The 144,179-nt window shown below is 39.3% G+C and overlaps 1 protein-coding gene across 1 annotated transcript; it reads left to right on the forward strand.

Moving 5' to 3' along the window:
- The first annotated feature begins 138,006 nt into the window (after positions 1–138,006).
- LOC127104755 (uncharacterized) lies at positions 138,007–142,269 on the forward strand. The gene is made up of 2 exons (XM_051041917.1): positions 138,007–138,323; positions 140,556–142,269. Exon 2 carries the CDS (start codon positions 140,561–140,563, stop codon positions 142,061–142,063), a length of 1,503 nt encoding a protein of 500 aa, XP_050897874.1. The 5' UTR covers positions 138,007–138,323; positions 140,556–140,560; the 3' UTR covers positions 142,064–142,269.
- Positions 142,270–144,179: the final 1,910 nt, after the last annotated feature.

Genomic DNA, 144,179 nt, shown 5'->3' on the forward strand with positions numbered 1-144,179 from the left:
GATATAGGAAGGTCAGGAAGATTTGGTTGTAATTCGTTACACCGATGCTAGCTTCCAGACAGATAAGGATGACTTTAGATCACAATCTGGTTATGTGTTTTGCTTAAACGGTGGCGTTATGAGCTGGAAAAGTTCAAAGCAAGATACTGTTGTTGATTCTACAACCGAGGCCGAGTATATTGTTGTCTCAAGTGAAGCAAAGGAAGCTGTTTGGACCAAAAAGTTCATTAGTGAACTTGGCATAGTCCCTAGCATTGTGGATCCCATTGGTCTCTATTGTGATAACAATGGTGCTATCGCACAAGCTAAGGAGCCTAGATCTCACCAACGATCCAAACACATACTCAAGCGTTATCATCTCATTCGAGAGATAATAGATAGAGGAGATGTGAAAATATGTAGAGTACCTACACTTGACAATATTGCTGACCCGCTGACAAAGCCTCTTGCGCAGCAGAAGCATGATGGCCATACTAGATCAATGGGCATTAGGGGTATGCCTGATTGGCTCTAGTGCTAGTGGGAGATTGTTGGTGTAAGCCCTAGAGGCCAATACTTTTGGTACTTGTATCGAATTATTTATTAATTAATAAAAAGGCTTTTTCTTTATTATGGTTGATTAATAAAGTCCCTGGAATAGATAGTCCGTTTAATGTATTAAGTGTGACTTAATCATGAGAGCACATTAAACATAAGGACACTATTCTTAAAGTATTCGTAGTCGAGCTTTATTGTGAAGTGGGATAACATTAAAGCATTAAGACTATTATGTTTGTAGATTGATGATCACATCTCATGGATCATGGATAAAGAGTTATGAAGTCTTAAACATAGGTATGAATATTATGAGTAATATTTATACCGGATTGACCCGCTATGAGAATACTATATAGAAAGTTATGCAAAGTGTCATAAGTTATTCTCATGGTGATAATGGTGTATACCACTCTTCGACCTGAAACCACTATGGATCCTAGATGTAGAGTCGAGTGCTTTATTGCTGATCCAACATTGTCCGTAACTGGATAACCATAAAGACAGTTGATGGGTACTCCACGGAGCATGCTGAGGGACATGAGTGACCTAGATAGAATTTGCCCATCTTGCATAACAGGATAAATGTCTATGGGCCCAATATTGAACTGGACAAGGATAACACGGTCTATACCTTGTGTTCAATATAGACATAAGGGCAAATGGGTAATTATACACATAATTATTATCACAGGAGGTTTTGTCATATCACATGACATTTTCGTGACTTGGGTAGCAGTGATGTGTTGCTAGATATCGCTCACTGTTTATTATGTTAAATGCGTGATTTAATATAATTGCCAACGTCGCGAAAACCTACAGGGTCACACACAAGGACGGATTGATGAGAAATAGAGTAACTAAGGAACACCGTAAGGTACGGTGTACGTAAGTGGGAGACGAAATATGGTAAGGTACCAAATACTTAAGTGATTTTGGCATATTATGAGATATGGGCCAAAATACACTTAAGTGAGCTTTTTAGCTTGAAGCCCACACAAGTGGTTCTATAAATAGAACCCTTGGGTAGAAGCATTGTAACTCAGACTCAACTCAAGTGAAGACTTGGAATTTCGTTTCCCTCTCTCTCTCACTCAAAGCCTTCATTCATACCAGCTAGCACTAAGATTGAAGGAACCCGTTCGTGTGGACTGAGTAGAGACGTTGTCATCGTTCAACTTTCGTGATCGCTCCGTGGATTTGTATCCAAGGTTTTGATCGTTACAAGAAATTTGCACCAAAGGTTTGAATCGCCATAAGAGGTAACGATTCTATCACTGATCATGCCCATTCGTAAGGATCACTAAATGGAGAAATTTTTAAATTCCGCTGCGCCTTGGATGGCAATTCTCCTTCAGATACTGACATGACGGTTGTGGATACTGAGCAGCGGCGACATATGGATATGGATAGTACGACATGGGAGCCATCGGAAACTAATACTGGGGATGGACACTTGTCGTCACAACATTTGTCTCCCCTTCCTTTTTTTTCGTGAAGCCCTCATGTGACTTCTTGTTCGTAGCTTGCGGAGTAGTGGTATCTGTGATCTTTCCTGATTTTATCCTATTCTCTACACGTTCACCAATAGTTACCATATCTACAAAATTTGTAGAAGAACTCCCAATCATCTTCTCATAATAAAACCATTGAAGTGTACCCATGAATATATCAACAAGTTCGTTATCTGAAAAAGTTGGTCTGACCTAGGAAGCCATCCCATGCCAACGCTGAGCATACTCCTTAAAGGTCTCATTAGATTTTTGCGCCTGATTCTGTAATTGCAGTCTTGTCGGTGCCATATCGAGATTATTATTGTATTGTTTTAGAAATGCCCCGGATAGATCTCTCCAGGATCTGATCTTGGTGCGTTCTATACTCATATACCAATCCAGGGAAGCTCCAGACAAACTTTCTGGGAAGCAATGGATCAACAAATCGTCGCTGTCAATGTACGATGCCATCTTTCTGCAATACATTGTAATATGATCCGAGGACAGCTTAGACCTTTATACTTCAGTAGGTCTGGCACCTTGAACTTTTATGGGAGCACCACGTTCGGAACCAAGCAAAGATCTCGGGCATCAACGCCGAAGGCCGAGAAACCTTCAATAGCCCTTATTCTATCAAATTAACAACAGGGATAGCGACCTGATTGGCTGGTCGAGAAGTTTCTGGAGCTATTGCTTGAACAAGAACACTCTGAGGAGCAAACAACATATGCGGTGGGTAGAATAAACCGGGAGGTATTGTTTGAGCAGTATGCACCATGTGAGAAAACTGTCCTCTAGTCTGAGCATTAGGAGCCTGAGGTGCCCTAGTCTGCACATACTGGAGTACATGATTGGTAGGTGCATAAGTAAGCATAGGCACAGAAGTTTCCCCAGGGTAAACAAATGGAGCAACTTGAAACTGGTTCGTGTTCGCAGGTTGAGCATCCTGAGTAGGAACCTGAAAGTGGAGGCGTGGGCCTCGGTATTCGTCTTCATTGTTATGAGTTTCAGTGGAAACCTGATCTTGATTGTTCTCGGGGTTGGCAGCATCAACTGAAGGAGTCTGAACTGTGGGTACACCCCAGGGGAAAACATCATTCTTGGAAGCAGTAGGGTTGGCAAGAGTCTGGTGAGGGAAGAAGGCATCCCCATTGGCAAAGTGGACAGCAAAGTTCTGGGCATTCCCCAGGGGTAGGAAGCAGCAAGCCTATTCAAATCAATAGGAACCAACTAACGGTTCCTGATAGTTGGTACTATAGTCTCCATCAGAGTTTCGACGGTAGCACCAACAACAGTAGTATGATTGGTCACCCCAGCAACATGGATGGCGTTGGCAGCAATAGTGTTAGCAAAGGTAGAGGCCCTCTGAGTTTGGAGAATTTCCAGAATGGTCTCCATGTTGCCCCTGAAGAGGTTCATTTCACCTTGAACCTGGGCAAGAGATTCACGGACAACAACATTGTCAGATTCGTAATCAGTCATTATCCTTGATTTGTTTACAAGGGTATGTTGCACCCCAAAATTTGATCACTTGGTTTTTAACCATCATATGTTTATTGCTTCTCATACATTACATTTACATTGGTACTTGTGTGTGGGATCAAGGATTTCTGGAGCATGTGGTCATCAGTTGAAGATGGAAGTTTTCAAGGAAAGTCGTATGGGACCTCATGCTAATGAGTATCTTATTGATTAAAGATCATTGGCTTTTTGAAATTCCCCAAGAATCTTTGAGGAATCATGGTGTGGCTTCAATTACTTGGCCCCTAAGCCTTTTGATCAGGAATTAGGGTTTTGGACCCTTTCAATTGATGGCCCAAGGTATCAAGTATGACCATTGGATTCATCACAAGACTTCTCAAAGCATTGCATTGGATGATTGTTGAATTCTGACTTAATTAGTGAAAAAGTCAATTGTTGGTCAAAGGCTGTTTCTGACAAATTTCTTGAGAGACTTGGTTTTCAATGGCTTGTATATGTAATAGGGCATCCTCATTTGAATCATGGACCTTTGGTTGGTATTATTTGATGTTCAATGGCTTATTCTTGATTATTTGATTATTTGAGCAAAAGTCAACAAAAGACAATTGTTGACCAAGTGGACTTTTGGTCAAAGTTGAAGTCAAAGATCATATTTCAACATCATATGGATTTTGGTGGAAGAAATTCAAGGGAAATGTGGTTTTGGAAGCTAACTTGTTCATGAAGTAACTTGGTGAAGTAGAATTCATATTTCATAGTGTTGATTTTGTAAAATTCATAACTTCCTCATTTTGTATTGGAAATTTGCAAACTTTATATGCATGGAAATATGGGAAGAAGACATACAAGTTTGTCAATATGGTCCCATGTCCAAAAAAGTCTTATTTTGAGAGTTATGGAGCAAGACATTATAGGTCACTTTTGAGAATTATGAGTCATTTTCACCATCCAGCTATTTCCGAGGCCACGTTTGGGGACTTTAAAGGTTTCAAATCAATTTTTTCCCAGCATGATAGTTGTAGGGAATCTCAATACCTTTCCAAAAAGTTTAAGAACTTGAGCTAACTCTCAAAATTGAGAAAGTTTTGGCCATGAGACCAAGGATTGGTTTTTGTGAATTTACTAAAACCTAGTTTTGCATATACTCCATTTTCTCAAAATGTAGCCATTTGTTTTGACTTAAATCAAGCCCATAACCTATTTGGGTCGTGAATGAGAGTACCTTGCCTTATATTTGAACCCGTGCAACCATTTTGGAAAATTTTGCACTTAAAACCTCATTTTTGCCAAAAATGGTAACTTTGATGTTTCTCTCTCCATACTCCACTAACTTGTACCATCTTTTTCCCATGTACTACTACACTTATGAGGTGTACAAAACACACAAACCCCTATCCAAATTTGAATAAAACAAATTCTTGCTTAAAAAGTTGATTTTTGGTCTTATCTTCCATTTATACCCTCCAACGTCTATTTGCTTGCAATCACTCTTCTACCCTCACTTTGGGAATCTATATAAGCAAGCCAAGTCGTCCATTTCAGAACACACAAGATCTCTCTTCCCCTTTCACAAAAAACCACAAAATTGGTTTTATTTTTCTCCCTCTTGAATCAAGCCTCTTCTCCAGAATTTCTCAACATAAAAACTCTTTATTTGAGTTCAAGGAAGAAGAATTTACAAGAGTTTTTGGGTTTCTTTTGGTTTTGGAAGCACAAGAGGGAAGTGGAATCTTTCTCCACTTGGTAAGCTTGCAAAACCCTAACCATGACATTTAAAAATCTGGAAATTGTTGTGTGTGTACTTGATGATGTTTAGAACATTTTTCATGTTGAAACTTTTCATTGATTCTTGCGTGGTTCTCTAATTTTTGCATTGGAAGTTATTTGATAAAAGTGATCTTTAGCCAGCTTCTCGCCCAGATTTCTCTCTCATCATTCATCCTTTATAAAAAAAATTTAAACTAAAGTTGTAGATCTCTTTGAGATTTACAACTTTGGTGGTTATAACTTTTTATTTCATCAAGAAATGAAGGAGAAAAATGGATTAGAAGTTGGCCTTGTGGGAAATCGTGAAACACGATTTTGGTAATGTTTTTGAAGATTTTTTCATGTTGCAAGGCCATATGGCGTGTTTTGACTGGCTCACCTTGTTTTTGTCCTCTAGCATCCAATGATTGGGATTGTTTTCATTAGCTGGCACGGAATATCATGGTTGACCAAACATTTCTTTTTAGTTATTCATTTTCATTTACTTTCTTTTATTTCTTTATTTTATTAAAAATATTTTTAATTATAAAAAAAAAAAAAAAAAATGTGCTGAAAGGTATTTGTGTCTATTTTTTTATTTTTGATTTTTATTTTATTTTTCCATTTAGTTTGCTATTTTTGGTATTTTAATTGCTAAAATGTGTTTATTTTGTTATTTCTTTTATATAGCTTGTGTATTTTATTATTTCTTGCCAATTTATGAACCCAAAAAATCCCAAAAAAATTATTTTCATGTTCCCCTGAGTTTTCTTGAAATTTTGGTGGTCTTGGGCCAAATTTATTTTTAGTTTTGACTTATTTTCGAAATTTGACAAGATTTAAATAGTTTTTTTGATGTTTTATGGCTTCTACATGAAGTTTCAATATGATTCCTCCATTTCCATTGGTCATAAAAATTCACAAAAATATTATCTAGCTTTTGTTTTTGTGTCTTGTTCAAATTTATTTTGTTCAAAGGTCTTTTTAGACTAGTTTGTGAGCTAGTTTCAACTTTTCTTTTTATTTTGGTGCTTCCTTGATCTTTTGGCTTGAGAAAGTATATGTCTTTGATTTGTTAGAGGTTTGAGCTCCTGTAAATATTTTTGTTTGGATTTTTTATTCTATTTTTCTATTTTCTTTGGTTTTTTATCATGAACATCCCTTTTGCCTAGTGTAATTGGACCCAACTTCATTTTGAAGCTTGTAGACATAATTTAAGGCTTATTTTTGGGTATGTTATGATCATTTGGATTTTTAAATGATACGTCAACTTATTTTCAATTGTTGGAAATTTTAAGTTGATCATTTGGTTTTTACCTTAAGCATATAAGGTTGTGTGGTTTGTAAACCCTAGTTTCTTATCCTTTGGATCTTTTGAGCCAACTTTTGCTTTGATCTTGACTCCATTGATGCTTAGAAGAATGATAACCTCAAGGATAGTCTTCTAAAGACTTGATAGGCATTTAACTGCATTTGATTACCTTGATCTTTCTCTTTGAATGTGTTTCTTTCTTATGCTTATTTATGGATTTTGTGAGATACATGGAATGCATTGATGCAAACCATTAAGGATTTGTTTCTTATTTCTTTATCTTATTCTCATGACATGTTTAAGGACTCAAGATCAATTTGGTTGATCCATTTAAATCTCCCTAACTTGTGTTTGTTATGTTTGTCTTTGTTGCTTTATTTTCATTCATAGGTGATCAAGGTTAAGAGATTGTTTTGATGCATTCCTTTGATCCATATTGGATTGAACCTTGTGTGTTTGCTACTGACTTCTAAAGTCATTGTACCTTTAAGGTATAGCTTCTATGATTCTATGGCTTGCATTTAATTACAAATCCACTTTGATGACTTTTGGAAGCAACATTTCTCTTCCTCCCACCTTGTTTTCATTCCTCTTTGATGGTGAGACCTTTAGGGTTAGGGATCCATATTTGGATTGATATTTGAAGTATGTATTTATGTGTGTGTGAATCTTGCATTGCTTTCATCTTTTTCCTTTCCTTCTTGCTTGCATTACAAGTTTGCTTCCTTTGAGCTTTGTTTGATGTTTTCGCTAGCTAGTTTTGTATCTTAAGGACTATTTCATTTGTTGAATGGTGTTCAATGATTGATACTTGTTGGTATATCTTAGATGCTGCCTTATCTTGTTTGTTTTGATCCTTTAGTGATCATACCTTCCTTGTTTGACCTTTGATACATGATTCCTTTGTGCGATGATATCTTTCACTTGTGTGAATTGTGTTTGTTTTGTGCTTTAGCCTTAGTGCTTTGATAATTTGGCATAGTTTTTGATATGTTGCTGACTTTGGGCTTGTCATTGCTTTATCACATGGATATTTGATCATACATTAGTTTGTTTTGCATAGATTACTTGAGTATTGCTTCATGTGCATTACATCTTGTGGTGATCTTATGCATCCTCTCCGTGAGTTGTTTTGTTGCTTGAGCTTAGCATGCGTGTTGTTTATCCTTGCTTACTTTCTTATTCCTTGTTTGCCATGCTCCCTTAGGATTTGACTTCATCTTGTGCAAGATAAGTCATTAGACCTTAGGATTCCACTATTGCATGACAAAATTAGGGCTTTGTGTAGTCTCCCCTTAGCCTTTTCTTCTTTCTTTTGCATTAGACCTTCTTTTTCTTAATCAAATTCAAAATACTAAGCCATAACGAGTTGGTTCACATGCTACGAGACTTAGGTAATAGGAGGGTAACGAGGAGGTACATTCCGCTTACCGTTATTTCTCTTATTCATAGCTTTTTATTGTGGACCAATTCTCAAATCTTTTTCATAAAAGTAGAGAAGGAAGAATGTCCCTACATTGAGATTAACTCATCACTATCTACAACAAAAATACAAACCAAATCAAACCCTTTTTGGCCTCTTGGCCATTTTTCTTTTGCAAACCTTTTTCTTAGCAAAGGATATGTTATTTCCATTCCACGCAATGCGACGTGTAAGTCCCCAAAGGTCGGGCGGTAAGTCATCAAAATGCTAGAGTGTGAATGTAACATTATTCGCCTAAAAAACACAAACAAACAAACTTTTGAGGTGAACTACAAATGCCCTTATCCCTCACTAAGGGGGTACGTAGGCACAAAGGTTCACAACCATGTCGGGCGCATTAATAAAAACTGTAAGACCCCAATTTTGACCCTAAGATCCCTCATGCAATCTCATCATATGCATTAGCATTGGGATCATACCTTGGCATCCTCCTTACCCCTCTTTCATTGGGTTTGTTTTGGGAGAGATCACCAAGCACCATGTGATTGTATCATACTTGTATATTATCATTTTACTAACCAAAATACCAAAAAAAATATGTCTTTGCATTTGCCTAACTCTTTTGTAAGAAGGGCATGATCCCCATTTGATCTATCAAGTTCATATCTAGGGTTTAAGACCCTCATGGCTACAAAGAGCACAACCAAGGATTGATCCACAAAGTCTCTAAGCATAATATATGAGTCCCCATGACCTCTACATGTTATTTTGATCAAGTTTTCTTCAAGATTTTTGAGTTGATTTTCCTTGGAAACCGTAGTTTGTCTGGGTATCTTGAGTAACTTCTTCAACAAGCTTCCTCACCAATTGATCAAATTTCTCAAGGGACACTCCAAAATTAATTATCTTATGCATATATTATCTACCATCATCCTAAAAAGTTGAGAGATTTGCAAGTTAGCAAGTTGGTTGATGGTGGTTGGCCAAATAATTTCATCTGATCAAAACTGGGTCTTCCTAGACCATATCTCCTAAACTTTTCACCATATGAAAATGATTCCAATAGAAAAATTACTCTAAATGACATTCCAAACAACTTTCATGTTTAAGTCAAGAGCTAATTTTGCTTGGAAAGTCATTTTATATGTTGAAACATTATAGGTCATTTTGTCTAAACCCTAATTTGAAAGTCCACTTCCCAAGGTCATAACTTGCTCAATTTTTATGAGATTAAAGATTTCCAAGTTTCATAATCAAATTCAAGAAGTCTACTTCAACTTTGATGTTTGGAGTGAAAGCTAATTCAACTTTTATGAGCATATGATATGAGGATACATTATAGGTCCTTTTTTACCTATACCATTGAACAAGTGATTTTCTTCAACTTCAAAATGCATAACTCTATCATTATAAATCCAAATGACATGAAATTGGTGACCTTTTTGAAGGCCTTTGAAATAGATACAAATTTTATGCAGACACATTTCTCATTTGAAGCTCACATGAAAAGTTTAGTAAGGTGGAACATTGAGGTATATGGCATGACACTTAGAAAATTTTTCAACATGTTGAAATTTCCAAACTTCCACCTCAAAATTAACCTTGATACAAGTTCCAAATAGAAAAGTGTTAAACATAAGAGTTTCTCCCCTTGACCTTAGCTTTCCAAAGAGTTATAATTCATCCATTTTGGACTAGGTTTGCTAGGGTTGCGCATGGTCTTAACAGGTCTGCATCAAGTGGAAAGATCAAATGTTCAAAACTTCACATAGCATTGCCTTGCCATTCAAGCTTCATTTCAACTTCATTTTAGATGCATTTGGACCAAAATGGATTGCCTCATGAGCCTGTACACGCCCATGCAAGTATGTGCATGACATTGCCAAATTTGGAAGCAAATTCAAGTGTGCAAATAACATTCCCAATTGTTATAAATACAAGCCCTCTGAGCTCATTTGAAGGATCCCTTGCGCGCTAGCTTTGCCCCTTCTTTTCAAACCCTCACAATTCAAAGGAAAACCTAAGAATTTTTAATCTGAAAATTGAGTTTGAATCTCACTGTTTGGAGATTCCAAAACTCCAGGATCCAAAGATTTGTTCCATTTCCAAACCACTTCTGCAAGTTCCGTGAGTGTGATCAAGAAAGGATTGAAGCAAGCAAGATCAAGTTCTGCACAACATTGAAGGTATTTTCCAGAAATTTTCTTCTCTTCGATTCTCACTCAATTCTCATCAATTCTCTTGGATCTTTGGTTTTCTAAAGTCCTACCAATGTAGGCAAGAAGATTGAGTTACTTTAAGGTCAAATCGAAGCAACTCAATTGACACACCTCAAAATTCATCTCCTCATATCTTTCTATATATGTGGAGTTAGTTAAAATTGAGGTCAGATTCGTGCTCTACGCCATTTTTTCTTTCAGATCATGTCCTCCTTTTTCATTTATGTGATGGTGATGACTAAACCAGTTCGACGAGGTTCGCCTAAGAAGGTGAACGGAGGTTTAGCGCCGGTGATGTGTTGGACAGGTTCTGAGCCACATGATCAATTCAAAATGTTTTAATCTCACGCATTGGTTTTGATTACCATCCCTGTGGTGCATTGACTTAAGTCCATGGTGGAAAGCACGCTGATTACCACTTGATATGCCACCTCAATTAATGAGGGAGATCAAGTGGTCCACGTTTTTTTGTATTTTATGATTTTCATTTTATTCCTTTGATTTTTATTAATTCATATTATTTTAATATTGATCCAAAAAATATGAGAGTTTCACCAATTTTTTTTAAATAAAACCCTCTTTCATATTGTAATACCCCAAAATTTACCCTTCATTTTTCCTGGAAGCATACGCTTTACACCTCATGCATGCATTCATTTTTAGGTCATTTTACATTAGATACATTGCATTTCATCATGTCAATCAGAATTAGATCCAAGAAGCTTTATTTAAATAAAATAAAAAAAGAACGAAAAAAAAAACGAAAAAATAAATAAATAAATAAATAAATAAAAATAATAATAAATAAATAAATAAATAAATAAAAGAAAAAATCTCAGACTTGGACCTCTCTCAAAAGCCCACTAAGCTACCAATATTAGGCTATAAATACTAGAGTTTCAGTGAAACAAATATTGATTTCTATTCCTTTTACCCTGAGGAAAAAGATAGTGAGAGAAGAGCTAACAGAGTTCAGAGCAACCTCCAAACCCTGAAGGGAACTCAACTGCACAGAATCACCTCTACCTCACATAAACCCTAAAGGTTGTTTTGTAAACCTCACGGGTGCAACTCAATTTCAATCAAGCTCTCCAATTAGGTTTGCCCTATATCCATCATCTTTATACCTTTAATTTGAATGCTCTAAATGTATGAGGTATTATGGGTGAATTTGATACCCTTTTGATGCATGTCTTTTTTGTGAATTTTAATGGCATGATTCATGTGGTTTACATTTTGATTTGGGGGCAACCCTTGATTACCCTATTTTTTTTTTTTGTCTCTAACATGTTTGTTGAGTTTTTGTGAGGGCTCACATGACTTTTGCAGGGATAACTTGCGTGGTTTTCCACTTTATTTGTGGGATACCCCCTGGAGGTTTCATTCCGATTACCTGTACTGACTCACTTTGTTTGATGGTGTTTAGCTTGGAAGGATCCCTGGGTTTCCCATTCCTCTAACTGCTGTTACTTCGGATCTTTATCCGCGTGATACTTTTACATTTTTCCCGCATTTTACTGCTTTCCTAGCTGAAAGACCTCGATAGGAGGAAATGTTTTTGTGTGTTTTTTTTTATAGGTTCCTTCGTCAAGGACTGCCTTTTTGCATGAGTTCACCAAACCCTAACCCTTCATTGATTTTTCTTCTCCTAAACACACGTTTACTCCTTCTACTACAGGTGAGTAAGTCTCCAAAGGTCGAGCATCCGGTAGATTGCGTAGTAATGTCGTTCGTCCATAACCCACTCCATAACCCCGTAGTTGGCCGAACTACGGCTTGCTTTATTTCTCATTCCAGATGAGATACGTAGGCATAAGACGCGATTCTCATAACCCCACTCCATAACCCCGTAGTTGGCCGAGCTATGAAGACTCTGATTCTCATATTCAGATGAGATACGTATGCAATGGATGCGACATCCGCGCCAGTCATTTTCATTTAACCTTTTTTTGGGTAAACAGCACAAGATAAACTCACACCCTTTAGACAAGAACTACAAAAGTGGATCCCGTAGAGTACTACGGATGCGTAGGGGTGCTAATACCTTCCCTTCGCATAACCGACTCCCGAACCCAAGATTTGGTTGCGAGACCCCGTCTTGTCATTTCCTTTTTCAGGTTTACTTCGAGCGTTTCCTTTCCCTCCTTTGGGATGAATAACGCACGATGGCGACTCTTCTGTCATTTCCTTTCGTCGGTTGTTTTTTCGCACACTGTATTTTTCAGGTTGCGACACATATTTTGAATTAAAATTATTATTTGGATCATTATTAATATTTTTCATGATTTAATTGATTTTGTGAATATTTTTAATTGTTTAAAAATACTTTTAAGTCTCTAAAAATTCTGAAATTTTTTCTCTAAGGTCCTTTGACCTTGTTTGACCTATGATAAATCTCATGGCCATTTATTGGGTGTTTTGATGAGATTTTAGGAATTTGACAAACCATATTTAATTTAATGCATTATTTTTAGTATTTTTAAATAGAATAAATGCCAAATAATTGTGTTGAGCCATTTTGAGTGTTTGTATGAGTTTGACTTGTGTTGTTGGGCCTTGGTCAAGGTTGATTTGACTTTGCTAGGTTAAGATCATTGGATTTAGGGGATTGATGGAATGTACATTCCATCTCCCAAAATGAATGAATGATCTTAATTTGGTAAAAGTACTCCTTTGTCCAATTTGAGTTTTGATCTATTCCCCCCTCTCTTCATCTTATTCCCCTTCTTTATGCATTCATGTCATGGTCCTATGATATCTCAATGTCCTAAGGCTAGTTAATTGAAAATCAAATAGGTATGGATGAGATTAGGCCACCTCTTTTGCATATTATTTTTGTGAGTGGTATGTTCCATGAGCATAGTCCATTATATTATGTCTCTAACATGCATTAGCACTAAAATTCTATTGCCCGGCCTCAAATAGTTGTGACTTCTACATAAGTCCAATTACGATTGCCTAACATAGCGCTAAATTTTTGACACAAAAGGCATAGCATTCTAGTTAGTGAGATTGTAAGTCTCCCCTCTTTCATGGTATTGTATGGAAACTTGGCCTTTTTTTCTTCCTTTGGAAGATGTCTTGGTTCAAGGATCCATGCTTGTGATAAGTGGGTTAAGTGTTCTCCAAAGAATAACTTAAAAGAAAAAAGCAAAAACAATACTAACCTCTAACTCATTGACAACTAACATTTATTTCCAAGTCCTTTACTTTCAATGTAATTTAATTTTTTAAGCCTTATTCATTTGCCATTATTCATATCATTCTAATTGTTTATGTTAATGTCATTTCCACCTTGTCCACTTGGACCATATTGTGTGATATATTTTGATTGTGTATATTGTGTTTGTCTGTGTGGTCTTTGACCATTAATGTACATAATAAGAACAAAACCCTAAAAATATCTTGTGTGGACTGTTGGTTTGATCTGAGACAATTGGACTTAGAATTTAGGCAACACTCCCTATGCAAAGGACTTGGCCAATGCCAACTTTCATGTAACCAAGTGCTTGTGATTTGAAACTTCATTTGCTACATCATTGAAGATCCATTTAAGTTCATCTGCAACATGATCATTATGAAGCTGTTATTTTGAACCTGTGATTTGTGCCATCTTGGAATTCATCTACTACATGGGCAAATTTGAAGAAGATCATGGAATGGTTAAGCTTGGATGTGGCTATCTTTATTTGGTGCCTTGCTCTTCAAGTTAATATTGTGTGCCTTGTTTGTTGCTTGATTCTAATGTCCAAGGGAATTTGGGCTTCTATATGACATTCTTGTCTATTGGATTGCAACCCATTGGTCAGATCTTTTCAACTCTTAACTTTTAAATTTATGCTTAGGATTAGTCTCTTCATCTCCTCCCCATCTCTTTAATTTCAAAATCTCTCCCTCCTTTTAAAAACTTATTTGTTTGTACTTGTTTTTTCTAAAACTTAGACCCTTTGCAAATTAGAAGCTTTGGCCTTATGCCATTGAATTTTTAAACTTCTTTTCTTAAATCAAACTTGTAAATAAACTTAACTAGACTTGACTTAAAATTTTCAAAATCCAAAAAGAACTAACTCATTCAAACCATTTTCTAGGCCTTTGCGCCTTTCAAACCTAATTTTTGTTAAAAGCAATGCATCCACTTTGAAATTTGTATCACGAACTACGAGGTTTTGATCCCTCATTTTTATGTTGGTGCGTAGGCACAAGTCCGAAGGTCTTGTCAAACACAAAAATATAATTAATGAATTCTTTTCTCATCCCCCCATTCTATTTGTTTGTAAACATCATTTTGTACAAAATACATATGCACACAAGAAAGGGCTCCCTAGGAGTACCTAGGACACTTTGGGTGCTAACACCTTCCCTCTGTGTAACCAACCCCCTTACCTGTAATCTCTGGCATTTTATTAGTTTTGATTTGAAAACTTCTTATTTTTGGGTTTTGTTCGTACTTTTCCCTTTTCCCTTGGAAACAATAAAAGCGCGGTGGTGACTCTTATTATTTGATGTCTTGCTTATTCATAGCTTGATGATCATGAATTTATCACTACAAAAATTAAGTGGCGACTCTGCTGGGGAGTAGTCTCCAGTGGGTTTAGCCTACTATTTTGTGTGTATATAATTGTATAATTGATGTATGTATATTTTTTTGTATGATATAATCTGCTTGTTGTGCTTGGTGATCTCTCAGTGGTGAGATAAGTTCTAACACGAACTTAAGTAAAATTAAGATAGGAGGATGGTATATTCATGATCGACTTGTGTGGAGTAGTCCTTAACAAGTTGGCTTGAGATCCATCTGCTCAGTGGAGACCCTTTTGGATTTGGAAATGTCACACAAGTATTTGTGGTTAGGCATTACTATCTCTAATTTGGGGTCCGAGAAGCTGAGGATCGTAGAACATTTACCCCCTCTTGACCTATTTAGGACGTGCGGAGACTGTTCAAGTGTAGACTTGATAACAGTTGTTACGTGATGCCACACTCAAACAAGTTTCTCTTGAGAATATTATGGGTTGATGAGTCAGTCATCCTAACCTGTAATATCCGATAGATGGATTGAGACTTTGGAAACTTTTTAGAACATGATCTACAGGTTGATATCCTTAGTTCACTCCCTTGGGATGGTGCTTACCCAGACTTCATGCTCGTGACTTACAACAAACCCTTGATTCTTGGTTGATCCAATCAAGTCTTGTAAATATAAACGGAACTTGGGTGTTGATAAGGTGTAAACCATAATCCACAAAAATGTATGATTGATCTTGACAATGACTTGATTCATCCCTTGACCTTTATTTGTTTGCCTTGTGTGTGATCCCTTATTTGTGATTGTTGCATTCATGCATTCATGCGCATCATGACATTCATCACACGAAAATTTCAAGGAACTAAGATGTTATTTGAAAATATTTTCAGACCATGGATTATGGACGAAGGAACACTAAGAAGTACAATTTCAAATGTCCCGACTTGAAAGAGTTAAGAAAGCTAGCATCTTTTGTATTAGATCCCTTGGACTTCAAACAACATCATGGGAAGCTTCTATCTATCATGTCTGCTGATGTGGTTGAAGGACTTCTGAGTGTGTTGGTTCAGTTCTATTATCCTCTCTACCGTTGCTTCACTTTTCCCGATTATCAGCTTGTGCCTACGTTGGAGGAGTATGCCCATCTCCTGGGAATGCCTGTTTCTAGCAAGGTTCCTTTTAGTGGATTGGAAGAGATTCCCATATCTCATCGTATTGCTGAAGCTCTTCACTTGAAGAAATCTGAGATAGAAGCTCATTGGGTGAAGAAAGGAGGATTGTTTGGGTTGCCATTTGATTTCCTCATCAAGGAAGCTATTGCCTTTGCTCAAGCCAATAGTGTGGACACTTTTGAAGCTATCTTTATGTTGCTCATTTATGGATTAGCTTTGTTCCCAAACATTGACGGTTTTGTCGATGTTAACTCCATTAAAATATTCTTGATTGGGAATGATGTGCCTACTTTGTTGGGTGATATGTACTTCTCTTTGCATCTAAGGAATTCTAAGGGTCGTGGAACTATTGTCTGTTGCATTCCTCTTCTATACAAGTGGTTTATTTCGCACTTGCCTCAGACACCTAATTTTGTGGAGAACAAACAATGTCTACGGTGGTCTCAGAGACTTATGTCTCTCACTAATGATGATATAGTTTGGTATGATCCTTCTTTGAGCAGTTTGGAGATCATTGATTATTGTGGTGAATTCTCTGATGTACCTCTTATTAGTACACAAGGAAGAATTAACTACAACCCTGTTTTGGCTCGTCGTCAACTTGGGTTCCCCTTGAGAGACAAACCTAATAACATGTTGTTAGAAGGAATTATTTATCAAGAGGGTAAAGATCCCCAACATTTGAAGCAGAAGATGGTGCATGCTTGGCATAATGTGCATAGGAAAGGAAGATCCGAGCTTGGTCCGTGCAATTGTGTAGCTTTGGAAGCTTACACTCTTTGGGTGAAGAAGAGAGCTTTGGAGTTGAAGATGCCTTATCCTTGTGAGATACATATGTTTGCGGTTGTGGTTGAGCCATTAACTCTCCCTAACCAAGATGTAGAGAAGTTGGAAGACGCACTCGCCAAGATGAAGCGAGAGAAGGATATGTGGGAAGAGCGTTTCCATGCTTTGAGCAAAAAGCATGAGGAGTTGCAGTTGGAGTCTAAGGACAAGGATGCACTTATTGAGTTACTTGAAGACCGAGTGACAAAGAGACAGAGAGAGCCGAAGGTTTCATCTTCTAGCATGCCTCAGCCTTCCGTTGCTTGGAAGAAGATTGTTGATCAGCTTGTCCTCGAGAAGACTCAAATGAAGGCTTCTTTTGAGACCGAGATTCGACGCATTCGAAGGAAGTATGCACCTGCTGCCAGATCTTCTGACGTTATTAGGGATCCTTAGGATGACTAGTCTCCTTTTCTCTTGTATTTTTCATTTGGTTTCTGAAATTGTACTTAGTGTAATCCTTCCAATTATAAATAAACGAGATTTTTTATGGTCATATCAAATGGTTGCAATTGTTGTTATATATATATATATATATATATATATATATATATATATATATATATATATATATATATATATATATATATATATATATATATATATATATATATATATATATATATATATATATATATATATATATATATATATATATATATATATATATATATATATATATTGCAAATGATATAGTAAGTTCCTTTAAAATTAAAATAAACAAACATTGCATTTCATGAATCATTTGCATAAGCAGGTTTCTCTTTCGCCAGATGTCTCATTGGTATTTCTTCTGTGCTTCACCCAAGCTGACTCATCGATACAATACTCGTGCCAATCACTCCAAAATTATGGAACATCTTGAGCAAGAGAATAGATACCTGAAAGAGGAGATCGCCCGCCTGACTGCCATGATAGAGTCAGCTCTAGCCGTGCAGAGCCAGTCTTCTCCAACACCCGCAACTCCTCCTCCTCAGAGGACTGTTATTTCAGAGGTGGCTGCCTCTACCATGCCTGCTGCTACCGCTCATTTCGCGCCTGCTTTGCCTGCAAGATTCCTGTGGGGAATGCTGCCAAACTTTATGCCTGAGGGCTTTGCGCCCATATTTTCTTCCATGTCGGCATCTAGCCCGGTCATGTTTGTGGCGCCACCTGTAGTGCATAGCTTACCTCGTGTGGAAGACACCATTTATCATTCCGAGCCATCTGAGGACCCAAACATTTATGAGAAAATGGATGAGATGAAATATCAATTTCTTGAGTTGTGCAAGGAGTTGAAGACTTTGAGAGGTAAGGACTTTTTTGGGAAGAGTGCTGATGAATTATGTCTTGTGCCAAATGTGAAGATTCCGGTGAAGTTCAAAGTGCCTGTCTTTGAAAAATACTAAAGGAACACATGTCCGCTCAGTCATTTGGTGATGTATGCCCACAAGATGTCTACCCAAACAGACAACGATCAACTGTTAATCCACTACTTTCAAGACATTCTGACCAGCACCACGCTAAGATGGTATATGGGGTTGGATAGTGTGAGCATCTGCACTTTCAACGATTTGGGTGAAGCATTTCTTAAGCAGTACAAGTACAACGTTGACATGGCTCCGAACCGAGATCAGTTGAGATCACTGTCTTAGAAGGACAAGGAAATGTTTAAGGAGTGTGCACGGAGGTGGAGAGAACTCGTTGCTCAGATCAACTTTCCTTTAGAGGAAAAGGAAATGACTAAGATTTTTCTAAATACCCTTAGCTCATTTTATTATGAGAAGATGATCGCCAGTGCCCCTAGTGATTTTACCGAGATGGTAAACATGGGGATGACGCTAGAAGAAGGTGTTCGAGAAGGACGGTTGTCAAAGGAGGAGGTATCTTCCAGCAAAAGATATGGCAGCAGTTTCAGTAAGAAGAAGGACAATGAAACCAACACAATTTCCAGTGGGAGGCAGAGGAGGCCTCAAATCAGAAGAAGTCAACCATCCCGTCAACACCATCATCAAGTATCTTCAGTGATTCCCGTTTTTTCAGCAAATCAACCAACACCAATTCAACAACAACAGCGTCAACAACAACAGCCACAACAATGAACAAACACCTACAATAATAACAATACCAACAATCATCAGCAATAAACTTTTGAGAGGAAGAAGGTCTCTTTCGACCTAATCCCTATGACATATGCAGAGCTTTATCCATCGTTGGTTCTCAAGAACCTGCTACAACCGATAAATCTGCCACAAATTTCTGAACCACTTCGATGGTGGTACAAGCCTGACCTCCGTTGTGCTTTTCATCAAGGAGCTGTATACGTGCGTTTACGACGCCATGAGATTTGGTGTGCATAATGGTTCTTTCGACAAATGACGACATGAGATAAACGTTTTTTGTTGCTAAGTGTTGTTCGACACTTCGACAAAATTGAAGCTTCGACATTTCGACAAGATATCTGCAGATGGAAAGGCACCTTTGACAGACATGAAGGATGTTGTAGTATTTTAACAATTCGACAAAGTCTGGAGAGAGACGTCATTTCGATGTAAAGTGTAAATATTCAAATTCAGAAGAGTTGTGACGTTTGGCAGAAGACGCGTGGAAGCATCTGGCGAAAAGAAGAAAGCCGTTTGTCACAGTTTTAGGATTTGGTAGTTAGTAACGGTTATGTTATTTGTATATAAATAGGGTAGTTGTTATCTGAAAAAAGTGTGTGAACTTTTACTTGTACAAAATTCCTGAAAATACTCAAAGTACCCGTGTGAGAGAAAAGAGTCATATTTGGAACATGTATGTGTAAACAAACACCAATTCCTTCAAAGTTTATTTTATAAAGTTTAAAGTTCTTTACAAATTCCTTTTACATTTTCCAGTCAATTATCTTTCTGCATTTTCTTTTCGACACTTTACATTTCGTCAGTTATTTTCTGCCATTTACCTTATCTTGTCAAATTTACATCTATTTAAACGTTTTTTTTAATCAACATCTTTCGACGTAAAATATTCAGAGAAACAAAATGAAAGATACAAACGCCGTTCTAGAGATTTACGAAGTTATTTAGATTTTGCGCATGTCCTAGGATTTGTGTGGTTGATCCTGCAAGTAACCCAATTCTACAAGCTTTGGTAAACCAGAGGTTGTTCGCCAAAATTCACAGCGAACAAATTGGCACGCCCAGTGGGACAGTGCAGAAATCTAGAAACTTAGATAATCGTTAGTCAAAATTTTGTTCTTCGTTGTATGAGACTGAGAAGCGGTAAATTAGCCGTATCCGACGTAGAAATACCAAAAAGAACAAGAGTAAGGAAAATGGCGAATCAGCCAAATAATCCAAATAGTTCGAATCCAAATGAAGTCGTCCCAGTATCCAACCCTATCCCTTCGACAGGAGGCAATGTGGGATCAGTCCCTGTGTCTGAGGCTGTACCCTCGTCAACAGGGTCAATACCAGCGGTTTCAATATCGCAAAGTGTGCCTAGTTCGTCCATTAGGGCACAACAAATGCCCGTTGGGACACCCCCTCCTGTGGGAAACACTTCTAGGCCTTTTGTGACAAATTTCACCATGCCTCCGCCTGGAAGGGATCAACCGTTTGGAATGCCAACCTCAGTAATGGCGAATCTACACAATTCCCCGGTAGTATATTCTGATTCTATGGCCAATATGTCTTCGCCTTTACAAGGGTTAGGGTATGGCGGAAACGTGAGTAGACTAAATCAACAACAACTTTACGTGCCGCCGATAACAAATAATTCTGCGCAAGTAATTAGATAACAAATGGACGAGAGTAATCATGATATGGTCCAAATGTTGACGCAACAAATGGGGGCGATGTTTAATCCTCTAATATAAAACACCACCCAAACCAACCAATTGTTGGTAGCGCAAATGACGCGCATTGCTGATTTCTTTGGAGTCCCTCAAACTCGACACAGAGAATAAGTGGTTCATAACCCAGAGGTAGCGGTCTAGGAAGAGCCTACGATAAACCAAATACCGTTAGACAATCCTCAAACAAACGTCAGAAACCAAGAGGATGTAGTCGAAAAGCCTCGCGTCGAAATCCCTGTTCCACAAGAGCCTAGAAGGATAATAATCCAGAGAGGCCAGGACGCAGATGCCGTGTTGCGACAGCGAATCCGGTATAATAACCCCCCTGTCGAAAATAATTTAGCGGCCATGATCGAAACGATAATGGCACAAAATGGGATGAACATGGGATTACAAAGGCCTAGTTATGCTTCCCCACTGTCAGAATATATTCTGCAAGAAGAACTACCACCAAGGTGGAAAGTCCCTAAGTTCACAAAGTTCTCAGGGGATACTAGCGAGTCCACCATAGAACACGTAGCACGTTATCTGATTGAAGCAGGGGAAATAGCCCGCAATGAAAATTTGAAAATAAAATATTTCCCTAGTTCCTTAACAAAAAACGCATTTACTTGGTTTACATCTTTGCCCGCAAACTCAGTGTATACGTGGACCCAATTAGAAAGACTGTTCCATGAACAATTCTACATGGGTCAAACAAAAATAAGTCTGAAAGAATTAGCCAGTGTTAAGAGAAAACACTCAGAACCAATAGATGATTATTTAAATAGGTTCAGATTATTAAAGGCTAGATGTTTCACCCCGGTGCCAGAACATGAGTTGGTCGAAATGGCTGCAGGGGGATTAGATTATTCTATAAGGAAGAAACTAGATACCCAATATCTGAGGGATATGACACAATTAGCAGATAGAGTGAGACAGGTCGAAAGGTTAAGGGACGAAAAATTCAGAGCAAATAAGAATAAAAAAGAAAGGGTGGCCTACGTAGGGGTTCGCCAAGATGACGAGTACGACGAAAACGAACCAAGTAACTTCGACGAATAAGAGATTGACCTAGCAGAATTAAAGCAAGGCCCACCTTATTCGTGCAAAGTGCTAACTCCGTCGAACGGAAACCCAGTCAAAACCAACGATAAGTTTCCCAAAAGGATTTATACGTTTGACGTCACCAAATGCGACGAAATTTTCGATTTGTTGGTTAAAGATGGTCAATTAATAAAACCTCCAGGCGCTAAAGAACCGCCTATGGAACAGCAGAAAAAGAGAGGTTTTTGTCAATACCATAATTTTCTAGGCCATAAAACGTCTCGTTGTTTCCTTTTCAGGGATCTCGTTTAAAATGCTATCCATGACGGAAGGCTAAAGTTTGGTGACAAACCGAAACAACAAATGAGGATCGATTCGAATCCCATGCAGCCAGTCGAAGCCCACTACGCTGAACTATCCATCGTGAACATGGTGGAGATCGAAGTTGCTCCTGATGGCAATTTGGAAATGGTGGAGGCCCCTGGAAGTTTCGACACAAACATCAACATGGTTGAGATTGCTGATGATCTCACAAGCCAGAACGAAGTTAAAGTCACTGAAGGCTTCGACAACCAGAAAAGGATGGAGACTACTGAAGGTTTCGACAAAAGGGACGGTGACGATGCCGCCGAAGATGGGAAGTTTCGACAAGGAGAGAATTGGGACCGCCTGGGGCAGCCAAGTGGGAAGTATGATTATCTTGTGAAGTACAATGCGCCAGCAAGCTCTCAGATCGACATCAACACAATCCAACCAAGCGGTTGGGGAGATGTTTCTTCAGACAACAATGAAGAAACAGTTGAGGCAATTGAGCATTCCCCAAATACGAAAAAGAATGTTACTGAAAACCTCGTTATTGAAAACAAGGCTACTGAAGGCCTTGGTCTTGATCAAACAAGGACAGGTGATGTCGCAAACTGCGTCAACACTATGGGCCCTTTCAGTAAAGAAGTCACAAAAATTCTGCATAGAGTAATGGAAGACCCGAAAAGGAATTGGAGCAAATGTTGTTGCAAACATGGTCCCAGGAGCATATCTTAGTGCTGCTGCCCAGCGAAAGATTTCGACCAAGCACTAACAGGTGTCGAAGGTGAATAGGAGAGACTCATTAGAAAGATGAACGAATTGAGCATCACTGACGAACGGAGTGTTGGGGTAAACATGGTGGAAATATCTCAGAGGGACCAGGCCGAAGTGGGCGAAGATCATCGTCGAAAGGAGCACCAGAGACTGGCGTATCCTAGAGAGGAGGAAAATCTAATAGAATTCATCAAGAGGTGCCAAAGGATGAAAACCGAAGTAATGTTGTGCCCACGCTGCAGTGCAATTTTCGACAGGAAGGCAGCAACTAACCTGGAAGCAGTGGATAAAGCCAAGAGGAAAGAAAATTGGGGAACAGTAAGATATGACCCAAGGAGAAGTGATCACCACCAGTGGAGGCATGGAGAAAGATGTAACACCCCGATAAAAAAATAAGCTAATTATTTAATTTAAGTTAATATTATATTTATTAATTTAATTAAATAATTGGAATTATTGGATTATTATTATTATTATTATTGGAATAATAATTATTGGAAAATATATATAAGTTGGAAATAAGGAAAAAGAGTTCCATTTTGGTAAAAAGAGTTTTCACGTGAAAACAGAGAAGCGGCTCAAAAAGAGGAAAAGGGCAAAGAGGCAAAGCAAGAGGAAGAAGGTTGGAGAAGGGAAGAGCTTGAGGCTAAAGGATTGCCGGATTAACTCAGGTAAGGGGGGTTTATCGTCGTTTAATGGGTATTATGGGTTAACATGTAATGGGTAGTGATAAACCGTTGAATTGACCCTAATTGGGATGTTGAATGCTGAAAAATTGTGTTGGATAAGTTGTGTTAAAACTGAAATTGGATCTGTAATTGGATGGGTAGTGATTGTCTGAAAACGTAGCTTTTTACGGAATTGGAATCGGAGGTCCGGAAGTCCTCCAACGGCGGAAAATGCGGAGAATTCTGCATTCTGCTTTGTGTTAGCGCAGGAACAGCTTTCTGTCTTGCGTTAACCGGTTAACCCAGGGCGTTAACCGGTTAACACTGTTGTGAATTATGAAATATTGCTGTTTTGCTTGCGTTAACCGGTTAACCCAGGGCGTTAACCGGTTAACACTGTCAAGTTTTGCCAGGAAGCGTGTTTTGGCCTGCGTTAACCGGTTAACCCAAGGCGTTAACCGGTTAACACTGTTGGAAAGTGGGAAAATTGGTATTTAAATGTTGTGTACATAATTGGTGATTGGCCTATATCGGTGTGTGATATAGTAGGGATTAATTCCCGTTGTTTTGAGTAGGATAGGTATTAGTAGAGTGTGCTAATACTGTGATTGATTAATTGGCATGACATGATATGATTATGTGATAAATATGCTGATGATGTGTGAAAGTATGCATAATGTTGTGAATGTATATATTGTGCATGTGTTGGTGAATGGACTGTTTTATGGCTTAGAGTGTGAGCATATGTCCATTGTGGATTGTTGTTGATGATGTTACATGCTAGGTGAATTAGCATGCATATTGTGGCCTTTATGGTGGTAGCTAATTCCCATGGTGAGGAATTAGTGAGTTAGTCATTATGGACTGTTGTTGATGTTTGCATGCTAGGTGAATTAGCGTGCATAGCATGGCCCTTGGGGTGGTAGCTAATTCCCATGGTGAGGAATTAGTGAGTGAGTCACTAGGTCTCAAATGAGTGGGACTAGTGGGCTTGGTAGCCGTATCTGGATTTGATCGGTGAGGTTGAACTATATGTTCATGAATAGTCGGTACCGCATGCATGGAGTCTCATTGCATAATGTATGTATGGCGTATAATATGAATGGATGTATTCCAATATTATGCGTGTGTTTGTGTTGGCATTGAGTATGAGTATGAATTGTGTTGGTATTGAGTATGATATTGGAGTTGATGTGCCGTTACTGAATGTGTGATATGATTAGGGTGATTAATGTGTTGTTTACTTAGCATTACATGATATTTTATAATGCTTATTATATCGATTGAGGAACTCACCCTTACAACTATTTTTCAGGTAACGAGCAGTGATTGAGTAGAAGCTAGTGCTTGGAGTCTAGTGTAGTCTCCTTAGTGAGTCATGCTCTGATAGATGTAACATCGGGACGGGATGTTTTACCTTGTTGAATAATTTTACATGTAATGTGTTACATGTTTTGCATGATTGATTTGATTTCTATCCGCTGCGTATTGTGCAAATGCTTTATGTTTTGAATTAATAAAAGAGCATGACAGTTATTATGGTGAATGGTGTAATGATTGTGTGACACCCTTAATTGCATAATTACTCTGATTGATATATTGTTATTTTAATTAAATATTTGGGGTATTTTAGAAGGGTGTTACATTAGTGGTATCAGAGCATAGTCGGTCGAGTCGAGTCGTAATTATTCTGTTCCCCGGTACGGGATAGGTGTTGTGTAACCCTATCAGTACTTATTGTTTTAGCTTGTTGGGTTTTCAGAATAGAGATGGCTGGAAGAGGTAGAGATGATGCTGCGATTGCTGAGGCTCTGGGTATGCTAGCTGGAGTACTTGGAGGGAATCCGAATGTTGTGGGAATGGGAGCTGCTCGTCAACTGAGTGAATTCCAGAAGAACAAACCTCCAATGTTCAAGGGAGCATACGATCCAGATGGTGCTCAGAAGTGATTGAAGGAGATCGAGAGGATCTTCCGAGTGACTGAGTGTGCCGATAACCAGAAGGTCAGGTTCGGTACGCATATGCTGTCAGAAGAAGCAGATGATTGGTGGGTTGCTACCCGCACTGAGTTGGAATCTGCTGGGAATGCTGAGATCACTTGGGCTGTGTTCAGAGAGAGATTCCTGAGGAAGTATTTTCCAGAGGATGTTAGAGGAAAGAAAGAGATAGAGTTCTTAGAATTGAAGCAGGGCAACCGGTCTGTTACTGAGTATGCTGCTAAGTTCACAGAGCTGTCGAAGTATTACACTCCCTATGATGAGGCTACTGGGGAATTTTCAAAATGTGTGAAGTTTGAGAACGGGTTGCGTCCCGAGATCAAGCAGGCTATTGGATATCAGCGGATTAGAGTGTTTTCTGATTTGGTTGACTGTTGCAGGATTTTTGAACAGGATACCAAGGCCAGAGCGGAAAGCTATCAGCAGAGGGTTGATAGGAAAGGCAAGAATCAGAATGATCGTGGGAAACCGTATGCAGCTGGCAAAGGTTTCCAGAGACAGAGTGGAATGAAGAGGCCTAGTGGGGGAGACTCCAGTGCCCCTGCTAAGTGTTACAGATGTGGTCAGGCTGGACATCGTGTCCATGAGTGTACCAGTGCTGAGAAGAAGTGTTTTAAGTGTGGAAAAGGTGGTCATTTGGCTGCAGAGTGCCGGTTGAAGACTGTGACTTGTTTCAACTGTGGAGAGGTGGGTCATATCAGCCCACAGTGTCCTAAGCTGAAGAGAGAGAACCAGTCGGGAGGCAAGGTCTTTGCTTTATCGGGTTCTGAGACTTTTGCAGATGATCGTTTGATCCGAGAAACGTGTTATATTAATGGCTTTCCTCTTGTAGCTATTATTGACACAGGTGCGACTCATTCCTCTATATCTTTGGATTGTGCTGTGAAACTTAAGTTAGAGATATCTGAGATGCATGGAAGTATGGTGATTGATACTCCTGCGAAGGGTTCAGTGACTACTACTTCAGTTTGTTTAAATTGTCCTTTGAGTATTTTTGGTAGAGACTTTGGAATGGACCTAGTGTGTCTTCCACTAGTGCAGGTTGACGTTATTCTGGGTATGAACTGGTTGGTGTTTAACCGAGTCTATATCAATTATTTTGATAAGACTGTGATCTTTCCTGAGATTGAGGAAGGGAAGAGTTTGTTTCTATCTGCAAGGCAGGTGAATGAAGCAGTAGCAGATGGGGCAGAGTTGTTTATGCTGTTAGCAACTTTGGAGGCTAAAGATAAACTTGTGATTCGCGATCTAGCCGTGGTGTGTGATTTTCCTAATGTGTTTCCGGAAGAAGTGAATGAATTACCGCCAGAGCGTGAAGTTGAGTTCTCGATTGATTTGGTACCTGGTACTAGGCCGATATCGATGGCTCCGTACCGTATGTCTGCTGTTGAGTTAACTGAATTGAAGAGTCAGTTGGAAGATCTGTTGGATAAGAAATTTATTCGTCCGAGTGTGTCACCGTGGGGTGCACCAGTGTTATTGGTTAAGAAGAAAGAAGGTACTATGAGGTTGTGTGTGGACTACAGGCAACTGAATAAAGTGACGATCAAGAATCGGTATCCTTTGCCGAGAATTGATGATTTGATGGATCAGTTGGTTGGTGCGAGTGTGTTCAGCAAAATAGATTTGAGATCAGGGTATCATCAGATACGTGTGAAAACTGAGGATATTCAGAAGACTGCTTTCAGAACAAGGTATGGACATTATGAGTATTCTGTAATGCCTTTTGGTGTGACTAATGCGCCTGGAGTGTTTATGGAGTATATGAATAGGATTTTCCATCCGTACCTAGACAAGTTTGTTGTGGTGTTTATTGATGATATTTTGGTGTATTCGAAATCTGAAGAAGAGCATGTTGTGCATTTGAGAGTGGTTTTAGAAGTTCTACGAGAAAAGAAGTTATTTGCTAAACTGTCCAAGTGTGAATTTTGGTTAGAAGAGGTTAGTTTTCTTGGTCATGTGATTTCAAGAGGTGGTGTTGCTGTTGATCCTTCTAAGATAGAAGCGGTATCTAAGTGGGAAGCTCCGAAGTCAGTTTCTGAGATAAGGAGTTTTCTTGGTTTGGCTGGTTATTATAGGAAATTCATCGAGGGATTTTCTAAGTTGGCGTTACCGTTGACGATGTTGACTAGAAAGGGGCAAGCGTTTGTTTGGGACTCAAAATGTGAAGAAGGTTTCCAAGAGTTAAAGAGAAGGTTAACTACTGCTCCTATTCTGATATTACCGAGTTCGTCGGAATCATTTGAGGTTTACTGTGATGCTTCATTGTTGGGTTTGGGTGGTGTGTTGATGCAGAATAAGCAGGTTATAGCTTATGCTTCGAGACAACTGAGGGTTCATGAGAAGAACTATCCGACACACGATTTAGAGTTGGCAGCCGTGGTATTTGTTCTGAAGTTATGGAGGCATTACTTGTACGGGTCAAGATTTGAGGTTTTCAGTGACCATAAAAGTTTAAAGTATTTGTTTGATCAGAAAGAGCTGAATATGAGACAGAGGAGATGGTTAGAGTTTCTGAAGGATTATGACTTTGGTTTGAATTACCATCCGGGTAAAGCAAACGTAGTGGCTGATGCATTGAGTCGGAAATCATTGCATATGTCTATGTTAATGGTTAAGGAATTGGATTTAATTGAGCAGTTTAGAGACTTGAGTTTGGTGTGTGAGAGTACTCACAATAGTGTTAAATTGGGAATGTTGAAGTTAACAAGTGGTATTCTGGATGAGATTAGAGAGAGTCAGAAATCTGATGTGCTTTTGGTGGATAAGTTGACTCTAGTGAATCAAGGTCAAGGTGGTGAATTCAGAGTTGATGAGAATGGTGTTTTGAAATTTGGTAATCGGGTGTGCATTCCGGATGTTACCGAACTTAAGAAGAATATTCTTGAGGAAGGACATCGTAGTGGCCTGAGTATTCATCCTGGAGCTACGAAGATGTATCATGATTTGAAAAAGTTATTTTGGTGGCCGGGAATGAAAAGAGAAATTGCGAGTTTTGTTTATTCTTGTTTGACTTGTCAGAAGTCGAAGATTGAGCATCAGAAGCCGTCTGGGCTAATGCAACCATTGGCTATTCCAGAGTGGAAGTGGGATAGTATCAGTATGGATTTTGTTTCTGGTTTACCGAGGACAAGTAAGAATTTTGAAGCTATTTGGGTGATTGTCGATAGATTGACGAAATCGGCTCATTTCATTCCGATCAGAATGGATTATCCGTTAGAGAGATTAGCTGGGTTGTATATTGAGAAAATTGTAAGTTTGCATGGCATTCCGTCGAGTATTGTTTCGGACAGAGATCCTAGATTTACATCGAAGTTCTGGGAAGGTTTGCAGAAGGCTTTGGGAACTAAGCTGAGATTGAGTTCTGCATATCATCCGCAGACTGATGGTCAGACTGAGAGGACGATTCAGTCATTGGAAGATCTTTTGAGAGCTTGTGTTTTGGAAAAGGGAGGTGCTTGGGATTGTTATTTACCTTTGATTGAGTTTACCTACAACAATAGTTTTCATTCGAGCATTGGTATGGCACCATTTGAAGCTTTGTATGGTAGGAGATGTCGGACACCTTTATGTTGGTATGAGTCCGGTGAGAGTGCTGTGGTTGGACCGGAGATTGTTCAACAAACTACGGAAAAGATTAAGATGATTCAGGAGAAGATGAGAATTGCTCAGAGTCGTCAGAAGAGTTATCACGACAAGAGGAGAAAGTCACTTGAGTTTCAAGAGGGAGATCATGTGTTCCTTCGTGTTACTCCGATAACTGGAGTTGGTCGAGCTTTGAAGTCGAAGAAGTTGACACCTCGATTTATTGGTCCTTATCAGATTTTGGAGAGGATAGGGGAGGTAGCCTATCGTATCGCTTTACCGCCGTCACTTGCGAATTTGCATGAGGTTTTTCATGTGTCTCAGTTGAGGAGGTACATTCCTGATCCGTCGCATGTGGTCCAAATAGATGATGTACAGGTGAGAGATAACCTGACTGTTGAAACATCACCTATGAGGATCGAGGATCGAGAGTTGAAGCAGTTGCGGGGTAAAGAGATTGCTTTGGTAAAGGTAGCTTGGGGAGGACCAGCAGGTGGCAATGTGACTTGGGAACTTGAGAGTCAGATGAAGGAGTCTTATCCGGAGTTATTCGCTTGAGGTATGTTTTCGAGGACGAAAACTCTTTTAGTGGGGGAGAGTTGTAACACCCTGATAAAAAAATAAGCTAATTATTTAATTTAAGTTAATATTATATTTATTAATTTAATTAAATAATTGGAATTATTGGATTATTATTATTATTATTATTGGAATAATAATTATTGGAAAATATATATAAGTTGGAAATAAGGAAAAAGAGTTCCATTTTGGTAAAAAGAGTTTTCACGTGAAAACAGAGAAGCGGCTCAAAAAGAGGAAAAGGGCAAAGAGGCAGAGCAAGAGGAAGAAGGTTGGAGAAGGGAAGAGCTTGAGGCTAAAGGATTGCCGGATTAACTCAGGTAAGGGGGGTTTATCGTCGTTTAATGGGTATTATGGGTTAACATGTAATGGGTAGTGATAAACCGTTGAATTGACCCTAATTGGGATGTTGAATGCTGAAAAATTGTGTTGGATAAGTTGTGTTAAAACTGAAATTGGATCTGTAATTGGATGGGTAGTGATTGTCCGAAAACGTAGTTTTTTACGGAATTGGAATCGGAGGTCCGGAAGTCCTCCAACGGCGGAAAATGCAGAGAATTCTGCATTCTGCTTTGTGTTAGCGCAGGAACAGCTTTCTGTCTTGCGTTAACCGGTTAACCCAGGGCGTTAACCGGTTAACACTGTTGTGAATTATGAAATATTGCTGTTTTGCTTGCGTTAACCGGTTAACCCAGGGCGTTAACCGGTTAACACTGTCAAGTTTTGCCAGGAAGCGTGTTTTGGCCTGCGTTAACCGGTTAACCCAAGGCGTTAACCGGTTAACACTGTTGGAAAGTGGGAAAATTGGTATTTAAATGTTGTGTACATAATTGGTGATTGGCCTATATCGGTGTGTGATATAGTAGGGATTAATTCCCGTTGTTTTGAGTAGGATAGGTATTAGTAGAGTGTGCTAATACTGTGATTGATTAATTGGCATGACATGATATGATTATGTGATAAATATGCTGATGATGTGTGAAAGTATGCATAATGTTGTGAATGTATATATTGTGCATGTGTTGGTGAATGGACTGTTTTATGGCTTAGAGTGTGAGCATATGTCCATTGTGGATTGTTGTTGATGATGTTGCATGCTAGGTGAATTAGCATGCATATTGTGGCCTTTATGGTGGTAGCTAATTCCCATGGTGAGGAATTAGTGAGTTAGTCATTATGGACTGTTGTTGATGTTTGCATGCTAGGTGAATTAGCGTGCATAGTATGGCCCTTGGGGTGGTAGCTAATTCCCATGGTGAGGAATTAGTGAGTGAGTCACTAGGTCTCAAATGAGTGGGACTAGTGGGCTTGGTAGCCGTATCTGGATTTGATCGGTGAGGTTGAACTATATGTTCACGAATAGTCGGTACCGCATGCATGGAGTCTCATTGCATAATGTATGTATGGCGTATAATATGAATGGATGTATTCCAATATTATGCGTGTGTTTGTGTTGGCATTGAGTATGAGTATGAATTGTGTTGGTATTGAGTATGATATTGGAGTTGATGTGCCGTTACTGAATGTGTGATATGATTAGGGTGATTAATGTGTTGTTTACTTAGCATTACATGATATTTTATAATGCTTATTATATCGATTGAGGAACTCACCCTTACAACTATTTTTCAGGTAACGAGCAGTGATTGAGTAGAAGCTAGTGCTTGGAGTCTAGTGTAGTCTCCTTAGTGAGTCATGCTCTGATAGATGTAACATCGGGACGGGATGTTTTACCTTGTTGAATAATTTTACATGTAATGTGTTACATGTTTTGCATGATTGATTTGATTTCTATCCGCTGCGTATTGTGCAAATGCTTTATGTTTTGAATTAATAAAAGAGCATGACAGTTATTATGGTGAATGGTGTAATGATTGTGTGACACCCTTAATTGCATAATTACTCTGATTGATATATTGTTATTTTAATTAAATATTTGGGGTATTTTAGAAGGGTGTTACAAAAGACGCAATAACACCTATAAACCATCTAACAAAGCAACGGACGACAAATGGGTTCAACCCATTAGAGACGCCCAGGGGCAGAACAGGTGGGGAAAGTTTGAGGTTCAGAGAGGCGCTTCGATGGAAGGCAAGAAGGAAATGGAAAAGCACAAGCCAAGGCCATATCCTTCAGAGAATTACAAAGGCAAAAACCCCATGTCCAGATCCCAATGGAGGAGATTCCAGAGGCAGAAGATGGCAGAAAAAGAGGCTGCAGAAAAGAGCGTGAATGGAAAAGACACTGGCAGCAAAGATGAAGCAGAGTCTAGTAACAATCGTCAGATAAGGAGCAGAAAAGAGACTTCCCTCCAGATCAATCCTGGCACCATTGTCGAACCTGTGGCGTCGAAAGAGAAGATGCAGGAGGACGACGAAATAACGGACAACTTCGAATCTGACTCAGAATCATCCTTCAATGTGATCTGCAACGTGGTCTCTGTTCTCCCTAGAGACTATGATAGAGTTATGGAGGTCGAAGACGAAGAAGACGAGATGGAAGAGGAAACAATGGCACACAGGCCCGTTTGCTACTACGTTATGAATAATGGATGCGTCGAAGAGCAGAACGCTTTCTTCGAAAGACCAGATGACTCCATGAAAGCGCATTTGAAGCCTTTGTTCATAAAAGGAAAGGTGGAGAATGTTGGTGTGAATAAGATACTGGTGGATGGGGGAGCAGCAGTGAATTTGATGCCCCATTTCATGCTGAAAAAGATAGGGAAAGACGACTCAGACGCGAAACCCCACAACATGGTGTTGTCGAATTATGAAGGAAAAGTAGGAACCACCATGGGCGTTATCCAGGTGAATCTAACTGTTGGAACCATAACAAGGCCAACGAGGTTTGTGGTCATTGCTTCAAGGGAGAACTACAACCTACTGCTTGGAAGGGAGTGGATTCATGGCGTAGGAGCCGTACCCTCTTCAATGCATCAGCGAATAGCCATATGGAGGCCAGACGGGATCGTCGAAAACATTGAGGCTGATCAAAGCTACTTCATGACGGAGATAAACAATGTCAATAGTCAAAGCTTCGACAAGAACCTGGCTCACATACCTCCATGCAGTCCAGCCGAATTCGACTTAAAGGCGACAGACAATGCCTACTGCTCCATGTACCTTCATCCTACACATGGTTTCCAGTGGGATAAAGAAGTAATTGGAGAAACTTACATGTGGGGAACTACTCATATAGCGCCAACGGGATGGGGAAGCGAATTTGATGATGACGAGTAGACAATCAGCGCTCGAAAAGATTACGGCTTACATAGCCGAAAACAAACTCAAAGAGGCCCTTGACGCTGAAGTGAAATACATGGCTGTCGAAGCCAGCAAAGGAAACTCCAACAAACAATGTCCCCAAAAAGACGTTGTATAAGGTCATGATGACAACCAAATGGGCGAATGACAACACTAAAAGTTGGACGCCATTTATGACGACGAACCTCTAGGGTTCGAAAAAGATCCAGTGTCAACAAACGAGAAGATGGTGGCGCAGGATCCATTAGAAGAAATAAACTTAGGAGTGGGGGCAGAACATAGACCAACCTACATAAGCGCAAAAATGGACCCCCAGTTCAAGGTCGAAGTAGTCCAGTTGCTGAAAGAGTTCAAAGACTGTTTCGCATGGGATTATGACGAGATGCCCGGTCTCGACAGAAGTTTGGTCGAAATTCAGTTGCCGATAATGGAAGGAAAGAAGCCAGTAAAGCAGACTCTGAGACGCTTCGCACCAGAAATCCTGTCGAAGATAAAAGAAGAGGTCGAAAGACTTCTAAAATGCAAGTTCATCCGCACAACCAGGTATGTCAAATGGATTGCAAATATTGTTCCAGTAATTAAGAAAAATGGCAAACTTAGGGTATGCATTGATTTTCGAGATTTAAATTCGGCCACCCCAAAGGATGAATATCCTATGCCAGTGGCAGAAATGCTCATAGATTCTGCAGCCGGCCATGAGTACTTAAGTATGTTAGAAGGATACTCTGGCTATAACCAAATTTTTATCGTTGAGGAAGATGTTCCTAAAATGGGTTTCCGTTGTCCCTGAGCAATAGGAACTTACGAATGGGTTGTAATGCCTTTCGGTTTAAAGAACGCTGGAGCAACTTACCAACGTGCTATGAATTCCATTTTTCATGACTTTATTGAAACTTTCATGCAAGTGTACACTGACGATATCGTGATTAAGTCTGTTTCAGGGAAAAGTCATATAGATCATCTTCGACAATCCTTTGAAAGGATGAGGAAGTTTGGTTTGAAAATGAACCCACTTAAATGTGCTTTTGGTGTGCAGGCGGGTGATTTCTTAGGTTTTGTGGTCTACAAGAAGAGGATCGAAATAAATGAAAACAAAGCCAAAGCCATAATGGAGGCGAAAGCGCCATCGACCAAAAAGGGGTTGCAGTCTCTGCTAGGAAAGATCAACTTTCTCAGAAGATTCATCTTCAATCTCAGTGGGAAGACACAAGCTTTCTCTCCTCTACTTCGACTAAAGAAGAAAGACTTCGCATGGGGGCAAGAACAGCAAGCGGCCTTCGACAAAATCAAGGAATACCTGGCTAGTCCCCCAATCCTGATGTCTCCTTGCAGAAAAAGAAGTATGAGATTGTACATTTCGGCATCAGACAAAACATTAGGAAGTATGTTGTGTCAAGAAGATGAGAATGGCGTCGAAAGAGCCATTTATTATCTCAGTAGAGTCCTGAACGATGCCAAAACTAGATATAGTATTATAGAAAAGCTATGTCTGTGTGTATACTTCTCTTGTATGAAATTAAAGAATTATATAAAACCTGTTGATGTATATATTTCCTCCCATTTCGACGTAATAAAGTATATGTTATCTAAATCTATTTTACATAGTCGAATTGGAAAATGGGCTTTAGCATTAACAGAATACTCCTTGAAATATCTGCCTTTAAAAGCTGTGAAAGGACAAGTGGTCGCTGATTTCATAGCCGACCACTCTATAAACAAAGATGTGTAATATGTCGAATTAGAACCTTGGAAACTGTATTTCGACGGTTCCAGTCATAAAAATGGAACTGGCGTTGGGATGTTGATTATTTCTCCTGACAGAATTCCAACAAAATTCAAGTACAAAGTTGAAAGTCTATGTTCAAATAATGAAGCAGAATATGAAGCTTTGATCGCTGGACTTGAAATCTTGTTGAAATTGGGGGCAACAAGAGTCGAAATAATGGGCGACTCCGAACTGGTGATAAAGCAGTTGACTAAAGAGTATAAATGCGTGAAAGAAAATTTAATCATGTACTTTGTAATAGCCAATAGACTTCTCAAGGAGTTCGACAGTGTGGTCTTCAGACACATTCCCAGGTTGGAGAATCAAGAAGCGAACGATCTTGCTTAACTAGCATCTGGATATAAAGTGTCGAAGGAAAAGTTAGAAGAAGCCATTGAAGTCAGAGGAAGAGTCGTATCCACCAAGTTGTCCCCGTCATGTCTAGAGTCAATAAGATTAGGATACGGTGACGAAGAAAACTTTGAGATATTCAACATAGATGATTCAGGAATTTCAGACTGGAGAAAGCCTATCAAGAATTATCTACAAGACCCAAATCAGAAAGCAGAAAGAAAGATAAAATACAGAGCTTTGAGTTATGTACTTTTGGGAAATGAATTGTTCAAAAAGACTGCAGAAGGAGTCTTGTTGAAATGCTTAGGTGAAGACGAAGCCTACATAGCCTTGTCGAATGTACACAGTGGAGCGTGTGGCGCACACCAAGCAGGTCACAAAATGAAGTGGTTATTATTTCGATAAGGAATGTATTGGCCAACAATGCTGAAGGACTGTGTCGAATTTGCAAAAGGATGTCAGGAGTGTCAAGTACATGCAGGCATACCTCATGTTCCTGCAAGTGAGCTGCATTCAATTATAAAGCCTTGGCCATTTAGAGGATGGGCTTTAGACTTGATTGGGGAAATTCGACCAGCCTCTTCAAAAGGACAAAGGTACATTTTGGTCGGGATAAACTATTTCACTAAATGGATTGAAGTTATACCATTGGTAAATGTGGATCAGGAAGCAGTCATAGACTTTATCCAAAAATACATAATTTACAGATTTGGGATACCTGAAACAATAACAACAGATCAAGGATCTTTGTTCACTGGTAAAAACATGCAGAAATTTGCACAAGAAATAGGTTTTAAACTCCTTACTTCGACACCTTACTATGCTCAAGCCAATGGGCAGGTTGAAGCAGCTAACAAGGTAGTGATAAATTTGGTCAAGAAACATGTAGGGAAAAAACCTAGAAATTGGCATAAGACTCTAGATCAAGTCTTGTGGGCTTGTCGAACGTCTCCTAAAGAAGCAACGAATTCGACTCCATTTAAGTTGACTTACGGACATGATGCAGTTTTACCAGTCGAAATATATTTGCAGTCAGTTAGAGTGAAAAGGCATCATGATATCCCATCGGATATATATTGGAGTATGATGATGGATGAATTGGTAGATCTGGACGAAGAAAGACTGTGCGCGCTAGATCTAATAAGAAGACAAAAGGAGAGAGTCGAAAGGTTTTACAATAAGAAAGTAAAATTCAAGACCTTCTTAATCGGTGATCTCGTCTGGAAAGTAATCCTTCCTATGGATCGAAAAGATAAGTTAATGGGAAAGTGGTCTCCTAAGTGGGAAGGACCTTTCCAAATTTTGAAAATATTTTCAAACGGCGTGTATGAGATTGAAGAAATAGGGAAGGATGAGAGAATCCTAAAGATAAATGGCAAGTATTTGAAAAAATATAAGCCAATATTACAGGAAGTAAAAATAATGATGGAATAATTGCAAACATAATTGTGATAAAGTTTGCCAAATAAAAATGGCATTAAAGTCATTACAAAAAGCCTCGAAGGGCTGAGAATTGTTAAATCAATTCGACTACAAATTAATACTGGCAAAAGTTTCCTTCAAAGTGGCGAATTTCTGCCTCTGAAACTGGAGTCGATGATCACAAAGACTTTTGTGAGTGTAAAGAGTCTCAATCTCTTGACTAAGTTGCTGGGCCTTCTCAGCATGTCGAATACCCACTCTCAATTCTTCGTCAATCTCACTCTGCTTAGGTTGCTGTATGGAGGCCTTACGTTTTTTCTCTTGAAAGATCTTTTCTTGAAGTGTTGTTATCTGTTTCTCCCATTTTTGGATATTGTCATCACAAGCAGCAACCTTTTTGCCATAAGTTTCAGAAAGCTTTTGCAACTTTGAAACTTTGTCAGTCGAAGTCGAAACAGCATCCCATTCAGCAGTTTGAGTTTTAGACTTTGAGGAGATTTGATTGGTAAGATCTCTTTGACGATGAAGATCTGCAGTGGCCAAGTCAATGAGAGTCATCAGCTCCATCACAAAACTTCCAACCTCAGCAGAAGCTTCCAAGACATTCACTTGCTTCAAAATTTTCTTAAGTTCAAGGTGAGCAAGAGAGTTCTCTTCCAAAATTTTGAACAAATCAACATCAAGGATTTTCATTTTAATTTTGGTCAAGATGTTGCCAAGTGATGGTGCTTCAGAAGTTGCCCCAGAAGTGGTCGAACTGCTCTGCAAAGAATCCTGGAAATTAAAACGGGTGATAAGCATGGCCTTCAGATACTCCAAAGGTCTTTGCACTTTGAGATTTTCAAGCTCCTCGCGAGAAAAACTAGTCGAACCAGTTGATTTTCCACTCCCTTGGGTTTGGTCAGGAGCAGGTGGAGTGTTTCGCTCTAAAGTTTGCTCAGCTTCTGCGTGTTTCGACTGGTTACCCCCATCTTTGGCAGCTTCGTTTTCGTGATCTTCTTCGACCCCAGCTTCCATGTCAGTATCATCACCCTGAGCTGCAGCATCTAATCCTGGAGGAGAAGGGGATTCATCTTCAGAAGCTTCACCCACTGTAGCGTCGAATTCCGCCATAGTCTGCATTTCATGATCACTGGTGGGGATATCTTCTTCTAGGACTGTTTCCTCCAGAATTTTCTCAGGTGTTCTTTCGACAGCCACTTGTCCCTTAAAATAATTCTAAGATTTAGAAGAAAAGATGCAAAGAAAGTGAACATACACAGTCGAAATAAAGACTCACCTCAGGAATCTCAGTGTTAAAGCTGGATTTCCCACTCTCTATGTCTTTCGACTGAGGCTTAGCAGGGGGAGTACTTGCAGAATCCTTCCTAGTTGTTTTTACGATGGACCTTTGGGAAGAGACCTTCGTGAGTTTCTTTTTCTTTTGAGGGGGAGGGATTAACTCTGGGGATTCGTCACTAGACTCTTCATTAGGGACTTTATCCTTTTCTTTCTCCTTTTCACTCTTTCTCTTTTGGATTGTTGGGGGTCTTCGACTTGCCTAGTCATGCAAACCAAAGCCAGATAGTTTCTTAAAAGGAAACAAATAAATCAGAAGAAGTGATGTGTTGTACCTTTGTCGAATGCTTCTTAGCAGCACTGGGCGACGCTTCGACAGACATTTTCTTGGCAGGAATCCTCACGGCTAGGGAAAGAAAGAAGATTCAGAAACAAATATAAGAAATACATGATAATGCAGTTAGAATAACAAAAGGAAAAATCATGTTTTTCTGTGAACACCTTCAAGAATGGGATCCTCCACGCGAACGTGTTCTATTCCAATATGAAGGTGTCCTAGGTATTCGCCCAGATGATACTTAGTCAGAACCACACGCTCAGCAGGTTTTTTGTACTGTTGACGGAGAATTTTCATAAAATCCCCACAAACGAACCATTCTGGAAATGGAGGGCTAAATGCCACGCCAAATTCAGCGGTTGGCAAAGGAGGGAATTTTGGTGGATGACAACTGAAAGCCAGGTCATAGCGCGCCTCTGGTCGAAGATTTGAAGGCAATGACAGTTTTTCAAACTTCTCCGTCAGTTTGCGTTTCAATTCTGCTGCTGCTTCGTGTATGGTTCGACTAAGATCATCAGGTCTATACACAGTTTCGAAATACTTTTGAAATTTATGTATTTCCCTAATGTGTCTTTGAATACCTTTTTTGGTCCGATCCTGCACAAAAGCGAAAGCGTTTGTTAAATGTGTAGCAAAGGCAGCTACGTCGAAAAATCTGTTGGAATAATAGTCTTTCCATCATTCGTCAAACTCAGGAGTACATAGGAATGATGGTCGAAATATAACTGGTCGAATGTCGAGAGAATCATCAGCCAGTTTCTTCGACAGCTCTTTGCCTTCGTCTTTAGTATGAAGGGAGTTATAAAAGATGATGGATCCTTTCTTGGGAAATATAGGTCGAGGTTTTATCTAGATTAGGCCAAACTGTCTAGAAACAAGGTTGGGTTGATAAACTATCAACGCAATTTGGTTTTTAGTTGTGTTACGGTAAGAAAAAAGGAGCCTAGGGGTTAAGAATGATTCCCAAACATTCAGAAATATATTTTCATCCTTTTGCATCTCCAAAGGCAGTTGTTGGGTAAACCACTTAGGTCCAATTTTTCTATCAGCAAAAGGTGCCATGGTCGAAGTAAACTGATACCTTTTAGCAAACATCATGACATAGCTTTTAAAAGCTTGTCGAAGGATAATTCCTTCATCAGTTGGTGTTATTAGCACCAACCTTGGCCATTCGACAGTCCTATTTTTTACTTCTTCTTCATCTACTTCTGGTGCTACAGGAAGATTAGCTTCAAATGTGGCATTGAGCCATAATTGCAAGAGCCAGAAAGGTCCTGATAAGTTGATTTTACCTTGGGTTTTGGTGTTTTTCAAAAGATGTACGCTCTCACTCAGAGATTCATAAAGGTTCGCCAGAATCATTTCGCTCAAGCATAGTTTTGTGCCTGCATGAAGCTGATTGGCTATGGTAATGAATCTCTTAGCAACCTGGAGAGAGCGAGAGCAAAACACATATTTGGATAGCCACAGAGTTAGAAAAGCTATGTGTTCGACATCTTAAACTTCAGTAGTACTCTTATCATGATAATAGGACATAAATAAGGAGTATGGGGTGAGGCTAGTCTCGAAAGCAATGGTATCTTCATTTAAGACAGTAGGGTCGAAGTCTATACCGTTGGGATGAAGGCCAACAATGGCTGCCGCGTCGAAAAGAGTGGGCGTAACCATCCCACAAGGGAGGTGAAAGGTGTTGTAGGTACTATCCCAGAAGTAGAGAGAAGCCAAAAGCATATTTGGACAGATATTGGGTCCTACTCTCGACAACTAAATAAGGTCGAAAATGCCTACCTCTTTCCAAAAAACTCCTTTAACTTTTTCGATTTTATCTAACCAAGATACGTAGTCAGAAGGGTCTTTCGACCATGGACAAGTTCTAAATATCCTGGGGTAGTTCAAATAGGCTAAGTCCAACTCTCCAGTATCTGTCGAACTCGATGGGTCTTTTTGTTCTACAACTTTCTTTTTAGGCTAAGGTTTTTTTCCAGCGCCTATGGGTTTTGTGTGAAAGTAAGATGGGAAAAATTCTTTTAAGCGATCTGGTTTAATCTCTAAATTTGGAAGGGGACCTAACATAGCATGACAGTTTCCAGAAATAAGAACAGGGATTAATACCTGGGATTTATAGATGTATTCTTTCTCTTTCTCATTTGGAGGTTCTGGAACATACTGTTGATTTCCAATGGTCATTGGTTCTTTTAAATCATGCACAGAAGAGAAAGCTGAGTCTTGTTTCTTCTTGGAATGTTTGCTGCTTGAAGGTTTTTGAGGCGCCATTGTTAAGAAGAGCTTAGGAATTTTCTCAGGAAAATATGAGAGCTTGAGAAATGGGTATGAAGAAAAGTAATCTGAAGCGGAAAAGGGTTTAAGGAAAAAGGTTTATGGGTATTTATAGGAAGAAGATGATGAAACGCTTTAGAATGATAATGATGGTAGTGGGACACGTGGCCGATTCTGATGGGAGTGTTAAAGAGGTGGAAGTTGAAAAGAAATCATGATGTGAGGTAATGATGGAAGTGGATTCTGAACGTGGGCTAGACGTGACATTTTGGAGAAAGTGTAATGATGAATTTGTGTTGGAAATTGAGATTATCAGACTTGGATTTAATAAAGACTAATTGACATGGCATCAAAACACTGGTTGACAACAAATGACTGTTTCTCCAGAAAAAACAGTCGAAACGTCTTTGCTGGGGGGCAATTTGTATACGTGCGTTTTCGACGCCATGAGATTTGGTGTGCAGAATGGTTCTTTCGACAAATGACGACATGAGATAAACGGTTTTTGTTGCTAAGTGTTGTTCGACACTTCGACAAAATTGAAGCTTCGACATTTCGACAAGATATCTGCAGATGGAAAGGCACCTTTGACAGACATGAAGGATGTTGTAGTATTTTGACAATTCGACAAAGTCTGGAGAGAGACGTCATTTTGACGTAAAGTGTAAATATTCAAATTCAGAAGAGTTATGACGTTTGGCAGAAGACGCGTGGAAGCATCTGGCGAAAAGAAGAAAGCCGTTTGTCACAGTTTTAGGATTTGGTAGTTAGTAACGGTTATGTTATTTGTATATAAATAGGGTAGTTGTTATCTGAAAAAAGTGTGTGAACTTTTACTTGTACAAAATTCCTGAAAATACTCAAAGTACCCGTGTGAGAGAAAAGAGTCATATTTGGAACATGTATGTGTAAACAAACACCAATTCCTTCAAAGTTTATTTTATAAAGTTTAAAGTTATTTACAAATTCCTTTTTCATTTCGTCAGTTATTTTCTGCCATTTACTTTATCTTGTCAAATTTACATCTATTTAAACGTTTTTTTTAATCAAACATCTTTCGACGTAAAATATTCAGAGAATCAAAATGAAAGATACAAACGCCGTTCTAGAGATTTACGAAGTTATTTAGATTTTGCGCATGTCCTAGGATTTGTGTGGTTGATCCTGCAAGTAACCCAATTCTACAAGTTTTGGTAAACCAGAGGTTGTTCGCCAAAATTCACAGCGAACAGGAGCACCTAGACATGACATTGAGAATTGCTATCCACTTAAATATGAAGTTCAGAAGCTAGTGAAGAGTGGAATGGTGTCCTTTGAGGACCGCGCACCTAATGTGAAAGCAAACCCACTACCCGCTCATGGAAATTCATCTGTTAATATGGTAGACGGATGCCCTGGGGAGTTCAAAGTGTTTGATGTATGTTTCATAAGGAGATCCTTGGTGAAGATGCACAAGGATATTTGCTTGGTTAGTGAATGTGAGCATGACAATGATGGTTGTGCTATTTGCAGTGTTAATCCAAGAGGTTGTGAGATTGTGAAAAGGGACATCCAGAGGTTGATGGATGAGGGTATGATTCAGATTGTTCAAACCCGTCATGTAGATGACGATGTGAATGTGATCGTTCCAGTGTTTAAGAATCCCGAGAGAGTGGTGATTCAATATGATAGCAGCAACAGTAACAATATCAGTCAAAGATCAGTATCACCGTTAGTTATACGTTTTGGGGGTCCAGTCTTGTATGCATCCGATAAGGTTGTTCCTTATTAGTATAATGCAACTATGTTGAAAGATGGTTAAGACATTCCATTACCTACGACCAGTTATGTCGTGAGCATTGTTGATGTTACTAAGGTGACCTGTAGCAGTCGAGTGTTCGGGCCGGTGTTCCCAAAAGATGTAGAAGATTCAACAGTTGGAAAGAAGGTGGACGTGCCTACAAGAGATCCAGTTAGTGCTTCAAAGCGTCAGTCTGGTGAATCCAGCAATTTGAAAACTAATGATGATGATGAGGTACTTAGGTTGATAAAGAAAAGTGAGTTTAATATGGTGGAGCAGCTGCTGCAAACCCCCTCTAAGATTTCAGTGTTGTCTTTGCTTATGAATTCAGAAGCGCACAGAGAAGCACATCAAAGAGTTCTTGAGCAAGCTTTCATGGAACATGATGTTACGGTGGATCAGTTTGATCATATTGTAACTAACATCACTTCCTGTAATAATCTCAGCTTCTGTGATGAGGAACTCCCTAAGGAGGGTAGGAATCATAATTTGGCTTTGCATATCTCCATGAATTGCAAAGATGACGCTTTATCCAATGTTCTTGTTGATATCGGATCTTCATTAAATATGCTGCCAAAGTCAACATTATCAACGTTATCATATCAAGGAGCGCTTATGAGGTATAACGGTGTAATCGTCAAAGCTTTTGATGGTTCACGCAAAACAGTGATTGGTGAAGTGGACCTTCCAGTGAAGATAGGTCCGAGTGACTTCTAGATTACTTGTCAAGTAATGGATATCCACCCGGCCTACAATTGTCTGTTGGGAAGGCCATGGATTCACGAGGTGGGAGTTGTTACCTCCACGTTGCATCAGAAGCTCAAATTTGTGAAGAATGGCAAACTTGCCATTGTCGGCGGAGAGAAGGCACTGTTGGTTAGCCACCTGTCATCTTTCTCTTATGTTGAAGCTGAGGATGAGGTTGGAACTCCGTTCTAAGCCTTATCTATTGCTGCTGAAAAGAGAGTTGGGGCACCTATGTCCTCATTGAAAGACGCAAGGAAAATTGTCGAAGAAGGAAATGTTGACCAGTGGGGGAGAGTGGTAGAGGTCTCCGACAACAAGAATAGAACTGGTCTGGGTTTTCAGCAAGGTTCATCAACTGCTAGATCAGAGGATATGCAACTTAGCTTCCGTAGCGAAGGGTTCATTCATGGCAATGAACAACACTTAGCTCCTGCGCTAGAGGATGACGAAGAGGAAGACTGCACCAATTTTATGACGCACGGAAAGGCTTGCAACAATTGGGTTGTTGTTGATATTCCTGTTATTTTGCATCAATCTAAGTAATTGCTTCTATTTGTCTTAAAAATCCTTCTCCTATTCCTAATGGAGAAGTGAACATTGTCAGGCATTTCAAATTTGATCACCAATAAAATTAATTCTATTCATCCACATCTATGATGTTTGTTTTTACTTTATGCTTTGTTCTGAAAATGGTAATCACAAAAAACAAAAATAAATAATATAATTGTCCATCGGCATAATATTTGGTCATAAATTCACTTCTCTAAAATCAAAATATTGAATCATTATGCAGGTTGGTTTCTAACCCCATTGAATACAATGATCCTTCTCCTTCTCCAAATTTTGAATTCCCTGTGTTTGAGGTTGAGGAGGAAAGTGATGAAGACGTGAGTGATGAATTGTCTCGTTTTCTTGAGCATGAAGGAAAATCCATTCAGCCATTCAGCCATTCGAAGAGCAGATTGAGCTAGTCAACTTGGGTTTCGAGGATGAAGTGACGGAAGTCAAGATTGGATCTCGACTTTGTCCAGACGTTAAGAAGGGGTTGATTGATCTTCTTCGAGAGTATTCAGATGTGTTTTCTTGGTCCTATCAAGACATGCCTGGTTTGGATTCCGAGATTGTGGAGCATAAATTGTCGTTGATGCCAGAATGTCCGCTAGTCAAGCAGAAGTTGAGAAGAATGCATCCTGATATGACAATAAAGATCAAAGAAGAAGTGCAAAAGCAGATTGATGTCGGTTTCCTTGTAACCGTTGAGTATCCGCAATGGGTGGCCAATATCGTGCATGTGTCGAAGAAAGATGGAAAAGTCCGCATGTGTGTTAATTACCGAGATTCGAATAAAGCCAGTCCGAAAGATGATTTCCCTCTTCCACACATTGATATGTTAGTAGACAATACTGCTAAATTCAAAGTCTTTTCATTTATGGATGGATTTTCCGGATATAAACAGATCAAGATGGCACCCGAAGATATGGAGAAGACCATATTCATTACATCTTGGGGAACATTCTGTTATAGAGTGATGCCTTTCGGTTTAAAGAATGCTGGTGCAACTTTCCAAAGAGCAATGACTACTCTTTTTCATGATATGATGCATAAAGAGATTGAAGTTTATGTTGATGATATGATTGCCAAATCAATTGATGAAGAGGAACATGTTGAGAATTTGTTGAAGCTTCTTCAGCGTTTGAGGAAGTATAAACTCCGCTTGAATCCGAATAAGTGTACTTTTGGTGTTCGTTCTGGTAAGTTGTTGGGCTTTATCGTCAGCGAGAAGGGTATTGAAGTTGATCCCACCAAGGTCAAAGCAATACAAGAGATGCCTGCGCCCAAAACTGAGAAGCAAATCAGAGGTTTCCTCGGCCGCTTGAATTATATCTCAAGATTCATTTCACACATGACTTCCACGTGTGCGCCTATATTCAAGCTTCTTCAGAAATATCAGTATTGTGATTGGACCAAAGACTGCCAGAAAGCTTTTGATAGTATCAAAGAGTATCTGTTTGAACCTCCGATTCTATCTCCACCTGTTGAAGGAAGACCGTTGATTATGTATTTGACTGTGCTTGAAGATAGTATGGGTTGTTTTCTTGGTCAGCAAGATGAGATTGGAAAGAAAGAATTTGCAATTTACTACCTCGGTAAAAAGTTCACCAACTGTGAGACTCGGTATTCTATGCTAGAGAACACTTGTTGTGCATTGGCTTGGGTTACTAAGCTTATGCGTCAGTATATGTTGAGTCATAGCACTTGGTTGATATCCAAAATGGATCCAATCAAGTATATATTTGAGAAGCCTGCTTTAACTGGGAGGATTGCCCGTTGGCAGCTGTTGTTATCAGAGTATGATATTGAATACCGATCTCAGAAAGCAATCAAAGGTAGTGTCTTGGCTGACCATTTGGCTCATCAACCAATTGAAGATTACCAGTCAGTGCAGTATGATTTTCCTGATGAAGATATCTTGTACTTGAAAATGAAGGATTGTGATGAACCCTTGCTTGAAGAAGGGCCAGAACCTGGTTCCTGTTGGGGCATGGTATTTGATGGAGCTATTAATCCATATGGTAATGGCATTGTGGCAATGATTATTACTCCTCAAGGCACGCATTTTCCATTTACAGCTAGGTTGACTTTCAAGTGCACAAACAATATGGAAGAATATGAAGCTTGCATTATGGGGCTTGAAAAGGCCATTGATCTCAGAATCAAGCATTTAGATGTCTTTGGAGATTCAGCTTTGGTTGTGAATCAAATCAAAGGTGAATGGGAGACGAATCAACCTGGTTTGATACCATATAGAGATTATGTGAGGAGGATTTCAACTTTCTTTACAAAGAAGGAGTTTCATGATATCCCTCGAGATGAAAATCGGATGGCAGATGCTCTTGCAACATTGGCATCAATGATTGTAATGAAGTATTGGAATGAGGTTCCCAATTTGACTGTCATGCGTCTTGATAGGCCGGCTCATGTGTTTGCTGTTGAAGAGATCAAAGACGAGAAGTTATGGTATTATGACATCAAGTGTTTCCTCCAAAGTCAAATTTACCAATCTGGGGCATCTTTGAAAGATAAGAAGACTTTGAGAAGATTAGCCCGCAGTTTCTACCTGAATGGTGATGTATTGTATAAGAGAAACTTCAATATGGGATTACTCAGATGCGTGGATAGACACGAAGCAGACCTATTGATGATTGAAGTCCATGAAGGTTCCTTTGGTACTCATTCCAATGGACATGCGATGGCAAAGAAGATGTTGTGAGTAGGTTACTATTGGCTGACAATGGAATCTGACTGTTGCAAGTTTGTGAAGAAGTGTCATAAGTGTCAAATATATGCGGATAAGATTCATGTTCCTCGGACACTGTTGAATGTCATTTCCTCCCCATGGCCCTTCTCCATGTGGGAAATCGATATGATTGGCATGAGTGAGTCGAAAGCTTCGAATGGACATTGTTTCATTTTGGTGGCAATTGACCACTTCACACAATGGGTTGAAGCGGCATCGTATGTGAATGTAACCAAGCAAGATGTTGTAAGGTTTATCAAGAATCAAATTATATGTTGTTATGGTGTGCCAAGTAAGATCATTGCTGATAATGGATCGAACTTGAGTAAAAATATGATGGAAGCCCTTTCTAAACACTTCAAGATTGCACATCATAATTCTTCTCCCTGCGGACCTAAGATGAATGGGGTTGTTGAAGCTGCGAATAAGAACATCAAGAAGATTATTCAGAAGATGGTTGTAACGTATAAGGATTGCCATGAGATGCTCCCATTTTCTCTACACGGGTATCGTACATCCATCCGCACTTCAACAGGGGCAACCCCTTTCTCTCTTGTTTATGGTATGGAATTAGTACTCCCCGTAGAGGTTGAGATCCCTTCATTGCGTAGCCAAGTTAACTGAGGCTGAATGGTGTCAGACCAGGTTTGATCAGTTGAATTTAATCGAGGAGAAGAGATTGACTGGCATGTGCCATGGTCAGTTATATCAGCAGAGAATGAAGAAAGCTTTTGATAAGAAGGTCAGAACCCGCGTATTCAGAAAAGGTGACCTTGTGCTCAAGAAGATTTTGTCGTTCAAACTAGATTTTAGGGGCAAATGGACTGCTAATTATGAAGGGCCATATGTTGTTAAGAGAGCCTTTTCAGGCGGTGTTTTGATTCTTACAACTATGGATGGTGAAAAGTTCACTCGTCTTGTGAATGCAGATGCTGTCAAGAAATACTTCGCCTAAAAAGAAAAGAATAGCTCGCTAAGTTGAAAACCCGAAAGGGCAGCTTAGGCAAAAATGAGCGTCTCGGTGGATTGAAAACCCGAAAGGGCGATCCAGGCAAAAGTTAGAGACATAAAAATAGAAAAGAATCATCCCGATAAATTGAGTACCCCACCTTGGGGCAATTTATGCAAAAGTTAGGGATTATGGCAAGTAACTGCATCCTGCTGATCTTCAATTTGGAAAACTTTGTTGAGCACAACGGTCGACGGTGATACATCACTCTAATAGCGGCCAAAAGCACGGTGGACATCAAGAGTTGGTGGAAGGATCAGTGGTCATTTGTATTCAATGTAACCCTTTTCCATGTAAATTACCATTTTAAACTTTGTAAATATATATGGAGTCTTGTCATTTACAAACTACCATTCTATTAAATAAAGTTGAGCTTTTATCCAATTTTTTCTACTCTTATTTATTTCAGCCAAATAGTTTTAAATTTTATTATGATCATTTTTGAAAATTAAAGTTTTAATCAAAACATGTTTTCTTAAACATATAAAAGCAGTAATTTTAAACAATCGATTTCATTTAAAAGGAATGCCAATAGCAGTTCGAAAGCAGTAAGCCCTGTAAGACCCTAATTTTGACCCTAAGATCCCTCATGGCATCATATCATTGCTCATTGCATTGCCTCAAGGATCATAGCATGTGTGACTCCTTAACCCTGGGGTTGGGACTTGTGTGATTTTGTTTGAGACCACCAAGCATGCTTGAATTGTATATTATTGCTTTTATTATTTGTTTACTAACCAAAAGCATAAAAATATGTGACTAACCTCTTTTGTTTTGAAGCTCAAGTGATCATGTGATCCCATGCTCCTAAGAGGCTCCTAAGCTCAATGAAATGGCTAGATGAAGATGAGAACAAGAATTACAATGGTCCACAAAGTTCCTAATCATCATATATGCCTCCCAAGTATCTTAGTGTTCCAATTTGATCAAGATAACCCAAAGGGCTTGAGGATTGTTTCCCAAGGAAACCCTAATTCAACTGTGCTTCAACTGTGCCTTGCTCATGAAGCAACCTCAACCTATGATCAAATTAAATCAATGGAAGTTCTTTAATTAATTATTTTATGCATATATGAGCCTATATGAGTATCCTCAACCATTCATTCATCAAGATTTGAAGTTTGGCCTTGAGAAGTTGACCAGTCAAGTCATCTGACTAAACTGAGGATCACTGAGACACAACCTTTGATGTGTTTGTCAAATGAAGATGACTACAAGAGAACAAATGTTCTTAAGAACCATATGAACAACTTTCGTGTTCATCAAAAATCCATTTGAAACTTGTAAGGTCATCATTCATTTCAAAACATTATAGGTCATTTTGACTAAAACCCTAATTTTGGGTCAACTTCCCAAGGACCTAACTTCCTTATTTTTTTATGATTATGAGGTGAGACCAATTGAATTGGAATGCTTAAGATGTATAATTCAAATGTTATGTTGGATAAAATTTCATAATCCTAAAATAAACACGTGTGATAATAGAAAACATTATAGGTCACTTTGGACCAAAACCATTGAATTTGAAAAATGTCCAACTTCAAGTGCCCATAACTTTCTCATTAAAAATCCAAATGATGCAAAATTTCAGTCCAAATTGATCATCTTGAAAATATCTACAACGTTTATGTTAGAGGTGTTTCCATTTGAGGCTTGCATCATTGCAATAGTAGGGTTTGAAGTTGATCACTTTTGGCAAAAAAATTCAAAGGGAACCTAGACATGTTTTGTACCTCAAACTTCAAAGCCAGTTTTCATAAATTTCCAAACTTCAAATGGATTTTTTCCCAACATATATTTTATTCCTTATGTCAAGAACTTTCCAACCATTACTCACATGACCATGTTTCAATTTTCCATGTGTGACTTTCGAAGAGATGAATGTTTATGATCAATTATGCAATTCACATTGAAACTTCATATGCAAGCTAATGCCAGGCCTTGTACATGTCCAATTCACTTCAAAATGATCTCATCTTGAAATTCCATTCACTTTTGGGCCTCACATGCGCCTGTACAGACCCATGCATGGAAGACCCAAAGTTCATGCGCACGAGCATTTCACTACCTTGCATCAAGCTCAGCTATAAATACATGTGCTTGCTCATTCAAAAAAAACCTCAAGGTGATCTGAAACTCTGTTGAATTGGAAACCCAACCTCACTCAAAGGAATTTCAGTTTTTATTTCTCAATTTCAAGCTTGAATTTCAACATCCTTAGTTGATCTTCAAGCCTTAATTCCTTAGCCTTGCATCATCATCACATCTCCAGATCAAGATGGAATCAAAAGCTTGAAGAGATCGTGATGTTCAAAGCTGCATTTCAAAGGTATATCACTCAACTATTTTGATCTGGATCTTACTATACAATGTGAATTGCTTGAGTTTGAACTTTTTTCTGAAGTCCTCGAGCAAGAGGCAGGCTAGTGGTGGTCTTAATTTCATGAATCGTGTCATTTCAATTTGTGCACCTTGATTTTCAAGCTCAAATTTCTCATTAAATAGAAACATTGAGGAAGATCCAAGGTTATAGGGGTGATGTACATCACCCTAACCTCATTTTGATACTTGGCTTGTTTATTTTGGTTAAGGTTGAAAACCCTGCGCGTGGTGGCCAGAGTTTGTTCTCTGGGCGGAGAAGATGGTGGTTTCCACCACCATCCCCACGTGGATGCATATGAGCCTTTGGATCTCATTTAAATGTTCTAATCGTGTCCATTGCTTGTGTTGACCTATTTTAAAACCTTTTGATGCGCGCTTGACCAAGGAGCACCGTGCATCAGCACCTCTGGACCGTGTGATGGCGTCACTTCAATTAATGAGACTCATCCAAGCGCCCTGGATTTTTGATATTTTATTATTTCTGTTTTAATTTCTTTTAATTTATTTTAATTCCTTTTAATTTCAAAAATTCATAACTATTTTATTTGAAGTCACAAAAATATGAGACCAATGGCAAAAAAATTCTGGAAAAATCTAGTTTCATAATCTGATTTTTAATTATTTTTGTGACTTCATTTAATATTTTTTGTGAATTATTTTGTTTTTTATAGTTTTTAATTCATTTTAAATACTTTTTGATATCTGAAAATTCCAAAAATATTTTCTTAACACATATGGATCATGATAAGTCTATGAAAAATAGTCTCATCAATTTCTTAATTGATTTGAGATTTATTTGAGATTTTAATTCAGTTGTGTTATTTTGTCATTGTTTTATAATTGATTTAAAATAGTTTTTGATTTCAAAAATTGTTGAAATTTTTTGTCAAACCTTGTTTGACCATGTTAGACCTATGAGAATTTAATTGGACTTATTCAAGTTGATTTGAATTGAATTTTAGGTTTGACCATATTTTGTCTATTTTAATTTTGCATTTATTTTAATTTCAAAAATACCAAAAAAATATGTTTGACTTGTTGACTTCTAATCTTCATTTCTCTTCTATTTAACATTGGTTGATGATGACTTGGTTCACATTTGATCAATTATTATTGATACTTTAATTTTCTTTCCATTTCATTTCATCTTCATCTCATTTCTTCTTTTATTTTGGCCAATGAGTTAATGTCTTATGGTTAGTCTTGACATATGAGAGGATTAACCTTCTTTGATCCAAATCAAACTCAACTTGATCCATGATCAAGTGAGTTGCTTTGTGCCCAAGATAGGTTGCTTCTTGGTCAAGCAAAAAGCCTAAAGTCCATACAAGGCATTCCTCTTTTCTTTTGGCATGGCAAGTTTTAGGAGCTTGGCTTATTAGTCATGATCTCTAACTTGTGTTTATTTGTCTATAGTTTTATTGACCAGCCTCAGATAGGTGTGACTACTACATTAGTCCACTTACGATTGCTTAACATAGTGCTAAATTGTTTTATGACACACTAGCATAACCACTAATTACTAACTTTAATTTGAACATTTAATTTCTTGCAATTTACTTTAATGCAATTTATTTCTTGCTCATTTATTCATATTGCTTTTTACTTTGCTCACTTGAGCACATATTTTATGTTTATGTCATTTTCCTTTTGCTCATTTGAGCTCATTATTGTATATAAATATATTGTTGCTTTGTGTTTGTTTTGTCTTTATTTGTGTGAACCCAATGCAAAAAGAAGAAAGGCCTTAGAATTAGGACCTTACCTATGCTTAAAGGAGTTCAAGAGCAACTAGGCCTCATGCCTTTAGAATGCTAAATTGGTTGAAGAGCAACTAGGCCTCATGCCTTTAGAATGCTAAATCTTAAAGTTGACTTCAAATGACCCCTAATCAAAACTCATTCTTTGTCCATTCCTCTTATTGTGTTGTGAACTTTTTGATGTTTTCTCTTGTGTGATAGGGATTCCATCTTGAGATAGTAAGAAGGACCATTGTCATGAGTAGCCAAGTTATGAGAGACAAGCCAAATGGAGATCCTAGGAGCTTGAATGTATATTTGTTTTGATTGCTTATTGCTTGCTAAGTCCAAAGGAAAGGAGCATCTTGAATCATCTCTATGATTTCAAGAAAAGGAACTCCAAGGTTTTATCTCTTCCCTTATCCTTGTATGCTTTAGGACTAGCCCTTCTCTTCTTCTCTCCACTCTAACCCAAGCCAAACTCATTTTTTGTGCAAACTTTGGCAGTATTTTTCAAATTAGAAACCTAGTCTTTATGCCTTTGATTTTTCAAACTCTTTTCATTAATACTCATTGTGAATGAATCTTAATCATACCTTGACTTCATTTTTGTAAATACTCCTAACTTTTAAATACAACCCACCTCAAGTTGTTTTGTGGTTCCAATGACCACCCTTTGTTAAAACCTTTTTTCATAAACATTAGTCATAGGTTTGAGTTATCATAGTGGTTGATGTAAACCTCAACTTATCCTTAGTGATTGGACTATAAGTCTTCCATACTTATTATAGGGTTAACCCCTCACTAGTATGTTGAAGCCCTCCTCACATGGTGGATTGTTGGTTTAGGTTGAGTTTTCTCCCTTTGATAACAAAAGACCTTAAGGCTTTTGATCAAATCAATTCACCAATCTTTTGATATTTTTACCCCGAACTACGAGGTTTTGATCCTACCTTTGTGATGGTACGTAGGCAATGGGTTCATCCATTCAAACAATAAAATTGTAAATATAATGTATATTCTCTTCTCATCCCCCCAATCTTGTTTGCACAAATATTTTCACAAATATCAACCTACAACACACATTTGCAAAAAGGTCTCCCTTAGAGTACTAAGGATGTTTTAGGTGCTTAAAACCTTCCCATTTCATAACCAACCCCCTCACCCAGATCTCTGACATTTTTATTAGTTTTTGATTTGATAAAACTTCTTACTTGGCTTTTCTTTGCTTTTTAGCCTTTCCTTTGGACAAATAAAAGTGCGGTGGCCTCTCGAATTGTATGTTTACTTTTGGTTTAGTCAATAAACCATAAGGTAACCAATACTCTGCTACAAGCCCTAAGCGTGGATCAGTATTGGTTCTCCCCGAACAGTAGGCGCAATTTCTCTTCCATTCCTCAGTATAATAGTCGGCTAAGTTGGTTTATTCAGTTCCCCTGCAGAGTGTTTTTTCCCCCAGCGGATCTTGTGGTTTTTCCCCAACGAGGTTGGTGATTATTACCGGGCCATTTTTATCTCCAGTACAATAAGGATGTTGTCCTCAGCAATTCGCATGATTGCGGTAGAACTTTGGTTTCCTCACCAATCATCATCAGATTCGCTCCCGGTCAGAGTTTCCTCCTGGTCTCTGAGTAGCTATTTGTGTTTATCCCTGCATGGTTGTCTCCCGTTTGATATGGTGTTGACCTAAGATTCCTCGCAGACTCGATAACGTTTTTCTTGGTAGATCACCTCCTTCTCCAGCTAGAGTTGAGCCTTTGGGATGTTAATCTCTCTTTTCTCTAGCAGTTGTCTCCCTCTTTTATGGATTGACCGAGGATTGTATTGATGATTCAAATCTGCGACACCTTTGTATCCTTTGCGATAGTTTTGTCAGCATAATCATCACATATACATATACATATACATGCACTCATATAATTCCATTATTGCAACATCACATTGATTGTATCATTCCTGTGATCTTAAATTCTCTATTATGGTGGTACTTTATCCCCATACAAATTTGGTGTCTGTACTCCCTCAATTGTAGAGTGTCATCCCCTTAAGCAAAAAGACTTTAACCTTTCTCCTTTCCCCACTGAGTTATTTCCTCGTGGATGATTTTCATTTCAGTTTCCTCCCTAGTTGGTTGTATGGATGGAACTACTCCCCTTGAGATATATCCTCATTGGGTTGTGTCTTGATTGACCGTTTCTTTCTAGATCTTACCTAGATAGATGCTTTGGGTCCCCTAAGAGTTTATTACCTAGTAACTGGTAATATTCTTCTTAGATTGCAGTTTGTTACTTCTTGCCCGAATACTCGGAAAAATTGCCTTTGTTTTCTCCTCAGCAGAGTCCCCAGTTGGATTCATTTTTTATGTTTCCAGGGAATATATCCTTGATATGTTCATCCTAACCGATGACGGATATTTTCTTCCCTCATTTTGAGTTTATCCTTGATATGTTCATCCTAACCGATGACGGACACTCTCACCTTTGGTATTCTACCCAGTAAAAAGGTAGTTGTAATCCCTATTTTGTTCCCCAGAGAGTTAATCCTTGATATGTTCATCCTAACCAATGACGGGTTTCCTTCTCTTTTGGTCTTCTGCCCAGTAGCCGGTAGTTGAAATCCTTCTTTTCTCCCCTGTGCAGAGTGTATCCTTGATATGTTCACTTTAATCGATGACGAATATTCTCTATTTTGGTATTCTATCCAGTAACCGGTAGATGTAATTCCTATTTATTTTCTTCCTCACAGAGTTTATCCTTGATATGTTCATCTTAACCGATGATGGATATCCTCCTTAACATCCTCAGGCAAGTCTATCCTTGATATGTTCATCTTAACCGCTGACGGATTTTCTTTCCTTTCGAGTTTATCCTTGATATGTTTACCTTAACCGGTGACGGATACCCTCATATTTGGTCTTCTTCCCAGTAACTGGTAGTTGTAAATCCTATTCTTGCAGTTTTCCCCAACAAGGCTATTCTTACCTAGTAACCGGTAAAGAATACTCCCTCCTGGAGATTCCCAGCGAGTCATCTTGATATGTTCATCTTAACCGATGACGGATGTCCTCTCTGTCAGATCTCTATTATCTCCTTACCCAGTAACAGGTAGTGGATCATAGATTTCTGCTCCTCCTGTGTTACGTTTATTTCTTCCCTAGTTGAGTTGAGTACGCATTTCCTTAGTGAAGTCGTTTTTTTTTCCTGCATGATTCAAGTACGTCAGTTTTATCCTGATCTATTTGTTTCCTCTGCAGAGGTTCTTTTGTTTCCCCCGACTGAGTCTTTCCATGTTTATGGAATTCCTCTAGTCCCCCAGCAGTTGTAAGTCGTAGCCTGGCCTACGCATACCCTTTTTATCCCCTCGGAGTCTCTGTCTCCCCAGTGAATTTTCCTTACGGAATGCATCATGCTCTAGCGGACTATCAGTCGCTCTAATTTCTTTTGTGGCAACATTTCCCCCATAGAGAATTTGCTTTTACATTCATATCATATGCATCATGAGGTCTCTTAGGGACCAAAATTTGTTTCTATATGTTGTTATTTAAGCCTATTCTACTGAGTCGACATGATGATTTTAACCTTCACCTCCTCAGTTAGAATGTTGTTAAATAGGGGCAGCTGTAAGACCCCAACTTTGACCCTAAGATCCCTCATGCAATCTCATTATATGCATTAGCATTGGGATCATACCTTGGCATCCTCCTTACCCCTCGTTCATTAGGTTTGTTTTGGGAGAGATCACCAAGCATCATGTGATTGTATCATACTTGTATATTATCATTTTACTAACCAAAATACCAAAAAAATATGTCTTTGCATTTGCCTAACTCTTTTGTAGGAAGGGCATGATCCCCATTTGATCTATCAAGTTCATATCTAGGGTTTAAGACCCTCATGGCTACAAAGAGCACAACCAAGTATTGATCCACAAAGCCTTTAAACATCATATATGAGTTCCCATGATCTCTACATGTTATTTTGGTCAAGTTTTCTTCAAGAGTTTTGAGTTGATTTGCCTTGGAAACCCTAGTTTGTCTGGGTATCTTAAGTAACTTCTTGAACAAGCTTCCTCACCAATTGATCAAATTTCTCAAGGGACACTCCAAAATTCATTATCTTATGCATATATGATCTACCATGAGCCTAAAAAGTCAAGAGATTTGCAAGTTAGCAAGTTGGTTGATGGTGGTTGGCCAGATAAATTCATCTGATCAAAACTATGTCTCCCTAGACCCTATCTCCTACAATTTTCACCATATGAAAATCATTCCTAGAGAAACCTTACTCTAAATTACATTCCAAACAAATTTCATGTTGAAGTCTAGAGCTAATTTTGCTTGTAAAGTCATTTTATATGTTGAAACATTACAGGTCATTTTGTCTAAACCCTAATTTGAAAGTCAACTTCCCAAGGCCATAACTTGCTCAATGTTTATGCGATTAAAGATTTCCAAGTCGCACAATCAAATTCAAGGTATATACTTCAACTTTGATGTTTTGAGTGAAAGCTAATTCAACTTTTATGAGCATGTGATATAAGGATACATTATAGGTCATTTTTTACCTATACCATTGAACAAGTGATTTTCTTCAACTTCAAAAATGCATAACTCTATCATTATAAATCCAAATGACATGAAATTGGTGACCATTTTGAAGGCCTTTGAAATAGATACAACTTTTATGAATACACTTTTCTCATTTGGAGCTCACATGAAAAGTTTAGTAAGGTGGAACATTGAGGTATATGGCTTGACACTTAGAAAATTTTTCAACATGTTGAAATTTCCAAACTTCCACCTCAAAATTCACCTTGATCCAAGTTCTAAATGGAAAAGTGTTCAACATAAGAGTTGTTCCCCTTGATCTTAGCTTTCTAAAGAGTCCTATTTCATCCATTTTGGACAAGGTTTACTAGGGTTGCGCATGGTCTTAACAAGTCTGCATCAAGTGGAAAGATCAAATGTTCAAAACATCACATAACATTGCCTTGCCATTCAAGCTTCATTTCAGATGCATTTTGACCAAAATGGATTGCTTTATGGGCCTGTACATGCCCATGCAATCATGTGCATGACATTACCAAATTTGGAAGCAAATTCAAGTGTGCAAATAACATTCCCAATTGCTATAAATACAAGCCCTCTGAGCTCATTTGAAGGATCCCTTGCGCGCCAGCTTTTCCCCCTCTTTTCAAACCCTCACAATTCAAAGGAAAATCTGAGAATTTTCAATCTTAAAATTGAGTTTGAATCTCATTGTTTGGATTTTCAAAAACTCCAGGATCCAAAGCTTTGTTCCATTTCCAAACCACTTCTGCAAGTTCCCTGAGTGTGATCAAGCAAGGATTGAAGCAAGCTTTGTTCTATTAGATTGCTACCCATTTGGTCAGATCTTTTCAACTCTAAACTTTTAATTTTGTACATAGGATAGTCTCTTCATCTTCTCCCCATTTCTTTAATTTCAAAATATCTCCCTCCCTTTTCAAAATCTTCTTTGATTGAACTTATTTTTTTCTAAACTTTGACCACTTTTGCAAAAGATAGAAACTTTGGCCTTATGCCATTGCATTTTCAAACTTATTTTCTTAAATCAAACTTGTAAATAGACTTAGCTATACTAGACTTAAACTTTCAAAAAGCCAAAAAGAACTAACTCATTCAAACCATTTTAGGCCTTGGTACCTTTCAAATTTAATTTTTGTTAAAAGCAATGCATCCACTTTGAAATTTGTATCACGAACTACGAGGTTTTGATCCCTCATTTTTATGTTGGTACATAGGAACAAGACCGAAGGTCTTGTCAAACATAAAAGTATAATTAATGAATTCTTTTCTCATCCCCCAATTCTATTTATTTGTAAACATCACTTTATACCAAGTACATATGCACACAAAAAGGGCTCCCTAGGAGTACCTAGGATACTTTGGGTGCTAACACCTTCCCTCTGTGTAACCAACCCCCTTACTTGTAATCTTTGATATTTTATTAGTTTTGATTTGAAAACTTCTTACTTTTGGGTTTTGTTCGTACTTTTTCCCTTTTCCTTTGGAAACAATAAAAGCGCGGTGGCGACTCTTGTTATTTGATCTTTAGCTTATCCATAGCTTAATGATCATGAATTTACTGCTACACACACCCCCTAATCAAGGTCTTCAAACAAAGCATGAGGCTCCATAATCAATCTCCCAACACATGGACCCACAATTAGGGTTTAGATGATCAAAACAAAGCTCAAGAGTCAATCATAAGGTCCTAGAGGAACAAAGCCAAGAAGTAGGGTTTTAATGCACAGATGAATGCCAAGATGTGGTCTCCTTGTATCCATATCCCAAAGATCAAGAAATTAGGGTTTCCCCTCAATGATTCCATATGAAGAGCCATGCCACATCTCTAGGGCTTGATCCACAAGCAAACCCTAGCTTTTATTAGCCATGGAGATTTGAATCTATGATGATTATGAGAAGGTGTTAACTTGAATACATGATTAACATGAATGAGACATGAATGAGTGTAGATGAATTTCAAGTCATAGGTTGGATGAAAAATGAAAAGGGGAGTGCAAATTTTGGGGTGTGGCACTAGTCTTATGTTTTGGTGATAACAATACATAGACTCTTATAGAATAATTTTATACCCTAATGGTTTTGTTTAGTATGCAGATACTAGATAGAAGTTATGACTCTGATTCAATAACATGTGACGTCATCAGATTCTAAACCTACTGCACTCTAACTCTGAGATGTGTGTTCCACAAGATAATCAAGCTCTGGATTATGTACTCAATTCTTATGAACATTTTCTATCCAAAGCTTTATGACTCTAAAGCTTCTGGTTTTGTTAAGCTCTGAAGCCCTATTCTTAAACAACTCTTATGAATTGTGTCACGACTCTGAAAACCAGGTTCTGATGAACTGGATCAATACTCTGAAGACCGAGTTTCTAAAGATTCTCTTAACCAGACTCTTACTCTTCTTTTATGCATGCTTCAACACCTCTCTATTATATGCCCCTAAATATTTAAGATAAGATCAAAAAGGTTTTACGTGAGAAAATAATACACAATACAAGATTAAATATTCCTTCCACTACACTGATTTTATGGGCTAAGGATTATACTATTGTACCATTTTGTCTCCCATTTTCATAGACCGTTATGCAAGGATACAACTGCATTTAAGTATTCCAATTCTACCCTCAAATGAATCTCTTCTTTTCCTATATAAAGAAGACTTGGAAGAATGGAACAGTGCTACACTCTAAGAGATTATTATATACGTGAACTGTGAATTTTGTGAAATATTTGAGAGAAAAGAAATATACACACAAGGAAATTTTGTTCATACTCTTCATAGAATATATTTTGTGTGATATACTTGTAATTCATTTGTGTTTTCTACTTTCTTATAAGCATTTTGTAAACATAATTTGTATCTCAGCCTTTGTGATTGTATTTCCTTGAATGACTAGGGTTTATTTAGAATTACTCAAAAAGACATTGACAGTTAGTTTTTATGTTGTAATCAAGTTTAATTATAGTGGATTAATTCCGTGTGATAAGAAGAAATCACCTTGGCGGGTGGACTGGAGGTAGCTTTGTTAACAGCGAACCAAGATAAATATAATTGTGTTCATATTTTTTGTTCGTAGTTTTCTGTTTTTGTCTTTGGGTTGCAAAAGTTTTAATTCTTGAAACCCAATTAAAACCCCATTTTCTTGTGTTTCCATTACCTTCAATTGGCATCAAAGTTCCGGTTGTGATATTGATTTCTTATCAAACACTTCACTGTATCATATAAAGATCCAGACTTAAGAAACACTATGGCAGGAATCCCTCCACCAGCTAGTAACAATGAAATAGGTCACTATAGTGCTAAACCCCATTATTTGGTGGAGAAAAAATTTACTATTGGAAAGATAGAATAGATTTTTTTTCTTGTTCATGATGTGAATCTATGGGATATGGTAGTTGATGGCTACATTCATCCTATTGATGACAATGGTAACAAGGTGGAAAGAAGAATGATGACCAATAAACAAAACAAAGATGGAAAGAATCATCATAAAGCAAGAACCATCATGTTAAATGGTATATCATACTCTGAGTATGAAATAATCACAAATAGAGACACAACTAAGTCTATATTTGATTATTTAAGGATGGCTCATGAAGGAAAGGCTTAAGTAAAAGAAACCAAGGCTTGCCTTGATAGAAAAGTATGAAGCCTTCAAGATGGAAGATAATGAAACTGTTGAGAACATATTATCAAGGTTTTAGACTCTTGTTGTAGGATTGAAGGTTCTGGACAAAGGTTACTCACTATAGATCATGTTAATAAAATTATCAGAAGCTTACCGAACAGATGGAGGCCTATGGTAACTGCACTGAAACTATATAAGGATATGAACAACACAGCTCTTGAAGAACATGTGACATCTTTGAGAAGTCATAAGATAGAGCTTGAAGAGGATGAGCCTAAAAGAAAATTTCAATTTTTGGATCTGAAATCCATGGGAAATTCTGAAAATACTAAAGCCTTTTTAGCCGAAGAAGAAGAGGACTCTAAAGAAGACTTTGAAGAAAAAGATGAATTGTCTCTTCTTTCCATAAGAGTTAACCAACTCTTGAAGAAAAGATAAAGCAAGTTAAAAGGCTAAAGAAGGACAGGTGTTCGCTTTGAGTCTACATCTAGACTGAAGAAGTCAGGTGTTGGTAAATACGTTATCTTCTTTGAGTGGAAGGAGCAGATCACTACAAGAATTAGTGTCCCAAGCTGAGGAAAGACAACCCAAAGAAGAAAGACTTAATAGGGGAAAATGTCTGATGGCTACCTGGGATGACTTTGAATGCTTAGAAGATGACTCTGAGGAACAACAAGCTAATGTAGCATTGATGGCAAGCACAAAATCATCTGATGAAAGGATCCAACTAAAATTAGAATCATATTTGAGTCAAACTCTGCAGAAGTATTTCCTAACTCATCTCGCTCTGAATTAGAATCTTGTCTTTCTTAAAATATGGAAAAATATCAGAAGCTTAAAAACAAATACAAGGATCTGAAATAAGTCCAACTATCTGATTCTGAAGCAGATAGTAGCTTATGAAATATTTTTCCACTTTTTATGAAGAAAATTTTATTCTGAAAAATGAAAACTCTGCTCTTCAAAGTAAAAGTTCTAAACTTGAGGAAAAAATTCTTTCAAAAGCTTTTGTAAATTCTAAAAATGTCATAAGAAATATGACAAATCTTTACAGACATTTCTGGCTAGAAACATAGATAGAAGCAAAATAGCTTCAATGATCTATGGAGTTAGCATAAATGGAAGAAGAGGAATTAGTTATGTTCCTAAAGAAAAACCTATTTCAAAACATAACGCAAAACCAAAAGCTCTGTATTCCTATTTCTCTTATGTACATACACAAAATGATTATTCTACACAAACATCCAAGTTCTTTAAGAACTCTGGGAGAACTAACCAAAAATCATCCAAAAAGATGTGGATACCTAAGGACAAGATAATATATGTTGCAGACATCCTTAGAAACTCAGTTGAAACACCAATCATGGTACCTGGACTCTGGGTGCTCATGACACATGATTAGAAAGTGAAGATCATAGGATTCAGAACAGTTGGTAACGACTTTCTCCCTTATATTACTAATGTTTTATTAGTTGGTTGATTAATGCATAACTTATTGCCATAAGTCAAATAAGTGAAAATGGTTATGATATAATTTTAATAAAAAGTTTTGTAAAGATGTTAGTCAAAAGGATGGCTCCATTCTTTTCAATGGCAAGAGGAAAATAACATTTACAAAATTAGACTTTCTGATCTTAAAAATTAGAATGTAAAATGTCTCATGTCTATTAATTAAGAGCAATAGGTATGGCATAGACAATTGGACCATGTTATCATGAGAATAATTTCTCATCTAAATAAGCTTGATTTAGTTAGAGGCCTTCCAAATTTGAAGTTATTTCTACCTCTAGGCCTTTGGAACTCTTGCATATTAACCTCTTTGGACCAGTGAAAACTTCTTCTGTCAATGGCAAGAATATATGGTTTAGTCATTGTTTATGACTACAACATATGCACATGGGTCAAATTATTAAGACACAATGATGAGTCACACTTTGTGTTCTCTACCTTCTACTCACCAATGCAAAATGAGAAAGATTTTAGAATTGTTAAAGTCAGAAGTGATCATGGTGGTGAATTTGAAAATAAAGATTTTGAAAAACTCTTTGATGAAAAGGGAATTTCCCATGATTTCTCCTTCCCTAAAACTCCACAACAAAATGGAGTTGTAGAGAGGACGAATAGAACCTTGCAAGAAATGGCCAGAACCATGATCAGTGAGACTAATGTGGCTAAGCACTTCTAGGAAGAGGTAGTTAACACATCATGTTATATTCAAAATAGGATCTCTATAAGACCTATTTTGGGTAAGACTTCTTATGAATCATGGAAGAATAGAAAACCCAACATTTCATATTTCCATCCTTTTGGATGTACTTGTTTTATTCTGAACACTAAGTACAATCTAAACAAGTTTGATTCTAAGGCACAAAAATGTATAATGTTAAGATACTTTAAAGGCTCTAAAGGGTATAAAGTATATAACACTGAAACACGAAATGTTGAGGAATTAATTCATGTCATAATTTATGATACACTTGACCTTAAAAAGTCAAACCTAGCTGAGAAGTTTGCAGATATGAAGATCATTTATTCAATATCTGAAGGTAAAGCTTCAGAAGCTAAAGATAATGAGACAAAAGAATTTGAAACTATTCAACCAGAAGTTGTTGAAGTTCACACTCCTCTGAGGAAGCACAAACAAAGATCCTCACACTCTGAAGAATTGATTCTGGGAGATAGAACAGAACCATTCAGAACCAGATCCTCATTCAAACCTTCTGAAGAGACACATATGGGATTGGTGTCCCTCATAGAACCTACATTTATTGATGAAACACTTCTGGACACTTAGTGGATTCTGAAAATGCAAGAAGAATTGAATCAATTCTCCAAAAATAACATGTGGACTCTTGTGCCTAAACCCAAAGGAATTCATGTCACTGGGACAAAATGGGTCTTCAAAAACAAGCTGAATGAAAAAGGAGAAGTGGTAAGAAACAAGGTTAGACTGGTTGCACAAGGCTATAGTCAGCAATAGGGGATTGACCATACTGAAACTTTTGCACCAGTTACCAAGTTAGAATCTATCCGCCACTTAATCCCTTTTGTTGTTAATCATAACATCATCTTATATCATATGGATGTTAAGAGTGCATTTCTGAATGGTTACATAACTGAAGAAGTGTATGTACACCATCCTCATGGTTTTGAAAATCATAAAAAGCTAGACTTTGTTTTCAAACTTAAGAAATCTTTGTATGGTATGAAACAAGGTCCTAGAGCATGGTATGAAAGACTAAGAAATTTTATTTTAGAAAAAAATATTACCAGAGGGAAGGTTGATACTACTTTGTTCTGTAAGATGTCGTACCTCGAAAAATATGATCCTCCGGGATGGTCGCGCAAAAATTTGTTCGATTAGAGTCGCCACCAGACTTTATTTATTCCAATGAAGGAAAGCAAAAATATCAATAAAACCTTTTAAAATAGAATAATGGTCGTCGCAACCATATTCAGGTTCGGGAGTCAATTACGCAAGGGGAAGGTATTAACATCTCTCACGTCCGTTGTATTCAACGAGAACCTTTTACTTAGATTTACGTATCTTTACAATGCAATAAGGAAGTCATAGCATTTGTAGTTCGGAGAACTATGGTTTGTTGGTGTTTTTTAATGAACCACTGTTTAAATCATGTTCTAAGGGTTAAACATTGACTTGTCTACTTTCGGCGGAGGCTTAAGCATTAGTTTGTTATGCGCGTTAGAAGAGATTGAACAATGTTCTTTCTGAAAAGGTGTTGATCACACATGGGTGACGAGTTGAATTAATATGTTGAATATTTTTTGTGAATGACGTTTACTCTAATGGTCGAGTAAGGCAACTCGTATCCAAATAATCAAGGAGAGGAATCGAAGGCTCCAAACCATCTCCTTTTTCATCCTTAATTGCGAAAGGATTTGATATAGTTAAGGTATTTTAAATGGATGACAAATACTCAAATGGCCGAGTAAGGCAACTCATATCCAAGTATTCGGAAAAGGGAATAGAAGGCTCTAGACCACTTTATTTTTCATCTAAGTTATTATGAAAATGATTTGGATTTGATCGGATTAGGAATGTTTAAGAGATGACAATTGTTTGAATAGTCGAGTAAGAAAACTCATACCCAAAAAATTGAGTAGAGGAATCGAAGGCTTGAGACCATCCCCCTTTTCATCAATAAAGGAAATGGTGTTCAAATATAATTAGAATGTTTTGTTTTGATATAAAAAATACTCGATGTTTGATTGAGGTTTAAATTTGCGTTTCCAGATGAATTGAGAGTATATTTGTTGAATAGGGGTAAGACAAAGCAATAACCACAAGCCCAAACAATCAAGCATACTAATGAATCAATCACCTAATCAATTAAGTAAAATCGAATAAGGTCTCATTGTAAGAAATCACAAGATTAAGCTAGTGAGGTCGATGGCGATGCTAAAAGCGATCGACTTACAAAGGTGTTGAAATAGGCTCGATATTGAATCGAGAATTATGTGATCTTTCTTTGAAATTGATTTGATATGGTTTTGTATCAAAGTGATTATGTATGAAATCGAGTTGGTAGTTTGAAAATAATTGCTGGAATTGTGATAATGGAAGAAATCGATTAATATTTAATTATTAAAATTAATTGATTAAAATTCAGTTAAATCGATTAATTAAATTAATTAAGATTAATTATCAAAATTATTTAATTGAGTCAAATAATCAAGTTAATTAAAATTAATTAATCAAAATTAACTAATTGAACAAAATTTAATTAATTAATTTAATTTAGAGAAAGAAATAAGTAATAATGTCAATTTAAAAATGATCGGAATGAATTGGCCACAATATGTTTAAAACTGATTTATGTGTAATGACAACACGGGTAATGTCCTACACAAGTTCATAGTGCGGAAAAATATCACAATTCATATATCGAAATTTAGGCAGCATAACAACATAAAAATATCGAATCCGCGTATAAAAGTCCGATTTAACGTAATGAAAATCGAATAGCACAACCTAGATTTATTTACAATGTTCACAAAGAATTTACCAACTATTTGCCGTATCCAAAAAAAAAACACAAATCCAACGGAAATCCAAATGCAAAGTAAACGAATCGAAACTATACAAACCATATCAGCATGCTCATCACAACAAGATTTTACCAAGCATGTTATCTTGACATTGTTGCTTTGATGCTTCGGTAATGATTATTGAGGACGTGTTTAACACATAATTTATCCTGCTGTAGAAATTACAACGTAATTTTATCCTGCTATAAAAACTAACATAATTTGCTGCCATAGAAACTACAACCAGAGCTTGTCTAAACTCTAACCATTTCTACAAGCATAAAAAATCCTACATGGGAAGCCACAGATTAAATCCGATTATGCAATGCAAGCAACAACAAATAGAATTAGTGGCAACAACCTCAACACACTTAGTTACATTGATTATAAAAATGATTCAAAGCTCAAATGAGAAAATAGATCGAATAAAAGGATGTGAGAAACCGACATCTTAAATGTTACATCAATATATCGAAAGCAAAATCGGCGGTAAAACGACATATAATGTGATGAATCCACTGATTTAATCTGACTTATGCAATGTCAAGCAATTAACAAAACAACAGCAACATTATTTATAACATTATATCAGTCTAAGTTCAAACAAAAATAAATTACAGTATTACAGCATAATTGAATCCCCCAAAATAAATAGAAAGACTATATATAACATAAATCTAAACTAAAATGTTACCACAATGCAATGTGATTGTTGAAGAGCTGCTGGAAATATTATTTCTCGAAGATCCACAACTGAGAAATTATTAAGATCCAAGCCATAAGCAGCTTCTAAATGAGATTAAATCGAGAAAGCAAACAAAAAGCCGCAAAACCCAAATAGAACTCGAAATGGAAAATGCAGTAAAGAAACAAAATGCACAAATCGCAAGGTCAAACAACCCCAACAGAAATCGAAAATGGAATTCAAAATCGCAGAAGTTTGCAAGCTGTAAGTTGTTGTTGATGTTATGTACTATCGTTGGAAATCATCGATTATCTTTCTCCCTTTTCTTAATCGAACCAAACTGTGAAGCTTTCCATGAATCATCCACTGAACCTAGACATACTTTATCATCATAGCAAGAACATTCTTTAAATCATTTACTTCACCCGATACGAGCATCTGTGTTCTCCTGAATCCTCGTCCAAAAACACATCAAATCGACATTCTGAAGTAGTGAGAGATTCCACGGTAGCAAGAGAAGGCGGAAGAAGAAAATGGAGGTTTCTGTTACTGGTTTTGTGCGTAAGGTTGATGTGGCGATGGATTGAGGTTTCGTTGTAGATCGGAAAAAAGAGAAAAGCGTGGGTTTAGGTTGGAGATGGAGGAGGTTGAGGTTTATGGTGAGGATCAATTTGTTGTTTGGGGAAGAAGAAGATGCGACATTGTTTGCAATGGAAAAGTGAAGATCAGAGGGATAGCTCACCAGAAAAGGTGGAGAGTTGAGCGGCCAAGGTGATGGATTCCGACGAGGAGGTTGTTACTGTTGGTTCTAATGTTTCCACGGTGGCTGGAAGTGGCAATTTTAAGGGTTGTTATGAAACGGAGGAGGAAAAGGACGAAAATGAGATGAAGAGTGGTTTGGTGAGTCAGAGTGAGGAATACCGATTTTCATTTCTTCAGAGAGCCCAATTTTTTTTCAAGTGAGGGTGAGATATGTTGTTGATGTGGGGTCGCTTTTTTTTTTTTTTTTTTAAGGAGAGGACTTAATTTTTTTATCTTAGTCATGTTTAAGGGTATGTTTGGATAAAAATCAATAGTATGGATTTGTAAATAATGGATGGAATGGAATGGAACATGATGGAATTCATTTCATCCAAATTTTTATTTTTTGTTCTATCTAAATTGGGGTGTATGTGATAGAATGAGACATTTCTAATAAAGTAACCAAACAATAGAGTGAGATCTATATTTCATTCCGCTCAACTCCTTTCCGCTTCGTCATGTTCCATTCCACTCCATTCCGTTATGTTCCATCAATCCAAACATAGCATAAAAGTGATTATTTGAATTTGAGAATTACATCGTCCTCTTTTCATCCATAACGTGAATGAGTTTTATTGGCTATCAATGAATTGAAAATGAGAGGTGGGTTTTAGTGGTCCCCCACTCAATCCGTTTTATATGGAGAGAGAAAAGTAATCTTAATTGGTCCCCAAATGTAGTGTCTGCGTGGCTTCCATGGATTGGATGGAGAAAGATATTTTATTTTATTTTTATTTTTTTGATTAAGCAAATAAAATAGAATGCTAATTTATGATTGGTCAATAAGGAAAAGTGAGGATAATGTATGTGAACCATTGATTAAATTTGAATCGACGATCCAGATTAAATTGAAGAAGCACACCTAATTTAGAATGTCAAAGTTTCCCCTTCTAAAATTTTTAATTAATTTACATGAGAGTTAATCAATTAAAACAACTACAATTCACAACTTCTTAAATAAATATGATAAAAATAAAGTGAAAACAAGGAAAATTATATTTAATTATTTCTGACAATTTCACAAAAGAATAAAAATAAAATGACTGATCATGAATAAAAATCGGACGCAAAAATGTCCGAAAAATTAAACAGAGTGCACCACAATGATCAGCGCAAAATAAACTTCTCGAAAATATACAGGTTTTTGTTCAATTTGGAAGTAAAAAATGCTTGTTTGAAAAGGCTTATGCTGATCACAATACAATTGAAAAAGTAGTCAAAAAATAAAACGAGCACACCAAATTAAACTAAACGATTTCGAAACTTTTTACCCATTGATTTTACGCGTATTCGAGAAATGATTCAATCGGTTTGTCTCTATGTCTGAAAATTTATTTTGGACAACATTTTAGGCGTTATTCATGATGAAATGCATGTTATTCTATGCAGATGATGCAAACTGAAAATAAAGTCAAATGCATGACAATTTTAAAATACCCGGACAAAATTGGGGTATGACATAAGACATTCAAAAATGTTATTCTTGTTCAAATTTATATGGATGATATCATATTTGGTTATGCTAATGCTACCTGGTGCAAGGAGTTTGCTAAGTCAATGCAAGAAGAGTTTGAGATGTATCTGATGGGAGAACTCAAGTTCTTTATGGGTATCCAAATTAATCAAAGTCGAGAAGGAACATATATTCATCAGAGTAAATACACCAAAGAAATTTTGAAGAAGTTTGACATGTCATAATAAAAAATAGAAAAAACTCTAATGCATCCTACATGTATTCTTGAAAAGGATGAGGTAAACCCAAATGTAGAGAAAAAGGTATACATAGGTATGATAGGTTATCTCTAATACTTAATTGCTTATAGACTTCACATTTTATTTAGTGTCTATTTATATGCTCACTTCCAATTAGATCCTAGATAATTCCACTTAATAGCTTTAAGAGGATCTTCAGGTTTCTGAAAGGTACTACTAGACTTAGCTTGTGTTATAGAAAATGAAAAGAGTGCAATCTGGTAAGTTATTGGGATGTTGATTATGCTGGAGATAAACTTGAAAGAAAAAGCATTTCTGGAAGCTGTCACTTTTTGGGAGACAAGTTGATCTCATGGTTTAGCAAGAGGCAATCAACTATTGCACTATCAACATCATAAGCTGAATATATTACAACTTCTGGATGCATGACTCAAATGCTCTTGATGAAAAGTCAACTAAAATATTTTCATATATATGAGAGTAACATTCCTATTCTCTATGATAATACCTTTGCTATTTGTTTATCTAAGAATACCATTTTACATTATAAAGCTAAACATTTGATTAAGCATCACTTTATATGTGAATTTCTATGTTCAGAAGGGAATTTTAAATTTTAAATTTATTGATACAGACCATCAATGGGCTGAAATCTTTACAAAACCCCTTGCTGGAGATAGATTTATTTTCAGTCTGAAGAATTTAAAAATGGACTTATGTCCAGAATGAAAAAGATGTTTATCTCAGAATGTCTAATTTCTCATAATGGTCAAATGAGACTCTGAGATTTTTGGCTCTGAACATTGAGTCCTCTGAAGTGAGAAGGTTTCATGGTTAAGAAGTATCCAGTCGGAACCTTTTGATTAAATGTTCTACCTTATGGATACTTAACAATTTCTTCATTAGTTATTTGTCGATCAACCTAGGTTTATGGATCAGATTAAATACAAATGTCTTTGAACTGAAAAACGCTTCTAACGACTGAGTGGCCTTGGGTAAATAGATTTATTATGAATAAGTAAAATCTCTCTACATCTTCCCCTATGTCAGAATTGTTGCACTATTCGAGATTTTTGTCATGATTGAAAAACCTTTATAAAACCCACTTCACTCTCTTTCAAACCTTCATTCTCTCTACAACCCTATCACTGGTTCTTCACCATTGATGATTCTCAATAACAAGTTCAACAATAGCAGCAACAACAATCTACTCAAAATCAAGAACAACAATAAGATCAACAAAAAGAGGGACTCAAAGAACTCACTTTTTCTACTCCTATTACGCAACTAGTGGTTCTCTGTGAGTTGATTGTGGATTTTGATAACCTAAAGGCTAATGGGTTTGACCTTACTAAAGGGGTTAAGTCTCAAGGATGGGAAGAATTCTTTGATCGTCTTAAAGGGCTGGTTTACCTTGAGTTGATAAAATAGTTTTGGATTTTTCCAAATGCTTCAAAACTTCAAGTTACCTCTTATGTGTTAGGGCACAAAATCAACATTTTTGAAAACTAAATTGCTAAACTTCTTAACCATTATGGTTCTGGGAAGAGGTGTTTTGACATGCCATATAAGAAGGCCAAGATGGATGAGATCGCTGAAGTTATTTTTCAGGATGGAAAGAAGTCTTCAAACACAAAGAATTTGTACAATCATCTCAGAGTATGGTTAAAGGTTCTTCTGGGTTGCGTGCACCACAGACCCTCAACAAACTCTTCTGACTACATCAACACAGATCAGAAGTATATGACGTACTATCTCTATTTTGGAACCAGGATGAATTTACCTTCAATATTGTTCAAGTATCTTAGGGAGCTGGTTAAGGAAACCAGAGATGGAACTCCAAAACCCATAAAGTAGATACCTCTAGGAAGACTTATCTCAAATATTCTTTTAGAGAGCAAGATGGTTCAAACCTTAATAGATATTCGTTTGACAAAAGAAGTTGAGTTTGACATTGGAAAAACCTTCAATGGAAGTAATATGAAGAACATGTCATTAGTAACTACTGTCACTAACCCTTCAGAAATTATGGATAGGAATATTGTTGCCTCCAGAAGGATTCCTATTGAGGACTATCCTTTCTTCAACAAGGAAGATCCATAAGAAGTTCTGGAGTCATACATTGTTGACTGTCTGGCAACACGTGTAACTCAAGTAGCATACTCTTAGGATGAGCTTCAGAGATTGCTCATGATGTCTACTCATTCAAGAGGAAGAGAAATTCCAAGTAAATAGGTGATGGAAATTATGGAACAATACATAGATTCTTAGAGAACAACTTTTATGTAATTAAACCAAGTTAAAATTGTTCATTAAAATTAGTGGTTTTATCATCATAAAAAATGGGAAGAGTGTAAGAACAAATTTTGGTCTGCATCTAGCCTTATGTTTTTGATGATAACAATACATAGATTCTTAGAGAACAATTTTATATCCTAATGGTTTTGTTTAGTATGCATATACTTAATACAAGTTCTGACTATAATTAAATGACATGTGACGTTATCATATTCTGAACCTACTACACTATAACTCTGAGATGTATGTTCTACAAGATAATCAAGCTCTGGATTTTGTACTCAATGCTTCTGAACATTGTATATCAAAAGCTTTATGACTCTAAAGCTTTTGACGTTGTTAAGCTCTAAAGCTCTGCACTCAAATAACTCCGGTGAACTGTATCACTAGACTCTGAAGACCAGGCTCTAATGAACTGGATTAAGACTCTAAAGACCAAGTTTATGAATATTCTCTCAACCAGACTCTTACTCTTATTTTATGCATGCTTCATCAACTCTCTATCATAAGCATATAAATAAATATAAAAAAGGTTTTACGTGAGAAAATAGTACACAGCACAAGATTACATATTCCTTCCACTACACTGATTTTGTAGGCTAAGGATTGTACTATTGTACCATTTTGACTCTCATTTTCATATACCGTTATGCAAGGATACAACTGCATTTAAGTATTCCAATTCTACCTTCCAACGAATCTCGTCTTTTCCTATATAAAGAAGACTTGGAAGAATGGAAAAATGTTACACTATAAGAGATTATTATATACGTGAACTGTGCATTTTGTGAAATATTTGAGAGAAAATAAACATACACACAAGGAACATGTGCCAACTGCAACTGATATGCCAACTGCAAATGATATGCCAACTGCATCTGATATGCCTGCCCCAACTGCATCTGATATGCCTGCCCCAACTGCAACTGATATGACTGTTCCAACAAATGTGCCTGTTCCAACTGATCCACAACCTCCAACTGATATGCCTGTTCCAACTATTATGAGTCAAACAGGATCTAGTGTGGCTGCCTCAATCACAAAACAATCCAGAAAAAGGGTTGAAAAAAAACCTATCATCAAAAGAAGGCAAAGTGAGAGGATCAAGTTGAGTTGGTTTAAAAGACCCATAACAGGTGAAGGAATATCTAGTGACAAACCAATTACCCTACCAGAAAATGAAGACATACCCACTTCAAAATGAGGGACTGATTATTATGTTTCTGCTATGTATTTTGTAATCCTTTTGGAAAACTCTTTTGTAATGCCAACTGATCTTTGAAGACATGTATTTTGTAATCCTTTTGTAACAAACATATGCACTTACTGTGGCTGGATTCATACATTAGAAATTTGTTTGATTAGAAATATGGTTAATATTTTTGAATGCTCTCTCTTATTTTCCTTCTTTTTCAAACCATTAAATCCTTGAACTCTGCACTGTCTCTTTCATACAAATACAAACCATAGAGGGAAATATCTTGCTGTGTTCATAGTTTTTGTATCTGGGTAAAAAATTCAATGCATGATAATTATTATTGGGAAAAAGGAAACTCAGTGGTACGAATGAGTAAAAAACTTGGTTGCTTTCAATCAGTTTCACTATTAATTTCTTCCCTGAACTGTCCATTCTATGGTGCAAGATCTGTTTGAATTTATGATCACTGGTCATTTTTTTGCTACCACTCATCTTTTGTTAATTTTAGTCAACATATTGCAGAACCCTTGCAGTTTTTTAAAGCAAGAAAAACTCTTAAAATTTTGACTCTAAATTGGCCATACACCATTAAATAACCCTTTGTTGCCTCATTGAATGAAAAACTGTCTCTAATTCAAGTACCACTGCCAACTTGCCAATTAAAGTAGTTCTCTAAAAATCAAATAGATAGTTATATATATTCTGATAACGAGTAATGCTACATAAACAAGTAATGACACAATTTACTACATATTTGCTTTAACAACAACCATTATTTCCATGTTACAAAATCTAACTAAAATAGTCCTCCTACAGCATTTGCAGAAATTTCAATTGCACTGTGATTTTGCACCTAGATTAGATCACAGTTAATCCAAACATGTACTTAGAAGCAGAACAGAACAACTTGTTTTCCCTTGACAGAACATTATACTTCACTGGAGCTACTTATCTACAACAATACTCACTCAGATATCTGTGCACTAATCTTACAACAAAACCATCAATTTATTTATATGTTTACTATGTCATAACAGTTTAAGATTGATGAACAGATTACATTTCATTGATGAACACATTACAAGTTCAACATTACATTGCTGAAAAACACTAATGACATAACAATTACATGACAGACTCATTAGACTAACTTAACCATAGCTGCTATCAACATCCATGACAGACCAATTACAAACATTAACCATAAATTTTTCCTCTTTTCCATTGGAATCTTTTTCTTCAGTTTTTCTAACTTGTTAAGCTTTCCGACTCTGCAATCTATCTCCTCAACAATCTCTTTAGCAAATTCAATCAAATAAGCCTTGTTGACTTCACATTGGCGGCATCCGGACGGATTGGTTTCTTTCACTGCAAACTCACTGACCAAATCATCCCACAAAAATAAACCGCATCCATTCTGCAATTTGAGACAAACACCACCAACAATTAATTTCGAAATCAAACTCAAAATAATAAAATGCTTCAAAATTGCTCACCATATAATTCCTGCATTTCCAAAATTTGCGACCGGGGTTTTCAATTGACTTGGAGACGAACAACTTCATGGTTTCATTGCATCCACATCTTGGGAAGCCGTTTCCAACTTCACTCGTGGAAGATGCCTTGCTGCCACCCATAACCCAGATGAAGGGGACACGGACGAAGATGAAGAGAGGGATGGATTTGGGGTAGGGATGGATTTCACGAAGAGAGAGAGGGATGGATTTGGGATAGGGATGGATTTCACGAAGAGAGAGAGGGATGGATTTGGAACCCTAAAATCTAGTTTATGCCATGCTGGAGATTCACATGTGAAAATAAAAAAATTAAAAAGCCACGTCTGAAATAAAAAACCAAGATTCCATGCCACCTGGATATTAGGGGGTTCTATGAAGGAATCTACATAACATAAGGGGGGTATTGAAAAAATAACTTTACCAGGGGGGTATTCCTAAACTCGCTAACATTACAGGGGGGTAAAGTGTATTTAACCCTAGAATAAATTATGTGTGATATACTTGTAATTCATTTGTGTTTTATGCTTTCTGAGAAGCATTTTGTAAACACACTTTGTATCCCAATTTTTGTGATTGTATTTCCTTGAGTGACTACGGTTTAGTCATAATTACTCAAGAAGACATTAATCGTTGGTCTTTATGTTGTAATCAAGTTTGATTATAGTGGATTAAGTCCTTGTGATAAGGCAAAATCACTTTGGCGAGTGGATTGGAGGTAGCTTTGTTAACAGTGAACCAGGATAAAAATAAATTGTGTTCATTATTTTTGTTCTTAGTTTTCTGTTTGTATCTTTGGGTTGCAAGAGTTTTAATTCTTGAAACCCAATTCAAACCCCCATTTCTTGTGTTTCCATTACCTTCACTTCCACGATCGACCTTCCAGGAATAAAACCAAATTGTTTCTCGGAGACTTGAGTCTTTTTTCTTAATCTTCGTTTAGTCACTCTTTTCCATAGCTTCATGGTATGACTCATAAGCTTAATACCCATATACTTTGCATAAATTTTGTATACCCCATTGTTCTTATATATTGGAACTAAAGTGTTTCTTCTCCATTCCTCTGGATGCGCTTTAACCCATAATTTTATTAAAGAGTTTGGTGAGCCACTCGATACCTCTATCTCCAAGAATTTTCCATACTTCAATAGGTATATTGTCTGGTACAACTGCCTTACTGTTACTCATTCTTTTTAACGCTTCTTTTACCTCCTATTTATGGATTCGATGGTAGTAAATACAATTTTGATATGCTTCTCTAATCTCGAGTCTGCTAGAGTCTGATGTGATATCATATCCTTCATTAAATGGGTTATACAAATATGTCTTCCGCTTATCCTTTATATCTTTTCCTAAACCAAGACCTTTCCTTCTTCATCTTTAACATAGTTCACTTGATCCAAATCTCTAGTCTTTATTTCTCTTCCCTTAGAAAGCCTATATATAGATTTTTCTCCTTCCTTGGTTCCTTGAGATTGGTATAATCTATCAAAAGCTTGAGTTAATGCTCCAGTCACCGTCCTCTTGGTAGCATTCTTAGATTTCTGATACTTTCCCCATATTTCAGAAGTTTTACACCTAGACCAAACTTTAAAAAAATCATTTTTTCTCTAACTTTACTCTAACCAATATATTTTACCTTTTTAATTGATCAAACAAACTTCTTAGTCATTTAAGCACTTAATCAGATTGGTTTGAATAAGTTTATAAAAAAATGAGAGGTTTAAATTACTCGTGTGTGTGTGTGTGTTCATTTCCTTAGTATCTTAAGACCTGTGTTGCTTCATTTGATATTAATTCATAAAACACTAGATAAAACATTAATCATAAATATTTCACAACTTCATACTTCAATTCCTTTTAAGAGGGTACTGATTGACCATGGAAGCTCTGCAGGCATCCTATATTATGACATGTTTGAAAGTTTTCGTTTGGACCTATATGACCTTAAACCTTTCCAAGGATCATTGGTAGGACTCTTAAGCGAGCAAATGCAGGTGAAAAGGCCACACTTGGAACAGAGGAGGACGCTAGGCAAATCAAGGTAAGATAATTGGTTATAGATGCACTTTTCACATATAACATGATTATAGGGCATTTTTCTTTCAATCAGCTTGGACCCTCCCTATCTACATTGTACCTCTGCATGAAATTCCCATTCCTAGATAGGTGAGTAAGGGTTATCAACAGATCTCTAGGAAGTGCTACATAGAGAGACTAAAAGTTGAAGAAGACTAGGACTGTACGACTGAGCATCATAGGCATAATGTTGAAATATTTTAATTGTTTAGGCATTAAGCCATGTTTAGCTTAATTTCATTTACTTTTTGTTTATTTAGGCAAGACCGTTCTGAGAGGTGACCATATATGTTAAATCCTTAAAAAAGAATCCTTTCCACCCTTTGAGGCGATTACATATGTTGGATATTCATGAAAGAATCCTTGCCTCCACTCAAGGTGATCACACATGTCGGATGCTCATGTGGGAATCATTTTTGTCCCTAGGGCAACATTATCATTCCTCACAAAGGAATCACTGCCATCACAAAGCCAAAATGGTGCCAAGCCCTGTTCAGGATAATGTGAGGTAATTCATGTAAATAAGACAAGGGTGTTCAAGCCCAAAATTTAATTATCCCACAAGGGGAAAAGGGGTACAAAACAACCTATAATGGCATTATAGAGAAAATACAATAATTACAGAAATCCTTTGAGCACCAATAAAAAAAGATGCTAAAGGAACAAATAAGTAAGCCTTAAACTCATTAATTCGTCGGAGCCCACCTTTCCTCCAAAGCATTCTCATGACAAGCGCTCCCTTGGAGAACGTATTCTCTAACCTTATGGCCATCATGCTCATTTTAGGAAACCTCACTAGAGGACGTGACCTCTTAGACTTCCACCAACTAGACGTCGTATGCCACCTTGAACAAATACATTTGGCTCAAGTCTAACCCTGGATAGAGGTAGGCTATCTTCTTCTTTTTCCTCTTAAAATACTAGTACGGGGTTTCCACTAGTCCTTCCTTGAGTACATATAGATCCCCCTTGAGGTTTTTTATAGAATTGAGGGCTTATCCAAGAGACCACATTAGGATCTTTTCTGAGGTAGCAAGAGCATGTGCCTCTAGTGCCACCTTTTTGAGTAGGGACTTTAAATTCTATTTTCATTTCATCAAGGTCCTTACTTTTCTTGGCGTAGGAGGAGAATTCTTTCCTACAAAATTGCAAGCTTAGATTTCAACTCATCAATGACTTTGATAGATTTATCTCGCTATACCCTCTTCATCAAAAGACCCCTTAGCACTGGTGGTTCACTTCTATTTTCAATATCTAGAGAGGAGACATGTTGTGAATCCCCTGATAGTCAATAGGGAAATCCTCGGTAAAAGGGAGACGAGCCCCGATGAATTTAATGGCATCACTCCACAATGAAGGATCACTCCACAAAGAAGGTTGAGGGCGAGAACCATCCTTTATTGGCAAGGTTTCCCTCCCTGCCTTACCTTCCTCGGTGAATGTCATCTGACCATTCTTCAAAACTCGAGAAGGAAACTCTCATTAATTTTGGATTTGAGGGGGGGGGGGGGGGGGGGGGAACAATGTCTAGGCGTGGTCCTCTTGAAGGAGAATTGCGATCCAAAATGAAACGGAAAATTAAAATTTTCTCCTTTAGTGATCCTTACGAATGGGCATGATGAGTGATAGAAATCATTACTTCTTATGGCGATTGAAACCTTTGATGCAGATCTAAGGAGTTGTAAGACCCCAATTTTGACCCTAAGATCCCTCATGTTATCTCATCATTTGTATTGCCTTTGGGATCACACCTTGGCATCCTCATTACCCCTCATTCATTGGGTTTGCATTGGATGAGAACACCAAGCACATTTGATTGTATCATACTTTTTTTCATTATTTACTAACAAAAATGCCAAAAATATGTCTATGTATAGCTTTGTTTCTTTTGTAGGTAGTGTGTGCATTCACCAATGCCTCATCAAGCTCATATCTATGGTTTAAGACCCTCAATACAAGGAGATCAATCAAGGGATGGTTCAAATTTATTCTAACATCATATATGGATCCACATAATCTTCACTTATCATTTTGATCAAGAATTTATCATGAGTTTGATGCTTGTTTGTCTTGGAAACCCTAATTCATCTAGGTATCTTGTGTGATTTCCTCAATAAGTTTCTTCAACATTTGATCAAATATTTCAAGGGATACTTCATATTACATAATATTATACATATATGATCCTCCATGAGTCCCAAATATTAATATAACTTTAAGTTTGCAAGTAGGTCCAAGGTGGTTGACCAGACGAAGTCAACTGGTCAAAATTGGGGTTCCCTAGACCCTATCTCCTACAATTTTCATCATATGAAAATTATTCCAAGATAAATGTTACTATTTATGACATTACAAACAACTTTTATTTTTACATCAAGAGCTATTTTTGCTTGGAAAGTCATTTTTTATGTTGAAAGATTATAGGTCATTTTGTATGAGCCCTAGTTAGAAGGTCAATTCCCAAGGACCATAACTTGCTTAATTTTTATGAGATGAAGGCCATCCAAGTTTCATTATCAAATTTAATATATCCTATCCAACTTTTATTCTTTGAGAAATGTCAAATTCAACTTGCAAGGGCATGTGCCAAGAGGAAACGTTATAGGTCATTTTGGACCATTACCATCGAACAAGCAATTTTCCTCAACTTATAAAATACATAACTCCTTCATGCCAAATCCAAATGAGGTCAAATTTGTGACCATAGTTAAGAGGATTGAAAGATCTACAACTTTGATGAAGGAACCTTTTCTAGTTGAAGCTCATAGAGAACTTTATTCAAGGTGGAAGAAATGGTGGATATTTCACTTGGTACTTAGAAAATTTTCAATTATGTTTGATTTCTCAAACTTCCACCTCAAAATTCATCATGATCCAAGGTTCAAATGGAAAATTATTCAACATAAAAGTTTCTCCCCTTAATGTTACCTTTCCAAAAAGTCCAAAATCACCTCATTTGGACAAGATTTGAATGACTTGTTGTGCTTTCTCTTCATGGTTCCATTTGCATGAATCATATGATCATTCCCCAATTTCAAATGCATGGCTTCATGTTATACTTTCAACATTACTCATGATCATTTTTGGGCCTTATTACATCATATCATGGGCATATCACACGCCCATGCAAGCATGCACTTCATATTTCTATTTTTGGCCAAAATTCAAAAGGTGTGAAAAGCAATGAGCATGGCTATAAATACATGCCCTTGGTGATCAGAATTGGGATCCTCTTTCCTATGCTTCGCACTGATTCTCTCCCAAACCTCATTGAAAGGATAATCTTGAAGATTTCTTGAGAAATCGAGTTTCAATTCCCATTCTGTTTTGGAATTGAAACTCCAAGAGTCCAACCTTTTTAATCATCAATATCATCTCCTGCAAGCTTCTAGAGTCAAGCCAAGCCAAATTGGAAGCAAGATCAAGTTGATTTGAAGCTCCTTGAAGGTGAGGTTTCATAAACTTTTCTTCTTCAATTATCCGTCATTTCTCATCCATTTTGATTGATTGTTGATTAGCTGAAGTCCTACCAATGTAGGCAACATGATTGAGTTGCTTTGAGGTCAAATCGAAGCAACTCAGTTCATGATCCTCAAAATTCAAATCCCTGTATCTTTCAATATATTTGGAATTAGAGAAAATTGAGGCCATATACGAGCTCCTGGCCATTTTTTCTTTAAAGTCATGTCCTTCTTTTTCATTTTGGTGATGGTTGGTGGTCATCCAGTCCGGTGAGGCTCACCGAAGAAGATGACCGGAGCCCTAGCTTCGGTGATGTGTTGGCGTGTTCCCAACTGTTTGATCCATTCAAAATGTTTTAATCTGTGCCCTTAGTTCTAATTACCATTGGTGTGACGCGTTTGACTAGGTCTATCATGGATATCACGCGCATGGCCATCAGATCTGCCACCTCAATTAATGAGGGAGATCTGATGGCCCTTGTTTTTTTTTTTAATTTTATTATATTTTCTGATTTTTGATTTAATCCCTTTATTTTGTTTAATTCATATTAATTTAATTTTTAATACAAAAAATATGGGACTTTCACCAAAAATCTTTAAATATTTTTCTCTTCCATATTTTGAATTAAAATTAGTTTTTTGATTAATTTTGGTATTTTTAATGAATTAAATGTTTTTGTGCATATTTTTAACTGTTTAAAAATACTTTTGACTTTTAAAAAACTAGTGAATTTTTTTGTCTAAGGTCCTTTGACCTTGTTTGACCTAGGATAAACCCCTTGGTCGTTTATTTGGTGTTTTGAAGGGATTTTAGGTTTTGACCAAATTTAAATTTATTTTAATCTGAAAGCATGAAAAGTTGCAGCTTGAGTCTAAAGACAAGGATGCACTTATTGAGATTGTCGATCAACTAGTTCTTGAGAAGGCTCAGATGAAAACATCCTTTGAGTCCGAGATTCGACGCATCCGAAGGAAACCCGTAGCCAGATCATCTGATGTAGTTGTTAAGGATCCTTATGATGATAGTTTCCTTTTCTCTTGAATTTATATTTTGGTTTTTGAAATTATACTCAGTGTAATCCTTGAGCACGAGGAAAAAGCCATTCAACCTTGATCTGCACTTTTGGACTTAGAATTAGGCAACTTCCCTAGTGCTAGAGGACTTGGGCAATGCCAACATTTTGAGATTGAGCTATCTTGAATTAAGCCTTCATCTGATGTAAGACCTTGAGGATTTCTTTGATTCATCTGCTACTCTGTCTTGGTGCTTAATTGCTTATTTTGTTATTACCTATGTCTGATGTTTTGTTTTGAGTTGATCAAGAAATATTTCATTTGGTACATTGGAAGATAATGAAGACTGCTAGCTATTGGAGTGCTTGCTTGGATGTGACTATCTTTATTTGATGCCTTGATCTTTATGATGTCTGGATATTGCTCATTGCTTATTGATTATTGCTTGATCAAAGTCCAAAGGAAAATGAGTTTCTATATGACATTCTTATCTGTTGGATTACATCCCATTGGTCAGATCTTTTCAACTCTTAACTTTTAATTTGTGCTTAGGATAGCCTCTTCATATCCTCCCACTTCTTAAATTTCAAAATCTCTCCCTCTTTTTAAAAATTTTATTTGCTTGTGATTTCAAACTTAGACAAGTTTTAATGATTACAAACTTTGGCATTATGCCAATGAATTTTCAAGATTTTTCTTAAATCAAACTTGTAAATAAACTTAACCATATTGACTTAAATTTCAAAAGACAAAAAGAACTAACAACTTCACTCAATTTTTTTGCCTTTTGTGCCCTTTTCTTATTAAACTTTTATTAAAAGAAATTCACCAATTTCTTTGAAATTTTTACCACGAATTACAAGGTTTTGATCCCTCATTTTTATGTTGGTATGTAGCCACAAGACCGAAGGTCGTGTCAAACACAAAAATATAATCAATGAATTCTTTTCTCATCCCCACATTCTGTATTTTATCAAACATCATTTATACCAAAAACACATGCACACATAAAAAAGGCTCCCTAGGAGTACCTATGACACTTTGGGTGCTAACACATTCCCTCTTTGGGTTTTGTTCATACTTTTCCCTTTTCCTTTGGAAACAATAAAAGCGTGGCGGCGACTCTAGTTTTATTGACGTCAAGTTTATCTGTAGCTTGATGGTCATGAATTTACCACTACAGATATTAAGTGGTGACTCTGCTGGGGATTAATACTCAGTGGGTCTAGCCTACTTTTTTATGTGTATATACTTATATATTTAATGTTTATATATTTGTTTGTATGATATAATCTATCTGTTGTGCTTGGTGATCTCTGAGTGGTGAGATAAGTTCTAACCCGAACTTGAGTGTAATTAAGATAGGAGGATGGTATAGTCATGTTAAACTTGTGTGGAGTAGTCCTTAACAAGTTGGCTTGAGACCCATCTACTAAGTAGAGACCTCTTTAGAGTTACTGATGTCACACAAGTTATTTGTGGATAGGAATTACTTTATCTGATTTGGGGTCTGAGAAGTTGAGGACCGTAGAATATTTAACCCAACTTGGCCTATTTAGGACGTAGTGCAGAGACTATTCAGGTGTAGACCTGATAACAGTTGTTACGTGATACTACACTCAGACGAGTTTCTCTTGAGAATATTATAGGTTGACGAGTCAGTCATTCTAATCTATAATATTCGATAGATGGGATCAAGACTCTGGGAACTTTTGTAGAACATGATCTACAGGTTTTTATCCTTAGTAAACTCCTTTAGGATGGTTGTTAACCTGACTTCATGCTCGTGGCTCACCACAAACCTTTTGATTCTTGGTTGATTTGATCAAGTCTTGTCAATATCAATGGAACTTGGGTGTTGATAAGGTGAAAACCATAATCCACCAAAATAAATTATTGATCTTGATGATGACTTGATCCATCCCTTTACCTTTGTTTGTGTTTGCCTTGTGTATGATCCCTTGTGTGTGATTGTTGCATTCATGCATTCATGTGTATCATAACATTCATCACAGAAAAATAAATTTCAAGGAAACTAAGGACTTATTTGCAAATATTTTCAGACCATGGATTATGGACGAAGGAACACTAAGAAGTACAGTTTCAGATGTCTTGATTTGAAAGAGCTCAGGAAGTTTTCATCCTTGGTATTAGATCCCTTGGACTTCAAGCAACATCATGGGAAGCTTTTGTCTATATTATCTACTGATGTGGTTGAAGGACTTATGAGTGTTTTGCTTCAGTTCTATGATCCTCTCTACCAATGCTTCACTTTTCCTGATTATCAGCTTATGCCTACGTTAGAGGAGTATGCCCATCTCTTGGGAATACCTGTATCTGACAAGGTACCTTTCAATGGATTGGAGAAGATTCCCAGATCTCACGTTATAGCCGAAGCTCTTCATTTGAAAAAATCTGAGATTGATGCTCATTTGGTGAAGAAAAGGGGAATTCCTGGGTTGACTTCTGAGTTTCTCATTGGTAGAGCCACTATTTTTGCTCAAGCCGGTAGCCTAGATGCTTTTGAAGCTATCTTTGTATTTCTCATCTATGGTTTAACTTTGTTCCTTAACATTGACGGTTTTGTTAATGGTAACGCCATCAGAGTCTTCTTGATTGGGAATCTTGTTCCTACTCTGTTGGGTGACATGTATTTCTCTTTGCATTTGAGAAATTCTAAAGGTGGTGGGGCTATTACGTGTTGTGTTCCTCTTCTATACAAGTGGTTTATTTCGCAATTGCCTCAGACGCCTGCTTTCCTAGAGAACCGACAATGTCTATGGTGGTCTCAGAGACTTATGTCTCTCACTAATGATGATATTGTTTGGTATGATTCTGCAATGAGTAGCTTGGATATTATTGATAGTTGTGATAAGTTCTCTAATGTGCCTCTCATTGGTACGCAAGGAGGAGTCAACTACAACCCTGCTTTGGCTCATCGTCAACTTGGGTTCCCCTTGAGAGATAAACCTAATAACACTCATTTAGAAGGTCTATTTTATCAGGAGGGTAAAAATCCCCAACATTTGAAGAAAAGGATGGTGCATGCTTGGCATAACATGCATAGGAAAGGAATATCCGAGCTTGGTCCATGCAACTGTGTAGCTTTGGAAGCTTATACTATTTGGGTGAAGAAGAGAGCTTTGGAGCTCAAGATGTCGTACGTTTGTGAAAAACCTATATTTATGGTTATGGCTGAGCTATCAACTCTCCCTAGCCAATATGTAGAGGAGTTGGAAGGTGCACTTTCCAAGATAAATCTAGAGAAGGATATGTGGGAAGAGCGGTTCCATGCTTTAAGCTAAAAGCATGAAGAGTTGCAGCTTGAGTCTAAAGACAAGGATACACTTATTGAGATTCTTGAAGGCCGAGCAATGAAAAGACAAAGAGAGCCAGAGGGTTCATCTTCTTATAACATGCCTCAACCTTCCGGTGCTTGGAAGAATATTATCGATCAACTAGTTCTTGAGAAGGCTCAGATGAAAACATCCTTTGAGTCTGAGATTCGACGCATCCAAAGGAAGTATGCACCCGTAGCCAGATCATCTGATGCAGTTGCTAGGGATCCTTAGAATGATAGTTTCCTTTTATCTTGCATTTGTATTTTGGTTTTTGAAATTGTACCCAGTGTAATCCTTTAGCACGAGGAAAAAGTCATTCAGCCTTGATCTGCACTTTTGGACTTAGAATTAGGCAACTTCCCCTGTGCTAGAGGACTTGGCCAATGCCAACATTTTGAGATTGAGCTATCTTGAATTAAGCCTTCATCTGATGTAAGACCTTGAGGATTTCTTTGATTTATCTGCTACTCTATCTTGGTGCTTAATTGCTTATTTTGTTATTACCTATGTCTATTGTTTTGTTTTGAGTTGATCAAGGAATATTTCATTTGGTATATTAGAAGATAATGAAGACTGCTAGCTATTGGAGTACTTGCTTGGATGTGGCTATCTTTATTTAATGCCTTGATCTTCATGATGTCTGGATATTGCTCATTGCTTATTGATTATTGCTTGATCAAAGTCCAAAGGAAAATGAGTTTCTATATGACATTCTTGTATGTTGGATTACATCCCATTGGTCAGATCTTTTCAACTCTTAACTTTTAATTTGTGCTTAGGATAGCCTCTTCATCTCCTCCCACTTCTTAAATTTCAAAATCTCTCCCTTTTTTCAAAAACTTTCTTTGCTTGTGATTTCAAACTTAGACATGTCTTAATGATTAGAAACTTTGGCCTTATGCCAATGAATTTTCAAGCTTTTTCTTAAAATCAAACTTGTAAATAAACTTAACCATATTGACTTAAATTTCAAAAGACAAAAAGAACTAACAACTTCACTCAAATTTTTAGCCTTTTGTGCCTTTTTCTTATCAAACTTTTGTTAAAAGAAATTGACCAATTTCTTTGAAATTTTTACCATGAACTACGAGGTTTTGATCCCTCATATTTATGTTGGTACGTAGGCACAAGATCAAAGGTCCTATCAAACACAAAAATATAGTCAATGAATTCTTTTCTCATCCCCACACTCTGTATTTTATCAAACATCATTTATACCAAAAACACATGCACACATAAAAAAGGGCTCCCTAGGAGTACCTAGGACACTTTAGGTGTTAACACCTTCCCTCTATGTAACCAACCCCCTTACCTGTAACCTCTGACATTTTATTAGTTTTGATTTAAAAATTCTTATCTTTGGGTTTTGTTCGTACTTTTCCCTTTTCCTTTGGAAACAATAAAAGCGCGGTGGCGACTCTGGTTTTATTGACGTCAAGTTTATCCATAGCTTGATGGTCATGGATTTACCGCTACAGGAGTGATCACGAACGTTGAATGGTGACAACGCCTCTACTCAGTCCACACGAACGGATTCCTTCTGTCTTAGTGCTAGCTGCTACGAATGAAGGCTTTGAGTGAGTGGGAGAGAGAGAGAGAGAAACGAAATTTCATCTAGTGAAATGCTTCTGCATAAGGGTTCTTTTTTATAGAACTACTTGTGTGGGCTGCAAGCTAAAAAGCCCACTTAAGTGTATGTGGCCCATATTTTATGGTGTACCAAAAAAATCACTTAAGCGCGTGGTACCTTACCATATTTCGTATTCTACTTAAGTGCACCGTACCTTATGATGTTCCACAATTCACTTAAGTGCACCATAACTTACGGTGTTCCTTATTTACTCTATCTCTCATCAATCCGTCCTTTTATGTGTGGCCCTGTAGGTTTTCGCGACATTGGCAATTATATTAAATCCCGTATTTAACATAATAAACAGTGAGCGGTATCTAGCAACACATCACTGCTACCTAAGGCACGAAAATGTCATGTGATCTGACAAATCCCTTTTTATGATAATACTTGTGTGTATAATTATCCTTTTTGTATATATTGAATACAAGGCATAGACTGTATCATCCTTGTCTGGTTCAATATTACCCCCATAGACATTTATTCTATTACGCAGGATTGGTAAATTCCATCTAGGTCACTCATGTCCCTCAGCATGCTTTGTGGAGTACCCATCAACTGTCTTTATGGTCATCCGGTTACGGACATCGTTTGATCAACAATAAAGTACTCAACTCTACATCTAGGGTCCATAGTGGTTTCAGGTCGAAGGGTGGTATACACCACTATCACCATGATAATAACTTATGACACGTTGCATAACATTCTATATAATATTCTCATAGCGGGTCAATCTAGTATAAATATTACTCCTAATATTCATACCTATATTTAAGACTTGATAACTCCTTATCCATGATCCATGAGGTGTGATCATCAGTCTATATACATAGTAGTCTTAATGCTTTAATGTTATCCCATTTCACAACAAAGCTCGACTACGAATACTTTAAGAATAATGTCCTTATGTTTAATGGGATCTCATGATTAAGTCACACTTGATACATTAAACGGACTAGCTATTCTAGGGACTTTATTAAATAAACATAATAAAGAAAAAAATATTTTTATTATTAATAAATAATTCGATACAAGTACCAAAAGTATTGGCCTCTAGGGCTTACATCAACACCTCTACATGTGAAGCTAGAGGAAATATACCTGAACGCATCACACGCTCAAACATACAACAGAGTCAACATCAAACTTTATTTATTCCAGAAGGAAAGGGAAAACATCGAAAAAACCCGGGGAAAGAGAATATGGGTAATGAAGTCGGTTATGCAAGGGGAAGGTATTAACACCCCTTACATCCATTGTACTCAACGGGGACCATTTTGATTGTTCTTGCTCGAATGGGTGTTATATCTAAGGATTAATCGTGAAAGAATAAGGGGAAAAAAAGAATAGATAGAGTGCTCAGTGAGGATTAGGACCCTAATGCCTGTGTATCCTTATAGCGCAATAACGAATTCAGAGCTTTGTAGTTCATAGAACTGACGGTGGGAGATGAAAAGAAGTTATAATAAAGGTATGGTCTGAACCAAAGGATTGTATGATTTGAACTCCAAAAAGGGATGAAATCTGAACCCTAGAGTAAAACTGGTGTGAACCATATATGGGGTATCCGGAAGCGTGGTGCCACTATATGGTATGGCCGAAAACAAGGAGAATTAAGTGTTTGGTTTCATAGCACAAACAACTCTTGGTTCATAAGCTGGCACAAGATGGGGCTCAAAGAGATAGTGTATTTGGCTTAAAGCGAGAGTATATCACATGAGGGGATGGTTCAATGATTGAAGATCGATGATGGATAATGAAAGATATAGATGATGCCCTAAGGCAGAAGGAATAATTAGGATTGTACTCGCAAAGGATTCGCACCCACATGCCTACGTATTCTCATCATGCAATGAGAAAGTCAATGCATTTGTAGTTCGTGGAACCACGAGAACAAAGGGAGAGATAAGTGATGAAAAGTATAACTTATACCAACAACATGGTGGAAGCAAAGAGATGTTTGTTTAAGCAACAGGGACTCACAATACAAACACAACTTCAAGGGTTAAATGTAGTGTTGTTTAGTATAGGGAATAATGTATCAGTGTAGGGAACAAACAATTTGAAGTCAAAGAAGAATGGTATATTGGATCCCTGAAGGAGTAACTCTAAACTGAAGAGTAAACAGACGTCTTAGCCAAAAAAAGAAGGAATGAAGTGTTTGGTTTCACATCACAAACATCTCTTGGTTCACAAGGTGGACTGCCGCTATATCATCCTAAAAGGATGTACATGGAATCCATGGAAAATGATATTTGATCTCAAAAAGATGGTATTGATTGATGAATGAAGAAATAATAAGGTAGGATTAATAAATAGGGTAGTTCACAAAGAATCTGAATCCTCATGCCTATGTATTCTCACCGTGCAATGAGAAAGTCAAAGCTTTCGTAATTTAGCCTATTAGGACTACACAAGGAAAAGATTGATTGGGTTGCCCAGAGGCAAAGCATATTGCTTAACAAGAAAGAGTGTGACATTAATCCATGATGGTGATCAACCACAGTGACAATGAGATATGATTGGCCTAAACACAATAGGATTTATAAGGCCAATGGATTCGACTAAGCACGAGAGGTCTTAGAAGACGAGAAATGATAAGGAATGATTGGCCTACACAGGAGAGGATTTACAAGGCAAGAGAGATAAAAAGGTTCACCTAAGCATGAGAGGTATTAGAAAGAGAATAGTGAATATGAGATTATTTGCCAACACACGAGAGGATTTACAAGACAAAAGAGCTTTGTTTAAGCACGATAGGTCTTATAAGACAAGCAATGAATATGAGATAAGTTGCCAACACACAAGAGGGTTTACAAGGAAAAAGAGCTCAAGGGGTTTGTCTAAGAACAATAGGTCTTATAAGAAAAACAATGATTGGGGGGTTTGCCAAAGCACAAGAGGTCTGACAAGGAAAACAATCATTTAATAGAGTAGGCCTAAGAACAAGAGATCTGATAAGGCTCACAGTGATTCAATATAGGATTGCTAAAGTACAAGAGGACTAACAAGACAAACAGTGATTGAATAGAGTGAGCCTAAGCACAATGGGTATAATAAGGCTCATAATGATTGAATAGGGATATGCCAAAGCACAAGAGGACTAACAAGGAAAACAGTGATTGAATAGAGTGGGCCTAAGCACAAGAGATTTGATAAGGCTCACAATGATTGAATAGGATTTTTCCAAAGCACAAGAGGACAAACAAGGAAAACAATGATTGAATAGAGTGGGCCTAAGCACAAGAGGTTTGATAAGGCTCACAATGATTGGGTTGATTGATTAGGGTTGCAAGACTTGATCAGAAGGGAATTGATCCAAAGGATATCTGAATGTCTAATAGAGTATGATTAATGATCCACCGAGGAAGAAATAATTGAAGTGCAATGGTGATTCACTGTTGCAGTATTGAATGATTGACGCTTGCTTGAAGAAGACTTGTCAATTGGATGACTCAAATTGCACTAAAGTCTATGAACAAAGGTGAATACCTTGAGCAATTGGGTGATTCGTATTGCATCCAAGGATATCCTTGACAAGGATAGGAGTTCTCCACTCTCAATATTCTTTGTTTCTTAAGGCTTGTGGCATACAACTAGAATCAATAATTGACAAGTTGCTGATAGGAGATCCTGGGTGTTGATCTTGTTGTAGAAGAAAACTTGACAATCATATAGCTCGAATTGTGCTAAAGTCTATGAATAGAGGTGAATACGATGAGCAACTGGGTCATTCGTCACGTACCCAAAGATATTCATAATGAGTTAATGAAATTCTCCAATCTCATTCATTCTCTATTTCTTAAGGCTCGTGCTACACACTTTGAATTATGATTGACAAGTGTTGACCTTTATTGTGATTGAGAAGTAGTCTACTTTGTCATCTATGCTTGATTGGTGTTGACTTTGAAGTCTTGATCTTGCATTTGAATCTTGAGGTCTTGAGGTCATGTGATTCAACATATCCAATATAGCTTGAGCATGATGGACTTGTCCTATCAACTGATCAAGGGTCTTTTTATCACTTGAATAGGCTTGGGGATTACAACATAATACAAAGGATTTGGTTGACCAAAGTGACCTTTGGTTAACACTAATCAGTGGGATTTAGAGAAATTAGCTAGGCTATATACAATCCGGAATGAATAATCAATTAATTGAATCAAATGGTTCTAAGTAACCCTAAGCTAAGGGATCATGCCAAAATTAGGATTTCTAAGCCCTAAGGGCAAACTAGTCATATCAACAAATTGATTAATATTGAATTAATTTCTAACAATAAAAATCTAATTAAAATCAACTAATCCTAATTAGTTCTAACTAAATCTAATTATATCATGAGATAAAAAAAATAGGCTAATCTAATTATGCATAATTTGGTTAGTGTAGAATTAACAAAATTAATTAGAATTAATTATAACTTAATTAATTAAAATTGATGTGTTATTTCATGATGAAAAATAAAGCTAAGTTTAACTAGCTTAATTTTAAATAATCAAATTAATTTGTACAACAGGGGTGTACTACTGGAATGGGGTTTGGACTAACAAAACAAAAGTAAAGGCCCACAAGATAGGCCAAAAATGGTCTAGTCCGGACAAAAGGGGGGTGTCCTGGACTCGGGTGAGGTGCAATGAGAGATTTAGGATGGGCCCAAGTCCCATGAGAGCAGCAACACCTGAATCAAGGGTGCTTAATTAACTCACAACTTAAACAAAAACGCACTTACAACCTTATTGCATTCCTCAGGCTCTGTCGTGCCGAAAATCGCCTCTGGTGGCGGCGGAGGTCGCAACACAACAACAACTACATCACTAAAACCCAATCTTCACCCTCAACCTAAATATGCTAATTATTTTTCATGATTCTCAAATGAAAAGGAAAATTGAGGCTAAACCTCCACGAACCCTAACTCATATTTCCAGAAATTAAATAACGGAATCGAAGAATTAAAGCCCCAAACAAGAGGGCTTCGATCCCTAAGGCACCAAACTAAATACCGGTAAGCATAATCAAAGCAAAAGAGAGGAGTCGAAGCCTACCTTGCCAGAGATTAAGATGGTAGCTATGGCGATGAAATAAGGTCACAATCACAGGTACTTTCGCAGTTTCCTTCTACTTATTTTCTCTTAGCGTTTCTATTTCCTTTTTCTTATTGCTTATGTATTACATGTGCGATTGTTGTTGTGTGCATGAGAGATTGATGATTGGGAGATTAGAACGAGTCAATTAAAGCTCTGATGATGAGTTTCAATGGCTTCTAGGGAGTGCTTGTAGGTGAGGTTGAGAGAGGAATTCATAATGTTTCAAAGTATTTCTCAAAGGGTGAAGATCCAAACAAAAATTGGAGGGAAGGATTGATTTATAGTGATTAGGTTTGGAGTGTGTAGCGGTGGATTTGTGACCATCGAGCTATGGATAAACCCGACGTCAATTGAAAAAATCAGAGTCACCACCGCGCCTTATTTGTTTCCAAAGGAAAAGGGAAAAGTACGAAAAAAACCCATAGATAAGAAGTTTTTAAATCAAAACTAATAAAACTCCAGATGTTACAGGTAAGGGGGTTGGTTACATAGAGGGGAGGTATTAGCATCCAAAGTGTCCAAGGTACTCCTAAGGAGCCCTTTTTTGTGTGCAAGTGTTTTTGTTGAAAAGATGTTTGATAAAACGGAATGAGGGGGGGGGGGTGTAGCACCTCAAATTTGCACCTCCCATTTTGTACATACATTTTCATTTTAGATCATTAACATTAACATTGTCCACTACATAGCATTGCATTGTCCTTTGCCCAAGTGCAAGTCATCAGGTCAAGACTGGTCAGGAGATCCAGTTGTGCAAGCAAGCAAATGAATTTCCTATTGAGGCAAAGCCCTAGGGTTGATTCAACAAGTTCACATGACCTAGGGATCATTTTGAAGTGGTTTGGCCAAGGATTGGATGATCAAAGCTCAACAGTCAAGCTGAATTTCATCTGAAACCCTAGAAAGTCAACTGTGGTCAACTGTGCCTGAATTCATGGATTTGAAGGTGGGAGATGGTTTGAGAGGCCTCATTCATGTCCATACAAGTCTCATTTGACATGTCAAAGATCATCATTGAAGAATTTGAGGTCAGAAGAAAAGTTTCCAAAAATAGTAAGTGACCTGTAATTTCAAACTGCCAAAAATGGAAAGGTCTTCTCCTCAAATTTAAATGTCCAAGAAAGATTTAAATGGAATTTTGTCCAACATGAAAGTTGAAGATCTTGCTCTCACCTTTCCAAAAAGTCCAAGAACATGAATTTCCCATTTGTGGTTGGCAAGTTATGATCAAATCATTGTCAAGGAAATTTGAACTTCAAACTTGGATAACTTTCACACCAATTGGCCAAATCATGTGGAGTTTTTTGCTACAATCTCCTTTTAACATGCTCTATCATAATCATTCATTACATTTCATCAAATCTCATCACACAAAAATGGCATTTTTCATTGGATTTGAATTTGAAAATTGGAGGGAAAATATCAATTTTGAAACTATGCATTTTCCACACTTCCATTCACTTGCATTTGGTCTAAAACAATATTTGGAGGGTGTTTGGCTAATAACTCGTGCACTGTAGCAGGTTCCATGCACATGAGGGGTGTTTGATCAATTTGCACATAAACTTGCATTTTCCTTAATCCTTGCATTTTGGCTAAGCTTGATTAACAAAGTTGATTAACAGCACATATAAAATCATAATCCTAACTGAATTTGAGATTAACATTCATTCATCTCAGATCTAGATCGAAAATTGCAAATTCTCTCAACTTTTTCTCTTCATTTTTTCTGCAAATTTTTCATAGAACCTTGCCTAGTTCTTCATTGTTCCATCATCCACAAGCAATATTGAAGGTTTCGGAAGCAAGCATTCAAGGTTTTCATGCAGAATCAAGAACTGTTCAAGTGAGCATCATCAATGGCAAGTGAAGATTCGAGCTGCTTCAAGGACAATTGAGCCACGATCCATCATCCATTCATCTATTGGAGCTTGAAGGATCATCTGTTTCAACATTCCAAAGCCAGAAAACCACGATTACACTACTGCTCTTCAAATAAGGTTGGATTTCGATGCTCCTAATTCATGAAATAGTGATGTGCTTGTCGTAGATCTTGCCATGCTGAGTGTTTTGAGCTTTGTACTTTTGATTTTCGTTGAGAAACAAGAAAGATATGCTGATTTTAAGTTTGTTGTTCAAAACTTATTTCGATCGATCCTTCCATGTTAATAAGAATTAGAGGAAATAGATGCTGGATTGATGATGTAGGTTAAGAGATGAATCGAATGGTGTATCGTCTGTGTATTTCTGTGACCAAAAGTTCATGATGATGATGAACATGATGAATGCGTGAAGAACCCTAACATTTCCAATTTCCAGATGCGTTAGATCTTGCTGAGTTCATTTTGCATGATTTTCATTGTTTTTGTCCCATGCCACCAATAGAAGCACGCCACCTCATTTATTGAAACGCAGCGCTTCAGATAGCGCGCATTGGATTTGAATTCGGACAAGGTTCGAGTCCAGGCTCCAGCATTCCATATTTTGCTTTTGGCATTTTCTCACCATATATGCTCCATGTTCATATACACTTGTTCCATTCATTTTTATTTTTTCTCCACACTTAAAAATTCATATCTCAATGATGGTTTGTCCAATTGCTGTGAGATTTTTTGTGCCATGGTCCTTGCCATGTCTACTATTTTATGATGATTTTTGCAAAAATTGTGCACGCCTGGATTTTTAGTTTGGCTAGGGAATGTTCACATGTGTTCTTCCATGTACCTTGCTTACCATTTTGAATGTGAAATAATGATGCTTAGTCCAATGGAGCTGAAATTTTGTATGCATAAACTAGACACCTTTAGGAACATTTTGGCTTTGAGTTTGTGATTTTATCATTTCTGGTTTGTGAGATATGCTATGATCAATATGGGTGTGACAATTTGTGTCACACCATTTCTTGTCCAATTTGCTTATTTTATTTACCATGCCATATGAACTTGAAATGACCTGAATTTTTGCATGTTGAATATTATAGATGTTAGGGTTGAGTATGAATGTTTGTAGAATTTTTGAGTGCATTTCCAATTTGTTTGAGAATTTCTTTTCTGTTTGACCAATTGTGGACCTTTTATGAGTCATGATCTTATATGATTTGTGAAATTCTTGTTGCTTATTGGATGGACCTGAAATTTTACACATGTATTCTAGACATCTTGAAGTTTGCCATGGCTTTGGTTTGATGTCCATATCATGTTTGGATTCTGTTTTATGCTTGCTTGAAGTTGATGTATGATTTGGTGCCTTGTATGAGCTTGTTTGAACATGCTTTTACTTATGGATTTTATTTGACTTGCTTTCCTTGGTACAAATGACTTGAAATTTGGTGTGATGATCCTTTGATGGATGCTGTTTAGCCATGATTTTTCTGGGGATTTATTGAAATATTTTTGAGTTGGTTTGAATTGAATCTTTCTGTTTGGTTCTATGAGCTTTGAATATGCATGCTTTGCACTAAATGCTTGATGAAATGAAATTGGTTGATGATATGAATATGAGATCACTTGGATTTGTTTCTCATTTGATTGAACTTGATTCTTGCCAATTTTCATGTTCTGTTGTGAATTATTTCTTTCATTTTGACCCTAGGCCTTGTCCTAGAGGTTTGCTTCTCACATTTGAGCTTTGTTTCAGGTTAAAGAGCACAATTGCTTATACTTGATGATGTGCACTCAATTGGAGTTGGTTTATTGCTTGTTTATGACTAACTTTTAGTTTATTTTGTAGGCTTTGAGACTTGAGCCTAGGCCTTGTGGCTTGCACCTTTGTGCCTTGATGCTTGCTTGTCTGTTTATGTGCAGTTGTCTGTTGACTTGTAACTGTCTGTTTGACTTCTGTTTAAGTTGTGTACTGATTATGTTGGATTGTTTTCAGGTACCTTAGTTGCCATAGTTCCATTGTGAACTTGATTTTGCTTTGCTTGCTAGCTTGAGCACTGAGGTATAACCTTCTAACTGCATGTAGTCTGGAAGACCTGGCCTGTTACTTGGCCAGGCACCTGTCTGAAGTCCTCCTTAAGAGGCAATGCTTGTGCTTGTTTATCTTTGTCCCCTGTACATATCAAAGACCTCCTAAGTGAAGAGGCATTGGCAGACACAAGAGATGTGTAATCCATCTCCTGCTATTCAGTGTGTCGTCCCTTGGCTCACATCACATGTTGATGCCTTGTGGACATTAACCCAAGATCTATGTTAAGTCAGTCATAAGTGTAGAAGGGTTCCCACTTTCTGAACCCACACTTCATCTGTCTAAAAGCTCTCCCTGGCCAGGGATAAGAGCTGTGAGGCACACCCCTCACTTCCTATTTCATCTGCTTCACCCTAACTCTCAATGTTAGGGTTAAGAGCTAACATCACCCTGATACAGTTGGCTTGCTTTTGCAGCCTAACCCTTGTGTGAGCCCACTTTGTATGTATATAGTGTGTGCTATTTGTGATTGTTTGCTTTGCTTTGCCTGTGCTGATTAGGATAGCTTGCTCCCTGTGAAAGTTAGATAGCAACCTTAACTTAGGGATGATATGCATGATAACATCTAGGCTCGAGTCGTAGTCTCCCTAGTTGTGTCTCCCTTTGTTATCTGGTTAGGCTAGTCCTTTGTCCCTGTGTAAGGGAACTACGTCGCCCTGATCCTCATACCAGATGAGGTACGTAGGCAGGAGATGAGCTGATCTCTCCGGGCGCCCTTTTTGTTCTGTCTTTGTGTGTGTTAGGAGATGGATGTAAGCCCAGCGATTGGCATTCCGTATCCTCTTGTTGTGTGCTTGGAGTCCGATGTAAGTCCAACAATTGGCAGTCGGTTTCCTGTGTGCGTGTGTTTGGTTCGGAGTCTGATGTAAGTCCAGCGATTGGCATTCGGTTTCCATGTTTGCCTGTTTTTGTGTGGAGTTTGACGTAAGTCCAGTGATTGGCAGTCGATTTCCCGTGTTTGTTTGTCTTGCGTGCGTTAGCCGAGCTACGAGTGCTCTGATTCTTCTTTAGTCCGAGAAGATACGTATGCATAGGATGCGACATCCTAGCGAGCATGTTTCCCCCCCCCCCCCCCCCCGTCCGAACTACTTAGACTCTGATGTCTATGTTTGATAGACTAAGTAGGCCCAGGATGCGATATCCTGCCGAGTCAGTCTTGTTTGTTTTCTTGTGTCTCTTTCAGCCAATATTTGTTTGTTTGTGAGCAGCATTTAGCAACCGTTTTCCTTCCTTTTGTGCATGGATCCCGTCGAGTACGACGGATGCGTAGGGGTGCTAATACCTTCCCTTCGCATAACCGACTCCCGATCCCATTCTCTTTGGTCGCGAGACCATGTCTTTTCCAGGTTTACTTCGAGCGTTTCCTTTCCCTCTTTTGGGATAAATAACGCACGGTGGCGGCTCTGTTGTCTTTGTTTCCCGCCGGTTTTTCGCGTAATGCGACAGCTGGCGACTCTGCTGGGGACACGAGAAGTTGACCTCTTGCTGGTCCATCTTCCCTAAGCGAGTCTCTCCTAGCGCTCTCTAGGTTAGGGTTTTGGTTGCTGTTTGCTGTTATTTATTGCATTCATTCATTTATTGTTTGCATTTATGTGTGCATTAATGTTTGCATTCATTCATATTCATCTGTGCTGGCTGTGCTGTGTTTCTCTGTTTGGGGTGGGAGTTACTCGAGGTAAAAGGCCCAATACCCAGGCTATGAGTGAAATCTAGGAAACCTAGGAATAGAGTGATTCATGGGAAGCGGGTGGTATGCGCCACTTAGCGGAACATTGATATCACGAGCAGTTCAGACCCTGGTGGGATATTATCGTTACATACTTCGGGTGTGTATATGATGGTATTCTGCGAAAGGTTATTTATGCTGCGTTTCTCTCGACCTTACCCTGGCCTAGATGACACCTGTGAGTGGGGAGGGAATGATCATTATTACAGGTACAGTTGGTGACTTGTCGGTGACTTGTTGGTGACTTGTGATCCTGTTGGTGACTTGGTTCCTCAGATTGGGTTCAGATGACAGTTTATCAGATGACTTTGGGTTTCAGATGAATTGTGGTTCCGAGTTCGAGCCGAGGCTTCAATCCAGTGTTCCGAGATGCACAGCCTGCCAGTCTTGTCTGCATCATTTGCATCATAGCATGTTTATTTTCAAAAGATAAGCAATGAAAAAGAATTTAAAAAATTGAAAAAAAAGAGAAAAAAGAAAAAACTAATCTCTGCATGCATATCATTTCTCAGGTGCATTCCAGAGTTTGTTCACTGATAGAGATGGCAACAGTCCCAGAGCCGAAGCGGAAGACTTGTTCCTATAGCTTTCACCGGGAGCCTTTGACGTCTCTGATAGAGTTGAGCAACCTTGTGACCAGTGGTAGTCAGAAGGGGTTCGTTGATCAGTATGGGGATATTCTGACACTGTTGAAGATGGTAGTTGATCCGGTGCCGCTGCAGACTCTTCTTCAGTTCTACGACCCAGAGCTTCGTTGCTTCACTTTTCAGGATTATCAGTTGGCGCCTACTCTCGAGGAGTACTCCATTCTGATGAATGTTCCGATCTTGCATCAGGTTCCTTTCTTGGACGTGCCTAAGGAAGTTGATTTCAGAGTTGTTTCCAGAGCTCTCCATTTGGGTATCAAGGAAGTCAGTGACAGTTGGAGGTCCAGTGGGGATGTTGTTGGTTTGCCTCTGAAGTTTCTGCTGAGAGTTGCTAGAGGAGAAGCAGAGAAGGGGAATTGGGAAGCTTTTCATGCCCAGCTAGCTGTTATGATCTATGGGATCGTCTTGTTCCCGAGTATGCCCAACTTTGTGGATTTCGCTGCAGTCAGTATCTTCCTTGGAGGAAACCCGGTTCCTACTCTGTTAGCTGACACTTATTATGCCATTCACAGTAGGCATGGTAAGGGTGGAGCTATCATATGTTGCCTGCCACTTTTGCTCAGATGGTTCATGTCTCTCCTGCCAGTCAGTGGACCCTTCGTGGATGCTCAGAGTACTCATAGGTGGACTCAGAGGGTTATGTCTCTTACTTCATATGATATCAGATGGAAGTCATACCGGATGGACGTGCGAGATGTTATTATGAGTTGTGGAGAATTCCGAAACGTGCCACTTGTGGGGACTAAGGGTTGCATCAATTACAACCCGGTTCTTTCTCTTCGCCAGTTGGGGTTTGTTATGAGTGGAAGACCACTTGATGCTGAGATAGCTGAGAGTGTGTATTTTGAGAAGCGAAGCGACCCTGTTAGATTGGAGCAGATAGGAAGAGCTTGGAAGTCTATTGGTGTTAAGGATGGAGCTGTCTTAGGGAAAAAGTTTGCCATTGCTATGCCTGATTATACTGATTGGGTGAAGAAGAGAGTGGAAACTTTGCTGTTGCCCTATAATAGGATGAATCCTTGGCAAGTGCAACCACCTTTGATTCTTGCTGAGAGTGTACCTGCTGAGCAGTACAAGCAAGCCCTGATGGAGAATCGCCGCCTGAAGGAGAAAAAGCAAGATGCCCAGATGGAGTTGTATCAAGCCAAGGCTGATAGGCTGAACCTGACTCATCAACTCAGAGATGCCCAGAAAGCAGATGTTGGTGGAGTAAGGAGCAAGAAGAGATCTTATGCAGAGATGGAGAACTTGCTGAATGCAGAGCACAGAGAGTGTTTGAGATTGCAGAGAGCTGAGGCCAGTTATCAGAAGAAGATCAGAGACTTGGAGAAGCAACTCAGAGACAAAGATATCCAGTTGAAGAAGGAGGTCGACCAGAGACTTGCATCAGAGAACCAACTTGGAGCAGAAGTTGTAGAGCTTAGAAGACAGTTGGAGGAGAAGATTACTCCCTTGCCAGAATGTTCGGAGTGTGAACTGTTGATAGACCAGTGTCACTACTTGAAGTCGCTCATTCCTGGAAGTCGTTTGTCTTAGCTTGTATTTCCTGATGTATACATTGAGAATCACCCCCAGGCTTGTTGGGTGGGATTCATTGTTGTACTTTGATGTATCTGGATCTTTGTTGACTTTGTTGTATGATCCTGTTGCTCATTTATAGATGAGGTTGTTGGTTTTGCTCCATACTCATTGCTCTTGTGTATGTTGTTCCTGTGCTGCTGTGTTGATTCTTGTTGCAGGTTGCCATCTTTTGAAGATGAATCGGGCTCTTTGAATGCCTGAGAAATGAGCATATCATGTGCATCATATGCATTAGCATCATACTCATATCATATTGCATAACAGGTGCTCTTGTTCGCGACTTCTCACTCTGGTTCCTGTGTCAGGCAGGATAGCTGATCGAAGACCGCACCGGTATTCAACCAGACTCAATCAACAAAGAAGTATGGATCAGGTTCAGACTGAGCTGGCTGAGATGAGGGCGAACATGGCCCAGTTTATGACTATGATGCAAGGGGTTGCGCAAGGTCAGGAGGAGCTTCGAGCCCTGGTTCAGAGACAAGAGACCGTGATTCAGACGTCCAACCGTGCTTCGCCTGTTGTGGCACCTACTCATGAGAATGTCAATGTTGCTGCTCCCGCTAACGACTATGCCGCCGGGGATGAACTAAGGGGAATAAGGATTAATGGACATCCTCTTGCTGCTGAGACTGTCAATGTTAGAGCTACCCGGGCTCCTATCCGTCATCCAGCTCCTATTGTCGACAGACAAGAGGACATGTTCACGCTGCTGAGTGAAGATGATGAGGTGGTCAGAGTTGAGGATAGGGATCGGAAGGTTGATGCCCTGGCTGAGAAGATTCGTGCTATGGAATGCCAGAATTCCCTTGGTTTCGATGTGACTAATATGGGGTTGGTTGAAGGGTTGAGGATGAAGGAGAATTTGCGACCCAAAGCGCAGCGGAAATTAAAATTTTTCTCCTTTAGAGATCCTTACGAATGGTCATGGTCAGTGATAGAATATTTACCTCTTGTGACGGTTGAAACCTTTGGTGCAGATCTCTTGTGACGATCAAAACCTTTGATGCAAATCCACGAAGCGATCACGAACGTTGAACGATGACAACGTCTCTACTCAGTCCACACGAACGGGTTCCTTCAATCTCAGTGCTAGATGGTACGAATGAAGGCTTTGAGTGAGAGAGAGAGAGAGTGATAGAAAACGAAAATAATGCAACCGTGAATAATGCTTCTGCACAAGGGTTCTATTCATAGAACCACTTGTGTGGGCTTCAAGCTAAAAGCCCACTTAAGTGTATTTCGGCCCATATCTTATAATATGCCCAAAATCACTTAAGCTCATGGTACCTTACCATATTTCGTATTCTACTCAAGTACACCGTACCTTACGATGTTCTATAACTCACTTAAGGGCACCGTACCTTACGGTATTCCTTAGTTACTCTATCTCTCATCAATCCGTCCTTTGTGTGTGACCCTGTAGGTTTTCGTGACGTTGGCAATTATATTAAATCACGTATTTAACATAATAAACAGTGAGCGGTATCTAGCAACACATCACTGCTACCCAAGACACGAAAATGTCAAGTGATCTGACAATTCCTTCTGTGATAATAATTATGTGTATAACTACCCTTTTGCCCTTATGTCTATATTGAACACAAGGCATAGACCGTGTCATCCTTGTTCAGTTCAATATTGGGCCCATAGACATTTATCCTGTTACGCAGGATGGGCAAATTCCATCTAGGACACTCATGTCCCTCAGCATGCTTTGTGGAGTACCCATTAACTGTCTTTATGGTTATCCAGTTACGGACAATGTTGGATCAGCAATAAAGCACTCGACTCTACATCTAGGATCCATAGTGGTTTCAGGTCGAAGAGTGGAATACACTATTATCACCATGAGAATAACTTATGACACTTTGCATAACTTTCTATATAGTATTCTCATAGCGGGTCAATCCGGTATAAGTATTACTCCTAATATTCATACCTATGTTTAAGATTTGATAACTCTTTATCCATGATCCATGAGATGTGATCATCAGTCTACAAACATAATAGTCTTAATGCTTTAATGTTATCCCACTTCACACTAAAGCTCGACTACGGATACTTTAAGAATAGTGTCCTTATGTTTAATGTGTTCTCATGATTAAGTCACACTTAATACATTAAACAGACTAGCTATTCTAGGGACTTTATTAAACAAACGCAATAAAGAAAAAGCCTTTTATTATTAATAAATAATTCGATACAAGTACCAAAAGTATTGGCCTCTAGGGCTTACACCAACAGAGGATCCCATACAAGTTCAAGGCGCCGTCTTTTGACAAGTACAACGGTACTTCCTGCCCTCGCACCCACGTGCAAGCCTATTATCGGAAAATCTCTGCTTATACCGATGATGAAAAGATGTGGATGTAGTTTTTCCAAGATAGTCTATCTGGGGCTTCTTTGGACTGGTACATGGAATTGAAGAGAGATTCGATCCGATGCTGGAGGGATCTGAGTGAGGCCTTCTTGAGGCAATATAAGCATAACATGGACATGGCGCCTAGCCGGACTCAGCTGCAGAGTCTTTGTCAAAAATCAGGTGAAAGCTTCAAGGAGTACGCCCAGAGGTAGCGTGAATTGGTTGCGAGAGTTCAACCCCCTATGCTGGAAAGGGAGTTGACAGATATGTTCATTGGCACGCTACAAGGAGTATTCATGGACCGAATGGGAAGCTGCCCATTCAGTAGCTTTTCTGATGTAGTCATATGTGGAGAGAGGACTGAGAGTTTGATCAAGGCTGGAAAGATCAATGATGCTAGTTCCTCATCGTCCAAGAAACCGTTCTCTGGGGCACCTCGCCGAAGAGAGGGTGAAACTAATGTTGTTCAACATCGCAGGGTTCAGAACAGAAATCAGTACCGTCAAGTTGCTGCAGTGACCATTCCTGCACCTCAACAACGTCAACAACCACAACAACAGAGGGTTCAACAACAGATGCCACAACAACAACAGCAACAACGTCCGTATCAGCCGAGGCAGAGGATGCCTGATAGACGTTTCGACCCACTACCCATGACATATGCTGAGTTACTGCCTGAGTTGCTCAAACTAGGGTTTGTTGAGCTGAGGACTATGGCGCCATTGACAAAAATACCACCTGGGTATGATGCCGATGTGCATTGTGACTTTCACTCTGGTGCGCCGGGACACCATATAGAGAACTGCAGGGCTTTCCACCATAAAGTCCAGGATTTGATCGATGCCAAGACTATCAACTTCGCTCCTGTACCGAATGTTGTGAATAACCCTATGCCTGCGCATGGTGCTCACCGGGTGAATAACATTGAAGGGGTTGAAGCTGAAGATCTTGTTGTCAGGGTGGAAGATGTTCAGACTTCTTTGCTTGTTGTCAAAGGCCGTTTGTTGAATGGGGGTGTCTACCCGGGTTGTGATAAGGATTGTATGGGCTGTGCAGAATCCGAGAATGGTTGTGATCAGTTGCGGGCTGGTATTCAGAAGCTGATTGACGAGGGCTGTGTTCAGTTTGGCCGGGCTGATAATAGAGGTCGTGGGGCAGTGTCAACTGTCACTATATACTTTAAACCGTCTGAAGGACATGCTCAGAGGGTTGATGCGCCTACAACGAGTGGTACTCCTGTTACCATCTCTGCTCCCGTATCTGCCAGTACTCCGACTACCATCGTCGCTCCGATCAGAAGGGCTGTTGACAGCCGGGCTGTTCCCTGGAAATACGACAATGCCCACCGAAGCAACAGAAGGGCTGAGAATCGGGTCAGGCCATCGAATCAAGCGCCTGTAACAATCGGGGTACCAGTTAGTAGAGCTCCTATGGTGAGTGCAAGTCCCGTTGTGGACAATGTTGGTGGACCAGGAGGCTTTACTCGCAGCGGACGACTGTTTGCTCCTCAACCGTTGAGGGATGCCAATGCTGAGGCATCTGCTAAATCCAAGGGAAAACAGGCTGTGGTTGACGAAGAACCGACTCAGAAGGATGTGCCTGAGGGTTCGTTTGAAAAGGACGTGGAGGAATTGTCGCATCACGCGAAAAACCGGCGGGAAAACAAGAACAACAGAGCCGCCACCGTGCATTATTTATCCCAAAAGAGGGAAAGGAAACACTCAGAGTAAACCTGGGAAAAGACATGGTCTCGCGACCAAAGAGAATGGGTTCGGGAGTCGGTTATGCGAAGGGAAGGTATTAGCACCCCTACGCATCCGTCGTACTCGACGGGATCCACGCACAATAGAAAGGAAAATGGTTGCTAAAACACTGCTCAAACACACACACACACTGGCTGAAAGAGACACAATAAAACTGACTGAAACCGACTCGGCAGAATATCGCATCCTGGGCCTACTTAGTCTATCAGGCATAGACATCAGAGTCAGAGTAGTTCGGACTGGGGAAACGGCACATGCTCGCTAGGATATTGCATCCTATGCATACGTATCTTCTCGGACGAGAGAAGAATCAGAGCATTCGTAGCTCGGCTGACACGCACACGAACAAATACAGGCAAAGGCAAACGTGGAGCCTGAATGCCAATCACTGGACTTACATCAGCATCCGAACCAAAACACACTCAAAAGGGCAAACATGGAGCCTGAATGCCAATCACTGGGCTTACATCAGCATCCGAACCAAAACACATTCAAAAGGGCAAACATGGAGCCTGAATGCCAATCACTGGGCTTACATCAGCATCCGAACCAACAAACCCACACTGGAACCCAAATGCCACTCGATGGACTTACATCAGCTTCCAAGCACACAACAAGACAAAACAAAGACACAGGCGCCCGGAGAGATCTGCTCATCTCCTGCCTATGTACCTCATCTGGTATGAGGATCAGGGCGACGTAGTTCCCCTACGGAGGGATACGGGACTAGCCTAACCAGATAACAGAGGGAGACACAACACTAGGGAGACTACGACTCGAGCCTAGATGTTGTCATGCAAAATCACCCCTAAGTTAAGGTTTCTAGCTAACTTGCACAGGAAGCAAGCCTATCCTAAACATGACTTGCACAGGAAGCAAGCCACACACACACTTAACTTGCACAGGAAGCAAGCCAAGCAAAACCTAACTTGCACAGGAAGCAAGTCTAAACTAACCCTAACTTGCACAGGAAGCAAGTCAAACAAACATACAAGCACAAGTAGCACACACTATACACAAGCAAGTGGCTCAAACAAGGTCAGGTTTTAGTCGAGGGGTCATATCAACCTCAACAAACAAACCTCTGGAACTGGGTAGATGTTGCTCTTAACCTTGACATTGAGAGCCAAGGTGAAGCAGATGAAAGGTGAGTGAAGATGAGACTTCACAGCTCTTATCCCTGGCCTGGGAGAGCTTAAGACAAGAATGTGTGGGTTCAGAAGGTGGGAACCCTTCTACACATTTAAAACTGACTCAACTGTACAATTGTACAAGATCTTGGGTTTGTATCTGCAATGCATCAACACAGTGGTGTGAGCAAAGCAGATGACACACAGAATAGCAGGGGATAGGTTGCTTATCCCTTGGGTTCTGCCAATTGCCTCTTCACTTAGGAGGTCTTTGACTCTATGCAAGGACAAAATTAAACATCCACAAACATTGCCTCTTAAGGAGGACTTCAGACAGTTGCCTGGCCAAGTAACAGGCCAGGTCTTCCAGACTACATGAAGATGAGAAATATACCTCAATGCAAATTACTTATACAAGCAAAGCAAAGCAAAAGTTCACAAGGAACTAAGCAACTAAAAGCACCTGAAATAGTCAAGCAGATGTTAGTATGCAACTCAAATCAAAGCAAAAGGAAACAGACATTAACAGTTAGTCAGAAGAAAATGAATGTGCAAGGCACAAGGCTTAAGGCTTAAGAGCCAAGCCACCTACAAAACAAACAAGTTAGACAATGATATTTAAGCGAACTCAATCAAAAAGAATTGGTCTCATTGGTCATTTGTTGGTCATCCTGAAAACATGAGCTCAAAGGTGAGTAACAGGACCACTAGGGCAAGCCTAGGGTCAAAAAGGAATGAAAAAGTCAAAACAGCAAAAGGCAAGCATTCCAAATCATGTTTAATCAATCAAGAAACAATCCCAATTGGGTTCATGTTCATATCATGCATCATCATCATTTCATAAGCAAAAGAAGTCAAAACATGGCAAATGAGAGCTCATAGGAGTCAACAGAAAGACTTGCATCAAAAGCAATCTTAAACATTTCCAAAAATCATCAAATAAATCATGATCAAACACAACCAATATCATGGTAAGCACACCAAATTTCAGCTCATTTGGATCATGGGAATATAGTCAATAAAAATCAGAAAGTCAAAGCAATTTTGAACATGCTCAAAGAAGTCAACCAATCATGCATCAACTTGAAAAATTCATAAATCAGAGATGGCATATGATAAATGAATGGGACTAAAACCATGGCAAATATTAAGATGTCTAGTTATCTCATGTAAAATTTCATGTCCATCTAATAAAGTATGAGAATTTCACAAATGAAATGGGAACATGTGTCACAAAAGGTCAACATAAGACCAAACAGGGGAGAAAATCCCAAACAATTAGGAAATGCCACAAATAATTCCAAGAAAATTCACATGTAAACTAGACATCCAAGAGTAGGTTCATGCAAAAATTCACATCAATTTGAGGTCAAGAAGCATGGTATCAAAAATCATGAAGTTGCACATCAATGGTGTGACACAAATTGTCACACCCTAATTCAAAAATTCATAACTCAACAACCAGATAAGATAAATTCACAAACTCTAAACCAAAATCACCATGGATATGTCTAGTTTAAGAACAAAAAATTTGGGAGCTATTGGATAAAGTATCACCATTTCACAAATGTTTTGGCAAAGTGTACAAAATATGAGCACATGTCACAAACCCTAATACCAATTAAAATCCACTCATCAAAAAATCTGGAAAAAATATTATAAAAAACTAGAGATTCAGATGAACACAATGCAAAAATTCCCATGAAATTTGGAATTAAAATGATGATGTTATGAATTTTGTAAGTTGGATGGATCAAAATGAAATAATTGTGAAAAAACAACAGTATTCAATGAGACATGGGGTCCGGTAGTGGCAAACTTGCAATTACCCTTGCCACTTAACTAAACGATGCGTTTTGGCAAAGGAAACGAAATGTTTCTATTGGTCGGTTTCAAATGGAACAAGGGCGCAGTCCATGCAAACCCTAATCCAGAAATCCGCAGCAAAATGCGCAGCCAGCTATGAAGGTTGCAGGAGAATCCGCAGGAAATTCTCCAGCAACCAAGAACAGCACGAGGTTCATCACCACCTTCATACGATTTTCCAGAAAAAATGGAAGGCTGCAGAAATGGAAAAAACAAGCAATGCATCGTGTATATCCAACATCACTCATCAACAAACAATCATCAATTCATTAAACAACAACAAATAAAACACAAATCGAATGAATTTCATCATGAACATGAAACTTCAAAACCTTCGTTCTCTCTCATTTTGGCACGATTCTACTTGATTCAAAGCTCACGATACTCACAAGCAAAAGATCTACAAGATGAATCACGCAATTTTAAGAATGGTTAAGGTCGGATTTTACCTAATCTTGAAGGGCAGTGATGTTTCCACGGTTTCCTGGCCAAGATTGCTTGAAACAGATGCTTTAAAACCCTCTTAATGATGAATGATGAAGATGCTTTGGCTTGCAACAGCTTGAAAAGACTTCACTCGACTTTTGCCATGGATGATGCTTGGAAAGAACAGTCCAACAAAAGCTTCTTACAGATGTGGAATGATAGTTGAAATGTGTTCACAAGGTTGCTTGGATGATGAATAAACAATGTCCAGATCGTGGCCTTTGAAGTTTTTTGGAAGAATTTGAAAAATGTTAAGAAATGGATTTTTGAGAGAATGAATGAGTTTCTGTGTTTGGAGGCTGCAGCTAGGGTTTTTCTCAGCAGAAAAAGAGATGAATATATATGTTGTTTACTGGTGTTAATGAATGCTAATCATGGTTCATGAAAATGTGGAGTAGAGTTGGTAAAAGTGTACTTTCTTTCCAATTTTCAAGCAAGTTGGCATGGGTGTATGTACTGCACGAATTTGGGCTTTCAAGCATGACACAAACCACATTTCTGAACTATTTCAATTGGCCAAATGGTTAAAAAAAGATTATTTTGAAAAGTCAAAATTCAACTCACTTGAAATTAATTAAGGCAAGTTCAAAAAGGCCATTTTGCATGGTGATGTTTTGGTGCATGAGGATGACATATTTGGAAAGATGAGGTCAAATGTGACTTGTTGGAAAAAACCCCACCAAATTTGGCCAAATGGTTTGAGAGATATGGCCTTTTGAAGTTCAAGAATTTCTGAAAATGATTTGATCATAACTTGCCAACCATACATGGGATTTGAGTGTTCTTGGACTTTTTGGAAATGGGGGAACAAGATCTTCAACTTTCATGTTGGGCAAAAATTCATTTGAAGCTTGTATCATGATGTAAGTTTGAGGATCAAGACTTTCCATTTTTGGCAGGTTTTAATTACAGGTCCAATTTCTACTTTTGGAAATTTCTGATCTGGCTTCAAATTCTTCCATGATGGTGTTTGCCATGATACATGAGGCCTATTGGGACATGAATAAGCTCTCTCAAACCAAATCCCATCATCAAATCACTGATTAAATGGACAGTTGACCAACAGTTGACTTTTAGGGTTTCTGGCAAACTGTGCATTGACTGATGACTTCTGAACATCCAATCCTTGACCTAAACACTTCAAATGGATCCCCAAGTCATGTGAACATGTTGGGCCAACCTTAGGGCCTTGGCTCAATGGAATTTGTACTTGCTTGCTTGACTGACTGATCTCCTGACCAGTTTGACCTAATTCTTCTGATGACTTGCACTTGGGGCAAAGGGGACAATGCAATGTTATGCAGTGGACCATGTTATGTTATGACCTAATAATGACAATGTATGTACAATGATAGGTGCAAATTTGAGGTGCTACAGCTGCCCCTATTCAATCAGCTGGGAACCCGAATGGATGATAGCAATGGCTGTCAGACTTTCAGGGTAAACAGGGATTGAATACCAAAGAACCGTAGAAATTTGCACTCTGCCGGATATGACACAAGGAGAACCACGTCATTTACCGATGACGCCTGCAATTGATAACTTCAGAAAGGCGAAACCATTTTACCGATGGTTAGAAACTGGAAACTCGATATTTACCGATATCAACTTCAGCAAGACCATTTACCGATGGCTACTGCAACTGGGGATCCGATATTTACCGATATCGAAGAAAACGGGGCCATTTACCGATGGCGGATAAAACGGGGCATTCAATATTTACCGATATTGAAGCATACGGGGCCATTTACCGATGGCGTCTCCACTTGGGGAGGAACAAAATCTTTGTGGTATAATCAGACAAGACGTTTACCGACGACTTCTGGGGATCTTGATTTTATCAACAAGGAAACAAGGCATGACCAGACATTTACCGGTGACTGGGATGAGACTCGATGTTTACCGACATCGAAAGATGATGTTTACCGACATCCAAAAACGACCAGACATTTACCGATGACCGGGGAACACTTCACTAAGGGAAAAAACGAATATTTGCAACTGGAAACCAGTTAGGACGTTTACAGATGACTCTACTGGGGATTTCTAGCTGGGGGTTATCAGACATTTACCGATGACTGCAGAAAAGACTCGATGTTTACCGACATCGAAAGATGATGTTTACCGACATCAAAAAATGACCAGACATTTACCGATGACTGGGGAGAATACCCGATGTTTACAGACACCGAAACAATGGTGTTTACCGACACCAAACAAAGAAACACACGCGGGTGCTGGCATGACACTTACCGGTATCACAAGAACGACTTTTTAGATATGTCAAGGCAAGGTTGACCACCTGCTGGGGGTCTCACTGGGGAGAAACAAACTTTCTGTCGCCAACGGGTGAGGTAATAAACCTTTGTGGGGATATCAATTCTGAATACTGTCAAAGCAACTGTAGCAGACTTGCTGTGCTGATGTTGAATGAAATGATCCGCCTCTGCCGGGGATACGGTTTGGTGAGGTTAACACATGAATGCATATGTTTGAATTTTTCTATGGCGTAATGCTCCATATTGAATGGGAATGCTACGCAGTTTGAGGATGCAATGATCACTAAAATGCAAAAATGCAAAAATGATGAAGAAACTCCGGCTGGGGAGCCAAAACTGATTGGGTACTCCAACTCTGCGGGGAGACTCTGCAAGGAGAGCAACGACTTCTCACCCATGTTGAAGAATAGCACTGCTGCTGGGGGAAGGTAAACTCCGCCGGAGATATCCTTCAGTCCACAGATAGGATAAATGCTGGAGATAAATTTCAATGAACCTGCCTCACTCGGGGAGGAAAACGGCAAATACGGGCCTGCTGGGGATAGGCAATCCTTAGATCTGTTGGGGAATAGAAGGCACTATCCACAGACGTCTCCGCAGGGGAACATAGCTCTGATAGCTTCCAAACTTGCTTGGGGAAAATATCTGCTGAGGAAACGTCCTCACAGATGCCAACCTGAAAAACAGCACAACAAAATGCCCCCAGGGGATACATGGACAAGATACGCTCAAGTGTCCTCAACATTCAAAATGATTTTCAAATGTTTCATCATCCTGCAAGCTATTGTTTTAGCCTTCATGTTTTTTATATGCAATGCTTATCAAAAATTCGGACATTTTTGCAAACAAAATAGTAACATAAAAACAAAAGAGCCATTTATCTGAATAACGACTTTTATTGATTGAAAATGTGCCTGAAGAGGCAAATACATTGGGAAGCAATTCCTAGAAAGAGGTAATTGCGCGTAAAAGGAAAAATCTATCCTAATGGCAATGTGAACACGGCATCCACTATTTCCCAATTCTGTTATAACTCATAGATCATCAGTTTTCCTCCCAACTCCTTGCTTTCTGAGAAGAATGACTGGACGGATCACATCTTTCGAGATGGCAGATGACAAAGCTTGATGAAGTACAGACAACTCAGACTGTAGTCTTCGCTTTAATCCCTCTTTTGGCTGGATCGCCCTTTCGGGTTTTCAATCCACCGGGATACCCATTTTTGCCTAAGTCGCCCTTGCGGGTTTTCGACTTACCGGGTGTACAAATTCTTTTCATTTTATCCCTAATTTTTGCCCGAACCTTTTCTTTCTGTTTTTTGGTTCGTCGGGATGCCCCTTTTTTTTTTTTTTGCCTGGACTCTTTTTTTCTTTTTATCCAGCGGGTCTAATTTATGCGAAGTATTTTTTGACTACATCTGAGTTAACAGGAGACGGAAATCTTCACCATCCATAGTTGTAAGCATCAAGGCTCCACCGGAGAATACCTTTTTCACAACATATGGACCTTCATAATTAGGAGTCCACTTGCCCCTGTTATCTGTACCGGGAGGGAGGATCCTCTTCAAAACTAGATCACCGATCTGATAGCTTCGAGGACGCACTTTCTGATCAAAGGCTCGCTTCATCCTTCTCTGATACAACTGTCCATGACATACAGCTGCTAGCCGTCTCTCCTCGATAAGGCTCAACTCGTTAAACCTTGTTCGAATCCACTCGGCTTCGTCCAGCTTGACATCCAATAAAACTCTCAGAGAAGGAATCTCCACTTCAACAGGTAGGACAGCTTCCATACCATACACAAGGGAGTAAGGGGTTGCCCCGGTCGACGTACGTACTGAGGTACGGTACCCATGCAAAGCGAAAGGCAGCATCTCATGCCAATCCTTGTACGTAACGACCATCTTCTGCACAATCTTCTTGATATTCTTGTTCGCCGCTTCTACAGCACCATTCATCTTCGGTCTGTAAGGAGAAGAATTGTGATGTTCAATCTTGAAATCTTTACAAAGCTCTTTCATCATCTTGTTATTGAGATTCGAACCATTGTCAGTGATGATTCTCTCCGGAACTCCATAACGACAGATGATTTCTTTCTTGATGAACCGGGTAACCACTTGTTTGGTAACGTTAGCATAGGAAGCTGCTTCCACCCATTTGGTGAAATAGTCAATCGCTACCAAAAATGAAGCGATGTCCATTCGAAGCAGTAGGCTCAATCTTCCCAATCATATCGATGCCCCACATGGCAAACGGCCAAGGCGAATTCATGACATTCAGAGGGCTTGGTGGTACATGCACCTTATCAGCATAAACTTGACACTTATGGCACTTCCGAGCATACTTGAAACAATCGGATTCCATAGTCATCCAATAATAACCCGCTCTCAACAATTTCTTAGCCATTGCATGTCCGCCGGCATGAGTACCGAAGGAACCTTCATGAACTTCCTGCATTAACATGTCCGCCTCGGGTCTGTCCACGCATCTGAGCAAGACCATGTCAAAGTTTCTCTTATACAGCACATCATCCTGATTCAAATAGAAGCTTCCAGCTAGCCTTCTCAGGGTTTTCTTGTCATTCTTCGACGCACCTTCAGGATACTCCTGAGTCTTGAGGAAGTTCTTGATGTCATAATACCACGGCTTCTCATCAATCACAACAGACTCGGCTGCAAACACATACGCAGGCCTCTCAAGTCGATTCACCGCAACATGTGGCACATGATTCCACCAATGAACTTTGATCATAGACGACAAAGTAGCCAAGGCATCAGCCATCTGATTCTCATCCCGGGGGACATGATACAACTTCACCTTCTTGAAGAACGTCAGTATTCTTCTGGTGTAATCTCTATACGGAATCAAATGCGGCTGATTCGTATTCCAATCTCCATTGACTTGATTGACCACTAGAGCGGAATCTCCATAAATGTCAAGCGTTTTGATCCTCAGATCAATGGCTTCTTCTATCCCCATGATACAAGCCTCATACTCAGCTTCGTTGTTGGTGACGTCAAACGTCAATCTGGCAGAAAAAGGTATATGAGCACCTTTAGGATTGATCAATACTGCCCCAACACCGTTACCATTCATATTCACAGCCCCATCAAACATCAGTGTCCATTTGTCATCCGGATCCGGTCCTTCCTCGACAAGAGGCTCTTCGCAATCTTTCATCTTAAGATACATGATGTCTTCATCAGGGAATTCAAACATCATAGGCTGATAATCTTCAATCGGTTGCTCGGCGAGGTAGTCTGACAGAATACTACCTTTGATGGCCTTTTGTGACGTGTACTGAATATCATATTCTGTTAGAATCATCTGCCAACGAGCAACGCGTCCGGTGAGAGCCGGTTTCTCAAAGATGTACTTCACTGGATCCATCTTAGAAATCAATAAGGTAGTATGGTTCAACATATACTGCCTCAGTCGGCGAGCAGCCCAGGCCAAAGCACAGCAAGTTTTCTCGAGCAGTGAATATCTTGTTTCACAGTCGGTAAACTTTTTGCTAAGGTAGTATATGGCATGCTCTTTTCGACCAGACTCGTCATGCTGTCCCAATACACACCCCATCGAGTTCTCAGTCACTGACAGGTACATTATCAGAGGTCTCCCTGGAACTGGAGGTATAAGGATTGGAGGTTTCTGTAAATACTCCTTTATCTTGTCAAAAGCTTTCTGACAATCATCATTCCACTTGATCGCCTGATTCTTTCTGAGCAGTTTGAAAATTGGTTCGCACGTGGCAGTTAGATGAGATATGAACCTTGCAATGTAGTTCAATCTCCCTAAAAACCCACGGACTTGCTTTTCCGTTTTCGGTTCAGGCATCTCTTGAATAGCTTTGACTTTCGCTGGATCAACCTCAATCCCTTTCTCACTGACAATGAAGCCTAAAAGCTTCCCTGATCTCACCCCAAACGTACACTTGTTCGGATTCAACCTCAGCTTGAACTTTCTCAACCGGTCAAACAGCTTCTGCAAATTAACCAGGTGCTCCTCTTCTGTCTGCGACTTCGCAATCATATCATCTACGTACACTTCAATTTCTTTGTGCATCATGTCATGAAAGAGAGTCGTCATTGCCCTCTGATAGGTAGCACCAGCATTCTTTAGCCCAAATGGCATCACCTTATAGCAGAACGTGCCCCAAGGTGTAATGAATGTCGTCTTTTCCATGTCCTCTGGCGCCATCTTGATCTGATTATATCCAGAGAAACCATCCATGAAAGAGAATACCGAGGATTGAGCCGTATTATCAACCAATACATCAATGTGAGGTAATGGGAAATCATCTTTCGGACTCGCTCTATTCAAATCCCGGTAATCGACACACATTCTGACTTTACCATCCTTCTTCGGCACAGGAACGATGTTGGCCACCCATGGGGGATAACTTGTAACAGCCAAAAAACCCGCATCCCACTGCTTCTGAACCTCTTCCTTGATCTTAGTTGCCATATCAGGACTCGTTCTACGAAGCTTCTGCTTGACCGAAGGACATCCTTCTCTAAGAGGTAATCGATGCACCACAATGTCTGTATCTAACCCAGGCATATCTTGATATGACCAGGCGAATATCTCCACATATTCTCTCAGCATCTCAATCAGCCTCCTCTTGACAGAGTCCTCTAAAGCAGCCCCAATCTTGATTTCTCTTTTGGCGTCCTCAGTACCCAAATTAACAACCTCCAACTCCTCCTGATGAGGTTGGATGACCCTTTCCTCCTGCTTCAGCAATCTGACCAATTCTGCAGGGAGTTCACAGTCTTCCTCACTCTCCTCTTCAGCTTGGTAGATGGGATTGTCGAAATCATACTGAGCCATAACAGAACTGTTCATAGTGAATGCCATAAGATCGCTTCTGCATGTTTAATGCTTTGTTTTAGAAAAAGAGTTCAATAAAGTCACAAAAAACAAAAACATTGCCATTTTTATTGTTTTGAAAAAAGATGAAAACAAAAAATAGAAAGACAGGGATCACAAAGTTTGATTTCAAAAAATGTCCTTCATTAATGATAATCATTAAAACATGATGAGGCCCTACAATGAATCACTACGCCTTGGGCAGATCGTAGGATTTTCATGCAAAATGACAAAACAACAGAAAATTACTCTGTCAGAAGAGTAACTTGAACCACTTCTTCAGCCGTCCAGTTGTTGATAGACCCCCCTGGTGCACACGGGCGAACCCAGTTGTCCAGATCACAATCACTGTCACAGTCTTCACTACCGGTTGCAGAGACGTCGCCATGATTCATCAGCCCAGCGCTGGTAAAGGTACTCGGACCCGCTTGACCATTCTGCTCTGCTTGGAGAGGCTCGTAACCAACGCCAAATTTGTCTTCTTTAACAGGCAAGTCCACCATCTTGCCCCAGCCTTCAGCTTTGCCAGAATCAACAACCTCCTTAGCCTGCTTGTAAGAAGTAATTGAAGCACCTGGCTTCCTCTGCTCAGCGTACGCCACTTTCTCAAGAGCCACAGTCTCAAACGCCTGGCATAAGGTTTCGTGGATCTCGCCATCCACCTCAACATACTTGAACGAGGATAGATGACTCACCAGAATCTCTTCTTCACCGCACACAGTCACAATCTGACCGTTCCAGACATACTTGAGCTTTTGATGGAGAGTCGACGAGACTGCCCCTGCTGCATGAATCCATGGACGCCCCAATAAACAACTATAGGCGGGCTGGATGTCCATAACATAGAAGATGATATCGAATACCTCAGGACCTATCTTCACAGGCAAGGTAACTTCCCCACACACAGAACGTTTGGATCCGTCGAAAGCACGAACGATCAGGTCACTGGGAGTAAGCACAAACCCTTCCACATCAATCTTCTTCAGAATCTGCTTAGGCAGCACATTCAGCGACGACCCGGTGTCTACCAATACGTGAGACAACACTGCCCCCTTGCACTCCATGGTGATGTGCAAGGCTTTGTTATGGTTCCGCCCTTCAGGCGGTAAGTCCAGGTTGGTGAATCCTACACCATGCCTGGTGCTCACATTGGCCATCACACCCTCCAGTTGATTGACAGAAATCTCCTGAGGCACGTAAGCCAGATTCAACATCTTCAGCAAGGCATTACGGTGTGCCTCAGAGCACAACAACAGTGAAAGTATAGAAATCTTGGACGGAGTTTGATTCAACTGATCTACAATCTTGTAGTCACTCTTCTTGATTATCTTCATAAACTCCTCCACGTCCTTCTCAAATGACCCCTCGGGCGCTTCCTTCTGGACAGGTTCTTCCTCAACCACAGCTTGCTTACCCTTTGCTTTGGCGAGAGCCTCAGCATTATTGTCCCTCAAAGGCTGCGGTGCGAACAGACGACCGCTTCTGGTAAAACCTCCTGGACCCCCTACATTATCCACAGCCGGACCAACAGTTGCAGGAACTCTATTCGGTAAACCAATTGTCACTGGAGTTTGATTCACTGGTCTCGTCTGACTTTCAGCCCTTCTGTAACTGCGGTGAGCATTATCATACTTCCACGGCACGGCTCTACTATTCTCAACAGCCCTTCTTCCAGACGCAACGATAGTAGTTGGAGCACTGATGGTTACAGGCACGGAAATGGTAACTGGGGTACCATTTGTTGCAGGTGCACTAACGACCCTTTGTCCACGTCCTTCAGACGGTTTAAAGTAAATGGTGATAGTTGACACTGTCCCACGATCTTTTACAGCCCTACTGAATTGCAAACAACCCTCATCCATCATACCCTGGATACCGGCCTTAACTGGTCGCAACCATTCTCAGATTCTGCACAGCCCAAACAATCCTCATCACAGCCCGAGTAGACACCCCCATTCAGCAGACGGCCCTTCACAACTAGCAGAGAAGTCTGAACATCATCAACATTAACAACCAGATCTTCAGCTTCTTTCCCCTCAATATTGTTCACTCTATGCCCACCATGCTGAGGCATAGGGTTGTTTACGACGTTAGGCACTGGAGCGAAGTTGATTGCTTGGCATCGATCAAATCTTGGACCTTGTGCTGGAGAGCCCGACACTTCTCAGTATGATGCCCTGGTGCCCCAGAGTGAAAGTCACAACGGACGTTGGCGTCGTACCCAGGAGGCAATACTGTAGGCGGAGCCATTGTACGCAACTCAACCATCCCCAACCTGAGTAGTTCGGGCAGCAGTTCGGCGTACGACATGGGTAGCGAATCAAAACGTCGATCAGGCATCCTTTGTCTGGGCTGATACGGACGTTGCTGTTGTTGTTGTTGTTGACGAGGTTGAGGTGCCGGAATGGTCACTGCAGCAGCTTGACGGTATTCAATTCTGTTCTGATCTCTGCGGTGTTGAACAGCATTAGTTTCACCCTCTCTTCGACGAGGTGCCCCAGCAAACGGCTTCTTAGAAGAAGAGGAACCAGCATCTTGGATCTTCCCAGTTTTAATCAAGCTCTCAGTCCTCTCTCCACAAATGACAACATCAGAAAAACTACCGAATGGGCAGCTCCCCATCCGGTCCATAAACACACCCTGAAGAGTACCGATAAACATATCTGTCAACTCCCTCTCCAGCATAGGGGGTTGAACTCTAGCAGCCAGTTCACGCCACCTCTGGGCGTACTCCTTGAAGCTCTCTCCGGATTTCTGACAAAGACTCTGCAGCTGAGTCCGGCTCGGTGCCATGTCCATGTTGTGTTTGTATTGCCTCAAAAAGGCCTCACCCAGATCCCTCCAACAGCGGATAGAATCTCTCTTCAATTCCATGTACCAGTCCAAAGAAGCCCCAGATAGACTATCTTGGAAAAAATACATCCACATCTTTTCATCATCGGTATACGCAGAGATTTTTCGATAATAAGCCTGCACATGGGTGCGAGGGCAAGAAGTACCGTTGTATTTATCGAAGGACGGTGCTTTGAACTTGTAAGGGATTCTCAAACCTTCCACCAACCCCATATTGGTAACATCAAAACCGAGAGAATTCTGACATTCCATAGCTCTAATTTTCTCAGCAAGGGCATCAACTTTACGATCCCTCTCATCAACCCTTCCCAGAACGTCTTCGTCTTCACTGAGCAGAGAGAACATATCCTCTTGTCTGTCAACAATCGGAGCAGGATTACGGGCCGGGGCACGGACTGCTCTGGCATTAGCGGCATCTGGAGCAATAGGTTGACCGTTGATTCGAATACCCCCCAACTCATCACCTACAGCATAGTTGTTGATGGGTACAGCAGCAGCAACATTATTATCATTGACCGGGCCTCCCTCTGGCGGAGCATGGTTGACCGGTGGAATTGCAGCCTCTTGTCTCTGAACCATGGCTCGAAGTTCTTCTTGACCTTGTGCAACCCCTTGCATCATATTCATAAACTGGGCCATGTTAGCCTTCATCTCAGCCAACTCAGCTTGAACTTGATCCATACCTCTCTGTTGATTCAGTCTTGTTGAGTAGCGGTGCGGACGTTGATCAGCTATCCTGCCTGAACAGGAACCAAGAGTGAGAAGTCACGACCAAGAACACCTGTTATGCAAAATGATATGAGTATGGTGCTAATGATGCGTATGATGCACATGATATGTTCATTCCTCAGGCATTCAAAGAGCCTGAGTCATCCTCAAAAGATGGCAACCTGCAGCAAGAACAACATAGAAGCACAGAAACAACATACACAAGAGTGATGAGTACAAGGTGAAACCAACAACCTCATCTATATGAGTAACAGGATCATACAACAAAGTCGACAAAGAAAATCCAAACAATCGGAGTACAACAATGAATCCCATCCAACAAGCCTGGAGGTGATTCTCAACATACATATCAAAGATACAAGCTAAGACAAACGGCCTCCCGGAATGAGAGTCTTCAAGTACTGACACTGGTCTATCAACAGGTCACATTCTGAACATTCTGGCAAAAGAGTGATCTTCTCCTTCAGTTGTCGTCTAAGCTCTACCACTTCTCCTCCAAGGTGGTTCTCTGATGCCTGTCTCAAGTCTACTTCCTTCTTCAACTGGATGTCTTTATCTCTGAGTTGCTTCTCCAAGTCTCTGATCTTCTTCTGATAGCTGGCCTCAACCCTCTGCAGCCTCAAGCACTCCCGGTGTTCTGCATCTAACATGCTCTCCATCTCCTCGTAGGATCTCTTCTTGCTTCTCAGTCTGCTAGCATCTTCTTCTCGCACTCCTCTGAGTTGATGAGCCAAGTTCAACCTATCAGCTTTGGCTTTGTACAGCTCCATCTGGGTATCTTGCTCCTTCTCTCTCAAACGGCGATTCTCCATCAGGCTTGCTTGTAGTGCTCCGCAGGCACACTCTCAGCAAGGATCAAAGGTGGTTGCTCCTGCAACGGCTCCATCCTATCGTAGGGTAACAACAAAGTTTCTACTCTCTCCTTGACCCAATCAGTGTAATCGGGCATAGCAACGGCAAACTTCTTCCCTAAGACAGATCCATCCTTCACACCAATAGACTTCCAAGCTCTCCCTATCTGCTCCAATCTGGCCGGGTCACTCTGCTTCTCAAAATACACACTTTCAGCTACCTCAGCCTCAAGTGGTCTTCCCTTCATCACAAACCCCAACTGGCGAAGAGAAAGAACCGGGTTGTAATTGATGCAACCCCTAGTCCCTACGAGTGGCACATTACGGAATCCTCCACAGCTCATAATGACGTTACGCACATCCATCCGGTAAGATTGCCACCTGATATCATAGGAGGTAAGAGACATAACCCTCTGAGTCCACTTATGCGTGCTCTGAGCATCCACAAAAGGTCCACTGACTGGCAGGAGAGACAAGAACCATCTGAGCAAAAGCGGGAGACAACACCTGATAGCCCCACCCTTACCATGCCTACTGTGAATAGCATAGTAAGTGTCAGCTAACAGAGTAGGAACTGGATTTCCTCCAATGAAAATACTGACTGCAGCATAGTCAACAAAATTGGGCATACTCGGAAACAGGACGATCCCATAGATCATGACGGCCAACTGAGCATGAAAGGCTTCCCAACTTCCCTTCTCTGCTTCTTCTCTAGCTACCCTCAACAGAAACTTCAAAGGCAATCCTACAACATCCCCACTGGACTTCCAACTATCACTGACTTCCTTGATACCCAAATGGAGAGCTCTGGCAACAACTCTGAAATCAACCTCCTTGGGCACATCCAAGAAAGGAACCTGATACCGGACCGGGACACTCAGCAGAATGGAGTACTCCTCAAGAGTAGGCGCCAACTGATAATCTTGAAAGGTGAAACAATGAAGCTCTGGGTCGTAGAACTGTAGAAGAGTCTGCAACGGCACCGGATCGACTACCATCTTCAACAGTGTCAGAATATCTCCATACTGGTCAACAAACCCCTTCTGGTTACCACTGGTCATAAGGTTGCTCAACTCAATCAGAGACGTCAAAGGTTCACGGTGAAAGCTGTAGGAACAAGTCTTCCGCTTCAACTCTGGGACTGTTGCCATCTCTATCAGTGAACAAGCTCTGGAATGTACCTGAGAAATGATATGCATGCAGGGATTAGTTTTTTTTTTTTCTTTTCTTTTCTTTTTCTTTTTTTTTTGTATCTTTTTTTATTGCGTTTCTTTTGAAAAATAAATATGCTATGATGCAAATGATGCAGACACGACTGGTTGGCTGTGTCTCTCAGAACACAGGATCAAAGCTTCGGCTTGAACTCGGAACCACAAATTCATCTGAAACCCAAAGTCATCTGAGACCCCAAAATTCTGAACCAATAGTCACCAACAGGATCACAAGTCACCAACAAGTCACCAACAAGTCACCAACTGTACCTGTAATAATGATCATTCCCTCCCCACTCACGGGTGTCATCTAGGCCAGGGTAAGGTCGAGAGAAACGCAGCATAAATAACCTTTCGCAGAATATCATCATATACACACCCGAAGTATGTAACGATAATATCCCACCAGGGTCTGAACTGCTCGTGATATCAATGTTCCGCTAAGTGGCGCAATACCACCCGCTTCCCATGAATCACTCTATTCCTAAGTATCCTAGATTTCACTCATGGCCTGGGTATTGGGCCTTTTACCTCATGTAACTCCCACCCCAACAGAGAGAAACAGACAACCAGCCAGGTGAACAGATGAATATGAATGCAAACATTAATGCAAACATAAATGCAAACAATAAATAAATGAATGCAATAAAAAACAGCAAACAGCAACCAAAACCCTAACCTAGAGAGCGCTAGGAGAGACTCGCTTAGGGAAGATGGACCAGCATAGGTCAACTTCTCTATATCCCCAGCAGAGTCGCCAGCTGTCGCATCACGCGAAAAACCGGCGGGAAAACAAGAACAACAGAGCCGCCACCGTGCGTTATTTATCCCAAAAGAGGGAAAGGAAACGCTCAGAGTAAACCTGGGAAAAGACATGGTCTCGCGACCAAAGAGAATGGGTTCGGGAGTCGGTTATGCGAAGGGAAGGTATTAGCACCCCTACGCATCCGTCGTACTCGACGGGATCCACGCACAATAGAAAGGAAAATGGTTGCTAAAACACTGCTCAAACACACACACACACTGGCTGAAAGAGACACAAGAAAACTGACTGAAACTGACTCGGCAGGATATCGCATCCTGGGCCTACTTAGTCTATCAGGCATAGACATCAGAGTCAGAGTAGTTCGGACTGGGGAAACGGCACATGCTCGCTAGGATATCGCATCCTATGCATACGTATCTTCTCGGACGAGAGAAGAATCAGAGCATTCGTAGCTCGGCTGACACGCACACGAACAGAAACAGGCAAAGGCAAACGTGGAGCCTGAATGCCAATCACTGGACTTACATCAGCATCCGAACCAAACACACTCAAAGGCAAACATGGAGCCTGAATGCCAATCACTGGACTTACATCAGCATCCGAACCAAACACACACAAAAGGCAAACATGGAGCCTGAATGCCAATCACTGGCTTACATCAGCATCCGAACCACAACCCACACTGGAACCCAATGCCACTCGATGGACTTACATCAGCTTCCAAGCACACAACAAGACAAAACAAAGACACAGGCGCCCGGAGAGATCTGCTCATCTCCTGCCTACGTACCTCATCTGGTATGAGGATCAGGGCGACGTAGTTCCCCTACGGAGGGATAAAGGACTAGCCTAACCAGATAACAGAGGGAGACACAACACTAGGGAGACTACGACTCGAGCCTAGATGTTATCATGCAAAATCACCCCTAAGTTAAGGTTTCTAGCTAACTTGCACAGGAAGCAAGCCTATCCTAAACATGACTTGCACAGGAAGCAAGCCACACACACACTTAACTTGCACAGGAAGCAAGCCAAGCAAAACCTAACTTGCACAGGAAGCAAGTCTAAACTAACCCTAACTTGCACAGGAAGCAAGTCAAACAAACATACAAGCACAAGTAGCACACACTATACACAAGCAAGTGGCTCAAACAAGGTCAGGTTTTAGTCGAGGGGTCATATCAACCTCAACAAACAAACCTCTGGAACTGGGTAGATGTTGCTCTTAACCTTGCCATTGAGGGGCAAGGTGAAGCAGATGAAAGGTGAGTGAAGATGAGACTTCACAGCTCTTATCCCTGGCCTGGGAGAGCTTAAGACAAGAATGTGTGGGTTCAGAAAGTGGGAACCCTTCTACACATTTAAAACTGACTCAACTGTACAATTGTACAAGATCTTGGGTTTGTATCTGCAATGCATCAACACAGTGGTGTGAGCAAAGCAGATGACACACAGAATAGCAGGGGATAGGTTGCTTATCCCTTGGGTTCTGCCAATTGCCTCTTCACTTAGGAGGTCTTTGACTCTATGCAAGGACAAAATTAAACATCCACAAACATTGCCTCTTAAGGAGGACTTCAGACAGTTGCCTGGCCAAGTAACAGGCCAGGTCTTCCAGACTACATGAAGATGAGAAATATACCTCAATGCAAATTGCTTATACAAGCAAAGCAAAGCAAAAGTTCACAAGGAACTAAGCAACTAAAAGCACCTGAAATAGTCAAGCAGATGTTAGTATGCAACTCAAATCAAAGCAAAAGGAAACAGACATTAACAGTTAGTCAGAAGCAAATGAATGTGCAAGGCACAAGGCTTAAGGCTTAAGAGCCAAGCCACCTACAAAACAAACAAGTTAGACAATGATATTTAAGCGAACTCAATCAAAAAGAATTGGTCTCATTGGTCATTTGTTGGTCATCCTGAAAACATGAGCTCAAAGGTGAGTAACAGGACCACTAGGGCAAGCCTAGGGTCAAAAGGAATGAAAAAGTCAAAACAGCAAAGGGCAAGCATCCAAATCATGTTTAAACAATCAAGAAACAAACCCAATTGGGTTCATGTTCATATCATGCATCATCATCATTTCATAAGCAAAGAAGTCAAAACATGGCAAATGAGAGCTCATAGGAGTCAACATAAAGACTTGCATCAAAAGCAATCTTAAACATTTCCAAAAATCATCAAATAAATCATGATCAAACACAACCCATAGCATGGTACAGCATGTCAAATTTCAGCTCATTTGGATCATGGGAAGATAGTCAATAAAAATCAGAAAGTCAAAGCAATTTTGAACATGCTCAAAGAAGTCAACCAATCATGCATCAACTTGAAAAATTCATAAATCAGAGATGGCATATGAGAAATGAATGGGACTAAAACCATGGCAAAGATTAAGATGTCTAGTTATCTCATGTAAAATTTCATGTCCATCTAATAAAGTATGAGAATTTCACAAATGAAATGGGAACATGTGTCACAAAAGGTCAACATAAGACCAAACAGGGGAGAAAATCCCAAACAATTAGGAAATGCCACAAATAATTCCAAGAAAATTCACATGTAAACTAGACATCCAAGAGTAGGTTCATGCAAAAATTCACATCAATTTGAGGTCAAGAAGCATGGTATCAAAAATCATGAAGTTGCACATCAATGGTGTGACACAAATTGTCACACCCTAATTCAAAAATTCATAACTCAACAACCAGATAAGATAAATTCACAAACTCTAAACCAAAATCACCATGGATGTGTCTAGTTTAAGCACAAAAATTTGGGAGCTATTGGATAAAGTATCACCATTTCACAAATGTTTTGGCAAAGTGTACAAAATATGAGCACATGTCACAAACCCTAATACCAATTAAAATCCACTCATCAAAAATCTGGAAAAAATATGATAAAAAACTAGAGATTCAGATGAACACAATGCAAAAATTCCCATGAAATTTGGATTTAAAATGATGATGTTATGAATTTTGTAAGTTGGATGGATCAAAATGAAATAATTGTGAAAAAAACACATTATTCAATGAGACATGGGGTCCGGGAGTGGCAAACTTGTAATTACCCTTGCCACTTAACTAAACGATGCGTTTTGGCAAAGGAAACGAAATGTTTCTATTGGTCGGTTTCAAATGGAACAAGGGCGCGGTCCATGCAAACCCTAATCCAGAAATCCGCAGCAAAATGCGCAGCCAGCTATGAAGGTTGCAGGAGAATCCGCAGGAAATTCTCCAGCAACCAAGAACAGCACGAGGTTCATCACCACCTTCATACGATTTTCCAGAAAAAATGGAAGGCTGCAGAAATGGAAAAAACAAGCAATGCATCGTGTATATCCAACATCACTCATCAACAAACAATCATCAATTCATTAAACAACAACAAATAAAACACAAATCGAATGAATTTCATCATGAACATGAAACTTCAAAACCTTCGTTCTCTCTCATTTTGGCACGATTCTACTTGATTCAAAGCTCACGATACTCACAAGCAAAAGATCTACAAGATGAATCACGCAATTTTAAGAATGGTTAAGGTCGGATTTTACCTAATCTTGAAGGGCAGTGATGTTTCCACGGTTTCCTGGCCAAGATTGCTTGAAACAGATGCTTTAAAACCCTCTTAATGATGAATGATGAAGATGCTTTGGCTTGCAACAGCTTGAAAAGACTTCACTCGACTTTTGCCATGGATGATGCTTGGAAAGAACAGTCCAACAAAAGCTTCTTACAGATGTGGAATGATAGTTGAAATGTGTTCACAAGGTTGCTTGGATGATGAATAAACAATGTCCAGATCGTGGCCTTTGAAGTTTTTTGGAAGAATTTGAAAAATGTCAAGAAATAGATTTTTGAGAGAATGAATGAGTTTCTGTGTTTGGAGGCTGCAGCTAGGGTTTTTCTCAGCAGAAAAAGAGATGAATATATATTGTGTTTACTGGTGTTAATGAATGCTAATCATGGTTCATGAAAATGTGGAGTAGAGTTGGTAAAAGTGTACTTTCTTTCCAATTTTCAAGCAAGTTGGCATGGGTGTATGTACTGCACGAATTTGGGCTTTCAAGCATGACACAAACCACATTTCTGAACTATTTCAATTGGCCAAATGGTTAAAAAAGATTATTTTGAAAAGTCAAAATTCAACTCACTTGAAATTAATTAAGGCAAGTTCAAAAAGGCCATTTTGCATGGTGATGTTTTGGTGCATGAGGATGACATATTTGGAAAGATGAGGTCAAATGTGACTTGTTGGAAAAAACCCCACCAAATTTGGCCAAATGGTTTGAGAGATATGGCCTTTTGAAGTTCAAGAATTTCTGAAAATGATTTGATCATAACTTGCCAACCATACATGGGATTTGAGTGTTCTTGGACTTTTTGGAAATGGGAGAACAAGATCTTCAACTTTCATGTTGGGCAAAAATTCATTTGAAGCTTGTATCATGATGTAAGTTTGAGGATCAAGACTTTCCATTTTTGGCAGGTTTTAATTACAGGTCCAATTTCTACTTTTGGAAATTTCTGATCTGGCTTCAAATTCTTCCATGATGGTGTTTGCCATGATACATGAGGCCTATTGGGACATGAATAAGCTCTCTCAAACCAAATCCCATCATCAAATCACTGATTAAATGGACAGTTGACCAACAGTTGACTTTTAGGGTTTCTGGCAAACTGTGCATTGACTGATGACTTCTGAACATCCAATCCTTGACCTAAACACTTCAAATGGATCCCCAAGTCATGTGAACATGTTGGGCCAACCTTAGGGCCTTGGCTCAATGGAATTGTACTTGCTTGCTTGACTGACTGATCTCCTGACCAGTTTGACCTAATTCTTCTGATGACTTGCACTTGGGGCAAAGGGGACAATGCAATGTTATGCAGTGGACCATGTTATGTTATGACCTAATAATGACAATGTATGTACAATGATAGGTGCAAATTTGAGGTGCTACAGCTGCCCCTATTCAATCAGCTGGGAACCCGAATGGATGATAGCAATGGCTGTCAGACTTTCAGGGTAAACAGGGATTGAATACCAAAGAACCGTAGAAATTTGCACTCTGCCGGATATGACACAAGGAGAACGACGTCATTTACCGATGACGCCTGCAATTGATAACTTCAGAAAGGCGAAACCATTTTACCGATGGTTAGAAACTGGAAACTCGATATTTACCAATATCAACTTCAGCAAGACCATTTACCGATGGCTACTGCAACTGGGGATCCGATATTTACCGATATCGAAGAAAACGGGGCCATTTACCGATGGCGGATAAAACGGGGCATTCAATATTTACCGATATTGAAGCATACGGGGCCATTTACCGATGGCGTCTCCACTTGGGGAGGAACAAAATCTTTGTGGTGTAATCAGACAAGACGTTTACCGACGACTTCTGGGGATCTTGATTTTATCAACAAGGAAACAAGGCATGACCAGACATTTACCGGTGACTGGGATGAGACTCGATGTTTACCGACATCGAAAGATGATGTTTACCGACATCCAAAAACGACCAGACATTTACCGATGACCGGGGAACACTTCACTAAGGGAAAAAACGAATATTTGCAACTGGAAACCAGTTAGGACGTTTACAGATGACTCTACTGGGGATTTCTAGCTGGGGGTTATCAGACATTTACCGATGACTGCAGAAAAGACTCGATGTTTACCGACATCGAAAGATGATGTTTACCGACATCAAAAAATGACCAGACATTTACCGATGACTGGGGAGAATACCCGATGTTTACAGACACCGAAACAATGGTGTTTACCGACACCAAACAAAGAAACACACGCGGGTGCTGGCATGACACTTACCGGTATCACAAGAACGACTTTTTAGATATGTCAAGGCAAGGTTGACCACCTGCTGGGGGTCTCACTGGGGAGAAACAAACTTTCTGTCGCCAACGGGTGAGGTAATAAACCTTTGTGGGGATATCAATTCTGAATACTGTCAAAGCAACTGTAGCAGACTTGCTGTGCTGATGTTGAATGAAATGATCCGCCTCTGCCGGGGATACGGTCTGGTGAGGTTAACACATGAATGCATATGTTTGAATTTTTCTATGGCGTAATGCTCCATATTGAATGGGAATGCTACGCAGTTTGAGGATGCAATGATCACTAAAATGCAAAAATGCAAAAATGATGAAAAACTCCGGCTGGGGAGCCAAAACTGATTGGGTACTCCAACTCTGCGGGGAGACTCTGCAAGGAGAGCAACGACTTCTCACCCATGTTGAAGAATAGCACTGCTGCTGGGGGAAGGTAAACTCCGCCGGAGATATCCTTCAGTCCACAGATAGGATAAATGCTGGAGATAAATTTCAATGAACCTGCCTCACTCGGGGAGGAAAACGGCAAATACAGGCCTGCTGGGGATAGGCAATCCTTAGATCTGTTGGGGAATAGAAGGCACTATCCACAGACGTCTCCGCAGGGGAACATAGCTCTGATAGCTTCCAAACTTGCTTGGGGAAAATATCTGCTGAGGAAACGTCCTCACAAATGCCAACCTGAAAAACAACACCACAAAATGCCCCCCAGGGGATACATGGACAAGATACGCTCAAGTGTCCTCAACATTCAAAATGATTTTCAAATGTTTCATCATCCTGCAAGCTATTGTTTAGCCTTCATGTTTTTATATGCAATGCTTATCAAAAATTCGGACATTTTTGCAAACAAAACAGTAAAAATAAAACAAAAGAGCCATTTATCTGAATAACGACTTTTATTGATTGAAAATGTGCCTGAAGAGGCAAATACATTGGGAAGCAATTCCTAGAAAGAGGTAATTGCGCACAAAAGGAAAAATCTATCCTAATGGCAATGTGAACACGGCATCCACTATTTCCCAATTCTGTTATAACTCACAGATCATCAGTTTTCCTCCCAACTCCTTGCTTTCTGAGAAGAATGACTGGACGGATCACATCTTTCGAGATGGCAGATGACAAAGCTTGATGAAGTACAGACAACTCAGACTGTAGTCTTCGCTTTAATCCCTCTTTTGGCTGGATCGCCCTTTCGGGTTTTCAATCCACCGGGATACCCATTTTTGCCTAAGCCGCCCTTGCGGGTTTTCGACTTACCGGGTGTACAAATTCTTTTCATTTTATCCCTAATTTTTGCCCGAACCTTTTCTTTCTGTTTTTTGGTTCGCCGGGATGCCCTTTTTTTTTTGCCTGGACTCTTTTTTTCTTTTTGTCCAGCGGGTCAATTTATGCGAAGTATTTTTTGACTACATCTGAGTTAACAGGAGACGGAAAATCTTCACCATCCATAGTTGTAAGCATCAAGGCTCCACCGGAGAATCCTTTTTCACAACATATGGACCTTCATAATTAGGAGTCCACTTGCCCCTGTTATCTGTACCGGGAGGGAGGATCCTCTTCAAAACTAGATCACCGATCTGATAGCTTCGAGGACGCACTTTCTGATCAAAGGCTCGCTTCATCCTTCTCTGATACAACTGTCCATGACATACAGCTGCTAGCCGTCTCTCCTCGATAAGGCTCAACTCGTTAAACCTTGTTCGAATCCACTCGGCTTCGTCCAGCTTGACATCCAATAAAACTCTCAGAGAAGGAATCTCCACTTCAACAGGTAAGACAGCTTCCATACCATACACAAGGGAGTAAGGGGTTGCCCCGGTCGACGTACGTACTGAGGTACGGTACCCATGCAAAGCGAAAGGCAGCATCTCATGCCAATCCTTGTACGTAACGACCATCTTCTGTACAATCTTGATATTCTTGTTCGCCGCTTCTACAGCGCCATTCATCTTCGGTCTGTAAGGAGAAGAATTGTGATGTTCAATCTTGAAATCTTTACAAAGCTCTTTCATCATCTTGTTATTGAGATTCGAACCATTGTCAGTGATGATTCTCTCCGGAACTCCATAACGACAGATGATTTCTTTCTTGATGAACCGGGTAACCACTTGTTTGGTAACGTTAGCATAGGAAGCTGCTTCCACCCATTTGGTGAAATAGTCAATCGCTACCAAAATGAAGCGATGTCCATTCGAAGCAGTAGGCTCAATCTTCCCAATCATATCAATGCCCCACATGGCAAACGGCCAAGGCGAATTCATGACATTCAGAGGGCTTGGTGGTACATGCACCTTATCAGCATAAATTTGACACTTATGGCACTTCCGAGCATACTTGAAACAATCGGATTCCATAGTCATCCAGTAATAACCCGCTCTCAACAATTTCTTAGCCATTGCATGTCCGCCGGCATGAGTACCGAAGGAACCTTCATGAACTTCCTGCATTAACATGTCCGCCTCGGGTCTGTCCACGCATCTGAGCAAGACCATGTCAAAGTTTCTCTTATACAGCACATCATCCTGATTCAAATAGAAGCTTCCAGCTAGCCTTCTCAGGGTTTTCTTGTCATTCTTCGACGCACCTTCAGGATACTCCTGAGTCTTGAGGAAGTTCTTGATGTCATAATACCACGGCTTCTCATCAATCACAACAGACTCGGCTGCAAACACATACGCAGGCCTCTCAAGTCGATTCACCGCAACATGTGGCACATGATTCCACCAATGAACTTTGATCATTGACGACAAAGTAGCCAAGGCATCAGCCATCTGATTCTCATCCCGGGGGACATGATACAACTTCACCTTCTTGAAGAACGTCAGTATTCTTCTGGTGTAATCTCTATACGGAATCAAATGCGGCTGATTCGTATTCCAATCTCCATTGACTTGATTGACCACTAGAGCGAATCTCCATAATGTCAAGCGTTTTGATCCTCAGATCAATGGCTTCTTCTATCCCCATGATACAAGCCTCATACTCAGCTTCGTTGTTGGTGACGTCAAACGTCAATCTGGCAGAAAAAGGTATATGAGCACCTTTAGGATTGATCAATACTGCCCCAACACCGTTACCATTCATATTCACAGCCCCATCAAACATCAGTGTCCATTTGTCATCCGGATCCGGTCCTTCCTCGACAAGAGGCTCTTCGCAATCTTTCATCTTAAGATACATGATGTCTTCATCAGGGAATTCAAACATCATAGGCTGATAATCTTCAATCGGTTGCTCGGCGAGGTAGTCTGACAGAATACTACCTTTGATGGCCTTTTGTGACGTGTACTGAATATCATATTCTGTTAGAATCATCTGCCAACGAGCAACGCGTCCGGTGAGAGCCGGTTTCTCAAAGATGTACTTCACTGGATCCATCTTAGAAATCAATAAGGTAGTATGGTTCAACATATACTGCCTCAGTCGGCGAGCAGCCCAGGCCAAAGCACAGCAAGTTTTCTCGAGCAGTGAATATCTTGTTTCACAGTCGGTAAACTTTTTGCTAAGGTAGTATATGGCATGCTCTTTTCGACCAGACTCGTCATGCTGTCCCAATACACACCCCCATCGAGTTCTCAGTCACTGACAGGTACATTATCAGAGGTCTCCCTGGAACTGGAGGTATAAGGATTGGAGGTTTCTGTAAATACTCCTTTATCTTGTCAAAAGCTTTCTGACAATCATCATTCCACTTGATCGCCTGATTCTTTCTGAACAGTTTGAAAATTGGTTCGCACGTGGCTGTTAGATGAGATATGAACCTTGCAATGTAGTTCAATCTCCCTAAAAACCCACGGACTTGCTTTTCCGTTTTTGGTTCAGGCATCTCTTGAATAGCTTTGACTTTCGCTGGATCAACCTCAATCCCTTTCTCACTGACAATGAAGCCTAAAAGCTTCCCTGATCTCACCCCAAACGTACACTTGTTCGGATTCAACCTCAGCTTGAACTTTCTCAACCGGTCAAACAACTTCTGCAAATTAACCAGGTGCTCCTCTTCTGTCTGCGACTTCGCAATCATATCATCTACGTACACTTCAATTTCTTTGTGCATCATGTCATGAAAGAGAGTCGTCATTGCCCTCTGATAGGTAGCACCAGCATTCTTTAGCCCAAATGGCATCACCTTATAGCAGAACGTGCCCCAAGGTGTAATGAATGTCGTCTTTTCCATGTCCTCTGGCGCCATCTTGATCTGATTATATCCGGAGAAACCATCCATGAAAGAGAATACCGAGGATTGAGCCGTATTATCAACCAATACATCAATGTGAGGTAATGGGAAATCATCTTTCGGACTCGCTCTATTCAAATCCCGGTAATCGACACACATTCTGACTTTACCATCCTTCTTCGGCACAGGAACGATGTTGGCCACCCATGGGGGATAACTTGTAACAGCCAAAAAACCCGCATCCCACTGCTTCTGAACCTCTTCCTTGATCTTAGTTGCCATATCAGGACTCGTTCTACGAAGCTTCTGCTTGACCGAAGGACATCCTTCTCTAAGAGGTAATCGATGCACACACAATGTCTGTATCTAACCCAGGCATATCTTGATATGACCAGGCGAATATCTCCACATATTCTCTCAGCATCTCAATCAGCCTCCTCTTGACAGAGTCCTCTAAAGCAGCCCCAATCTTGATTTCTCTTTTGGCGTCCTCAGTACCCAAATTAACAACCTCCAACTCCTCCTGATGAGGTGGGATGACCCTTTCCTCCTGCTTCAGCAATCTGACCAATTCTGCAGGGAGTTCACACACGTCTTCCTCACTCTCCTCTTCAGCTTGGTAGATGGGATTGTCGAAATCATACTGAGCCATAACAGAACTGTTCATAGTGAATGCCATAAGATCGCTTCTGCATGTTTAATGCTTTGTTTTAGAAAAAGAGTTCAATAAGTCACAAAAAAAAAAACATTGCCATTTTTATTTTTTTTTTGAAAAAGATGAAAACAAAAAATAGAAAGACAGGGATCACAAAGTTTGATTTCAAAAAATGTCCTTCATTAATGATAATCATTAAAACATGAGGAGGCCCTACAATGAATCACTACGCCTTGGGCAGATCGTAGGATTTTCATGCAAAATGACAAAACAACAGAAAATTACTCTGTCAGAAGAGTAACTTGAACCACTTCTTCAGCCGTCCAGTTGTTGATAGACCCCCCTGGTGCACACGGGCGAACCCAGTTGTCCAGATCACAATCACTGTCACAGTCTTCACTACCGGTTGAGAGACGTCGCCATGATTCATCAGCCCGCGCTGGTAAAAGGTACTCGGACCCCGCTTGAACCATTCTGCTCTGCTTGGAGAGAGGCTCGTAACCAACCGCCAATTTGTCTTCTTTGACAGGCAAATCCACCATCTTGCCCCAGCCTTCAGCTTTGCCAAATCAACAACCTCCTTAGCCTGCTTGTAAGAAGTAATTGAGCACCTGGCTTCCTCTGCTCAGCGTACGCCACTTTCTCAGAGCCACCTCAAGAGCCACAGTCTCAACGCCTGGCATAAGGTTTCGTGGATCTCGCCATCCACCTCAACATACTTGAACGAGGATAGATGACTCACCAGAAATCTCTTCTTCACCGCACACAGTCACAATCTGACCGTTCCAGACATACTTGAGCTTTTGATGGAGAGTCGACGAGACTGCCCCTGCTGCATGAATCCATGGACGCCCCAATAAACAACTATAGGCGGGCTGGATGTCCATAACATAGAAGATGATAGCGAATACCTCAGGACCTATCTTCACAGGCAAGGTAACTTCCCCACACACAGAACGTTTGGATCCGTCGAAAGCACGACGATCAGGTCACTGGGAGTAAGCCACAAACCCTTCCACATCAATCTTCTTCAGAATCTGCTTAGGCAGCACATTCAGCGACGACCCTGTGTCTACCAATACGTGAGACAACACTGCCCCCTTGCACTCCATGGTGATGTGCAAGGCTTTGTTTGTTTCCGCCCTTCAGGCGGTAGTCCAGGTTGGTGAATCCTACACCATGCCTGTGCTCACATTGGCCATCACCCCTCCAGTTGATTGACAGAAATCTCCTGGGCACGTAGCCAGATTCAACATCTTCAGCAAGGCATTACGGTGTGCCTCAGAGCACATCAACGTGAACATATAGAAATCTTGGACGGAGTTTGATTCAACTGATCTACAATCTTGTAGTCACTCTTCTTGATTATCTTCATAAACTCCTCCACGTCCTTCTCAAATGACCCCCCTCGGGCGCTTCCTCCTCTGGACAGGTTTCTTCTTCCTCAACCACAAACCCTAGGGGAGAAAATCCCAAACAATTAGGAAATGCCACAAATAATTCCAAGAAAATTCACATGTAAACTAGACATCCAAGAGTAGGTTCATGCAAAAATTCACATCAATTTGAGGTCAAGAAGCATGGTATCAAAAATCATGAAGTTGCACATCAATGGTGTGACACAAATTGTCACACCCTAATTCAAAAATTCATAACTCAACAACCAGATAAGATAAATTCACAAACTCTAAACCAAAATCACCATGGATGTGTCTAGTTTAAGCACAAAAACTTTGGGAGCTATTGGATAAAGTATCACCATTTCACAAATGTTTTGGCAAAGTGTACAAAATATGAGCACATGTCACAAACCCTAATACCAATTAAAATCCACTCATCAAAAAATCTGGAAAAAATATGATAAAAAACTAGAGATTCAGATGAACACAATGCAAAAATTCCCATGAAATTTGGATTTAAAATGATGATGTTATGAATTTTGTAAGTTGGATGGATCAAAATGAAATAATTGTGAAAAAACAACATTATTCAATGAGACATGGGGTCCGGGAGTGGCAAACTTGTAATTACCCTTGCCACTTAACTAAACGATGCGTTTTGGCAAAGGAAACGAAATGTTTCTATTGGTCGGTTTCAAATGGAACAAGGGCGCGGTCCATGCAAACCCTAATCCAGAAATCCGCAGCAAAATGCGCAGCCAGCTATGAAGGTTGCAGGAGAATCCGCAGGAAATTCTCCAGCAACCAAGAACAGCACGAGGTTCATCACCACCTTCATACGATTTTCCAGAAAAAATGGAAGGCTGCAGAAATGGAAAAAACAAGCAATGCATCGTGTATATCCAACATCACTCATCAACAAACAATCATCAATTCATTAAACAACAACAAATAAAACACAAATCGAATGAATTTCATCATGAACATGAAACTTCAAAACCTTCGTTCTCTCTCATTTTGGCACGATTCTACTTGATTCAAAGCTCACGATACTCACAAGCAAAAGATCTACAAGATGAATCACGCAATTTTAAGAATGGTTAAGGTCGGATTTTACCTAATCTTGAAGGGCAGTGATGTTTCCACGGTTTCCTGGCCAAGATTGCTTGAAACAGATGCTTTAAAACCCTCCTAATGATGAATGATGAAGATGCTTTGGCTTGCAACAGCTTGAAAAGACTTCACTCGACTTTTGCCATGGATGATGCTTGGAAAGAACAGTCCAACAAAAGCTTCTTACAGATGTGGAATGATAGTTGAAATGTGTTCACAAGGTTGCTTGGATGATGAATAAACAATGTCTAGATCGTGGCCTTTGAAGTTTTTTGGAAGAATTTGAAAAATGTTAAGAAATAGATTTTTGAGAGAATGAATGAGTTTCTGTGTTTGGAGGCTGCAGCTAGGGTTTTTCTCAGCAGAAAAAGAGATGAATATATATGTTGTTTACTGGTGTTAATGAATGCTAATCATGGTTCATGAAAATGTGGAGTAGAGTTGGTAAAAGTGTACTTTCTTTCCAATTTTCAAGCAAGTTGGCATGGGTGTATGTACTGCACGAATTTGGGCTTTCAAGCATGACACAAACCACATTTCTGAACTATTTCAATTGGCCAAATGGTTAAAAAAAGATTATTTTGAAAAGTCAAAATTCAACTCACTTGAAATTAATTAAGGCAAGTTCAAAAAGGCCATTTTGCATGGTGATGTTTTGGTGCATGAGGATGACATATTTGGAAAGATGAGGTCAAATGTGACTTGTTGGAAAAACCCCACCAAATTTGGCCAAATGGTTTGAGAGATATGGCCTTTTGAAGTTCAAGAATTTCTGAAAATGATTTGATCATAACTTGCCAACCATACATGGGATTTGAGTGTTCTTGGACTTTTTGGAAATGGGAGAACACGATCTTCAACTTTCATGTTGGGCAAAAATTCATTTGAAGCTTGTATCATGATGTAAGTTTGAGGATCAAGACTTTCCATTTTTGGCAGGTTTTAATTACAGGTCCAATTTCTACTTTTGGAAATTTCTGATCTGGCTTCAAATTCTTCCATGATGGTGTTTGCCATGATACATGAGGCCTATTGGGACATGAATAAGCTCTCTCAAACCAAATCCCATCATCAAATCACTGATTAAATGGACAGTTGACCAACAGTTGACTTTTAGGGTTTCTGGCAAACTGTGCATTGACTGATGACTTCTGAACATCCAATCCTTGACCTAAACACTTCAAATGGATCCCCAAGTCATGTGAACATGTTGGGCCAACCTTAGGGCCTTGGCTCAATGGAATTTGTACTTGCTTGCTTGACTGACTGATCTCCTGACCAGTTTGACCTAATTCTTCTGATGACTTGCACTTGGGGCAAAGGGGACAATGCAATGTTATGCAGTGGACCATGTTATGTTATGACCTAATAATGACAATGTATGTACAATGATAGGTGCAAATTTGAGGTGCTACAGGAATTTATGAAGATCATTAAGAAGAGTGACTACAAGATCGTAGATCAACTCAACCAAACTCCGTCCAACATTTCGATTCTCCCTTTGCTGTTGTGCTCTGAGGCACATCGTAATGCCTTGTTGAAGATGCTGAATATGGCTTACGTGCCTCAAGAGATTTCTGTCAACCAACTGGAGGGAGTGATTGGCAACGTGAGCACCAGACATGGCTTGGGGTTCACAGACCTTGATTTGACGCCTGAAGGGCGAAACCATAACAAGGCCTTGCATATCACGATGGAGTGCAAGGGGGCTGTCTTGTCGCACATGCTGGTCGACACCGGTTCTTCTCTGAATGTGTTGCCGAAGCAGATTTTGAAGAAGATATCTGTTGAAGGGGTTGTGCTTACTCCTAGTGACCTGATTGTTCGTGCATTCGACGGATCCAAACGTTCTGTGTTTGGGGAAGTCACTTTGCCTGTGAAGATAGGTCCAGAGGTGTTTGATATCATCTTCTATGTCATGGATATCCAGCCCGTCTACAGTTGTTTGTTAGGACGTCCATGGATCCATGCAGCAGGGGCAGTCTCGTCGACTCTCCACCAAAAGCTCAAGTATGTTTGGAACGGTCAGATTGTGACTGTATGCGGAGAAGAGGATATCCTGGTGAGTCACCTATCCTCGTTCAAGTATGTCGAGGTGGATGGCGAGATCCACGAAACTTTATGCCAGGCATTTGAGACTGTTGCTCTCGAGAGGGTAGCATTTGCTGATCAGAGGAAGTCGGGTGCTTCGATTGCGTCTTATAAGCAGGCTAAAGAGGTTGTTGACTCCGGTAGAGCTGAAGGCTGGGGCAAGATGGTGGATTTGCCGGTCAAAGAGGATAAGTTTGGTATTGGCTATCAGCCGTTGCTAGCGGAGCAGGGTGTACAGGCAGGTCCGAGCACCTTTACCAGCGCTGGGTTGATGAATCACGGTGACGTCTTTGCAGCTGATGTTGAAGATGGTGACAGTGATTGTGATCTCGATGACTGGGTCCGCCCGTGAGCGCCAGGGGAGATTATCAACAATTGGACGGCAGAGGATGTAGTCCAAGTTACTCTTCAAACATAGTAATTTTCTTTTGTTTTTTCATTCTGCACAAAACCCTACGTTCTGCCCAAGACGTAGTGGTTCATTGTAGGGCCACATCATGTTTTATTTCAATGGTTATCATTAATAAAGGACGTTTTGCAAACAATTTTGTGATCCCTGTCTTTCTATTTTTGTTTTTCATTTTTCAAAAATAAAAATAAAAATGGCAATGTTTTTGTTTTTGTGACTTTATTGAACTCTTTTTCAAAAACAAAGCATTAAACATGCAGAAGTGATATCACGGCATCTACTATGAACAGTTCTGTTATGGCTCAGTATGATTTCGACAATCCCATCTACCAAGCTGAAGAAGAGAGTGAGGAAGACTGTGAGCTCCCGAAAGAATTGGTTAGATTGCTGAAGCAAGAGGAAAGGGTCATCCAACCTCATCAGGAGGAGTTGGAGATTGTGAATCTTGGTACCGAGGACGCCAGAAGAGATATCAAGATCGGGGCTGCTTTGAAGACAGAGGTCAAGAGCAGGTTGATTGAAATGCTGAGAGAGTATGTTGAGATATTCGCCTGGTCTTATCAAGATATGCCTGGGTTGGATACTGATATTGTGGTGCATAGACTACCTCTCAGAGAAGATTGTCCTTCAGTCAAGCAGAAGCTTCGTAGAACTAGTCCTGATATGGCTGTTAAAATCAAGGAAGAGGTTCAGAAGCAGTTCGATGCTGGTTTCTTGTCAGTGACAACTTATCCCCCGTGGGTGGCCAACATCGTTCCCGTGCCGAAGAAGGATGGCAAAGTCAGAATGTGTGTCGATTACCGGGATTTGAACAGGGCGAGTCCGAAGGATGATTTCCCATTACCTCACATCGATATATTGGTTGATAATACGGCTCAATCCTCGGTATTCTCTTTCATGGATGGTTTCTCGGGCTATAATCAGATTAAGATGGCGCCAGAGGACATGGAAAAGACGACATTCATTATACCTTGGGGCACGTTCTGCTATAAGGTGATGCCATTTGGGCTGAAGAATGCCGGTGCTACCTATCAAAGGGCTATGACGACTCTCTTTCACGACATGATGCACAAAGAGATTGAAGTGTACGTGGATGACATGATTGCGAAGTCGCAGACAGAAGAGGAGCACCTGGTTAATTTGCAGAAGTTGTTTGACAGATTGGTAAAGTTCAAACTGAGGCTGAACCCGAACAAGTGTATGTTTGGTGTGAGATCTGGGAAGCTGTTAGGCTTCATTGTCAGTGAGAAAGGGATTGAGGTTGATCCAGCAAAAGTCAAAGCTATTCAAGAAATGCCTGAACCGAAAACGGAAAAGCAGGTTCGTGGGTTTTTAGGGAGATTGAACTACATTGCAAGGTTTGTATCTCACCTAACTGCCACGTGTGAACCGATATTCAAGTTGCTTAGAAAGAATCAAGCAATCACGTGGAATGATGACTGTCAGAAAGCTTTTGACAAGATAAAAGAGTATTTACAGAAACCTCCAATCCTGATTCCTCCAGTTCCTGGGAGACCACTGATAATGTACCTGTCAGTAACCGAGAACTCGATGGGGTGTGTATTGGGACAGCATGACGAGTCTGGTCGAAAAGAGCATACCATATACTACCTTAGCAAAAAGTTTACCGACTGTGAAATCAAATATTCACAGCTTGAGAAAACTTGCTGTGCTTTGGCCTGGGCTGCTCGCCGACTGAGGCAGTATATGTTGAACCATACTACCTTGTTGATTTCTAAGATGGATCCAGTGAAATACATCTTTGAGAAGCCGGCTCTCACCGGAGGTGTTGCCCGTTGGCAGATGATTTTAACAGAATATAATATTCAGTACACGTCGCAGAAGGCCATCAAAGGTAGTATTCTGTCAGACTATCTCGCCGAACAACCGATTGATGATTATCAGTCTATGATGTTTGAATTCCCTGATGAAGACATCATGTATCTTAAGATGAAAGATTGTGAAGAGCCTCTTGTCGAGGAAGGACCGGATCCTGATGACAAGTGGACATTGATGTTCGATGGGGCCGTGAATGTGAATGGAAACGGTGTTGGTGCAGTGCTTATCAATCCTAAAGGTGCTCATATACCTTTTTCTACCAGATTGACTTTTGATGTCACCAACAATGAGGCTGAGTATGAGGCTTGTATCACGGGGATAGAAGAAGCCATTGATTTGAGGATCAAAACGCTTGACATTTATGGAGATTCCACTCTAGTGATCAATCAGGTCAATGGAGATTGGAATACTAACCAGCCGCATTTGATTCCCTATAGAGATTACACCAGAAGAATACTGACGTTCTTCAAGAAGGTGAAGTTGTATCATGTCCCCCGGGATGAGAATCAGATGGCTGATGCTTTGGCTACTTTATCTTCTATGATCAAAGTTCATTGGTGGAATCATGTGCCACATGTTGCGGTGAATCGACTCGAGAGGCCTGCGTATGTGTTTGCAGCCGAGTCTGTTGTGCTTGATGAGAAGCCGTGGTACTTTGATATCAAGAACTTCCTCAAGAGCCAGGAGTATCCTGAAGGTGCGTCAAAGAATGACAAGAAAACCCTGAGAAGGCTGGCTGGAAGCTTTTACTTGAATCAGGATGATGTGCTGTATAAGAGAAACTTTGACATGGTCTTGCTCAGATGCGTGGATAGACACGAAGCAGACATGTTGATGCAAGAAGTGCATGAAGGTTCGTTTGGTACCCATGCTGGTGGTCATGCAATGTCTAAGAAATTGTTGAGAGCCGGTTACTACTGGATGACTATGGAATCCGATTGTTTCAAGTATGCTCGGAAGTGCCATAATTGTCAAATCTATGCTGATAAGGTGCATGTACCACCAAGCCCTCTGAATGTCATGAACTCGCCTTGGCCGTTTGCCATGTGGGGCATTGATATGATTGGGAAGATTGAGCCTACTGCTTCGAATGGGCATCGCTTCATATTGGTTGCGATTGATTACTTCACCAAATGGGTGGAAGCAGCTTCCTATGCTAATGTTACCAAACAAGTGGTTGCCCGGTTCTGTCGCACCCCAAAATTTGACTTTGGCTTTGTTGACCACATCTTGATTAATCTCGTTGTCTCGTATTCATCTCAATTTCTTAAACTTCGCGTGACAACTGGTTTGATTAGGTTTTGTGTGTTTTCGTTGCTTACCGTGTTGTATTTCGTTGTTTTAGCAAAACCTGGCCGATATCGTTGCCTCGTATTTATCTCGCTTATCTCTTTTGTGCGTGGCATCGCTTCGATTAGGTTTTGTGCGTTTTCATCTATTTAATTGTTTGTTTGTCGGTATTTTGACTGTATTTCGAATATATTAGAGTTTTCGTATTGTCCGATTATTTGTGATTGTGTTTGTCAGCGTTTTTCGTGATGTCGTGTTGATTTTATTATTGCCTAGGGTTGTTTATTTAATTACGTGTTGTGCCGTGTGATTTAATCGAGTCTGTTTGAGTCGTGTTGTTGATTTTACTGGTTTACCGGTTTACTGGTTTATTGGTTTTAACAATTTGTCTGTTTTGCTGTGCAAATTGTCATCGTTTTTATCGCGTTCGTGTCGCTCGATTTTATCGTATTTTAATCGTGTGCCGTTTAATATTATTTGTGCTTAATATTAGTTGTGTTTAGTTGTTAATTAGTTTATTTAATTAGGATTAATATTATATTAGTTTATTATTATTATTATATATAAATATATAAATTATATTATTAATTTATGTTAGATATTTTTTAGGTTTCTTATTGTTTAAGTAATCTAAATTATATATTAATTTATGTTAGATATTTTTTAGGTTTCTTATTGTTTAAGTAATCTAAATATATATTATTAATTTATGTTAGATATTTTTTAGGTTTCTTATTGTTTAAGTAATCTAAATATATATTATTAATTTATGTTAGATATTTTTTAGGTTTCTTATTGTTTAAGTAATCTAAATATATATATATATATAGATGCGGTTAGTAAGAAAAGGGAGAAAAAGTGGATCAGTAAGGAAAAAACGTGTGGTGAGAGAAACAGAGAATTGAAAAGAAATATTTTTCCAAAAGCATTACCGTATTTCACTTGTTCTTCATTTTCGGTAACCCAAAATCGTCCCGATTATTCACCGAAACACAAAACCGATTTCATATCTTTGAAGTTCATTGAGTCCAGGTCACAAATATCCAATGTTCATTTCATTCCGGCGTCGTTTCACCGATCAAAAGCGACGTTGAAGTCAGGTACTCACGAAGGCAGCCAGCACTGCGTCGGTGACGGTTTCCAGCTTTCGGTCGATCATTTGGATGATCAGAAGTTCATCCTCTTCACACAAGGTAATATTCTTCACTTATCTCTGAAATCGGAAAAGTTTCGACTTGCCGACATGTGTTAATATATTATTTATCTAAATTATATATATATATATATATAATTATATATATATATATATATATATATATATATTATTTCTTTGTCTATTATATATTTGTCTATATATATATATATATATATAATATATATTATAGATATATTATATATATATATATATATATATATATATATATATATTATATATTATTATATATATATATTATATATATAGATATATATATATATATATTATATATATTATTTTTGTCTACTATATATTTATTGTCTAAAATATATATATAGATATATATATATATATATATATATATATATCTATATATATATATATATATATATATATATATATATATATATATATATATATATATATCTATATATATTATATATATATATATATATATATATATATATATATATATATATATATATATATATATATATATATATATTACTTTTGTTTACTAAAATTGTTATCTTTTATTATTATTTTGCATATATGTTTTATTTAAATGTTAGTTAAATTAATTATTTGTTTAAATTTTAATTTAATAAATGTTTATTTATATCAAATGTTATTTTGTCTAAAGTAAATGTTTATATTGTTTTTTTATATTTGTTTATGTTGTTACTAACCGTTTCGTTTCAGTTTCAGCTCGATTAACTCCACTAACTATTCGTAATACTAACTATTCATAGCTAACTGGTGTTGTAATAATTTACTTTCTCGCATTTTTTATGTTCTGTATTGTGTGTTTAATCGTATTGTTCACGTTTTATGTTAAAAAATCGAAAAATCCAAAAAAGAGAAACCGATGCGATTCCAACGGTCGCCGTTTAAGAAACCCTTTTCACACACTCACAAGCTTACTCTTGGGCTTCCTTATAATGAGCCCATTTATTTATTGTTTAGGGTTTAGGCTCATTCAAATCTTTTGCCAGCTTTGGCTTTTCAGTTTAAAAACATTTTCAAAAAGACGTGTCAGTCTCGAAGCCTCCCGCCTAGGTCGAGCGAGAGATGGCAAGACACGCCAATCTAAAATCAACAAAACAGACTTTCCCCTTTTCTTTTGGGAGAACTACGTGGATTCTGATTTCTCCATTGCGCCTTGGAGATACGTAGGCATGAAGTCTACGACTTTATCGAGTCCAAAAACAATAAAATCAAGTTCTTTTCTCATCTCCCCAATCAAACGATCAAAGCGAAAAAAGCAAAGCATTCACATAAACATAAGCAAAAAGGTTCCTGTGGAGTACCACAGATGTAGAGGGTGCTAATACCTTCCCTTTGCATAACCAACCCCCGAACCCGTAACTCTAAAGGGATTTATCGTTATTTTTCCCTTCCTCTTTTTGGATAAAATAAAAGACGGTGGTGACTCTTGCATTTAAAATATTTTTCAAACGGGTTAAGTTCAATCAATACTTAATCTCGTGAAAAATCCCGCCGCGACAGAATGGCGACTCTGCTGGGGAAATCTGCTTAAACTTATTTGAGGGTTTAGCCTATCTTTGCTTGTTTATATGTTTGCTTTGTGAATATTTGCTAAATTGTATTGTTTGTAATGTTTGTTATTTTGGGTTTTGGGGGATACTTGTGATAAATCCTATACCCGGATTTGGGACACATTTGAGATAGGATGGATGATAATTCAGGTTGACTTGATAGGAGACAATCCTTACCGAGTTGACTTGAGCCTTTGTCCGCTTGGTGGAGGCCTCTTTGAGGGTGATAGTGCTAAACAAGTCATTTGTGAGGCATTGTTGCTTTCGACGGGCCCGTGAAGCCAAGGACCTTAGTTTACCTTTACCCCATCTTGGCCTTACTTAGGATGTGATGCGGTGACCACTTCGGACCAAAAGTCTGGTTTGGTTGATACGCGATATCACACTCAAGCGAGATTCTTTTGAGAATAATATTGGAAAGCGAGCAGTTGCTTAACCCGGTATTATCCGAAGAAGGATCCATAACCTTGGGAACTTTTAGAACCCGTTTGGCAGGTGAACCTTAGAACTTATCTTGGGGCTTTGTCCTAAACTCCATGCTGGTGATGAACTTTGAGCCTTGTATTGTTTGACCATGTTTGTGTTTGTTGCATTCATGCATGACATGCATTCATTCCCATCATTTCAACCTTTTTCCAAGGAACTTAAAGTGAGGATTGCAAATATTGCAGGAAACATGGATTTTGGACGGAGAAGTGTGAAAAAGTACAATCTCATCAATCCAAAGATAGATGAACTAAAGAAACTGGTTTCTTCGATCGCAGATCCTATTGGTTTCAGAGACAGATATGGGGCACTTATATCTTTATTGACACTTAGGATGGAAGAAGGGTTATTGCAGACATTAGTACAGTTCTATGATCCAGTCTATCACTGTTTCACATTCCCAGACTATCAACTCATGCCTACATTGGAAGAGTATGCCCAATTGCTTCACATCCCAGTTGCTGATACAGTACCTTTCTCTGGTTCAGAAAAGTTACCCGAGCACAGTTCTCTTGCAAAAGTGTTGTACATGAAGAAGTCAGAATTCAAGAATAACTTCACCACCAAAGGAGGACTTCCAGGTTTCACTGCCAAGTTCTTAATGGGGAAGGTTTCTTATTTTGCCAGTCAAGGTTGTGATATTATTGTGGAGCATCTGTTTGCCTTGTTGATCTACGGTTTGTTACTATTTCCTAATATTGAAGGTTTTGTGGATTCATATGCTATACGCATCTTCCTAAGTGGTAATCCTGTTCCAACTTTGCTCAGAGACACCTATCATTCCATCCATTACCGTACTTTGAAAGGAGGAGGAACCATAGTCTGCTGTATACCGTTACTCTACAAATGGTTTGTTTCTCATCTTCCTAAGTCAGCTACTTTTTGGGATCGCAAGTCAGGACTTCAGTGGTCACAGAGGATTATGTCTCTTACCCAGTCAGATATTGCATGGTATAGTAGAGTTTTAGACGATGTGAAGATCATTGATAGTTGCGGGGAGTTCCCCAATGTGCCCCTCATGGGCACAAAGGGAATCATTTCTTATAATCCAGTACTTGCTAGGAGACAACTCGGTTACCCTATGAAGGACAAGCCTCCTAACATTCTTTTAGAAGGTATTTTCTTGAGGGATAACGAGGAGGACCCTACCATGAAAGAGAGAGTAGTAAGAGCTTGGCATCGTGTTTGTCGCAAAGGGAGACTTGAATTGGGTAAGAAAGATTGTACCTCCTATGAGCCGTACCTCCAGTGGATCAGAGCCAGAGCTATACAGTTGAAAATGCCATACCCACATCATGATCCTATCAAACCCGCTCCGTTGAAGACCCCCTACCTTCCGCTAGATGACAAAGAAGAACTCCAAGCCACCTTGGAGAGGGTCAAGAAAGAGAGAGACACTTGGAAGGATAAGGCCCAGGTGCTCGAAATGGAAAATGAAGAACTTCAGAGACAGTTAAAGGAGCAGAGTGGAGAAGATCGTGCAGGTAAACGTCCAAGGGTGCAAGAGGATTTATTTTCCTCAGGCACAACAGATTACTCCCAGATTCCACAGTCCTCAGGTGCATGGAAAGGTCTTGTAGACAGTTTGGTGAAGGAGAAAGCTTTTATGCAGAAGGCCTATGAAGAAAGAATTGAGAGACTTGAAGGACAACTCCTACTTGTTTATGCTCGTCCTGATGACACATGTCCTTAAATGGTTTTCTTGGTTGTATTTTGGGTTGATAACTTTGTTTTGTTATCAAAAATGTTTGCAATTCTATCTTTTCCTTCACTTAGAGTTCCTTGGAAAATCATTCATTTTGCATATCCATGCATCACGTGCATACGGGTTGTCTGTCTTGGTCCAGTCTTCTAACAGTTGCTTCCCGCCAGCAGATCCATTTCAAGCTGACGCATAATTACAACACAAGAGCCAACTACAAAAGAAGAATGGAGATAACAGATAACGAGAACCGAGAATTGAAAGCTCAGGTTGACTGCCTTTCTGCTATGGTCGAGACATTGATAGCAAACCAAGCAGCCCAAGCTGCTCAACTTCAAACAGCACAAGCTCAGGTTGCCGAAGCACAAGATGCACAGATCCAGGCGCAAGCACAGGCAGCAGAGATGCGCAACCAAATGTTAACCGCCCGTCTACAAGTAGAGGAAGCCCAGGCTAGGGCTCAAGTTCATAATTCAGGACAGACTTCGGCACAGAATCAACCTCAAATTCAGAATCAGACAACAGCAGCACCCGTCACTACAGTCATCGCTTCAGAAATCAACGCTGTCCCAGTCACTTCTGTTACCATCACAGCATCCCGTCCTTGGGAAATACCCAGGGATCTTAATCAAGATAGATATCAACAAGAGTTCGTTCCACCAAATGCTCCTGTCTTCACTAATGTGCCTCCCGTTGTTCACTATACTCCTCACCTAGGAGAACCTGTCTATCACGACCCTACCCCAAGTGAGGATCCTGGTCTCAATGATAGAATGGATGAATTCCAGGATCAGTTTGCGGAATTACAAAAAGAGATAAAAGCTCTTCAAGGGAAAGACAGAATGGCGACTGGAGTAGTTATGAAGAACTGGACCGCAGTTGACATCCCACATTGTGTCCACATATCAAAGTAATTAAGCTTTTCAGTTTTCAAAAACCTTCCGCTTTAGCCCAAAGCGCGAAGCATTAATTTTGTAAAATGGGCACTTTTGTCAAAAACGTACTATCCATGAAAAAGATCTTTTGTGTTCCTATACACTTGTGTCCTTTTATCTTTTCAGCTTTTTCGGAAAATGGTAACACAAAAAAACCTTAAAAAGAACACATTTTTGCATGGCATGGTCAGTCCTCTAAAAACAATTGTTTGTACAGGTTACTTAAACCCGTTGAACACAATGACATCATGCCCTCTCCCAACTTTGAACATTCTGTATTCGAAGCTGAAGAGGAAAAGTGGGATGAGATTCCAGAAGAGGTCGCCCGCCAGCTTGAAAATGAAGAAGACACTATTCAGCCATACAAGAAGCCTTTGGAAACAGTCAACTTGGGTTCGGAAGAAAATGTGAAAGAAGTCAAAATTGGAGCATTGTTATCCCCATAGGTCAAGGAGCAATTGATCAGCCTGTTGAAAGAGTATGTAGATGTGTTTGCTTGGTCTTATCAAGATATGCCTGGTCTCGACACTGACATCGTAGAGCACAAGCTACCTTTGAAGCCAGAATGTCCACCGGTCAAACAGAAATTAAGAAGAACACATCCAGATATGGCCGTCAAAATTAAAGAAGAAGTTCTGAAGCAAATAGATGCTGGTTTTCTTGCCACTTCAGTGTATCCAGAGTGGATAGCAAATATTGTGCCAGTTCCTAAGAAGGACGGGAAGGTACGAATGTGTGTCGACTATCGTGACTTAAATAGAGCAAGCCCAAAGGATGATTTCCCCCTGCCTCACATTGACATGTTGGTAGACAATACAGCAAAGTTTGACATATTCTCCTTCATGGACGGATTCTCCGGGTATAACCAGATCAAAATGGCTCCCGAAGACATGGAAAAAACTACATTCATAACACCATGGGGAACATTCTGTTATCAAGTGATGCCGTTTGGGTTGAAGAACGCAGGTGCTACTTACCAGCGAGCCATGACAACGCTCTTTCACGACATGATGCACAAAGAGATTGAGGTTTATGTGGATGACATGATCGCGAAGTCTCGTTCAGAAGAAGGTCACTTAGTAGATCTATTGAAGCTGTTTCAACGATTGAGGAAGTTCCGTCTTCGCCTCAATCCGAACAAATGCACATTTGGCGTCAGGTCAGGTAAACTC

Source organism: Lathyrus oleraceus, chromosome 7, assembly GCF_024323335.1.
Source record: "Lathyrus oleraceus cultivar Zhongwan6 chromosome 7, CAAS_Psat_ZW6_1.0, whole genome shotgun sequence".
Classification (NCBI taxonomy): domain Eukaryota; kingdom Viridiplantae; phylum Streptophyta; class Magnoliopsida; order Fabales; family Fabaceae; genus Lathyrus; species Lathyrus oleraceus.

What these genes read in the sequence shown, in the direction of transcription:
- LOC127104755 (XM_051041917.1), top strand. Translation starts at nt 140,561, where the DNA reads ATGGATTTTGGACGGAGAAGTGTGAAAAAGTACAATCTCATCAATCCA.